General features: G+C 39.5%; 2 protein-coding genes across 14 annotated transcripts; both read left to right on the top strand.

Annotated features, from left to right (window-relative positions):
* Positions 1-32,014: 32,014 nt before the first annotated feature.
* Positions 32,015-103,954, top strand: dpm1 (dolichyl-phosphate mannosyltransferase subunit 1, catalytic). 2 transcript variants are annotated; one of them, XM_080204996.1, is made up of 10 exons: positions 32,015-32,165; positions 55,299-55,398; positions 64,042-64,075; positions 72,440-72,516; positions 72,598-72,623; positions 76,029-76,124; positions 82,620-82,688; positions 88,820-88,934; positions 99,753-99,816; positions 101,406-103,954. In XM_080204996.1, exons 1-10 carry the CDS (start codon positions 32,041-32,043, stop codon positions 101,438-101,440), a joined length of 741 nt encoding a protein of 246 aa, XP_080061122.1. In that variant the 5' UTR covers positions 32,015-32,040; the 3' UTR covers positions 101,441-103,954. The 2 variants fall into 2 exon arrangements, with proteins under 2 accessions (XP_080061122.1, XP_080061120.1); XM_080204994.1 differs by lacking the exon at positions 99,753-99,816 and having other exon boundaries at positions 101,406-103,951.
* A 5,201-nt stretch (positions 103,955-109,155) lies between these two features.
* Positions 109,156-141,616, top strand: adnpb (activity-dependent neuroprotector homeobox b). Of its 12 annotated transcripts, none has more exons than XM_080204987.1 (8): positions 109,156-109,795; positions 117,462-117,594; positions 118,473-118,594; positions 123,587-123,632; positions 127,644-127,818; positions 128,750-128,862; positions 132,382-132,474; positions 136,911-141,616. In XM_080204987.1, exons 6-8 carry the CDS (start codon positions 128,755-128,757, stop codon positions 140,628-140,630), a joined length of 3,921 nt encoding a protein of 1,306 aa, XP_080061113.1. In that variant the 5' UTR covers positions 109,156-109,795; positions 117,462-117,594; positions 118,473-118,594; positions 123,587-123,632; positions 127,644-127,818; positions 128,750-128,754; the 3' UTR covers positions 140,631-141,616. The 12 variants fall into 12 exon arrangements, with proteins under 12 accessions (XP_080061113.1, XP_080061114.1, XP_080061106.1 ...); XM_080204988.1 differs by lacking the exon at positions 127,644-127,818 and adding an exon at positions 126,946-127,013; XM_080204980.1 differs by lacking the exon at positions 127,644-127,818 and adding an exon at positions 116,390-116,601.
* The last annotated feature ends 2,563 nt before the right edge of the window (positions 141,617-144,179 follow it).

Here is a 144,179-nt window from a genome sequence, read left to right as displayed (position 1 = left end):
AGAGTCCTTCCATTAGCCCTATATTCCGTACTCCTATTACTCTTACCAAAGTGAATCACCTCACACTTTTCTGCATTAACTCCATTTGCCACCTCTCAGCCCAGCTCTGCAGCTTATCTATGTCCCTCTGCAAACTGTAACATCTACAACTCCTCCGACTTTGGTGTCGTCAGCAAATTTACTAACCCATCCTTCTACACCCTCATCTAGGTCATTTATAAAAATGACAAACAGCAGTGGCCCCAAAACAGATCCCTGAGGTACACCACTTGAAACTGAACTCCAGGTTGAATATTCCCCACAGACCACCACCCTCTGTCTTCTATCAGCTAGCCTATTCCTGATCCAAACTGCTAAATCACCCTCAATCCCATGCATCTGCATTTCCTGCAGTAGCCTACCATGGGGAACCTTAACAAACGCTTTGCTAAAATCCATACACACCACGTCAACTGCCTTACCCTCATCCACCTCTTTGGTCACCTTTTCAAAAAACTCGATAAGGTTTGTGAGGCACAACCTTCCCTTCACAAAACCGTGTTGATATCCCTAATCAATTTATTTCTCTCTAGATGATTATAAATCCTATCCCTTATGATTCTTTCCAAAACTTTGCCCACAACAGAAGTAAGGCTCACCGGTCTATAATTCCCAGGATGGTCTCTACTCCCCTTCTTGAATAAGGGGACAACATTTGCTATCCTCCAATCTTCCAGCACTATACCATTAGTGGTAAGTAAGTTACATGGATCATCTGTTCCTTTTTCCCAAGTTCAGAGTCATAGGGGAAGAATAGAATGTTACAGGGTAGGGAAGTGGAAACATTATTGATTGAGTTATGATTGTTTGCCTTGCTGATAATGAACGTTCATCAAAAATTTGAGTAGTTTTGAAAACACCTCGTAAATATGGAAGTAAATGGCAAGACCAAACTTCTGCTATTTAGTTTCTGTTTTATAATTTTCTGGAAGTTCCGTGTAGAAGCAGATTATATTATCCAAAAGGGAAGAATAATAATAACTGTTAGTTAACCACTTATTTGGCTGGACCAATGATTATTGGATGAATAACCTCATAAATCAGGACCACACACGGGTCACATCTTCACCGTCTCAAAAAAAGAGAACTGTTTCTACACAAGTTATATCGCACGGTGGCACAGTGATTAGCACTGCTGCCTCACAGCGCCAGGGACCCAGGTACAATTCCGGCCTCAGCTCACTGTCTGTGCAGAGTCTGCCCGTGTCTGCATGTGTTTCCTCCAGGTGCTCTGGTTTTCTCCCACAGTCAGAAAGACGTGCTGATTATGTGTGTTGGTCACACTAAATTCTCCCTCAGTGTACCCGAACAGGCATCAGAGTGTGGCGACTAGGGGGTTTTCACAGTAACTTCACTGCAGTGTAAATGTAAGCCTACTTGTGACACTAATAAATAAACTTTAAAAACATCACTTGATGCACATAATTGACGTCATTCTGAAGTTAAATACTTTCTGCTCTACCGTACCTTCATTAAATGCGTGGTTTGATTGTGCAGAAGTTAAAATATCAATTTGTTTCCTGTTATTTCTTCTGTGAAGCCAATTTGCTTTTTGCCAATTTACAGCTAATCTTGCACCTGACCTTTGTTCTGATCTCAGTTATTTGCATAATATTTTGCCTTTTTGACTCCACATCATTTCCACCTAAATGCTGTGTGCAGCATGGTTAATTGAGTTAACCAAAAAACGTAATGTATTGGACCAATCAGCATCACGCATCCTTCAGTTCGACTCAGGTTCTGCGTCTCAAAATCACTTAGTGGATTATTTTTTGAAAACTATTGATTGCTGCAGTTATGCTGCAGTAAATCACTGCCCAATGGTTAATTATTTATTTAAAGCCACATCGCTAAAGAGGGTTTGGAGCATGAAACAAATCATTGCAACAAAAGCTTCAGTATATGCACATGTTCAGTTTGCCTTGGGTTTACCTACAAAAACAACAAAATAATTAATTTAAGCTTTATTTCTTCCTTCATTTGCACGACTGCAGGCTCTAGGCTTCATGCCTTAATTTATCTTTTTTTTAATCTTTATAAATACTGCCTGATTTATATATGGCTTTGAATAATCCTGTACACATGCTATGTGACAATGTGGATCAATACATAGCTGAACTAAAATAATGTTAGGTTAGTCACATCAAATAATCAGCTGGAATCTATGGGTGGATTTTACAGTCTCACTCGTCTCAAAACCGTAAAATCCCACTCGAGGTCAACGGATCTTCCCGTGCTTCATCCCTCCCCCATTCTGATCCCGATAGCAAGAAGGCTGGTAAATTTACAGCCTATGGGAGGAATTCTCCCGCCTGGGAACTAAGCCCTTTGATGGAGGTGGGAACATGGGGTGCCTCCTGCTGTGGGGGCCAGTGGGAAAATGTGCCCAACCTTCGAGCTCTGACGTCATGAATTATGCATCCATGTTTTGCGCCATGTTCCATGGTGGGACAGGCCTGATGGCGTGTAATCTGCTGTCATACCTGGATGTGCAACATCAATGATTCCGTATTAAAGAAAGAAAGTGGACCTCCTGCGAAAGTAGATGGATCTCCAGGAACATTCTGAGACTGGAAGATCAATCCATCCCGGACACCGAATTCTGGAAGATCTATCTGTAGATGCCACCTGTTCCCCCACCCCCCACCAACTGCTATGGTGCTCTGTGTTCCAGGGTTGCCAGTGGCTTCCATCCTAAACTCCGAAGGCAGTTCCAGGCAGGCAATGATGTACGCCATGTTGTTCCAAACATGTTTCACACCTGACTGTTTTCCCACTGGTGCCATGGAGAATTGGCCATGAGTGGTTGCACTTTTAGCTGTACCCAGCTAGTGAGATGCAAATGAGTTTCACACCGGCTTCCAGGTGGTTTTCCAATCTGCCATGGCGGGCAGCAGTGAAAGATCGTGCTGTTAATTCACACTGCCATAAAACCAATTTTTCAACCTCCCATCGAATTCGCCCCACCCACCATTGAACCTGCTAGTGGGGGGTTGGCAGAATTCCGCCCTATATTTTCCTCTGTTTATGAATTTTAAGAAAATCTTGGGTAATTGCTTTGTTTTCAGGTCTGCTTTTATTGCTGGAATTTTGCAGTGGAAAATATGTCCCTAAGTTGCTTTTTTTGTACCAGTTGACTACACCCAGTTAAACATAATACATTTAATTATGTTATGATTTCATTATTTGGCATTCCCTGTTTTTATCATGCTTGTACATGCCAAAATACTGATACGAATGTAGTTTGTTAGATTGCTTAAAAATTATTAGTTTTATATTGAAATATTTTGCTGTCAATGCTGAGAATTAATTGTACTATAAAATATCTGACAAAACATTACAGATGACGTCACAGAATTTCTACAGTGCAGAAGGAGGCCATTTGGCCCATTGAGCCTGCACTGACAACAGCCCCATCCAGGCTCTATGCCCGTAACTCCACGAAGTTACCCTGCTAATCTCCCTGACGTTAAAAGCCAAATAAGCATAGCCAATCAACCTGACCCACATATTTTTGGACTGTGGGAGGTAATCGGAGCACCGGGAGGAAACCCATGCAGACAAGGGGAGAATCTGCAAACTCCACACAGATAGTCACCCAAGGACTAGGATTGAACCCAGGTCCTGGAGCTGTGAGGTAGCAATGCTAACCACTGTGCTACCATGCCGCCCATATTTAACAGTATTCTTTTGCTACTTCCTAAAATGTATTATAAATAGTGGCCGAGACTCTCCAACCCTGTCTGTAGCTAGGATTCTCTGGTCATGCTGCTGTGAATGGAGATTTGGCTGAGTGCTAAATTCTCTGTGCTCACTGGCAGCAGTGGTGGGGCGCTTGAGACGAGAGAATTCCAGCCAGTATTTCTGGTATATTCAGAGCCAACCATATTTTCTCCTCATATTCACTTACTTTCGCAAAGGCATTCATTCTTGTTGGAAACTTTATGGGCATGAATAGTCCTCAAGTGTTTAGTCCAAGTGTTTATTCTTGTTCTGAATTCCTGGTTATTCAGTTGACAAGTTAGTTATTCAACCTGCTTATGTTCTCATCAGATGTCCACAAACACATCAACTAACAAATTGCAGGGCCGGAATTGAAACTGACATTCATACTGACATACATGCAGCTGCTTAGCTGCATCAAAAAGTACTTCAGTCACTGGAGTTATGTTTTATCGTTCATTTATTCATAAGCATATTGGGTGGAATGTGACAATGCCCTGAGAGTGAATGGAGGGCAGAAAATGGGACAGAAAGGAAAACCCATTGCCTTCTGCGAATTAAGTTTGAGGTGGGAAAGATCAAGGACGACATTCCCATCTGGGGCCAGCAATTAAGGCCCTTAAATGGCCTCAGCCTACCTTCACTGGTATTTTTGATGGGTCCATTGTCTTAGGCATTAAAACCAGCCCATTATATCAGAGTGTAACAAGTTGGAGCAAATCCAGGGCCCAGTGGTCAATTGGTCATAGATGTGCAATGTTTTTCTCTAAGTATTGTCTCAGGTGGGTAAAGCAGAAGGCAACCTGCCAGCTATCTTTTCTAGGCATATTTTTAAACTCTAGGCAAAAAAAGGAAGGGGTGGGTCCCACAATGTCATGCTGGTGGCGTAGGGGGAGGGGAGGTGGTTAGGGTAGTTCCTTACGTGGGGGCATGATAAAGTGGGGAGGCCCACTAAGTGGATGATGTTCCTGATCTTTCATGATAGGAACTCCATCATGCCATTGGTGGAGGGACAGACTCAATGAAAATCTTGCTGGTGTAAAAGCTGTTTTGGGAGTCCCTTTGGATTCTCACCCCTTCTGTCTGTTCTGCCCAGTGAAAATGGAAGCAGAAAATCACCCCAAAGACCAGAACTTGCATGTGAAGTTTATTCACCCACAACAATTATTGCTTTAAATGCAACAATAAATAGACCAGTAAAAAGGATTCTTCTTCTACACCTTTTCATTCTCAGTTTTGTTCTCTATAAATTCCTCTTGGTAAAAATATGAAGTTTGTACGATCGTTATGTCTTGGAACCCATCTCTTTAATTTAGTTTAGGGTAAAATTGAGAACTGTTGGGAATCATGGGATCTGTTCTGAATTCTGTCTGACAACAAGTTTGAGTGGCTTTGTCATTAAAGTTGTTTAACTAGGAAGAAGGTACAAGATATTCATGCCTGTAAACAATGCATCCATCAAACTGTGAAATCAGAACCCACTGCTAAGGTAATCGTAGCTTTTGAAACTCGGCCAAGAATTCATAATAAACAGCCCTTAGAGAAATATCAAAAAATAATTATTGAAACTGTTTGAAAAGTTGGTGCAACAGCTGACCTACCAACCAAAGCAATCCAGCAGAGTTTTTTTATAAGCAATCACTGAGGCCTGCAGCCAGATTTAATTTTGAAGTTGAAAGAGTTAAAAAAAAGTTCATGACGGCTGACGAGAACTAATCCACACTTTAACAGCACTTATGCCTTCTCCATAAATCCTCTGACTCCCACATTACAGGTTAACCCCCTTGCAACAGCTAAAATGTTTGATCTCAGCATCCTGCTGAGTTTGAGTTTTCTGCCTATGTGATCAGCCCTGCACCCTTCCCCCTGCGTGATTTATGACTCTTCCACCTCCCCACCTCTGCTTTTCTTCTACCAGCAAAAATAGATTCGATTGGAAATGGGGGCAGGGTATCTGCATCCAGATCCCACCCATCCACTGCCATCTGCTCAGAACAATGGTCATAAAATGCAGAGTCTGCCTGACAGCTAAATACTGGCTCCATGTGTAACAGAACCACTGTAAAGAAAAATGCTTCAAATGCTTGAGCATATTCTATACGCTTTTTTAAACACACTTATATAAGCAATCAGAGAGAGTTTCAAGTTAAACTGAGGAAGGGCTTATGTAGAACAGAGAACAACAGTAGCTTGATGGATTTATTTAGTCAGGAATGGCTTCAACCTTACTTATAATCAAATTATTTTGTGTGGAATAAGTTAAACTCTGCTAAATAGAAACATTGACCGGAACTGCCACAGGAATCAGAGCTAGAGGGGAAAGGCACATGAAAAGGCCTATCAGGTGGGATTTTATGGTTTTGGGATGAGCGAGACCATAAAATCCTGCCTATTATCACCCAGCACAATTAAGCCAAAAAAGTTTCACATTTTACAATGACAAAGTAGTTGGCTATCTTATTATTGATAATGGGAAGTTGATTCGACTGATCTACTTCACATTTACTGCTGTCTTTAATGCCATAATTTAGCAAAAAGAGCCTGAAAACGTCTTGCACAGAATGGAGACACAGGTGTCCCATAATGTCATTTGTGGATGGCTTACCAATATTAGTCTTGCTTAAGGTACAAGGGGCAAGGTTTAAAGGAGATGTACGAGGCAAGTTTTTTTACACAGAGGATGGTGGGTGCCTGGAACTTGCTGCCGGGGGAGGTAGTGGAAGCAGATATCTTGGTGACTTTTAAGGGGCGTCTTGACAAATACACAAATGGGATGGAAATAGAGCGAGATGGTCCCCAGAAGGGTAGAGGGTTTTATTTCAGCTGGGCAGCACGGTCGGTGCAGGCTTGGAGAGGCGAAGGGCCAGGTCCTGTGCTGTAATTTTCTTTGTTCTTTCTTTGTTTCATAAAAGGTTAATTTACTGAGACAAATGGTTATCTCTTCTGCTGGGCTTATTCAAAAGTACCTCCAATCCTGTTCTATTAGGAACTGTATTCAGCTGAGGTGATTCTGTTTTGTGTGTGAGTAATGTGTAACTCAGCAGTGTTCAATGCCAGGTTTCTGTTCAAATCCTGTAAAAGCAGAACTGTCTTTACACAGATTTAGTACTGCAAAGAAACACTACTTGAAACATTGTTGATCATTGTTAAATTTGGTTCTGACATTTAATTGTAACTGTCTTGAAGTGGCATGGCCTGATTCTTTTTTCTAAGTTAGTTAAATATAGCGAACAGATGGAATGCCGAACATCCTCTTTCCAAAACATCAACACCTTCCCTCAAAAATGAATTAAATTTGCTCTTGTAGAATCTTTTACACCTAGAACAACAGGAAGTGAGAATCAAAGTGTTACCCACTATAGAGGAGACTTAGAAAACATTTTAAGGAATCATTAGGAGAGGTGTTGCAAGGTTATACCAATGGTTGTAGCAGTTTGAGACTTGGCTACAGCAGTAATGTTATCAGATCAGCAGCATGCAATCTTATGCGGTTTCAGTTCCAATATATTCAAGCAGGGCAAAGCACTCTTCCAAAAATGACTCTTGCACGTGGTTGGAAGCACCACACATAAGGATAATCAGAAGTTGGCAGTAAATACACTCCAATGAAAGAACATTGCAATATGCCCGTGATTTGATAGAACAGAGCAAGACATGAGAAATACCCCAGACAATTCTATGAGGTACTTGGAAAAGTCCTGTTTAGTCATCATTCAATCTGATTTCAATACGACTTCCTTGAATCTTTCCTCAGTGGAGAAGTATTTATGTGGTAGAAGAGTTCTGCATTAACATAGCAGGCAGAAAAATATTCAAAATTTTTTTGTAGAATTTGGTCTATTGTTTATATTGTTTCGATAATTGGGAGTATTTGAATGTTATGTAAAGGCCGGCATTAGGTCTTCTAATCCTCCTGTAAGCAATTAAGCCAACAAAGACTGTATCAGAGAATTGAGTTGGGGCCCTCCTTCACATTTAATATAATGGAAACCATGGAAAATGAAACAAATTTAAGGAAGAAGACAGGAGTTTAGTCCGACATAGGAAAATAGTGAATTGACAGCCTGTTTTACAGTTCTCCTGAGATTACCTTCAATGGAAATTAAAACTGGGAGTGATGTCTAATGGGTGGTGGATCCTGTTTCCCCCATTTCACAGCTTTGTCCAAGTCAATACCACTATCAATGGGTCACCAGCCAAGAAGGCAAAGCATTAAACCCACAAATAATTCAACATAGGTGGCATCATGATCACACAGAAGAATCTTTTCAAAAATTTGACAGCACACATTGAAGAAATTTCTTCCTATATCCAGTTCTAGCTTCTTCTGTGAATTGTCAGCTCAGATCTGCTGCTTGAAACAATAGGACAATGCTGTTTCTCAGCACTGAAGATTAAGGCAATTTGAAGTTAAGTGGCAAATGCCCCTTTCTTTGCTATATTCAATTTCCTCAATTTTTTATACTCATGGAGGTTTGAAACAGTGATCCAGGAAAGACAGACGGTGGGGTCAGGGGCATGGAGGAGTGAAGTGGGAAGAGCTAAGCATACTGGGTGAGATGGAGGATGGGAGTGGGGACAATCAGTGAAGGTAAGAAAATGAGGGACTTAAAGGGTAGTGTTAGCAAGCTGCAAATGTGTGTTCATTGCAAGCTGTTGGCTGGCAGGTTCCTTACAGGACTTCACCTACAACATTTTGGTTACCCCTACTGAGAGATGCTATACATTGTTAAATGACATTATCCAAGAGCACGCTCTTAAACCTACAAATACTTCAACATGCTGGCAGGTTTGTCCCGTCCTGCAGCAGTGAGTGGAGATTTGGCTGGATGCCAAACTCTCCGAACTTGCTGCAACAGGAGCTGGCATGAATGGCAGATAATATCATGCTCAGCGTTGTTCCACAGTAAAGGAAATGCCCCTAACTCCCCGTAACCATCAATGCATGACAGCCATGAGATGGGCCAGTAAATTTAGCACTTTGACTCATCTCGTCTCAATAAATAATGATGATACATATGAACAAAGAGAAACCAATGTAATGTGAAATACTTACAGTGAGTTTTTCAAATCACATTTGAAAAACACTCACCTTTCTCCTAAATCTTCTATGGATGGCAATGGAGTTGGGAGGAAAGTTGTGGCTGTGAAGTCAACCCTCCCTGTTTGGCCAGGACACTTGTTAATAGGCTGCCTGTAGATGCAGCAATGTTGGCTGAGGGCGGGTTTCACCAATGAAAAGCTTCCCCAACCACTAAACTGAATGTGCTTTGCATGCACAACACCAGCACTTAGAATTTTAATCATAATCGTGTGGGAAAAGGCAAAGAGAGATACTGAGAAGCATACTGTTTAAAAGATGGAGGAATGTTACGTTATTCATCAAGAGCTAAGAGCGAATGTCATGTGGATGTGCATGATGCCATGCTTTTGCATTTCAATAAGGTGCTGAGCAACAATGTATCAATCTGCCAGCCACATGGAGAGCAGCAAGAAATACACTCAACATAGTTTCAGTTACAATGTGGGGAATGGCATGTTTTTGACAAAAGACAGTGTAAATGGGCTTGTGAGGCAGAGGGATCTTAGTGCAGAGATAACAAAGTAGCAGTGTAGGCTAGTAAAGCTATAGAACAAACAAAGCAAAGCACTAAGTTTTGTTTCTCTCAGAAGATAGAATAGAAAAGCAGAGAGGTTATGCTAAATTGGCTAATGCTAGTGTCACAAGTAAGCTTACATTAACACTGCAATGAAGTTACTGTGAAAATTTCCTGCTGCCACACTCCAGCACCTGTTTGGGTACACTGAAGGAGAATTTAGCAAGGCCACTGAATCTAACCAGCATGCCTTTGGACTGTGGGAGGAAACCAGAACACCCGGAGGAAACCCACGCAAACAGGAGACTCCTCACAGTCAGTGACCCAAACTAGGAATTGAACCCAGGTCCCTAGCTTTGTGAGACTGCAGTGCTAACCACTGTGCCACTGTGCACTGTGTCACCATGTACTGGAGAAGTTGCATTTTTTTTAACTATACAAGAACTGAGAAGTTATATGTATCAGGAAAGATTGAGTAGGTTAGACTTCTATCCTCTAGAAAACAGAGCTGAGGGGTGACCTGATAGAGGCCTTTAAGTTTGAGAGGTATATATTGTTTGAATTTTTTCCATGGGATGTGGGTGTCACTGGCAAGGCCTGTATTTGTTGCCCACCTTTAGTTATGCTTGAACTGGGAGGCTTGCTCTGCTATTTCAGAGGACAATTAATAATCAACAGCCTTATTGTGGATCTGGAGTCACATAAAGGCCAGACCGGGTAAGAATGGCAAATTTCCTTCTCTAAAGGATATTAGTGAATCGATGGGTTTTTACGATAACGTTGTCTGGTTGTCACCATCACCGAGACTGGCTTTATAATTTTAATTAGATTTAAATTCCACCAGCTTCTGTAGTGGGATTTGAACCAATGTCCCCAGAGCCTGGATCTCTGGATTAGTAGTCCAGTTTGTATTCATGCAGTAATAAAATGTTCTGGGAAGTATTTTCAAACAAAATCTAACCTCAAGTGACATAAAATGATTTAGTGCAGTTTACTCAAAGAGGTAAGTTTTAAGGAACGTGTAGAAAAAGAAAAGAGAGGAAGAGAAACGCAGAGGTTTAAGAAGGAAATTCTGAACTTAGAGCCTCGATATCTAAAGCAACAGTAACCAATGGTAGAATGATTAAAATTATGGATGCCAAGATGGCAGGATTGGAGGAGTGCAGTTATCTTGGAGTGTCGTAGGACTGTAAGATACCCCAAAGATAGAGGAGGAGGGAAGACATGCAGAGTTTTGAAAAGAAGAATGAGACTTTTGTAATTGAGGCACTGCTTAACTGGGAATTAACATAGCTCTGCAAAATAACCTGATTGGTGAACAGGCCTAGGTGTCTATATTGCCTTAAAGAGCAGTAGAGGTAGAAACCCTCATTTAAAACATTTGGATATGCATTATAGGTGCCATAACCTATACGGCTGGGGATCAAGACTCCAGCCCAGAGGCAGAGACTTTTTCAGAGAGTCTTAGGGAGCTGAAATCTTTCCCATCAGAAGTTCAAACTTCTTGGGCAATTCCCACAGAGTCAGTACATTGGGATTTCGAGAGGCCCTATAGTGCATCTTGGGGGTTGGGGGGGGTGGTAGCGGTATGTTGGTCTCCATTGATCTTGAAACCAGATGATCTGGGTTATAGTGTAAATTAGTAAGACTATTTTTGTGAATATGTGTGTGAAAGAGACGAGAAACTAAACAGAGAAAGGATGAGTAAGCCAAAACAATCTGTGACTCTTCTATAACAAAACAAAGTGATCTGGAAGTAATCAGTGGATTAGTCAGCATCTGTGGATAGAACAAGTAAGTTAAAATTTTCGGCATGGATCCTTTGTCAAATCCAAAATATTATTTTAAAAGCAAAATACTATAGAAGCTGGAGATCTGAAATAAAAAGAGAAAATGCTGGAAAATCTCAGCAGGTCAGGCAACATCTATGGAGAGAGAAAGAGTTAATGTTTTGAGTCCATTTCCTTGGCACAAGAAGAGTCATATTGAACTCAATACATTAGCTGGGATTTTCCGAGCCCCCCATAGCTTGTTTTGCAGCAGTGGAGATAGCCCACCATTGGCCAGTGTTGGGAACTTCCAGAGTTTCCCATTGTTCACATCATCTACGACAGGAGTGGTCACCATTGGTGGGACCAACAGGAAAATCCTGCACATTCCTCCACAGATTGTCTGAAATGTTAATTTGTGTTTTCTCTGCAAATATTGACTAGCTGAGAAAGTGCTTCCATCACATTCTGCTTTAGTTTCAGATATTCAGCATTTGCAACATCTTGTTGGCTTCCAGTTGACCTAAAGAAGCAGAAGGACGCAATTAAGAAATTAGTCCTGAGAAATACTGCAAACCATATGTAGATTTATGGGTGGCACGATGGCACAGTGGTTAGCTCTGCTGCCTCACAGTGCCAGGGATCTGAGTTTGATTGTCGGCTTGGGTCACTGTCTGTGCAGAATCTGGATGTTCTCCCTGTAGCTGCATGGGTTTCCTCCGGGTGCTCCGGTTTCCTCCCACAGTTCAAAAGACGTGCCGGTTAAGTGCATTTGCTATGCTAAATTCTCCCTCTGTGTACCTGAACAGGCGCCAGAGTGCAGCGACTAATGGATTTTCAAAGTAACTTCATTGCAGTGTTAATATAAGCCTACTTGTGACACTAATAAATAGACTTAAAACTTACATTTCATAGAAAGAACCTAATTGTATAGAATAGTGCACGACTTAGGACAGTAATGGACACAAAATATTGAACTTACAATTTTTTAATAAATGTTCTATATTTAAATTGTTTTACTATCAAATCTTTGTCATTGATACTTTAATTTTTGTTCTGCATTTAGATTTAATTTGCTGATGTCCCTCTGCAAGAATCAAAAAAAATCATAAAAGATATAAAACATAAAACACCAGATTTAAGAAGGCTCTATCAAATTACTATTTTATAGTTTTGTCTGTTCTTAAATGGGCTGTTAAACTAAGCGGAGAGGGAACACAGTAAATTATGAGCATCAGGAATGTGAAATCTTGCAGATTTATAACGCAGTGACAACATAATTCGGTTCAGGCATTGTGTCCATTGACCAACCAAAGACTTTTGTTACTGTCTCTTATTTCTAATAAGCATCATAATGACCTCAGAAATTACATTAATGCAACATGGTGATGGGATTACAGTAAGGCAGCAGCCTCACAATTAATGCAGAATGAAACAAATCTCAACCACAGATTTTTTAAACCTTTATTTACAATGTATGATAGAATTCAGCGACAATGGCATTTTACATATGCTGAAGATATATGGTAAACTTTATATTGTGATAGACAAATGGATATACCGCACATGAAACCCGAGAATATAAGTTCACATCTATGGCTCCTGCCACATTTCGGATTTGATCTTAATCCCCCCATGACAAGCAGGAGACGATTGGCTTTCAAAAAAAATTAAAAACATGTATGTCTTCCTCACTTGGTATGCATGTGCCTTTGACGATTTTATGATGGTAAGTTTCCAAACCTCCTGATGTTTCCAAATGCTGTTCAGCTGCTGATTCCTGGGCAAGAGACTAATTGAGGCTGCGTAGGTGAGGTCCGGGAGTTAACACCACCTGGCCCTCGTGTTGCTGAGGTTGGATCTGTTTGCTTGCCTGCCTTGATCATTGCCCAAAGCTTTAATAGATGCAGACAGATACGGCTAAGCAGTAAATGTGTCAATATCAGGTTAAGTATCGCACATATTAGTTTAGAACCTTTGATGAAGCTTTTCGGAAAAAATTTAGGTCAATTTGAATCACGTGATTTATTCAAATTCTGACAAAATGCTGCAAAGTAAGTAAAATTATAAGCAGCTTTTAAACAGAAAATTCTGATCCCATTACCACTGTAAACCAAAAGAAAGTGAATTTTCTGATACCATAATCCAGTTAGTATTTTGTCACACACTAAAACAAGGAATGGCTGCAATGATTTAAAATAGTGAAATTTAGGATGCTAATTAAATTGAGTCTATTACAACAATACATTGAATTAATTTATTCTTAATATTTTATCAATATTGTTGTAATAATTCATCACTCAATCGAATTTTCGTTATTTTTACATATTTTCTTTATTTGCAATGCTAAAGTAATAATTTGAAAAAAGCACATTTTTCCATAGAGACTTTTCTCTGTTCTGCTTTCAAACTGTATTGATCCAAGTCCTCTCCAACCATAGCTATGCTTGTTTATGTCAATGTTACATACCTATAATACACATTATTCACTTCTATTTCAATTGGCACTAGTTTACTAATTCCTTAATGCCTAATTTTCCTCTTTTTTCAGCTTCTGTGCTTCTTAACTAATTGCAGAATAATCAACAGCAGAGGAAGATTGTTCTATTCATTTTTATAACTTGATTGTTCCTACTTTTCATCAGCAAAGATTTGAACTGTAGTATTTTGAAAACAATCATTTGTCAGCATTGAAGCTCATTGCCTCATAGAAAATAACATCTCCCATTTCATCCTTCTCATTTTAAACTATGGCTACATTCATTATAATAATAGTTACTCATGTTTATGGGTATCTAGCTAAATATAAATCAGTGCTCAGTATGGTAATTGGCATTATCAATGCCAACCATCAGGATTTTTCAACCCCACCTATTGCCGGGATTATCCAGTCCTGCCGAAAGTCAATGGACTTTTGACTGGGCCACCAACTCTACCGTGGCAGGACTTGAAAATCCCAGCCATTAAATACGTTTGCTAAAGTCAGAAAGTTGGTGAAACACATTTTAAAAATGAAAGAACACATATCCAACAAAACTGGATTCCACCTTCCTCTTTGAGCCCTATTGATGTCAGTGATTCATTAGGCATCACTGTGTCACGATGGGAGGAATTTTTCCGTAATTTGTCAGTGTGTCAGGCTCCAACTGAAAACTGACGTGTATCGCTTCAGAGGCACTGCTGAGTTATCAGATCAGCTGTGTGTTTCCTGCCGGCGGGAGGTGGCATGTTGTTTGCTAGTGATGGGATTCTCTGGTCCCATCACTATCGATGCGAGTTTCCATTGGCGTCACCCCCTCATCAGTGGGAAACCTGCCAGTGGGGGTACACTGCCGGCAGGAGGTGGCACGCTATTTGCTAACGATGGGATTCTCTAGTCCTGTCACTGTCGGTGGGAATTTCCATTGACATCATATCACATCGGTGGCAAACTTGGGAGTGGGGGTACACTGCTAGCAGGACCAGAAAATCCCACTGGCATGAACGGTCGGAGGATTCTGTCCCAGGTCTTTAGCCACCCTGATTAAAAGAAACTGACGGGTGTGGTTTACTCTGTCAGTCTGGCGGGGTGGGGCCTGTTACAGCCAGCATGGCCAGCTCCACAGAGATCGGTGCACCATCTTTAAAGAACACCCTGATCAGAACAGGGGTAAAACACCCCCCTCAGACCCTGCCCCACTACGAATATATTGGGGGTTCTCCCCATCCAAGGCACAATTATCGGGGAATCCACCTCCCCCTCCACTGCCACCCCCCCCTCCTTGTCCTCCAGGTCACAAGCACAATTAGCCCTCCCCTCCTCACAAACATGCAGTACTATTGCCAGCACTCCCCCTGTCACTGCCAGGTTCCACCACCCCACCCATCACTGGCAGGTGCCGTCCACCGCCTCTCAGTGCCAGGTTCCACCTCCCCACACTGCCTGCTGCCCACCACCCCCCCTCCCCCCACTCCCCCTCCCCCCCACCATCCCCGCCCCACCTCCCTTACTGCCAGGTCTGTCCAACATCTGTCATAAGGAAATTACAAGAATATATTATTAAGAAGGTTATTGCATGACATTTAGAAAATCATAATGTGATCAGGCAGAGTCAACATTGTTTTGTGAAAGGAAAACAGTGTTTACCTAACTTATTAGAATCCTAGCAAGCATGATGAATAAAGTGGAACCTGTAGATGTGGTGTACTTGGATTTTCAAAAGGCATTTAACAGAGTGTCACATCAAAGCTAACTACACAAGGTAAGTGCACATGGTGTAGGGGGTAACAGATCAGCATGGACTAAAGATTTGTTAGCTAACAGGAAATAGAGAGGATGAAGAAAAAGGGCTTTCTATGGTTGGCAACCTGTTACTAGTGGAGTGCCACAGGTGGACAATGTTGGAGCCTCAAACTACAACCTACACCAATGACTGAGATGAAATGACACCAAGATAGGTAGGAAAGTAAGGTGTGAGGAGGAAGGGGAGTCTGCAAAGGGATATAGATAATTAACTGAGTGGGCAAAGATTTGGCAAATGGAATATAATGTGGGAAAATGTGAACCTGTCTACTTTGGCAAGAAAAATAGAAAAGCAGCATACTATTTAACTTGAGGGAGATTGAAGAACCTGATGGTACAGATCTGGCTGTCCTGATACATGTATGCAGATTTGGAAGGCAAATGGAATACTGAAGGCTACTGCAAAGGAAACGGAATATAAAAATTGGGAAATTTTACTGCAGCTGCACAAAGCCCTAGCAAGACCGCAATTGGAATATTGTGCAGAACTTTGATGTCCTTTTTTGACAAAGGATATCATTGCATTCGATGCAATTCAAGTAAGGTTCACTTGACTCATTCTTGGGATGAAGAGTATACCTTATAAAGAAAGCATGAATGGGTTGGATCTATTCCTATTGGAGTTTGGAAGAATGTGAGGTGATCTTATTGAAACATATAAAATCCTGAAGGGATTTGACAGGGTGGGATTTGAGAGGATGTTACCTTTTGTGAGGTTCACAGTTTAAGAATAAGGGATTTCCTTTTAAGATGGAGATGAGGAAATTTTTTTCCTTGGAGGCTCATGAGAACGTGGAACTTTCTTCCCCGGCAAAAGGCTTGGACTGGACCACTGAATTTATTTGGGGCTAAGTGAGAAAGATTCCTCATTAACAAGGGAGTCAAGGGTTACTGGGGGCACTGAGTAGAACTGAGTAGAACTGAGACCAGAAACAGGTCAGTCATGATTACCTGTTGACCTCTTTCAGAAAATACGTCAAGGCCTCATCTGTTGATATTCATTGACCTCTCAGAAAATATCAAATGGTGGAGCAGGATTGAATGGCCTACTCCTACTCCTCAGTCTTCTGTTCCAATGAGGTAATAGCCAAGACTTCAATAACGCTTTTGATTACTTTTTGTACTGGTGCACTAACTTTCAGTGATTTATGTACATGGCTACCTAATTCCTTTTGTGCTCTAAAGCTCCCAACTTTGTGATCTACTATGTAAACATATCATCAAATATTATGAAAGATTGCTCCTTTGACAACAACTATAGTTTATTTATTTGTTTTTAGAATGTACAAACATGCAGTAGTAATAAGAGCTACAAACTTAGAATAAAGTGACTAAATACTACCCCCTTTCATTTCACATAACAGTTAAACGATGCTGCCCTCTACTGTAAGATATTTATCTGTACTTGAAAGATAAAGTGCAATTTTGGTGCCATCTACAGTGTCAAACCATGTAATGGCATCCTTCCAATTGCCTATAAAGTTTACTTCTAGCTAACACTTCATATATATATATATAAGCACTCTGTGCCAAAATCATGAACAAAATTTAAATCTGCTAACCTAGTTAGTTCATGATGCAATGCCATGATTTGTAATTTGCTTGGGACAATTAGTTTTTCATCTTTCTGGTTGAGGGATAAATACTGACCAGAAGACTGGAGGAATTCTCCTGCTTTTCTTTTTGTACGCCATAATGGGGTAATTTACGTCCTCCTGAGAGAACAGATGGGGCCTTGACGTGTTTTCTGAAAAAGGTCAATGAACGTCAACAGGTAATCAGCCATGGGCAGAATCACAGGCAAAGTTTTTTTGGAATGTATATATGCACACAACCAGCAGGGGTCATGAGACTGAAGTCAGACGAGGAAACTAACCCAGGATATGAGGGCTAACTGTAGCACTTAAAAACATGGGGCAGAAATCTGCAGCCAGCAAGAAGGCCAGTAGCAACTAGAGAGCCTGTTTGTCCTCTCAGTGGATCTTGCTGTGGCTTTTTAATTCATCACTGGCATTAGCATGCCACTTCCGTGTTTCCTGACCATCATGATGTGGAGATGCCAGCGTTGGACTGGGGTAAACACAGTAAGAAGTCTCACAACACCAGGTTTCAGTCCAACCAGTTTATTTGATAGTAATCCCACAAGCTTTCAGAAACGGTGTTCCTTCGTCAGGTGTGTGGAAGGTTCCTGACTGTCCACGGAGTGTGGATGTGATGACAACTTTCTGTCAGTACAGAGACCGCATTAAAGCTTCCTCCTGAAGGGGTTTGAAGTCAAGGGTGTTGAAGGAAGACCGGAGAAGGTTTCACCCCATTTTTCTGACTCTCCTCTGGAGATGACGTTGGATGTGTTGAGGGTCAGAAAGGAAGCACTCCTTCCTGCAAACAGGAAGAAAAGATCAGCCACCCAATCTAAACAGGCATGGCTGGAAGTAGCGTGTGTTGTGAGCAAGACCTGGATTCAGTGTCAGAAAGTTTAATAACCTCATTAGTTCAGGAAAGGTGAGTGTCATACCACTTTCAGGTGGCATCCATCTCTCTCTAAATTCCCCAACATTCTCCTGAGCAGCAAACCTTTGACCAATACACATTCCTTTCTCTCCAGGTATGTCCTCAAATCTCCATCAGAATAGCCAACACTGACAATCACTCTCAAACTATTGGTATCCTATACCCATCCCTTAAAGTCATTCTCTTCAAATATTCCCAACCTTTCCTCTCCACACATTCCACTTCTCACATTGCAGAAGAGAGCACTCCAGTGATAGGCCTAGAACTGGAGGTGGACCTGCAGTCATAGCCATCTTAACCACATTGGAGGAAGGTGCTCTTGACAATAGTAGTGTGGGACACACGGAATGGCCCAGAAACCTGGTGACAGTTTTAGATGATGCATTGTCCCTTTATACAAAATAGAACAAAGACTTGTCTTGGTGGCTCAAAGTCTCACTGACATGGATCCACATGTACTCCAGCTCTTAACTAGCAGGAAGTGCAGATGACAGTGGGGACTCCTTGCAAAGTGCTCCCATGTGGACATCACATCTCCCATCCCCATCACATCTCAGACACAGTGCTATGTGTTGCCTCATATCCTGATGACCACGTCTGCCCCTGCAGAGGCACAGTTGGGGCACTTTGGCAGGGAGCTCGCAGGTTCCAAAGTCCAGAGGACATCCACAACGGTTATCTCATTTGTCAGAACTGGGAAGCAAGCAGCCTTCATCTAGCCCAGCTAAAACTGGGATTTGTACCATATAGAAGTAAGAGAAAGCAAGTAAGAAGACTCATTAGCTACACTGGGGGATTCAGTTGGTGTATATAACAAATTTAATAGTGATATGTTAGTGTTTATTTCAATGAATGAAACATATAATTTGACCCCATTCTCCTGGCCTGTAATCATTGCACGCCCTGTTCCCCCTGGAAAAAGGCGTGAAATGATCAGCATTTATGAGGAGGAAAAGTTGTGAATGTAATGATCAGATTGATTTGATAACTGTTTTGTTAACCCTCAAAGGATTAGGGTGCAAACACACCCCCTCTCTATTTACAGCCCCTTTAAAATTATACCATTTAGTATGTTTGATCTCTCACCATTCTTCCTCCCAAAATGTATCACCTCACACTTACCTTTCTGTGTACGTCCATTCCTTTACTAACTTCCTCACTGTTTACTACACTTCCAAGTTCCATGTTGCAAATTTCAATATTGCAGTCTAAATGTATATCAAAAATAGCAGTGGTCCTGGTACTGAACCTGAAGGAATGCCACTCCCTCCAGCCTTTCATCCCAACTCTCTGTTTTTATGTCTCTATGCCTTAGATATTTCTGATCCATGGTGCTGCAGTCCCTTTTATTTTGTGGGATTCAATTTTACTCACGTGTCTACTTTGTGTTACTTTATCAAGTGCCTTTTCAAAGTCCTCATGTGTATTGAACCTCATATGTATTTCTGAACCATACATATGAGGTTCATAAATACTGAGGGTGTATGCTAGGACAGTGAGCTGGAGGATATAGTCTGCAGCAAGGCTTTGGTGAGATTTGAATCAGAGAATCATAGAATCTCTACAAAGCAGAAGGAGGCCATTTGGCCCATTGAGTCAGCACAATCCCACCCAGGCCCTTTTCCTGTTACCCTGCTAACCCCCTGAAACTAGGATCAATTTACCCTGGCTAATTAACCTAACCCACATATCTTTGGACTGTGAGAGCCTGGAGGAAACCCATGCAGACACAGGGAGAACATACAAACACCACACAGCCAGTGACCCGAGGCCGGAATTGAACCCAGGCCCCTGGAGCTGTGAGGCAGCAAAGCTAACCATTATGCCACTGTGCTGCCTATAATGCACTGAAAAAAGGGACAATCTACCACCATCCCAGCTGAAGTAGCTCTCTTGATGTGAATCAGGGAGCAGAATTCCCAGATTTTAGAGAACAGAAATAGGATATTCTGTGCCCTGTGACTTTGCTGGATCTCAAAAATATCCAGTTTGTCTGATTTCTCCTTTTGTTTCTGATATCCTTCTCCTTTTTCAAAAGTTTATTGACTTCATTTTTAAAAGTTGGCGTGCTTCAAACTTTATTTTTATAGCAAGATATTCTACTTTTTAACAACCCAGTTTGTGTGAAAAGGGTTCTCCCAATCTTTCCTTTTGTTCTTTGGTGTGGGTTTTAAATTGACACCCTGTATTGACTCACAGTCGAAAGGTTTTCCTGATTCGCCTTGTCAAATCTCTGATTTTGGGCTCTGTGTAACCTGAGGAAGCTTAAAGGCAGTCGGTTCACCACCATGAGATGTTGTAAAAGTGACTCATTCTCCTCCCCCTTCCCAGCAGTGGTGAATTACCAACAAAAAGCAAATGTTAATTAGGGTTATTGAGGAAAGAGTTGCTCACACCATCATGCACGCTCATTTTCTAGTGTTAAACTGTTGCCATAGATGGGGCCAATCATAAGGAGGTTTCAATTTCAAAAGCCAATTTGTGATTTATTCATTTTTTTAAAAAAATCTCTTTTTTTATTTCCATAATGCACCAGCAATATTCATGTTTATCTCTTTCATGATTCATTGACTGTGTTATGCCAAATGTAGAATTGGAATCTCATAACTAAAACATCTGGCTAGCCTGCAATGACAGAGATGGCTTTGAAAAGATCCATAAAATCTTTGAATGAGGCAGTTTTGTAGATTTTCGCATAAAACCTGACAGCTTATACAATTATGCATGTAAAATGAAATGACCAAATGGTGTGTTGAATAGTTGAGTGATGCGGCGCACTACTATGACTACAACAAAGATGTAGCAAAGTATCCTAATGCATTTCACGGAAGCATGTTCAAACATAAGCACATTACTGCAAATACTAGATATCTGAAATAAAAACAGAAAGTGCTGGACAAACCTCAGCAGTTTGACAGCATCTGTGGAGAGACAAATAGAGTTAGTGTTTCAAGTCCATATGACTCTTCTTCAGAGCTGAAAAGAGATAGAAATGTGCTGGATCTTGAAGTGATGAAAAAAGAGGGTGAAGCAGATGAAGCAATACAGAAGGTGAAGGATAGATGGGAGCCCAGAGCAGATTTGACAAAGATGTCATACAACAATACAAAGGGAGTGTTAATGGTAGTGTTAAAGACTAAAGAATGTGCTAATGGTGGCATGAAGTCAAGCAGCACAATGTGTTAACAGCAGAACAAGTGTCAACACTCTCTGAAAGCAAAATATAAGAACAAGCTACAGAGTAGCTCTGTGTCAAAATGTCAATGTATCAGCAAGTGCATGCTGTGACAATAACGTTGTTAAGCTAATTAGTTTATTAAAGATAAGTAACAGTTATTGGCTCAAACTGGCAGAGGTGAAACCATGATCAGGCAGGACGAGGCTAGTCCATTGCACAAGGGATGTGCTGATGCCTGCAATGGTGGTTTGCCCAGGCTAGAGTGGAGTAAAGGATCAGGGTAGCCAATGACATTCAATTGAAGCTTTCCCTGATACAACTTTTCAAAACTATCTCAGCCTTTTGGCTAAGCTGAAGTGTTAGATCAAACTGGGGAGGGGGTGCAATGCCTCATTCTGTCAGGTTGGATATTGTTTGCCCCTCACGCGGGGACCATGAATTGGCTTCAGTTTGAACTGGGTTTTTTGGTTGGGATAAAAATATCTCCAAAAGAGTATAAATGGACAGAGCTGGAACAGTTGCTGTGGGGATTTAGTACAGAATTTTTATCTATGGTGAGCTGGGTACGAAGTAATTTGTGAAGAAAGAGTAGGGGAGGTGGAGAGCAGGCAATGGTGTAGCGGCATTGTCATTGAACTAGCAATCCAGAGACCCAGGGTAAGAATGCCCTGGGGACCCATGTTCAAATCCCACCATGGTAGATGTTGAAATTTGAATTCAATAAAAAACATCTGGAATTAAAAGTCTAATGATGGCCATGAAAACATTGTCAATTGTCATAAAAAACCATCTGGTTCACTAATATCCTTGAGGGAAGGAAATCTGCCATCCTTACTCTGTCTGGCCTACAAGTAACTCCAGACACACAGCAATATGGTTGATTCACTCACACAATTAGAGGGCAGTTGGGGATGAGCAATAAATGTTCACAAAGCCAGTGATATCCAGATCCCATGAACAAATAAAAAAAATAGTGGTATTGTCACTGGACTGGTGATCCAGAGACCCAGGGTAATGCTCTGGGGACATATGTTTGAATTCTACCAGATAATGAAATGTGAATTCAACAAAAATCTGGAATTAATGGACTGATGGTGACCATAAAACCATTGTCAATTATCATGAAAATCCAACTAATGTCCTTAAGGCAAGGACTGCCATTCTTACCTGGTTTGACCTATAAGTGATTCTAGATCCAAGGTACTGTGGTTGATGGACAATAAATGCTGACCCAGACATGAATAAAAAAAAGGCTACAAAAAGACATAGATAGGTTAAGATTTGACAAATGTGGGAAAATATGAAATTATTCATGTTGGCATAAAGAACAGAAGAGAAGCATATTATCCAAATGACGAGAGATTGCAGATACAATAATTAATTAGGAAATCTAAGAGAATGTTATCATTTATTGCGATGGGAGTAAATACAAAAGCAAAGAGAGTGTGTTTCAGCTTTGCATAGCACAAGTGAATCCACATCAGGAGAACTGTGTACAGTATTGATCTCCCTATTTAAGGAAGGATGCAAATGCACTGGGAGCAGGTCAGAGAAAATTTAACAAACCAATACCAGGAATGGGCAGGTTGTCTTAAGAGAAAAGCTTAGACAGTCTAGGCTTGTAATCACTGGAGTTTAGAAGAGTAAGAGGTGACTTAATTGAAACATATATGATCCTGAGCTGTCTGGACAGTGTGAATGTAGAGAGAAATTTTCCTCTTGTAGGAGAACCTAGAACTAGGGGTTCACTGTTTACAAATCAGCAGTCATCCACTTAAAACAGAGATGAGGCAAAACAATTTCTCTCAGCAAGTCATTAGTCTTTGGAATGCTTCCTGAAAAGGCAGTGGATACAGAGTCTTTGAATATTTTTAAGGCAGAGGTGGATAGATTCTTGGTAAGCAAGGCAGTGATAGGGGTGGGGAGGATGCAGATTTGAGGTTGTTATAAAATCAGCCATGATCTAATTAAATAGTGCAGCAACCTTGACGGGCCAAATGGCCCACTCCTTCTCCATGTTTGTTTGTAAGGAGTGTCTGAGAGTTGGTGTTCAGTCTCTGCAAGGTAGAGGTCAGTACACCAGACAACAACATCATTCAAAGGATCACCCTCCGCCATTTCTGTCAACTCCAGCATGATGTCACTCAAATCACATCTTCCCTCCATCCCCAATTTAAGACTGAGATGTGGAGGAATTTCTTCTCTCAGAGGGTTGAGAGTCTTTGGAACTCCTTGCGGCAGAGTCCTTGTGTATATTTAAAGCTGTGAAAGACAGATTATTGATCAGTAAGGGAATCAAGGGTTTTCGAGAAAAGGCAAGAATGTGGACGTAAGGAAGGTCAGATCAGCCATGGTCCTATTGAATGGCGGAGCAAGTTCAAGAGGCTGAATGGCCTACTCCTGTAATTATTATGATCTTAGGGTATTAAACTGCCCTTAATGTCTTGCCTTGTGAGTTAATGAACATCCAGGTTTGATACGCACCCAAACAGCCACGGAAAATTCTGCCCATGCTCTCCTCTACCCTGGGAAGATTAAATGCAGACTGGGTGACCGCTTTGCAGAACACTTTCACTCAGTCTGCAAGCATGACCCTGACCTTCCCATTGCTTATTATTTCAGTTCAACATCTTGCTGTCATGCCTATATTTCCACCCTTGGCCTGCTGCAATGTTCCAGTGAAGCCCAATGCAAACTGGAGGAACAGCATTTCATATTTTGATCAGGCACTTTACAGCCTTTTGAACTTAACATAACTTCAAATCAAAAGCTCTATCCTCCATTTTGACCATTATATAATGTTTTTTTCCAAATCTCTTCCCTCGACTTTGAAATTTGTTCTTAAGTTTTGCTTTCAGAAAGCACTGGCTCTTGTTCTAGTGACACAAACTGCCATTTGATCTTTTCTGTCATTATTAGCATCTTCTTTAGTCTTTGACACTATTCTCAATACTTCCATTGTCTTGTGTCTATGCCATCTATGCGTCAAGTATCTCCTGAGTTCCCACTTATTCCTGACCTCTTCACCTTCTCTTTTTAATATTGTAAAATCCATCCCATTTCTACATCTATCCAGCTGTGAAGAAGAGTCACATGGACATGAAACGTTATCTCTGTTTCTCTTTCCATGGCTGCCACCGAATACATGTGGATGCTGAGCCGAAGAAGGAAGTACTAGCAAGTGACTTTAAACTTGGTCAAAGAGGTGAGTATAAGGAGTGTCTATAGAGGAAAGATGTTGATAAAGGAAAGAAAGTCGATAGGCTTCGCTGGACATTCCAGGTCAGGAGCTAGACAGTTTAAGGCACAGCTGCCAATTGCAGACAAGGAGAGAAAATGCACAAGGTGCAAGAGTTGAAGGCGTATGGTACCCTAGGAAAGTTTCTGCGGCTGAATGAGGTTACAGAAATAACAGGAGCAAAATCATGAAAGGAATTAAACAAAGGGACCAGAATTTTAAATTGTAGACAGGGGTGAGGAACTAATCTAGATCAGCAAGAATAGGAGTGATGGGTGACTGGGATTTGATGCAGAAAAAGATATGGGAGCAAAGTTTTGGATGAGTTAAGGTTTACTGAATATGGAAGTCTTAAAGCTCACAAGAAATAGAATAGACCATATGGCCCATCAAGTCTGTTCTGCCATTCAAGACGATCATGATTGATCTTAGACTTCAATCTCATTTTCCCACCTGCTACCTATATCCAGTAAATCCTTGAGACCAAAAACCTATCTGTCCCAACCATAAATGTATACAATGATGGAGAATCCATAGACCTTGGTGGTCGGGAGTTTCAAAGATTCACAAGCATTTGAGAGAAGCTACTTCTCTTCTCAGACCTAACTTATTGGCCCCTCGTACTCAGACTGTGCCCATGGCTGGCAGTTGGCAAAAATCAAAAAAAAGTTCCAATGTCAACTTAGTCCCAAATTTTGAAATTCCCAATCTCTCTTAGAAGCAGATTCAATAGGGGTTAGTTCTTTGTAATTCACACTACTATACTCAACTGTCATCCTCTATCGATTTGCCAGCTTTCTTAGACAGGCACCTCATTCCATGTGCATTTAAATCGGGATCTTAGGAGATAATTGTAACTGAACGCTCCACTAAGATCAATTAGCACTAATAATACATATCACAGACTTGCTCAGTGCTGATCGGTGGTACTAGCTGGTTTTAGAAACTCTTATTAAAAGGGGCATTCATTTGTAAGTGCCAAGACCATTTGCAATTCACCAGAATAGATTTTTTTCAGAAGTTTCAACTTTGGAAGTCACCATATTTCTGCTTTGTTCAATTTAAAGTCATCAAAATGTTCAGTGGATGAAGGACAGGGGGTGTGGGCAGGGGTAATCAGTCTTCACAAATAGAAAAGACATTCTCTTCAAATTCACATGTTTTGTGATCAACAGCAACATCATGCTTTGATATTTGCCTACATACTGTACCAGTCTTCCATCCACCCCAAACCTGCTCCATTGACCTAGTTCCACAACTAGAAACTGACTTCTTGGAAACTTTTTTACATCTCATTCATGGCAGTATTATGAAACCCATGCTCACAAGCTCAAAGAATGTAGAACTTGTACCATGCAACCATTAAAGCCATTGGATATTACCATTGTATCATTATTACAGACCATTGGAACATTGAGGGAAGATTGTTTGGCATCAGAGAGGCACAGGTCAGAGGGGATATTGAACGGGCAACAGGAGGGGTAGAGTCAGAAGAACAAAACAATGTGAAAGAGGGATCAAGAACAGTATTGGAATCCTTGAATCATTGAACATTGTGATTCTTGGAAATCAAACAGTTCTCTTCTCTGAAAATCCTGCACCAATGAGAGAGTTTCCTGGAAGCTGAGTTCCTAAAATTAGCATCTCTGTTCCTTCCATCAAATCCTACTCCAGCTTACTTGCATTTCCAGATTTGTCCAATGCTGATGGTTTCATGTCCAAATCATAGGATCCCAACTGTGCAGAAGGAGACATTTGGCCCATCGAGTCTGCACCGACTCTCTGACAGAGTATCTTACCCAGGCCCTGTATCCCACCCTATCCCTGTAATCCCACGCATTCACCATGGCTAATTCAGCTAACCTAATCACCTTGGGACACCAAGGGGCAATTTACCAAAGTCAATCCACCTAACCTGATGTTTTGGATTCACTTTGAAATCACTCAGTGTGCTAGCTTTTGTGAGAGATGGAACAAGCTGAAATACTATGGGAATCCCTGAGGGGAACAGCATCCTTCCATCTACATAAGATGATGGACATGGACAAATAAAAACTGTTGGGGATAGGACAGCTTCATCTGGTGCACTTCTGCCAATATGTAAGAGACAGGTTCTTCCATGTGCATATGAAGTGGTTACCAGATGTTGCTGTGGATTGTTGTTTTTGGTATCAGCTACTTGTTGCCAAGATGCTGGAGCCACTGATTTTAATCATGGCACACACTGTCCCACAGTGATGTCATCATTTCCCTCTGTCATCTCCCAGGTATGAAAAAAATCGATGTTCAGGACTTCATGTCACTTTAGCAAGCATCCTTGAAGCTAAGCTTTCGCTGTCCTATTGATCTTCTAGCTACTTCACCATACAGAAAATCCTTGGGTATAAATCCATCTACCATTCTACAAATGTGCCCAAGCCAGCAAGGCTTGATAAGCATCAACATACTTGGGAGATTTACTTTTGAGGGGACTGCCACATTTGTGATTTTGTCATTTCACTAGGTGTCCAAAATGCACCCCAAGCAATGATTCTGTAAGTAGTTGTGTTTCCTTTCTGACAGCTGGAAGCATTCATGTTTTGCAGTTGTACAATAAGATACTGAGAACATAGACCTCATAAACCAGCAGTTTGATGTTATTTCATACCTGAGGTTGTGACAAATGTACATACAGATCATACTTACAATTTACAGTTCTGATTTCAACTTAACGAAATGCAATAGAGACACTGGGGAAGGTGCTGAAAAGCATTTAGAAGAATGATACCAAAATTGAGAGGTTGCAACAATCAGGAAAGAATGAATATGATGGGGCGAAGAGAGTCATACTGGACTTGAAATGTTGACTCTGTTTCTCTCTCCATAGATGCTGCCAAACCTGCTGAGTTTTAGTACTCAATAGGAAAAAATAGTTTGGACCAGAGTTCTTATTTCCCAATTTTGACTGTATTTTCATTCTGATCACTTTCTGTTTTTATTTCTTAACAGGATGGGTGAGAGATAATTTAATAGAGGGTTTAAAAATTATGAAAGGGTAGATATAAAGAAGTTTTCATTTGTGTAGGAATCCAAAACCAAGGGCCATAAAAACAAGGAAGTTACCTATAAATCTGAGATCAAATTTAGGAGTATTCTTTTAGTGATAACTTACCAGTACTACATTGAATAGTTGAAGACTACAGCTGCATTTATGAGGCAGCTGGACAAGTAAATGAAGCAGAAAGTAATAAAGAATGTGCTGATAGGTTGGAATGAAGTAAGTTGCTAGGAGACTCATTTGGACCATGAACTGGGTAGCTTTTTTTTTCAGTAAATGCTATGCGAATGCATATTCTTTATTTCCTTCCTCTCTCCTCAGCACTGTTTCTTCTCGAGTGCTGCTGCTGATAATGGAAGTGATTGTCGTAGCTGCATGCTGGAGACAGGAAATCTTTTTCCTGTGAACATTCCTGATTGCAGCATAGAGTTCTATGTTATCTGTAAAGAACTAGGGACTAATCGTTATGTGAACATATATCTTGCGTGCTACATTCACCTTTGCACTGAAGTCATGTGCCAAGTAAGATCGCAAATGCCAGATCAAGCCCAAGAGATGGGATCAATTCCTTTGTCAGCTTAGATCTTGTTTATCTCTCTTGTGGGGACCATGAATTGGATACAACTGGATTCTTAATTTTGTTTTTGGAGCAAGCAAGGAATGGGTTTGGGTCTGCCTGTTCCACTCTGAGCATTGGCTTCGTAACTTTAGAATGGAGTGATTTGTTTTTAATTAGCCAGTTCTTCCAGTATCAGAAACAGCAATGCAGTGAGGTGGTCCAGCCAGGTGCCAAGCACTGTAATTACTCAGGAAGTTTAAGTATCCAGTGGGCTGATTTGCACTGCTTGGTATCCTCCTCCCTGATCTCGGTGTTGAAGATTTTGGCTAGATATGCCTTTAAAGTTTAAAGTTTTTAAGTTTATAAAGTTTATTTTTTAGTGTAACAAGTAGGCTTACATTGACATTACAACTCAGTTACTGTGAAAATCTATTGTGAAACACCTCATCATCACACTCTGGCACCTGTTCAGGTATGCCGAGAGAGAATTTAGCTTGGCCAAACCACCTAACCAACATGTTTATTTAACTGGAAACTTATAGTAGAATTGTTGCATTTTTCATGTTTGGCATAACTCAATGATTAACAGAGCAATCCAATCCAACACCCACACACATCCCAGCCAATACCCCAATCATGATCCAACAGCCCACACTGACCCGACCACCCTCCCTGCAGCCATCAACCACTCCCTCCAAACCTGACTACTACTCCCATTCCACACACTCATTCACATACCTGCTCACTCACATCTCCCCCCCATCCCATCCACCCATCCGTTCACACAGACTCATCCACCCATCCACTCCCCACCCCCACACACTCACATTCCCCTGCACTAATTCACTTCTCCACCCACTAACCCCACTGAAAGACGTGGAAGATAACCTGAATAAGGCAGCTAATGTCCCCTTCACCGTTCCTCAGTATGCATGGCTGCACCGAGGGGTTATTGCCCAGACGGCATCAGACTCCTAGCTGCAAGTGCAGGAAGATGAATGCACGCAGTCATCTCCACGGTTAGCAGTGATGCAGCATCATCACAGACTGAAAAATAACGGCCCAGTATATTGGTCTATCAGGAGCTGAAAGAAGTATACTCGATGAAGCTCCAGCATCTTGAATCCAAAGTGTGATTAATTCTAACTTATGACTAGAAGTAGCTGAAAACCAATGCAGGATTCTCAGAGGAGAATCCTCACACTGCATGGATTTTGTTTATGAAGAAAAAGCCGAAGGTTGTTGATAAAGCAGTTTTATATTTATTTCTGTTTGTGCAGTGTCTGTTTTCATGTATGAGTGCAGGTTTCTGTGTATCAATGCAGATTGCTGTGCGTCAATGCAGGTTTCTGTGTATTAGTGTCAGTTTCTGTGTATCAGTGCAAGTTTCTGTGTATCAGTGCAGGTTCCTGTTTATCAGTGCAGGTTTTTGTGTCTCACTGTAGGTTTCCATATATCAGTGCAGGTTTCTGTGTATCACTGCAGGGTTCTGTGTGTCAGTGTCGGTTTCTGTGTATCCCTGCAGGTTTCCGTGTTTCAGTGCAGATTTTGGTGTATCAGTGCAGGTTTCTGTGTATCAGTGCAGTTTTCTGTGTTTCAGTGTAGGTTTCTGTATTTCAGTGCAGGTTTCTGTGTATCAGAGTGCAGGTCTCTGTGTATCCGTGCAGGTTTCTGTGCTTCAGTATAGGTTTCTGTGTATCAGTGCAGTTTTCTGTGTTTCAGTGTAGGTTTCTGTATTTCAGTGCAGATTTTGGTGTATCAGTGCAGGTTTCTGTGTATCAATGCAGTTTTCTGTGTTTCAGTGTAGGTTTCTGTATTTCAGTGCAGATTGCTTTGTATCAGTGCAGATTTTTGTGTTTCAGTGTAGGTTTCTGTGTTTCAGTGCAGGCTTCTGTGTATCACTGCAGGTTTCTGGGTATCTGTGCAGGTTTCTGTATTTCAGTGCAGGTTTCTGTGTATCAATGCAGGTTTCTGTGTATCCGTGCAGGTGTCTGTGTATCAGTGCAGGTTTCTGTATTTCAGTGTAGGTTTCTGTGTTTCAGTGCAAGTTTCTGTGTCTCAGTGCAGGTTTCTGTGTATTAGTCGAGTGTTTCTGTGCATCAGTGCAGGTTTTCATGTTTCAGTATAGGTTTCTGTGTATCTGTGCAGGTTTCTGTGTATCAGTGCAGGTTTCCGAGTTTCGGCGCAGGTTTCCATGTATCTGTGCAGGCTTCTGTGTATCTGTGCAGGTGTCTGTGCATCAGTGCAGGTTTCTGTGCATCAGTGCAGGTTTTTATGTATTGGTACAGTTTTGTGCGTATCAGTGTAGATTTCTGTATATCAGTCTAGGTTCATGTGTTTCTCTGCAGATTCCTCTCTATGAGTGCAGGTTTCTGTGTATCAGTGATGGTTTCTGTGCATCAATGCAAGATTCTGTTAATCAGTGCATGTTTCTGTGTATTGTTGCAGGTTTCTGTGTATCAGCATAGGTTTCTGTATATCAGTGTAGGTTTCTGTATAACAGTGTAGGTTACTGTGTATCAGTGTAGGTTTCTGTGTGTCAGTGCAGTTTTCTATGTATCAGTGCCTATTTCTGTATATCAGTGTCAGTTTCTCTGTATCAGTGTAGGTTTCTGTATAACAGTGTAGGTCTGTGTATCAGTGTCAGTTTCCGTGTATCAGTGGTTTCTGTGTATCAGTGCAGGATTCTGTGTTTCAGTGAAAGATTCTGTGTATCATTGCAGGTTTCTGTGTATCCATGTGTTTCTGTGTATCAGCGTAAGTTTCTGTGTATCAGTTCAGGTTTCTGTGTATCAGCGCCTGTTTCTGTGTATCAGTGTAGGTTTCTGTTTATCAGTGCAGGTTTCTATGTATGAATGTCGCTTTCAGTGTATCAGTGTCGGTTTCCATGTATCAGTTTGGGTTTCTGTGTAGCAGTGCAGGTTTCTATGTTTCAGTGCAGGTTGCTGTGTATCAGTGCAGGTTTCTGTGGATCAGTGCAGATTTCTTTGTATCATTGCAGGTTCCTGTGTATCTGTGTGTTTCTGTGTATCAGTGTTGATTTCTGACTATCAGTGACAGTTTCTGTGTATCAGTGTCAGTTTCTGTGCATCAGTGTAGGTTTCTGTGTTTCAGTGTCAGTTTCTGTGTATCAGTTAGGTTTCTATGTATCAGTGCAGGTTTCTGTGTATCAGTTTGGTTTCTGAGTATCAGTGACGGTTTCTGTGTATCAGTGTCAGTTTCTGTGCATCAGTGCAGGTTTCTGTGTTTCAGTGCAAGTTTTTGTGTTTCAGTGGGGGTTTCTGTGTTTCAGTGTAGATTTCCGTGTATCAATGCAGGTTTTTATATTTCAGTGCAGCTTTCTATGCATCAATGATGGTTTCTGCGTTTCAGTCCAGATGTCTGTGTATCACTGCAGGTTTTTGTGTTTCAGTGTCAGTTTCTGTGTGTCAGTGTAGGTTTCTGTGTTTCAGTGTAAGTTACGGTGTAGGTTTCAGTTTCAGTTTCTCTGTATCAGTGCAGATTTCCATGTATCAGTGTTGGTTTCTGTGTATCAGTATGGGTTTCTGCATACCAGTACAGGTTTCTTTGTATTAGTGCAGTTTTCTGTGTATCAGTGTAGGTTTCTGTGTATCAGCGCAAGTTTCTGTGTATCAGTGCAGGTTTCTCTGTATCAGTGTCGGTTTCTGTGTATCAGTGCAGGTTTCTGTGTATCAGCGCTTGTTTCTGTATATCAGTGTAGTTTTGTGTGTTTCAGTGCAGGTTCCTGTGTATCAGTGTACGTTTCTGTGTTTCAGTGTGGGTTTCTGTGTATCAGTGCAGATTTCTGTGTATCAGCATCGGTTTGAGTATCAGTGCAGGTTTCTGTGTATCAGTATAGGTTTCTGTGTTTCTATGCAGGTTTCTGTGTATCGGTACAGGTTTCTGTGTTTCTATGCAGGTTTCTGTGTATCGGTACAGGTTTCTTGCCCATTCGCTGCCACCTGATGATGTGTTTTGTGGTGCACTCAGCTGTTTGCAGCTCGTGTGGTTCAGGCTGTGAGGGCGGACACTTTAATCGCTCCCACAGCTGCTGGCGGGGTTGTTTGGGTTGAGGCACCGACTTCCTGTCGGAGTGGAGTCTCCAACATGGCAAGCGGGGAGGGTGCGGAGCGGCGGCGGGGTGACAAGTACTCGGTGCTGCTGCCCACCTACAACGAGAGGGACAACCTGCCGCTCATCGTCTGGCTGCTGGTCCGATACTTCGATGAAAGGTAGCCGGCTGTGCGTTGAGCGGGTAGCGAGTAGGAACTAATCCCGGGCTAGCGGGGAAACCGGGGCCAGGCCCCCAGCTGTCGGACCGGGGCCAGGCCAGGCCAGGCCAGTATCAGAGTAATGGCATTTGAAAGTATTTGCAGGCACAGCTTGTTCAGTAGCAGGGAGAAGGGGGGTAAAGGATCAACAGGCCGATTGAGAGATTACATTGAGGGTGTATTGCTTCAATCAGGATCTCTCTTGACCACGGGTTCCAATCAATCATGTTCAACAATTCATCCCCGCTGACTGGTGCTAAAGGTATTTCTGGCCGCAAGATCTTGGAAAATGTCATGTCAAGGAAGTCAGATAGTCAAAGGTGGAAATTTAATGCCGCGAGGCGCTGTGTTGCAGAATATTGGTTCATTTATCCTTTGTTACAAGGCAGAGGGAGATGACTTGCAGAATCTCTCGAGATAAATGTCCTGCACTTTAAGCACTCACTGCCAAAGATGTCTGGTGGATATTGTCCTATAAAATGTGTTGTTAGGTGCAACGCTAGATCAGTGGGTTAATAAAGAGTTGGGCAAAATACTGCGGATGCTGGAATCGGAAACAAAAACGGAAAATGCTGGAACTTCTCAGCACGTCTGACAGCATCTGTGGACAGAGAGTAGAGCCAATGTTTTGAATCTGGATGACCCTTCGTCACAGTTCAGACGCGAAACGTTGGCTGTCTTCTCTCACTGCAGATGGTGTCAGACCTGCTGAGATGTTCCAGCATCTTCTGATTTTGTTAGTAAGGAGTTGGGCATTTAATACTGCGATGAATAAATATTTCTTCACTTAGAGTTGTGTGTCTTTGGAATCCTGTAGTCGAGAGAATTGAGTTATGAATGCCCAGTCGTAAATTATATTCAAGACAGAGTTTGAAAGATTTTTTGGTCCTAATGGAATTGGAGGATGGGGATAGTGCAGCAAAGTAGGGTCGAAGCAGAAGTTCAGCCATGATCTTGTTGGATGGCGCAGCTGATTTCTGGGGCTAAATGACCTACGTTAACTCCTACTGTTTGTGTTCTTAATTGGGTTTCCTTATTCCATTTTACTGTACATGATCAGAAATGTTGACTGTTTCCTGTGTTTAAATGGGCTTGTGATGTACATTTTTCAGGCTGATATTTATAAAAATAGATTGCATTTTTAATTTGAGATCTTTTCTCTCTGAGCAATGTTTGATACATCAATTAAATGTTTTCTAGTCTGAAGAGATGCAAACATAAATACGTAAGAGAGAGGCCATTCAGATAGTATTGCTCAGTATTTCCATAGTAACCTATGACCTCCATCGTAGTATCTGTTTCTACTACATGTGCTGGTTAAGTGCATTGGCCATGCTAAATTCTCCCTCGGTGTACCCGAACAGATGCTGGAGTGTGGCGACTCGGGGATTTTCACAATTACTTCATTGAAGTGTCAGTGTAAGCCTATTTGTGACGCTAATAAATGAAAATCCCAAAAGGCCATACTACGGGTTTCCTGATGTCAGCCTTGAACTTGCCTTTCACCCGTTTATGTTTATGTTTATTTAGTCTTGTGGTTGTATTTTAACTTGCAGTGATGCTCTCCTTTCAGAATACTACTTAAAACTTACGTCTTTGACCAAGCTTTTTGTTACCTATCTTGGTATCTCTTTGGGTGGCTTAGTGTAAAATGTGGAACAATAACTCTGTCATTTGACTCCTCCCAGGGCTGGAGGATAAGGTTTTCAAACTTTCCTTCATGATTCTGTTCTTAATTGGGTTTCTTTATTCCAAGTTATTGTACATGATCAAAAAGATTGACTGATTTGGTTTATGATTAGTCTCTTACACCACTGCTGGGCTCTGATGCCTTCCTCATGTCTTGGCAATCAAAGCTTAAAGGATTTTGGTCGCACTGATTGTAACATTGAATTCCACACCCAGTTTTTGGGAACGAAGGGTGAGTCTAAGATGAGTGTTTTGAATTTAAATAAAGGCAATTATGAGAATATGAAGTCAGAACTAGCTAAACTGAACTGGGAAGTTAGATTAAGATTTTAGGTCAGTAGAGATGCAATGCCAAGCATTCAAGGAGTATAACACTCAGCAAAGATGCATTCCGGTGAGAAAGAAGGATACAGCATCTGTGGTGAACTAAAGAAGTTAACAATACTATTCAATTGAAAGAAAAAGCATACAATTACTTGAAAATTAGTGGCACATCAGAAGACCAGACAGAATATCTATAAGGGTGTATCCCCTTGTGGGAGAGACATAAGAACATAAGAAATAGGAGCAGTAGTAGGCCATCTAGCCCCTCGAGCCTGCCCCGCCATTCAATAAGATCATGGCTGATCTGTCGTGTCTCAGTTCCACATTCCCGCCCTCTCCCCATAGAGACTAGAAGGAGGGGAGCACTATTTAAAAATAAGTGATCTGATGTCAGCTGATAAGTAACTTCATTGCAGTGAGAATCTAAGCCTACTTCTGACACTTACAAATATATTTAAATGAGTTACTGTGAAAATCCCCTAGTTGCCACACTCCAGTGCCTGTTCGGATATACTGAGGGAGAATTTAGCATGGCTATGACATGAAAGGCATGTATAAATGAAAATTCTGTCTTATAAGATAACGTGTAGTTTTCAGATGTTGGATGGTAATAATGGGTGGAGGGCCTGAAGTCCATATTTAAAAGATTGTCTTCAACTTTATTCTTCCATTTTAATTCCAATGCCCATATTTATCATTGAAGATTGCTATGTAAAATTATCTTGTCAATTTCATCTTCCCATTGGTTTACATAAAGTTTACATTCCAAAAGTGGACATAAGAACATTGAATAGAAACAAAATCAGCAGGAAATCAGACTTGGAGTTTTAAAAAATATATCTTATATTCCTATTCAGTTTATTATGGCATTGCACATAGGAAGTCAGGGAATACATCAGTTTGTAAGGGCAGGAATATTATAACATGTAATGTAGAATGCATCATTTTGATAATGTAGAAAGGAACTGCTGTTCAGAACCACAAAACTTAATAGAGTATAACTTGCACAATCTGACTTTGATTAGATGCTAATTGGTTTGTCTTTAGATTCATAGGAATTTGTAAATTACTGATTCTTCACAGAGGATAGATTTATGAATATTTTAAATGGATTTCATTTTTTTAAACATTGTTTTGTTCAGTCAGGATTGAAACTCCACATTTCTTCCCCTTTACACTGCTGGCTGAATGATGTTGACTAATATTTCTCAAAAACTATGATTAACTCATATGATTAACTCCATTTTATAATTTCATGAGTGAGACTGGTCCTGACAGTCCGTTCTTTCCAGTGCAGCAGGAGATGGTGGACTCCAGTATTCCAGTACAGTTTTATAGAAAAATTATAACTTTTTGCCACTAAAAACAGTGTTCATTCAAATGAAGGTCAAGATTTTGAATTCTGGTTGGCAAACTTAAGAGATATGTGAAACGTGGTTAATGTTTCAAGTCCATTGACCCATCTACAGAATGGACTCAATGTTAACTCTGTTTCTCTCTCCACAGATGCTGCTAGATCTGCTGTGTTAATCTGGTATTTTCTGCTTTGGTTTCAGATTTCCAGCATCTGCAGTGTTTTATTTTTATTTTTGTAAGCAATATGAAACTAGTCAGGATAATCTGACTTTAAAATACCTTATCCCAAATGTCCATTACACTAAAAAACACTTCATAGGTAAACACAGCTGCTACCACAGACAAGACATGATCCTGCTATGAAATTTTGCACAATGCATCGGAAGTGTATGATATTGATTATAAAGACTGTAAATCCAATTTATTACTCAAGGTTAAAAACAAAATCAAATAACAATAATGATCATGTGTCTTGAAGATGTTAGTGACAGGGAATTAATAGCAAGAGTTAAAGTAATGTAAATAATGGAACAATGTGTCTCTTATATGAACAGAAGATACCATCTCCTCTTATCCAGCCTACAACCTCCTACATTACCTTTAAAAGGCATTTACCCTGCTGAAATGACCATTTAAAAATATCAATGTTTTAGTGATTCCCAGTAGAACGGATACGTATCTCCTGCAATGCATTAATATTACCATTCAATTGAAAATTTTCGGCAGAATTTTTAGGATAAGTTATTCCCCATTGTCACAGGATCACAGCTGATCTGATATATTTGATATCTCTTTTGCAGCCTTCCATCGCATGAGACAATAGTTTACACCTTGGTCAACCTAGTGTTAAATAGCGACTGGTGTGGCTCAGGAGCCCCACTCACACTGGGCAGTCTCTCTGATATTTGCTGTAGATAAAAACAGTGGGCTCAGAAGGTACAAGATTCACTGACCTCTGGTTTCTCTGTGCTTTCTCAGGGCCAGTTGAGCTTTTCTTGTTTTCTCGCCTTTTTCAATTAATCTTCAAAGACCATGGCTATTGGAGATTCTCACGGAGTTGTCTGCCAGTTCCTATCTTGCCCATATTTCTACCTTTGTAACAGAAATATGGGCATCCATTAAGTCATGGTGACTGACCAGTTCAGCGTCTAGAAGCTCTTTAGATGATTAATAGCGATGTACGCAGTTAACCTGCCAGTGTAATTCTTGTTATCTTAGGAATCTGTGTATGCAGATGATTTAGCATGCTTCAGATCTCTCCATTGATGTCTTTGTCCTGCCAAGAGTTGTCAAGGATACATCTGTTCAGTCTTTTCTTCTTCCTAGCGCATGTTGTCCAGATCTCATTTATGTAGAGGAGTGCACTGAGGACCCAAGCATGGTATGCTTGTTGGTTTTGACTTCTCAGTCAAGTTGCTGTTGTTCCACACTCTCTTACTAGCCTTGGACGTAACAAGCTTTTATGATGCATGAGTTGATTTCAGCAACAATTGAGACTGCTGATGATTGTGGCACCTAGATAGGTGAAGCTATCAACAACATCCAATGTCACATTGTCACTGCTGATTGATGGTGATTCGGAAATATTCTGGACCATGATATGGTCATGCTGATGGTCAAACCAGACTCTTTACAGTCTTTCCAATTGCTGCTGATATGGAATGCTAGTGCAGCATCACCTGTGTAAAGCAACTTTCTGATGGAGAACTTGGCACACTTTGGTCTTGAGTCTCGGGCAAGGATGAACAACTTTCTGGTATGTTAGTTGACGTCCTCTGTAGATGAACCAAAGGTATATGGTAGTAGTAAAGAGGACATACCAATAAGTGTCTGACATGGTTTACTTTTTTTTGGACTGCTAGTTAGTTCTGTGCTTACTGACTTCAACTTGATTCAGTCCATGTGTTGTTGGTTACTGACAGTTATACATTGTTTCTTTGCTTCAAATATGAATGCAGCAAATCTTACATGAATAATTCCTATGCATCAGCAATGAGAAAGGCAAAAACGCCTGTGATTTGGCATATGGCTGATTCATACCTGAACAAAACATCAATCAATGACTTGCATTTCACTGTCAGTGACGAAGCAGCAGTGTTTTCCATAAAGATTGGTGTCTCCTTTCCTGATGTAACTTTGATTCTAGTGTTCAATAATAGTACTGTCATCAAGCAGGCTAAGCAGCCAGTCACATTTAAGGATTCTCGCACACAACAACCAGAAACTGATTATTCTTCATTTTTAGTAATCTTGCAAACATCAAAATGAAATAAATGTTGGGATATAGTTTGGAGTTAAGATAGAAGCTTTTTATCATTTGACATTCCACATGTATAAAATTAGTCTCCCAGCACCAGAGAAGTTGTTGAGTAGCAATTATGAACTTGATACAGGGTGAATATCCTTTATCTGTAAATCTAAAAACTGAACACATCCCAAAACAGGATTTTTTAAAAACTTTGTCAACCTTGTCAGGAGGTCCCTAGCCCGAGCTGACACGAACACTGCTGACCACACCTTACCTCTATGTGGGAAGTCCCTGACCCTAGTTGAAATGACCCAAACCTACACAAACACCGCTGATCTTCAGTAAGGGAAGTTCAGTTGTTTGTCTTTCCATTGACACTCTGAACCCGCTCCTACAAGAGGAATCGCACATGGTGCCATGGATGGGAACTTATTACCCTGCATTTATGATTGCCGTCTTCCTTTTCTTGCCATCTTATTCACGTTAGACTATTAGCTTGCCTAGGTTCAAACTATTGTTATGTGAGTAGGTGTAGTCCCATTTGCGGTATTCAAAAGCAGAAATTATCTGAAATCCGAAACTCAATCGGTCCCAAGGAGTTTGGATAACTGATATTTGATCTGTATGGTGTTTTAAAACCCAGTTATAACTTATTCAACAAGGTGTAACTTTTCAAGTGTTTTTACAGCAGGACTAATAGCAAAGAGCAGAAGTTCATGTCAAATCAAGTGATTTCAGAAAATTTTCATCTATGGGTACTTCATCAGAGCGCCCTCTGAAAGAGCAGGAAATCATTGACAGCAACTTCTGGATTTGCTCATTTCTCACACACTAGACATCGCTGTCAGTTTCACTGTTATATTGGCTTTGAACACTAATACTTTAATTGCATTACAACTGCAAAATTTGAGCTATATTGGCTATGGTTCAAACAGAAATTTCTCACCTGATGTTTCAAATGGGGGAAGATTGAAGTTGTAATTTGCCCTTTATCTCATCATGATGCCCATTTTTTTTAAAAAAAAGGTGCTCTTAAATATCTGTTAAATGGTACATGGTATTAAATGGTTGTCTGGAGTAATAAAATTTAAAAGCTATGTTTGTATATCTCACAAAGATATTAATAGATAGGCGGGGAGGAAGGGGCACACAGCAGATTAAAACTGTACATTTTGAAACAAACTCAAATATGAATGATATATCAAGTATGTAAACTGTGTGATAGTATTATTAAATATGACACTGTAAGATCGAATGGTGTAGACAGGTAGTGTACACAAATGTAAGGTTTTTAATTAGATTAGTTTAACTTCATGATTGATTTCCTCTTAACAGGCAGTGGATGTCTTTCAGAGATGCTTATTGATGGCAAATTCCTTGCACTAAATAGGTTACTAATGTGTACAATTAATGTGGCCAAATCAGGTTTAGACAGTGTTGTCCCATTTTGTTCCATAACGCTCCTGTGAAGCATTTTGTTCAAGGTGATACATAAATGCAAGTTGTTTCTCTGAGCTCATTATTAGGCTGATTGTAAAGGCTTGCTTACCATACTGCTGTCCTTTTTTTAAATGAAACATTGTTTTAACTTTTCTCTAACACTTTTTCCAAGTTTGCCGTCTTTAACTGTTTATAGCATAGCTTTTCCTGCATTGATGCAACACACTCTGCTATTAGATAACAGCCACCAGTGCTGTTTATTGTGCAATAAAAGTGTTAGGCATTGGTTCTTGTGTTGCTATGGTCCCAACGTAGCAACCAGTTAGAGCATACACATCTCCAGATGCACTGCAGCTGAATGACAGCAAGCACTAAATCTGGTTAAATTTTTAAAAAATGACCAAGTAGCTCCAGGCACGGGTATTATGTCTGTGAACCAGTTTTTCCAGACATCCTTTTCAGTTTTCTTAAGTTTTTTTTTAGATATCCTTTGAATACCATATTCTGCTTCCGTTCTATGAAGTATGGACTTAGAAACATTTTAAGTCACAACTAATGTGTTGAAGTTATGCCCTTTAAAAGATAATCCATTAAAAAAAACATTCTTTTTGGGTTGCTTTTCCTGAGCCCACCACCACCACCATGTTAGTATCAAGTATTCTTCCCTCTGATTATATGTGTTGGATGCAGAGCAAAACATCCCATACTCTTCTATAACTTCAGCAAATGCATCAGCATGACATTTCACCTTCACACTTATTCTTGTTTTCTAGTATTTCTGAATGAGGCTACCAGTCAGTCCAATTATGGGGCCTGCGTGGATCCCCTGATTCAGTGGATGTGAGAGGAGAGGTCCAAGAGACACATACAGAGGAGTAACTGATACCAAGAATTGGTAGTGGAAGAACACTACCTCAGAGCACTGTCATTGAGTTGTTCTGTTTTAACTCATTTGAATTTTACACCTTTCTTCTTTGCCTGTGATTGCTGGTGACAATAGTCATTGAGTGCTCAAGATATTCGATTAAATTGAATAATATGTCAGAAACTTATCATTACTAAAATTCTTAATTCAATCTCAAAAATATTGAATTAAGTCTTTTCACTCAAAATGTCATTGTTGAAATTAACCAATTTTAATGAAACAGGACAACAATTAAGTAAAAAATGTGATTTACACATCAAAGCAGCTGTGTGTAAATGCACATGATTTGAACTTAGGTGCTCTACAAGATACACCATATAGTTTACTCATTATTAAAAGTTCTGAGTTTGTGGTTTGTTTCCTATCAACAACAAATTCATCCACAAAATTCCCCAGTTTGTGGGGAGACAAACTCCATCTGGATATTTGGCTTAACTGTCTGAATTCACTCATTAATTGAACGGCATTGTTGTTGGGAAGGCTGGTTTTGCTTATTGGATCCGGCCATTTGTGTTTATTCTTCTCCATTCCACTTCCAATAGCAGCAGTGTCCTCTGGAGTAACACCATGGGTTTCCATTCTCTCAATGTTGTAAAGTTGATTCAAAATTTGTGTCTGCTAGGCAGTCACAACAGCAAATTCAAGGTTCTGTACTTCAGTTAGTCACTGATGTCTGTGTGAGAGACTCAGCTGTCATATGCAGCTGTTTCAACTGCTGCTGGGATGAAATTACAGTGCTAAGGACATTTTGCAACAATTCTTCTTTCAGCTCCCCCCAAGTTAAATGGCTTATGCCTGTAGAATATACAATGGAAATTATAAAATGTCATCATCTATGGCAACCACTTTTTGCACTTAAAACATTTTTGGTAGTTCTCTTTCTTGTTATGAATCACAACTGCATCCATTAGCTGGATCACCGATATCATATTAGCAAGAAAGGTATTAGCTCTAATATATTTGCATGAGAATCTCGCAACTATCATCTGTCAAAAGATGACATTTTTCTTTGTGTTTAAGTAGGTTACAGGCAGAGTAACAGAACTGCAAAAACATAGAATCACAAGTTCTTTATAGTGCAAAAGGAGGCCATTCAAACCATCATGTCTGCACTAGCTCTCTGAATTAGCAATTTATTTAGTATCTTTTTCTCACCATTCATAACCCTGCACATTGTTTCTTTTCAAATAACAGTCCAATTCCCTTTTGGTGTCCTGATTAAACCTGCTCCATTACATTCTCAGACAGTGCATTCCAGACCTTAATCACTCGCTGTTTGAAAAAGTTTTTTTCTCATTTTTTTCTTCTTTTGCCAAGTTGCTTGAATAGCTGGCTAGTGATAGAGAGCAACACCAACAGGACAGCTTCAGTTCCCATAGTGGCTGAGGTACTCATGATGACCTGCCTTCTCAACCTTGCCCCTCACCTGAGGTGTGATGATCCTCAGGTTAAATCGCCACCAGTCAAAGCCTATAGACATTTGGGACTATGGTGATAATTACTGTGGAGACCAGTGAAATGACTATGGTGATAATTACTGTGGAGACCAGTGAAATCATTTGGCCATCAAAAATCCTCCAACAGGAAGTGCAGGGAATTTGTTGCTGTTTTTGATGGCTGCTTGGAACCCAGAAAAGGGTATTGATGGTTAAAGTTTTATAATATCAGAACTGGCAATGTGAAGATGGACCTATACAAGGAAATATCACTGGATTAGCTCTAGGAAAATGTAAGTTTCATTTTCATGCTTGGAGATGCACCATATGGCCATATAGGTTCCAGACCTCACCACAACATTTTTGTAAAAAAAAATCATGGTGATCCAGGCACCCAACAAAGACATGTCAGTGAGTCTGGCTAGGTGGAGCATGGAAATGGTGTGGCTCTCGTTGAGATGTAGTTTAAACTGCTCTATCAAGGAAAAGTACTATGATTGGGCATGCACTTGTGGTTCATGAGATGGAAGATGACATGGGCAAAATTGGAAATGATGAGGGCTCTTGAATAGGAATTGCTGGGAGACATTTAACCTGTGATGTAGTTGGAATCACTAAAGAATGAAATGAATAGATCTGTGGAGTGAAGAGTTGCTATAACAATACAAGTCTTCAATACTATTTCCTCTCGTACCTGTATTCCCATCCCCATAAACGCAACCTGTAACTTTTGAGCTCTTTGGGGTCTCATAACTGGGAATCCCTCCATTCCGTGGTCCCCAAGTACAGATTGCACGGCAATTGACTATGAAATTCAAAATTCCAGTGGGCAAATGTCTTACATTGGGAATCATCTGAAAGTGTGGTATAAATTGCTAACCTTGCGTAGCTCTGACTGTCTTACCAGAGTAGTTATCTGACAAAAGTTAGAAGAATTGAAACTACTTCTAGCTTCTGGGTAATTCTCATACTGTACCCCTCACCCCCACCCCTGACCAACAAACATCATCCCCCAACTATCTCCATCCTCACGATGACACAGTGGTTAGCACTGCTGCCTTACAGCTTCAGGGACCCGGGTTCAATTCCAGCCTTGGGTCACTGTCTCTGTGATGCTTGCACATTTTCCCTGTGTCTGTGTGAGTTTCTTCCAGGTACTCCAGTTTCCTCCCTCACTCCAAAGATGTGCTAGTTAGGTGGATTGGCCATGCTAAATTGCCTCTTAGTGTCAGTGGGTTTAGTGGGATAAATATGTGGGGTTACAGGGATAGGGCCTGGATGGGATTGTTGTTGTGCAGACCCGATCACCAAATAGCCTCCTTCTGCACTTTAGGGATACTATGATTTTATGATTCTCATTGACAATTCTGCCCCCTCCCCACCCCCACTGACCACCCAATCCCCACTCACCATCTGATTCCCACCTCCCCATTGACTGCCTGACCCTAATCCTATCTACTTACCTAACAAACTCACCTTCTCCCTGGCTTTTGAAAGCGACTGACCCTTTAAACTTACCTGTTTTTTGGCAACTAATGCCATAATAAAGGAGCCGCCTTGCCTCTAACTCTCCAGTCTCAAATGTGCTGCACTAGACAGTTCTCACCAGCCTGGTTCAGAAAAATAGGGGATGGGACCTGTGTGGGATTGTTGTCAGTGCAGACTCAATTGGCCAAATGGCCTCCTCTGCACTGTAGATTCAGTGGGAAAGGCACAGCTGGATTTCCAGGAAGAAAACATAGAACATTACAGTGCAGTACAGGCCCTTTGGCCATCGATGGTTCCACTGGTCAGCGCCACAATCTAATGACCCTCTAATCCAGACAATTCCAATATTATCCATACATCTATCCAATGACCATTTGAATGCCCTTAAAAGAGGAGCGCAACGGCAATACAACTCTGAGTGCCACTCCATATAAGTTCAGGCCTCCCATTTCTTTGTATAAATGCAACAAATGGAATGCTGGAATTAGCATCAGAGGTAAAATTTAGAAGTTAACTTTCAATTGCATATCAACATTCTGTCTACAGGCTGGAGGTCTTAAATTATATGTTGTGGCAACAGATCAAAATTCTGAGTAGCATCACAGCATAAATACAATGTATTAGGAAATACAATTGTTGCTCATTATAGCATTTGCATTGCGTATCTTCTTCCTACATCCTGTTAGACATTACAACTATTGTACCTTTAGAACCCCAGTTCATCTACTCAAATTACCGTGAAATGTTTAAATCTTGATTTTAGCGATATTTGGAACTCAATGTCTGAAAAATCATGTAATGATGACGTTCAAACGTGTATTGGATTAATGTACAGTATGTATGACCTTGATTCACTGGTTGAGCCAAAGGTTTTTTTTAAAGTAACATATCAGAGTCAGTGTCAATGAAACATGGCTACTGAAAAATGCAATAAATGTTGTCCTAAAATTACAGTAATTGACAAATTTTAAGTAACATGAAACAAATTTTCAGTTTAGTTTCTTGGTGAGGGATCAACTTGGAATTATTAATTGTGCATTCTTCCTTGTATTGTTTTTAGATCAACTTAGACATTTTAATTAACATCCAACCACACACACTGTCAGCAAATCTAAAAAAATTGTTCTTTTCAAAATGATTTTTTGTCACTATTGTATTTTCCTGCCAGAACCATAGGATCCTTACAAGAAAGGAGGCCGTTCAGCCCATTGAGCCTCCAACTCTCAAAGAGCATCTTACCCAGGCTCACCCTGGGTGATTATCACCCATAACTCCAAGCATTTACCACGGCCAATCCACCTAACCTGTACATCTTTGTGGGAGGAAACCGGAGCACCAGGAAGAAACTTACGCAGACTTGGGGAGAACGTGCAAACTCGACACAGTCACCCAAGGCTGAAATTGAACCGGGTTCCTTGCTATTGTGAGGTAGCAGTACCAATCATTGTGCCACCAGACTCAGTTAGTGTGCAATGTTTTCGAGTTGTGAACCCGAGTAAAACAACTAGTACTTCTACTGTACAATCTACTGAATATGTACAAATCTGCACCAAAAGCCTCCATTTCTGAATGAAAACCTGAAAGGTTGCTGAAAGGGACTATATTCCTCAATTTGGCGCTGCTGGCAACAGACAGTTTATATTATGTACTGAATAAATATTTAACATAGCTTTGCAATACTACACAGGACTTGCGCAATTTTCCTTAACTGAGTCCTGTTCTTTTTCAACCATCCTGTCTGTAGGATGCACATTGTTATAACATGCCATTTGGCTGGTTCCCAATTAGCATGTTCCAGCAGGAGTCTACCATATTTAGTTACACGAACAGTTCGATCATTGGAGTGCATGAACCCCATCCGTCCCATTGTACTGTGTGTTAAGAACCTACGTTAGGAATAGTATCCCTTCCAATAAAATGTCATTTTAGTTAAGTATTCAATGTAGCTTTCAGGAATTTGAAAAGCAGCTTGTTTGTATTAAGGCAAGTGTGTATATTGTGTAAAATAAGCAGTTAACACACAACTTTGTAACCTGACAACATTAACTCATAAGCAAGAGTTTTGCTGACTGTTTTCCGAAAACGAAACGTTGAAGCCTGAGGCTGTATACTTTTTGAAAATTGACAGATGCACATTGGCCATATGTGCTCCTGCCAAACTCTCAATTAATTAATTATTGTTGCAGTGAAAGTGAGCTACATGGAGGAAAGAAAGGACAGTATACTATGTGGTCAATAAGAAAAATGATCCACAGGCAAAACTGAGGCATATCAGAGCTGCACAGATTGTTGAACTATAAATTTGACTGTTTAACTTGTTTCTTTATGGAATATTTAGTACAATACAGTGCAATGTCTGTCAATTTTCTCAAATATAACAATCAGAAATTGCTTCACAATATAAACTTTAAAAGTTTAAATGTTTTGAATTGATACACATGATACTATTTTCTCTTTAATTTCTGTGGCCATTTAACTTTTCAATATAGCATCTTTGAAAGTAATAACTCCCACAGGAGGAGCTTTAGTTGTAACTTATAGTATGGCAGAGGCATTGACTGGAGGTAAGAAAAATTGAAGGGCCTGTAACTCTGATGAACATTTCAGCCTTTCATTACAGGGCAAGATTGACTGACTAAGTTCTGTGAGTAACTTGGCTGCCTGCCATTTCAGTCAGAAAAATGTAGGACCTTAAATGAAGGAAGGAAAACCACAAGAGGAAAGCCTTTTTTTAATAAGCTAAATAGGATGTCAATCTTAATTGTTTTCCAACCTATTGTTTATCTTCCTGTAGATTTGGTAAACTTGTAGTTCTAACACGGGTGGCCAAATCCTGTGAACCTTGAAGCGGCATATGATAATCAGCAGATATCCAAGAGCCGCACGACATGCATAACCTTTACAGACATACTGTTTTTACTACTATTTCACATGTGAGGAAACCTTCAGTATTTTCCTCTTGAGGCCTCCAGGCTTCCTTCATATAGTTTTGTCCTCTTTTAGCTTCCAGGTTTCCTACACACACAATTCCAGTCATGGTAAAAATCAATCTGCTTCACTAGCATGTATCAGAGCTAGCACATTTTAAAGATATTCTTCAAAGGGACACTGGCATTGCTGTCCAGGTCAGCATTTTTATTGCCCTAGAAGGTGATGATGAGTCGTCATCTTGAAGTACTGCAGTCCATGTTGTATAGATACACCTACAGTGATGATAGTGGAAGTTCCAGGATTTTGACCCAGCGACTGTGAAAGAATAGCAATACAGTTCCAAGTCAGGATGGTGTGTGACTTGGAGGGAAACTTGCAGGTGCTGGTGTTCCCATGCATCTGCTGTCCTTGCAGATGGTAGAGGTCGTAGGTTTAGAAGGTGCTATTGAAGGAGCTTTGGTGAGTTGTTGCCGTGCATCTTGTAATCACATACTGCTGCCACTGGTGCACTCTTGGCAGAGGGTGTGGATGTTGAAGCTGGTAGGTAGGATACCATTCAAATGGGCTGCTTTGACCTGCATGGTGTTGAGCTCCTTCAGAGTTGTTGGAGCTGCACTCCTCCAGACAAGCAGAGAGTATTCCATGATGACTTGTGTCTTGTGGACAGGCTTTGGGTAGTGAGGAGGTGACCTACTCTCTGCAAAATTCCAGCCTCTAACCAGCTCTTGTAGCGATTCTCAGTGTTTGACCTGCTCTTGTATCCCACTGCTTAACAGAATTTGGTAACCTTGCTCTTCTAATATGGAAAATAAATCAAGATATTAAAAAAAATTGATTTTACTTGGGGGAAAAAAGTTGTAACCGTCTACTGAACAACATATTTGAATAAGAGTACCTGTGTTTCAGTATAATGAATGACTAAATTCCTGTTCTGTATTCAAACCGTTTCCTCCTTTTCTAGATGGAGCCACAAATTGGAGGGTCAGCAGTGAGCGGGTGGGTTAAGGAACTGGAAACAATGGTGCTGAAGGTCACGTGACTCTTCATAAGAACAGTGGGAAACTACAAAAGAAACCTTGCAACGGCACAGAAGCACATTGTTAACCTTAACGCTCTTCCCAGTGCTGCTGTCTATTTCTCTCCCTTATGAAGCTGTTCATAGCTAAGGTTGTACCTGGCTATTTACCTCCCCCTAATTTTTTATTTCAAAAATATACTTTATTCATAAATACTCTGAAATAAGCCATTACTGAAACAACATTTTCAATCATTACAATCAGTGCAAAAAAGATATTTACAATTTCCTTAACTTTAATATTTTATAGTGCTCAGTTCCAAGACATTACAGACATTCCAGTTCAGTTCTTCAACAAACTATATACATTTGTCACATTTCACTGGGTGCTGTTTTTACAGAGCTGCTCACAGTTCCAACTCGAGGGTTTTTTGCAGTTACTGGCCCCTCGGTCTGCCTTGACTGAAAGGCTTTAAACAGTGGCCTTGCCCCATTGCATCTTTGCAGCGGCTGCCCTAAGCTTGAGAGCGTTCCTCAGCATGTAGTTCTAGCCCATGGAATGTACCAGTCTGCAACATTTGGTCGAGGAGAAATCTTTGCGCTGGAAGATCAGCAAGTTTCACGTGGACGGAAGAGCATCTTCACTAAGTTGATGACCCTCCAGCAGCAGTTGATGTTAGTCTCGGTTTACCTCTCTCTAATGGATAATTTAAGAGGTTTCACAAATAAGGAATGAATGGCAGGCACCTTGTGTTAAAGAACCACTTGCAGCTTGTGAGCCATGGTTTGGCCACCCTGATATAGAATATAGTCTAGCTGAAGTAAAATGTTCTAAAAATGTAGACTTAGATGGTTAGCCTTGGGTTGAGCTTTGCTCTTTTGCATCAGTGTAATTGTTACATGTTGCTTTCACACGTCTTTACAATTGGATTATAAGATTTTCTTTTATTTAAATAAATTTACAACCGTCCTTTAGATGGTGATGGGGTACAGTTTCACAGGCACCGGCAGCCACCCAAATAGCTTTTGTATGTTTGTAAGCCCAGATAGAAAGTGTCAACAGGCTATTGTACTGTGGAGCTATGGAGAGTACTGCATTCAAAATGCTGATGTCCATACGTGTACTTTGCATATGCTTTCACAGCATATGCAAAGGCAGTTGGGAGCAGTTGCTGTATTTGTTTCTTTTTGTCTCCCACCGGCAGCTGAGGAACGCAAAAATTATTTGTAACAAATTCTGCTGAGATTAATTAATCTCAGACATTAATGTCTACAAGGCTTAGTGATGTAATTGTTGCATTTACACAATCACGTTATTTTAGTAATAACGTGGTGAATTTTAGCAATTCAACCATGTAATAGTTAATTAATGCATCTCACATTTTTGAATCTGTATTAAGCAGAGAGAAAGAACTTTAATTTCATCATGTATTTGGGATATCACAGCTCGTGGTTTTCTTTTTCGAAGCACAGGTACTGTTATTAGGTCAGAAAATTTATAAGCCAACTTGTGCAGAGCGAACAAAGCAAATGGCAAATCAAGGAATGACTAGGTAATCCGTATTTGTTAGAATTAGAATCATAGAAGCATACAGTGCAGAAGAGGCCCTTTAGCCTGACGAGTCTGCATCCACACGTGAGAAACACCTGACCTCCCACCTAATCCTACTTACTAGCACTTGGCCATAGCCTTGAACATTATGATGTGCCAAGTGCTCATCCAGGTACTTTTTAAACATTGTGAGGCAAATCACCACCACCACCCTCCCAGCAAGTGCACTCAAGATCATCACCATTCTCTGAATAAAGTAGATTTTCCTCACATCACCCCCTAAACCTCCTGCCCGTCACCTTGAACATATCTCCCCTTATGATTAACTCTTCAGCTAAGGGAAACAGCTGCTCCACTTGGTCCACACTCCTCATAATCTTGTCATCCTTCTGTCTTCTATGCTCCAACAAAAACAACCAAGCCTATCCAACTTCTCTTCATAGCTTAAATGTTCCATCCCAGGCAGCATCCTGATGAATCTCCTCTGCATCTGCCCCTCCCCCTCGCTCCAGCATTGTCACATCCTTCCTATAATGTGACGACCAGAACTGCACACAGTACTTTAGCTGTGGTCTTCACCAAAGTTCTATACAACTACAATGTTACTTCCCAGCTTTGTAATCTAATCCTCGACTGACAAAGGCAAGTGTACCAAATGCCTTTTTCAGCACTATACTAACATGCCCTCCCATTTTCAGAGATCTATGGGCAAATGCGCTACGAACCCTTTGTTCCACAGAACTCCCTAGTGTCATAGCGTTCATTGAATATTTCTGTGTCAAGTTACTCCTTCTGAAGTGCATCATCTTTCATTTTTGAGGGTTAAATTCCATCTGCCATTTATCTATCCATTTAATCAAACCATCTATTATCTTCCTGCAAATTAAGACCTTCTAACCACCTGGCAGATCTTTGTGTCATCGGCAAACATACTAATTTCATCCCCCACATAGTTATCTATGTCATTTACATAAATGACAAATAATGGGTGACCCAGCACCAGTCCCTGTAATACGCCACTGGATACAGGCTTCCAGTCACTAAAACAGCCGTCTGTCATCATCATTTATCTCCTACAACTGAGCTAATTCTGAATCCACTTTCATCAAATTATCCCATGTGCTTTTGTCTTCTTTATAAGTCTCCCATTTGGGACCTGTTTAGAGGCTTTGCTGAAATCCATATAAACTACATCAACTGCACTACATTAGTATACATACCTGGTTACCCCTTCAAAAAATTCAGTCAGATTTGTTAGGCATGCCCTCCCTCTGACAAAGCCATGTTGACTATCCCTGATCAAGCCTTTCCTCTCCAAATGGAGACAGATGCTTTCCTTCAGCATTCTCCATTAATATTCCTACTACTGACATGAGACTCACTGGTCTATAGTTCCCTGGCTCATCTCTACAATCCTTCTTAAGTAGCAAAATCACACTAACTGTTCTCAAGAACTCTGGCACTCCCCTTGTGGCCAGAGAGGAATTACAAATTTGGGTCATAGTGCCTGCAGTCTCCTCCCTTCTCTTCCCACCCACAGTAGTTTGGGATACAACTCATCTGGACCTGGCAATTTGTCCATTTTTAAACCCACCAATATCTCCAATACCTTGTCCTTCCCCTTGACAATTTGATGTTGTTTGCAGGAACATTTTTGTCTAGGACACCAGGAGAATTCCCTGCTTTTCAAAGGGGTGGTTATTTTGTCTGCATCAGAACTTGTAGATGAAGATAGTGCTTGTTCTGGAGGAGAGCACTTCCAGCAATGTCACATTCCCTTAATCCTCCACGAGAGTATCAAGCAATCAGACTTTTGAATGGGCCTATCTCTCATTAAATTGATCTTTCTCTCCACTTTAGCTATGACTGTAATACAATACTCTGTGCTGTCATTTCCTTCTCTATGAATGGTATACTTTGTCAGTATAACGTGCAAGAAGCAATACTTTTCACGGTATACTAATACAGGTGACAATAAATCAAATCAGAAAAACTAGAATATTTGCTGAGGTCCAAAGTGTGCCTTGACTCCACACCCTGACACTGAGGTAAAAGCGATAGAGATGAACAAAGCTGACTATTTGAGTAGAATCAAATAACTTCTTATGTTGAAAAGAATAGAACACGAGGGAGCACTTTGAAATAAACTTGTAAATAAGCAGTAATGGATTGATAAATGCTGAAAATAGGTTTATTTGTATCTGCTTGTTGCACTTCCTGATACAGTACGCAAAATCCATTCATTATAATGGACATGTTTTTCCTTGTGATGTCCTTGCAATTATTTTCAGTGCTATATGCCACAATTAAAACATCATTTATTTAGTTCCTTCAATGTAAGTAACATGCTATTCAGGAAGGAGACAGATGTGTAGTAGTAATAGAATTAGGGGAGATGATGGCTGTGGTAGTCAAAGACAATGTTGAGAAATGACAGTGCAGATGATTGGACAAGAAGAAATGAGCCATGATGGTTGAAAGTTCCCAGATTGGAGCATGGATATGCTTCACAAGGCATTGGCTGAGTTCTAAGCTTGAGAACTCACCAAGGAAAGGCTGACGGGGCAAGAATAGTGCATCACAATGCAATTGTGAAGAATATCATTGTGGCTTTCATCAGGGTGATCTCGGCATTATCTAGACCATAGAAATGGGGAAAACTGAGCGTGGATCTGTTAGCAAAAGTGTGTTCAAAACCTTAAGAGCCATAGAAAGATGCTAAAAGACATACTGTGTTGTGTAGGAGAGGATATTTTAAACACTCAAGTTATTTTCAACTGTGTTTAAATATATAGTATTTAGCTTACTTAAACACTATAATAGTGGTCTGACCAAAATGTTTGTAAACAAGTCCTAATGAGTTCTAATCATAGGGAACAAGACAATTTATATAAGGGAATTCTTATGAGGCATGCACGAAATATTAAAAACACATGCCTCGATTTGAGTATCTCTCAAATGTGGCTAGATCCTAATGATAGTTGTGAAGTTTAGATGAAAGATTCAAATTGTCCTGATAGGAAAGGAGAGGTCAAAAAGGAAGAGTGAAGCTGTATTTGTAAAAACAATATAGTTGTAATAGAGTGGGAGGATATTAGTCATTAGGTTCTGGTGCATCTGGTAAAAAGTTAATTCTTTGCATCAGTGGTAGATCCTGTAGCAATGGTAAACCTTTTAATGCTGTTGACAGCAGAAAATGATTAAGGACCACATGGGTCCTTTTGTGACTTTTAACAGGACAGGATATAGTTGAAATACTGAATGTGATTCTGCATCTATTTTCACTATTGCAGACAGTTTTAAGGTTCAACTGATGCTGAAGAGGGATAATGCTATCAATATAGGAATGGTCTTAATAATTATAATTAAGACATTCAAAGCTACTTGGATAATGGACACAATGGCATTTATTTCAGGGGTGCTAAAGGCAAGGGAGAAATGTAATGTGAGCCATTATAACTCTTTGAGTTTTAGGCTAGTTCCAAAGAATCTTATAATTATAGACCTGTTCGCTTGTCATTGATGCTGTTTGGAGAATCGATGTTGAGAGGCAGTGTGTAAGGATTGCTACTTATGGCCACTAGTACACTAAGGAATCTCAGCAAGGTTTTCAAAACTAAATTTTCTTTTGAGAATGTTATTAGTGGCTGATGGCAATCTAATGGATGAGCTATTTCTTGATTTCCGTTTACTTTAAATATGGGCAATATTGACAAAGCAGCATTTATGTAGTGGGCTTTCTCTGACAAGCAGTCCTTGGGGTAACAGTGCTCTTGAGATGGTGTTAAATAAGGAATTTCATGATTTTGACCTGGTAATGATGAAGCATTGGCATTATATGTTCAAGTCAGGTTGGTGGGATTAACTGAGTTAGAATCATAGAATCCCTACAGTGCAGAAGAGGCCATTTGGCCAATTGAGTCTGCACCAACTCTCCGACAGAATATCTTACCCAGGCCCTCTTCAGCGCCCTTTCTCTGCAGCACCCACACGTTTACCATGTTCAATCCATCTAATCTACACTAGAGCATGTCCAGTCCACCAAACCTGCTCGTCTTGGTGATTTGATGCATGACTTGGAGGAGATGGTGTTCCCATAATACTTCTGTTCTTGATGGCAGTTATGGTGGAAGTAATGCCAGGGAGTTGTTGCTGTGCTTCCTATAAATATTATTTTTTATAATTTTATTGCCCTGATGATGCAGCAAAACAATATTACTGGCAGAGATGCTGACTAAATGAACTGCTGTGTTCTGCATGGTGTTGATTTCTTGAGTGCTATTGTGACTGTATACATACAGGCAAGTGGTGCGTATTCTATCACGCTCCCAATTGGAATTAATGGTCAGACATTATGTCAGATTAAAAAAATGGTTCTACTTCTAGGCAGTAGTTTGTTACCCATGGAAGTAAATCTGCAAGGGCTAGGTCGTACACAGAGTTCTGCAAGGACTTTTATTGTAGCCATTGTTATTTATGGTTTAGATAAGCGCACATGAATGGAATTATTCACTAATTTGCAGATGGCACAATGATATGCACAGGAGTTTGGGATATTAAACAAATAAATAGGCCAATTTAGTTGAATAAGAGAATAGGCCCATGTGTGACAGATGTTGTTCAGTATGAATAGATACAGTGTATTTGGGGCAGCACGGTAGCACAATGGTTAGCACTGCTGCTTCACAGATCCAGGGACCTGGGTTCGATTCATGGCTTGGATGACTGTCTGTGTGGAGTTTGCACATTCTTCCTGTGTCTGCGTGGGTTCCTCCGGATGCTCCGGTTTCCTCCCACATTCCAAAGATGTGCAGGTTTGGTTAATTGGCCATGCTACATTGCCCCTTAGTGTCCTGGGATCCATAGGTTAGAGGCATTAGCGGGTAAATAAGTGGGGATATGGGGATAGGGCCTGGGTGGGATTGTGGTCGGTGCAGACTCCATGGGCTAAATGGCCTCTTTCTGCATTGCAGGGTTTCTATGATTCTATAAATGTTATGCACTTGAGTATGCTTTACGAATGTTATGGGTACTTGTTATAGAGGGGAGGCTATAAAACAGGAGAGGCACTGGAAGTCATAGTTCATACATCATTGAAGATCCATAAAAGTGGCCTGGAATTTGATATGGTAATGATGCTATTATTGTGCCACTGAAACTGATAACAACTTTGGGAGACCGGATATAACCAGAATAATACAGAAGTTCTGTAATTGCTCTTCAGGGTGCATTTTATAGGTTCCCACAAAGTGCAATTTCCCTTGCAATCATAAGAACATAAGAAATAGGAGCAGGTGTAGCCCATCTAGCCCTTTGAGCCTGCCCCGCCATTCAACAAGATCATGGCTGATCTGAAGTGGCTCAGTTCCACTTTCCTGCTTTCTCCCCATAACCCTTAATCCCCTTGCCTACCAAAAACCTATCTACCCGCATCTTAAATATATTTAGTGAGGTAGCCTCAACCACTTCAACGGGCAGAGAATTCCAGAGATTCACCACCCTTTGAGTGAAGAAGTTCCTCCTCAACTCCGTTCTAAACTGCCCCCCCGCCTTATCTTGAGGCTGTCCCTCAAGTTGAGCATCAGTTGAACCTTAAAATCATGAAGACTTACACTTCTGCACTTCTAGTCTCGCAGTAAAAACCCTTGAAAAAATCTCACATCTTGAAAGAGGTATAACTATGTTTTTAATGGCACGCTAGTTTCATAGTTCTTAGTAAACACTCCAGTGGCTCTGAAAAGCTGATTTTGGACTTCTGGATTTCTTTTCCCAGAGTTGGTCTCCTCCAGGATATCCAGAATATGGATTCTCTGCAGTCCTTCAAAAACAGATCTAGACATGTTCCTGAGAGAGGAGAATCTTTTCAGACATAGATTGGTTGGGAATAATAGGCTCTTATGAGTTACCACGATTCCCTGAAGCCTTTTTTAATTGTCTGGGGAAGCTGGAGAGGTATTTTTAAGAGCCTTTCCGAAATTGACCTTGGGTTTATTTCTTCTCCGAGGAGATTGTATGATTTGAGAGGTGAATAAATGGAGTGCTTGCACCTTTCTGGATGGAGTGGGCCTGATGTGCCAGGTTATCCTTTGGTATTGCTATATAAATGTTGAGTGCACATAATGTCATAATCTGAAAAATACGTAGTTTGAGTTATTGGAATTCCTGATTTTAATAAAAATGTAAGTTTTTTTTGTGACCATTTAAAACAATCCACAGACCCCAGTCTAGCTCTAGGCAGATTTTTGGATGGTGGGTGATGAGTTAGCTGAAAACTTGCTGCCCAAAACATGTGGCAAAGGCTACTTTATTCTAAAAGGTAGATCAGGTTTTCATAAAGGGGTTGCAGGGCACACATGGCCTAAACTATCTTTATGGGGACCAGAGAAGCACTTGTAGTTCACCTGGTCCCACAAAAGGGTTTTTTTTTCAATCTTTCTGTATGTTGCTAATTTACTGTGCTTAATTCAACCTGGTGAGAATGCTGTAGTAACTTCACTACTCTGGCTTTAATTAAAATTGCAGTTGTGGTCCAGACTGTCATCTTGACTTGCCACACATATGTTGGGGAGGTGGGGGGAATGCCCAGCTTCTTAAAAGCTGATTGATAAAATAAGACTGTTTTCCCATGTTTTGCATTTCATTAATGATATATGTTCCATTCTGTGATGTGTGTTCTATTTTTGTTTCCAGTGGATTTGACTATGAAATTATAGTGATTGATGATGGAAGTCCTGATGGGACACTTGAGGTTGCCAAACAGTTGGAACAGATTTATGGATCTGATAAAATTGTAAGTATTTGGGCATTATCTGTAAAGTAGCCATATATGCAGAATCTTTTGCTTCAGGGAACTGGGTGGTCTATAGGGTGGCATAATCTTTTCACCTCTGGGACTTTTCTGAAATCAGTGCAAGTAGGATAAATATAATCTCTCTGTCCAGCTGCTAAATGTTCCAAGGGGACTGAGTTTGTGGCCAAAGTTGGTAGAACAGAACACCCCATAATTTGGCACTGACTAGTAGTTTCACTGAGATAAGCCATGAGGATAGCTCTTCTGGGAAATGGAAATATTATACTGTAGCAGTAAGAGCATAAGAATGTAAGGAATGAGGCAAGGCCATTCAGCTATTCAAGGTCATCAAGTAGTTCCATCTAGTGCTTTTGTGGTAGTGTAGTTAGTCCCCTGTAGCTCCTTCTAAATTAATCAACTCAAACACAGCTCCTATCACTATTTTGTCTTAAATTTAAATTATGATTTCATGACCAGAACCTGTCTAATTCTCTTTTGAAATGTGGACAACTTCAGAATTCACTGGACAAAATTACAGTTTTTTCCATGTAAATTCAATATAAGCAATTTTTTCAGAACTTAAATTCTGAAGTAATTTTCCTGAGACTTATTTCCTGAATTGCTGTAAGGAAATGGCTACTTTTTGTAGGAAGGGAAAATTGGCAGCAAGGCCTAACAACCAAAAGTATAAAAGAGGAATAAAGATGTAATAATGTGGGGCTCTTTATTTATAACACTGGCGTGTGCAATAAATATTGCTGCTTTCAAAATGCATACAAATTCTATCAGCATTGGGACCATCAGGTTGGCTGATTTCCTATGTGCTTAAATATGGAGATCAAAACTCTTCACAATACTTCATATATGGTCTCAGCAAAGCCCAATATAATTGTAGCAAGATTTCCTTATTTTTATACTTCAATCCCCTCGTCATAAATGACAACACCCCAGTTGCCTTCCTAATAGCTTGCTGTACCTGCATGGTAATCTTGTGCTCTGTGTAGAGTGTACTGAAGTCTGAGAATCTACAAGGCATGAGTCAGGAAAGTGATGGAGCACTAATCAAAAAGCAGAAAACTGCAGATGCTGGAAATCTGAAATAAAGACAAAAAATGATTGGGGAAATAATCTCAGCGGGTTAGGTAGCATCTGTAAAAGAGTCAGAGATAACATTTCGTGCCTATGACTTCTCATAAGATTGCATGGATGAGTGAAACTGCAACAACACTGATGAAGTCTGACACTGTCCAGGACAAAGCAGCCATCACCATTAAACATTCACTCCATCTGAATTGAAACTACATTCCTATTTCTTCAGTGTCGCTTGGTTCAAGACCTGGACCCCTCTTCCAAACACCAGTGTGGGTGTACCTACACCAGATGAACTGCAGCTCACCTTTTCAAGGGCATTTAAGGATGGGCAACAAGTGCTGGCCTTGCCAGCGATACTCATACCCCATGAACAAGTGAATAACAATTTTTGCAAGTGATGCACTTAATTTATGGTATCTACAGCACTCTTTCAACTAATGTTAGCTCTGAGTTACATCCAGCCGAATTTTGATGGTTTACTTTCCCGAGAGAGAGGCTCTCTCTTTTATACATTGTGTCAACTCAGCTCACCACAACAATAAGGATACCCTCTCGCATGCTCAGAAAGGATTAATTAATTGGCAAAGTCTACAATGTGTACCTAATTAGTAATTGAGTTGTGATTAAGGTGCATTATAGAAGGAATGTACTAAATTCTCTGAATAACATCTAGTTTAAGTAATGCTTAATATGGGACTATATAATCTTGAACGTAGATTTCAGAGACAGAAAATAATGTTCTTTTTCCCAATGAATCGTTATTTGTTATTTTGACCTTGATATGTCTGCATATATGAGGTAGGAAACTGCAGTGCAGTCTCAGAAACACCATTCCTATTTTACATAAAATCAGTGGAGCTATCCATTTATTCTCCATTTCTCTACAAAAACCTGCCTCAGCATCTTGCCTTTCAGAACCAATTTTATTTTTTACCTTGACAAAACTAAAGCTGATGGAGCACAGTGATTTCAAAAGAAGAGTTCATGAGAGATTCTGCACTACCAACTAGGAGAAGTGGTGGAGGCTGCCTCGCTAAATATTTTTAAGACGCGGGTTGATGGGTTTTTGATAGGAGAGGGGATTAAGGGTTATGGGGAGAGGGCGGGAAAGTGGAACTGAGCAGCGACAGATCAGCCATGATCTTATTGAATGGCGGGGCAGGCTCGAAGGGCTGGATGGCCTACTCCTGCTCCTATTTCTTATGTTCTTATGTTGTGTAAACATTGAGGCTACTTCCATCTCTGACCCATGATCCTTGCTAAGACTACATCATCGTGAAGTTATTCCAACGCTCAAAAAAATAAGAATGCAGTAGCCCCTTTCAAAATGAATTCTGTAAACCCTAAAATATAACTAAATCATCCCTTTAAAAACAACTAAGGCATACTATTTATGTCACAAAACTATAATTAACATAAGAGAAGAACATGAAATTTATATTTATGCTTCTTCAAAATGCTTCAGCTAGGTCATATGTACATTCATGCCATTAAAATAAACCTCTTGTTCATTTCAATCAGCCTTTTTGAAATCAATCTTTATTATAGAGCTGTAGCAGAAGACGGCATATTTAGATAGTTGGGAGTTATCTGCTTGCTTTACAGCTGTGTCTTTTGTCATTTGTAAACCAACTTATCAGAAAAGCAGAGCATACATCATGGAACTGCTGGCTATTTGTTCCTTCTCAGGCTCTTGAACTTTAATATCATTGTTGCAAATGATCAGCTTCAATTTTATACGCTTAACAAAAGAGAAGCAAAGAAAGGCAGGCAAGAAGAGGATGGAGTCTTAATGTTAAATTTTAAAATTTATTTATTGGTGTCACAAGTTGGCTTACATTAACACTGCAATGAAGTTACTCTGAAAATCCCCTAGTTGCCCTGCTCTGGTGCCTGTTCGGGCACACTGAGGGAGAATTTAGTATGGCCAGTGCACCTAACCAGCACGTCTTTCAGACTGTGGGAGGAAACCCACACAAATATGGGGAGAATATGTGTGGAGTCTGCACGTACAGTGACCCAAGCTGGGAATCGAATCCAAGTCCCTGACACTGACCAATTTTTAAACCTCTATTCACTTGGATGTAGTTACAAAGAAGTGGTCATTGGGTTTTTCTTTATTCTTTGCTGGGATGTGAGCATCTCTGGTAAAGGCACATTTGTTGTTCATCTTCATTTGCCTTTGAGAAGATGGTGGTAAGCTGCCTTTTTGAAATGCTACAGTCTATCTGGTGTAGGCACACCCTTGGGAATTCCAGGATTTTGATCCAGCAATATTGAAGGAACACTGATGCAATTCCATTTTAGGATGATGTGTTGTTTGGAGGGGAAATTACAGTTTGCAGTGTTCCCATGCATCTGTTGCCTTTGCCCAGGGAGTTGAAGTCATAATTTTCAGAAGTGCTATTGAAGGATGTTTGGTGAGTCGCTGCAGTGCATTTTGCATATGATACACACTGCTGACACTGTAGAAGGAATAAATGCTTAAGTTGGCATATGGGGTACCAATTAAGTGGACTGTTTTGCCCTGGATGGTGTCAAGTTTCCTAATTGTTGGAACCGCAGGGATCCAGGTATTATAATTGTAGTCAGAAGTTCCAAGGTGTTTTTTTTGAAGTCAGCCTAGACCATAAGTTTAGCATGTGGAATTTGGCATGGGTAAACATAAGCTGTTTCACCCCAGATATGATTCAAGTGACCCTTAGGGAACTTTTATCAAACAAAGTTTATTTAAGAATACAGTTCACATATAATAAGTCAATTAGCAATAATGTTTACCAATTACGAACAATGAAAAAAGGCCATGATATTGTATACACCTTAACTGCTAAATATAATGTTCCAAAAACTCCTACAAACATACACTCCGTTCTAGGCTTAGCACAAAATGTAAGTATGCTCATGTGATGCTGCATTGCAACACTTGCTATGAATTTCTCGTTTGGATGTTGAATTGAAAATGCTACGGTCTTCTCAATCTTGGAAATGTTTGCCCATCTTGAGACGCACAGAATTACTGCTTGCCTATAGCTTCTAGCTGCACCTTACAGATAGCAGGATTTCCAATACCAGGATGAAACATGGTGGCACAGTGGTTAGCACAATTGTCCCACAGCACCAGGGACTTGGGATTGATTCCCGGCTTGGGTCACTGTGCGGAGTCTGCAGGTTCTCCCCATGCCTGCATAGGTTTCCTCTGGGTTGTCTGGTTTCCTTCCACAATCCAAAAGACGTGCTGGTTAATTGCATTGGTCATGCTAAATTCTCCCTCTGTGTACCCAAACAGGTGCCGGAGTGTGGCAACCAGGGGATTTCACAATGACTTCGTCATAGTGTTAATGTAAACCTACTTGTGACACTAATAAATAATCTTAAAAAAACACTGCTTTCAGTCTGGAGTCCAAATAGCTCCTGCCAGACTGAAAGGGGATTTCTCATGTGAGAAAAATAAACTATCTAAAAATACCACCTGACATGTCTCTCAGTCGCAAACACTGCATTAGTCCGAATTAAAAATAAACATAAGGTCCTTTATATGGCTTTAGCACCAATAAAAGGGCATCGGCTCAGACAACTCAGTGCCAAAATTTTAAAAAAACAGGCCTGCTTATAAACTGATTAAAATACATTTCTTAAAGGCACAGTAGCATTACACAAGCAAGTGTATTCCATCACAGTTCTAACTTGTGCCTTGTAGATAGTGGATAGACTTAAAATGAAATACTATATTGGCTTATTTACTGTACAAGGCACCAATCTCTCAAAAGGGATTGTGAGTTCACTCTTTAAAACTAGGCACATGAGAACAGTTATACATAGGTATAAAGTTTGTAGCCATCAGAGCTGTGTCTGTGCTCTGCTCAAAACAAAGTGAAACTGAGGCTGGATCATATGACACGGGGCAGCACTGTGTTAGCACTGCTGCCTCATAGCGGAAGGGACCCAGGTTCAATTCTGGCCTTGGGTGACTGTGTTGAGTGTGCATGTTCTCCCCATATCTGCATGGGTTTCCTCTGGGTACTTTGGTTTTCTCCCACACTCTAAAGATGTGCAGTTTAGGTAGTTTTGTCATGCTAAGTTGCCCCTTAGTGTCGGGGGATTGGTAGAGTAAATACCTAGGGTTGTGGGGATAGGGCCTGGGTGGGATTATTGTTGGTGTGCACTTGATGGGCCGAATGGCCTCCTTCTGCACTGTAGCGATTCTGTGACACATTTCCCTTCTAGTAATGCAATGCTGATATCCCTTAAAACACATTAGAACAAGGAGGTGAGTTAGATGAGTCGCCACAAAATTCCCAGTTCTGATCTGCACTTTTAGCCACATTTATATTGCTTCTGTTCAGGGTCAGAAGATAGAAAGATAAATGAAGTGTGTGAAAAATTGTGTAGAGAGCAAAGAGCATAAAGAGAGATGATATAAGGGTACAGATTCACAGACGCCAAAAATCCCTTACCTAAGGAGCTATTGTTTGTTTATCGATCGAGAGAGAAAAATATAGACTTCCAGAAAGCATTTAACAAAGTTCCTCATGAGAAACTTTTGGCTAAAATTAAATGTTTGTGGAATTGAAGGCAAATTATTGACCTGGTTAAGAAATTGGATGAGTGACGGGAAATAGTGAGTGGCTTCTTGAAGTTGAATGACCAATCGGAGCCTTTCCAGTTTGTAAAACAATAGGGAATAAAAGCTTGTTTAGAGATCCTGTTGACGAGGGGACAGGGACACCACTGAGGTGATGGGAGACACAGGCACACTTTCTGTTATATGGAGAAGGAGTCGAGGTTTAGTTTTGTGTCTCTCTATGTCTGTATTAGAAGGAGATTCTATTGCTGGGGGAAAGGTGTTGGAGAGATGATACCATTATTCAAATTTTGGACAAAATTAGTAACGATTACTTCTCAGTTTGACATTTGTGTGTTCAAGCCCAACTCTAAGATTGAGTATACTACATTGTTGAAGGTACTATCCTCTGGAATGAGTTATTAAAGCCATCTGCCTACTTCACTGATCCAGGTGGGGATAAAACTAGAATATTCTTGCAGTGCCAAGCTAACATCTTCCCTTAGTTAAGATCACCAAAAATAGACTGACCTGGTAATTCACTTAATTGCTGACTTGTGGGACATTGCTACTGTAAGATGTCTGTCCTGCCACATTTGTCCTCATAGCAATGACTATACTTCATTAAAATAATTCATTATAAATGAAAGGCTCTGAGACATTTCTAACAGATGTAATCAGGTGTTGTGTTTCTATTTTTAAAAAGCTGTGAATTTACTTGTAATAAACTTGTTTCTTAAGCTGAACCTTTTAGTAATACTAAACAATTTGTACACCTATTTGGCAAAGATGAAAAGGTGCAAGTTATTTTTATGTTTTTCGAAGATTCATACATCTTTTTGGCTTTTGCCACAGAAACCCATGTAGTAAACAGCTGATCTGTAAAACAAAAAGGTTCCCATTTTACACGTAGCGATTACTTCATAATACCATGAAGTGTAAGGAAAACTCATAGAAAAGTACTATTTATTTTCCAGGAACTAAGTTTCTGTCTTGGAGCTTATCTATTACAAATATATTAATTTTTTTTTAAGAGGTGTAAATCCTAACTTCCATGTCACAGAATCTCTCCTCATTGTGATAGAGTAACCACTTATTTTGAACAATGCCATAGTAATAAAAATTTATTTTCTTTTATTCGTTTGTGCAATGTGGGTGTTGCTGGCTCGGCCAGTATTTATTGCACATCCCTAATGGCCTTGAGAAAGTGATGGTGAACTGCTTTCGTGAACTACTGCAGTACAGTCCATACCATGGGGTGTAGATACACCCATAGTGCTGTTAGGGAGGGAGTTCCAGGAATTTGGTCCAGCGACACTGAAGGAATGATGACATATTTCCATGTCAGGACGGTGAGTGGCATAGAGGGAGACTTCCAGGTGGTGATGTTCACGTATCTGCTGCTCTTGGACTTCTAACTCATAGTGGTTGTGAGTTTGAAAAGTGCTGTCTCGGGAGACTTGGTGAGTTCTTTCAGTGCGTCATGTAGATGATACACACTTGTGCCATTGTATGTCAGTGGTGGAGGAAGTGAATGTTTGTGAAAATTGGGTGCTAATCAAGCAAGTGGCTTTGTCCTGGATGGTGTCAAGCTTCTAGAATGTTCTTGGAGCTGCACTCATCATAGCCAGTAAGAATAGCCCATCACACTCATGACTTATGCCTTGTAGACAGTGGATGAGCTTTGGGAGTCAGGAGGTGAGGTACTTACTACAGAATTCCAAGCCTCTGACCAGCTCTCATAGCAAATGCCACTAGCTTTCGGGGCTCTGCCCCTTCGTCAGATGAGGCCACCTGAAGAAGGGGCAGAGCCCCGAAAGCTAGTGGCATTTGCTACCAAATAAACCCTTTGGACTTTAACCTGGTGTTGTGAAATTTCTTACTGTGTTTACCCCAGTCCAACACCAGCATCTCCACGTCACAGCTCTTGTAGCCACAGTATTTATATGACCAGTTCAGGTCTTGGTTAAACTCCTAAGATGGTGTTAATGAGGGGCTCAGCAATGCTAATGTTATTGAATGTTAAGGGGCAATGGTTAGATTCCCTCATTGGAGATGGTTATTGTTTGGCATTTGCATGGCAGTAATGTTACCACTTGTCAGCTCAAGTGTGGACATTATCCAGTTTTTGCAACATTTGGACATGGCTGCTTCAGTATCTGGGGGGTTGTGAACGGTGCTGAATATTGTGCAATCATCAGCGAACATTCCCATTTCTGATCCTATGGTGGAAGGAAGATAATTAATAAAATGGTTGAAGATGATTGGCCTAGCACAATACTACTGGGGTGATGTTCTGGAACCAATATGACTGACGTCCAACAATCACAGCCATCTTTCTTTTTGCCAGATATGCCAAATAAAACTGGCAGAGAGTTTCTCCCCCACCCCCCCGATTCCCAATGACTCCAGTTTTTCTGGGGCTCCTTGATGCCATACTTGGTCAAATGCTCCTTGGTGTCAAGGGCAGTCACTTTCACCTCACCTCGAGTTCAGCTCTTTTGTCCATGTTTGAACCAAGGCTGAAATGAGGACAGGTGTTGAGTGGTCCTGGCGGAACCCTAACAGTATCACTGAGCAGGGTATTTCTAAGTGAATGCTACTAGATGTTGATGATCTGTTTCATTATTTTACTGATGATAGAGAGGTAAATTGGCCATTTTGGAATTATTCTGTTTTTTGTGTAGAGGGCAGAGCATACCTGGGTAATTTTCCACATTGCTGGGTAGATGCCAGCATTGTAGCAACTTGGCTAGGGGCATGGCAAGTTCTGGAGCACGAGTTTTCAGTAATATTGTGGAATATTGTTAGGGCTCATAGCCTATCCAATAATAATGAGTGTAATCTTTGTGTAATATACAAAGTTGCCTATAGCTTTCAAGTTGATTAAGAACAATGGACTCTCTATTAACTGTGCCTTTCTGTAACATGTGGCTTTCTAGTAGCATTCTTAGGGATTTTGCTGCAATTACTATTTCATGTTCCCACAGCTCCTGAGACCTAGAGCAAAGAAACTGGGATTAGGTAAGAACTGTGTTGTCTTCCTGTATGAATGCTCAAAAACTATTTTAATCTGCAGTTTGTACGTTGAATTATTTGCTTCATGTATTGTGGTCTATAAAGAACATCATTAATGAAAATTGGACTTCTTATTTACTAATTTCAATATTTTAAATGTTCTGAGCATTGCTAATGCTAAAAATGGCACACTTGTAGAATCATGTTCTGGAGCATGAGTGTTTTTGTTTGTATATTGGGTATTGTAGAATAGTTACAGTACTGGACTAGTCATCCAGAGGCCTACACTAATAATCCAGAGAAACTATCTTCAAGAACTAAAGTGACTCAGTAATGCCCTTTTGAGACTGACTGCTTATGTGTGATTCTTAACTGACCTTTGAAGTGACCTAGCAAACCAGTCAACTTCAGATGAAAAATAAAAGCTGCAATTCAGAGAATACACAATAATGCTTTTTGCAAGTATACATATTTGTATCATGTCTGAATTAATCATGAATTGACACCAAAGACTTCGTTTTTTAATGAAATAACCACTAGGGGATGAAAGTTGTCCTTTTTAATGCATTGAGACAGTGTGTTCATTGATGGCTCAATAATAAGTGACTCCAGATGCTCCCGGGAAGGCATGTTAGCGTCCTTGAAAACATTTGATACTATCTGTTTATTGAACTATTCTGAATTCTGCCAATTTTAATATTTTATTTATTTATATTTATGTTAGACAGCTAATGTTAATTGGCCTCCAGGCTCAAGCTTGGCAATCAGACCACCTGAGTTTGTTAATATGTAGCTGCTTGCCTCTCTCTGGAATCCAGAATATCTTAAAAAGAGCCAATACTCCTTTTCTATCACTCATCTTTGTCAGTTTGCAACCTTTGACTGCTGAACAGAGCTGACTGGAAATGATCTGAGGTTAAAAAAAGCTTTGACAACCATATCCGCAAATATTTTTCATATATATACACTTAAGGACTAGCACATACAACAATTTTTGTTTTGTTTCCCCTCTTCAAATTTTCTTCAGCTAGTTTGCCAAGCCGCTTGGTACATAACCAAGAAAGTGCTGTAAAAGCTTATGTAAGGTTTTAATAGGGCAGGAGATGTTAGGGAAAGTGGATGTTGCTTTAGTCCACTGAGAGCTACTCTAATCTACTTGGCAAAACCAACAATGTCTAAGTCACTGTGAGTGTTATTATTTATATTGCAAAATTAAATACTATTCACAACTTAACATAGCTTGATACTGACTGGGTACAAACACAGGAAACTGTCACTTCCAAAATTTATGCCACCTACATTGATTATTGCAAAAATATACACCCTATTTTTCCAAAGATTATTAAAATACTTAGTGATTTGCAACATTCCACTTCAAATTGCAACTCTTCTGTCAGTTCAATTTGTGGCAAAATCCATATTAAAAGTGTCAACATTTGATTGTCACATATCCATTACAGCTGTAGGTGGCACCAATGTTCCCCTTTTTTTATTTGTACAAAATGGGCAACTCATTTAAGTGTGCAAACACTGCCCAGTTCACCTCTTCCTCTTTCGTTTCACTTGTGTATTCCTGCCCCTTTCACCGCTGCCCCCCTCACTCCCTCCCCTCGCTCCCTCCCCTCCTCGTTCCCCCCCATCCTGTTCTTTACTCTCCTAGTCAACGTGCTTTACATGCTATTTAAACATGTCAAGCGTTAACAGTGATATAATTCAATTTTTAAAAAACTTTTAAATGACCTGAAATCGTGCTACGCACCCACTGTACGTACTGCAGGTGGTTTGCAACTTTACACTTCCTCTTGTTACTGAATCCTAAGATTAGTTTTGCAAGATCAGCAATGTTGTGCTATTGAACCAATGGCAAATGTGCAATGTAACAAGATTGGTTCATTATAGTGTACCACAGTCATAAAAACATACTTATAAATAAAGCAAAATATCTTTTCGATACAGTAGCTTAAATCTGATGTAGAAATGAGTAACAAAAGATAAGACAAGCATTGTTTAGCACAAACTGTTGGAATCCATCTTGTTCTTCAAGGAATTGTGCACTTAAATTTTGGAAAGATTCCAGTTAGGCAGAAGTTAGTTATCAAAGAATACTTAGTAATTGCATTTTCAGCAACTTTGTTAAACATGATTGTACAAGATACAGACTACTGATATAGAATACAGATGCTTGGAGATCTGACTTCAAAATATTGGTCTTAGAAATAGTAACATCGATTTATAATATAGTAGGAGACCATTTGACCAACTGTTCCCATGCCAGATGAAGAATGCCCATCTAGTCTTAATTCTCCTTCTAGCTCTTGGATTATGACAGCTTGAGTGCCTTTCAAGTGTTTTTTGACCTCTCTACTAAGTAAAAGAGGTCCTTCCTAATCATTCTATTGAGGTCCCTAATAAACATCATTTAAATCTTTGTTCCAAACAATCCAACACAATTGTAGCATAACTTCCCTGCCGTTATTGAGGTGCCTTGGGCAATGAAGTATCCTGTACGTCGCCTTGTCTTGTTACCTTCAGAGATCTGTGAACACACAATCCAGGGTGTACTATTGCGTTGCACTTCTTGGAATCCTACAACTTATTGCATACAGGCAGTCCTCGACTTTAAGATATTTGGATTACGCTGAACAGTGTGTTTACAACATTTGTAAATATGACACCCAGATCCAACTTTCCAAGATTGGTTTTGACATCCCATGTAAGTGGTGACCTCGTGCCACATCAGTGGTGTCCGTACAGTAAATGTGTATTGATGTTCAGTTGCGGTTGAACACACTTTTGCAGTACAATACTCAGTGCACTTGTTTTTCCAAACTCTTGCTTAAAATTTAAAATTTCTTGGCCTGTAATAATGGCAGAAAAGTGTAAACCTTGTGCAAGAGATATCCCTTCTAATAATGGAAACCAAAACGGAAATAATTAAGAGGTCTGAAAGAGATGAGATGCAAACTGAAATTAGTAAAGCTTGAGATATCCCTGCAATGACTGCTGTGACTGAAAGACAAGTTAAGAGTTCAGGAGCATGTTAAGGATTTGCCTGTATTTAATCAACTGTGATAATGAAGCAGCGTGTTGAATCTATTGCTCAGATTGAGACACTTAATAATTTGGCTGGAGGATCGAAGTCAGCACTACGCTCCTGTTAGTTTAGGCATAATTCAGGATAAGGCTAGGAATCGTAATACTGATCTAAAGAAGCAACAGGGGGAAAGTTTTTTTAATGTAAACGAGGGGTGGTTAATGTGTTTTAAAGCCAGGCCTAATTTGCATAACATCAATGTTTCGGTTGAAGCTGCCAGTGCTGATGAAGAGGCAGCTCGTGATTTTCCTAATACATTGGCTGAAATCATCGTGCTCAGCAAGTTCTTAATGCTGTTTTTGAAAATAAAATGCCATTGAGAACCTGCCAAAGAGGAAAATTCCATGCTAAATTGCAAAGCTGCTGAAGACAGGTTCAGTCTTCAGCTTGGTGCCAATGCTGCAGATGACTTTAAACTTAAACCTTTGCTTGTGCGCCATTCAGAAAACTCCAGGGCTTTCAAGGGATGTCCCAATGTATTTCTCCCAGTGATATGGAAATCCACTTGTAAGGAGTGGGTCAATAGGAATATCTTTGAGGGTTGGTTCAACCTTCATTTTGTGCCAAGTGTCAGGGATTGTTGCAGCAGAAACAATCTTGCATTTAACGTACTGTTACTTCTAAAGCATTGTTACTCCTTTGCAATGCTCCTGGTCATCCAGCTATCCTTGATGACATGCATTCTAACATCAAAGTAGTCTTTCTGCCTCCAATGCCACCTCACTGTTGCAACCTATGGACAAGAGATAATTATGTCCTTTAAAGCCTTACGTGCACATTTTCCCAAGCCATCAGGGCAACTGAGAAAGAAGGTGGACCAATTCTCAAGAAATTTTTCAACAGTTACCATACTATTAAGAACATAGGTGAGGCATGGAATGAAATTACACAACCAAGTTTGCAAATATATCTCCTGGTCCATGGGTTGCAACAGTGAGGCGGTTTTGGAGGCAGAACGACTACTTTGATGTCAGAATGCATGTCATCAAGGATGGTTGGATTGTCAAGGAGTAACAATGCTTTAGAATTAACACCGTGTTAAATGTAAGATTGTTTCTGCTGCAACAATCCCTGGCATTTGGCACAAAATGAAAATTGCATTTTGAGTTTGTGTATAAATTCCAACACTTTAGGATACTGTTGAAGAGGCAACCAGAAGACAAATAGCTCAAATTAGATATTGCGCCAGAGGATGTTGATGAATTGCTGGCATCACGTTCTGAAGAATTAACTAATGAGGACCTCATTGAGTTGGAACAGCAACAAGTGCAGAGAAGATGATGATGCAGCCACTGTTGAAGATATTCCTCCCCATAAAGTCTTAACAGTACGCCTGTTAGCTGAGGCATTTCAACATTTGAAAGCTTCCATGTCTCTTTTTGAGGAACATGACCCCAGCATTGAACACAATGCATCAGTGAATAGGGGTATATACGTGTACCACTGCTACAGAGAAATTTACAAGAAGAACATAGAACATAGAACATAGAACATAGAACATTACAGCGCAGAACAGGCCCTTCGGCCCACGATGTTGCGCCGACCAGTTACAAAAACAATGACCCACTAGCCTATACCAATCCCTTTTCGTCCATAAACCTATCCAGAGATCTCTTAAACGCCCCCAAACTAGACGCATCTACAACTGCAGCAGGCAGGGCATTCCAATCCCTCACCACCCGCTGGGTAAAGAACCTACCCCTGACATCCGTCCTGTAGCTACCCCCCCTTAATTTAAAGTCATGCCCCCTCGTGCTAGCTTTCTCCATCCGAGGAAAAAGGCTATCACTATCCACCCTATCTAAACCTCTAATCATCTTATATGTTTCAATAAGATCCCCTCTTAGCCGCCTTCTTCCCAACGAAAACAACCCTAGATCCCTCAGTCTCTCCTCATAGGACCTCCCCACCATACCAGGCAACATCCTAGTAAACCTCCTCTGCACCCTCTCCAACGCCTCCACATCCTTCTTGTAATGCGGGGACCAGAACTGCACACAGTACTCCAAGTGCGGCCGCACTAGAGTAGTGTACAGTTGCAACATTACACTGCGACTCCTAAATTCAATCCCCCTTCCAATAAACGCCAAGACACCGTACGCCTTCTTGACAACCTTATCTACTTGATTCCCAACTTTCAGGGATCTATGTACACACACACCTAGATCCCTCTGTTCATCCACACTATTCAAAGTCCTCCCGTTAGCCCTATACTCGACACATCTGTTGCTCCTACCAAAGTGAATTACCTCACACTTCTCCGCATTAAATTCCATCCGCCACCTCTCGGCCCAGCTCTGCAACCTATCTAAGTCTCCCTGCAGACTATGACACCCTTCCTCACAATCTACCACACCTCCAACTTTGGTGTCATCAGCAAATTTACTAATCCACCCAACTATACCCTCATCCAGATCATTAATAAAAATTACAAACAACAGTGGCCCCAAAACAGATCCCTGAGGCACACCACTCGTAACTGCACTCCATGATGAATATTTACCATCCACCACCACCCTCTGTCTCCTATCTGATAGCCAATTCCTGATCCAACTTCCTAGATTACCCACAATCCCATACATCTGCATTTTCTGCAGAAGCCTACCATGGTGAACCTTATCGAACGCCTTACTAAAATCCATGTATACCACGTCAACTGCCTTACCCCCATCCACCTCTTTGGTCACCTTCTCAAAAAACTCAATAAGGTTAGTAAGGCACGACCTACCTGCTACAAAACCATGCTGACTATTTCTAATCAATTCATTACACTCCAAATAACTATAAATCCTATCCCTAATAATTTTTTCTAAAACCTTGCCCACAACAGAAGTAAGACTCACCGGTCTATAATTCCCGGCAAAGTCTCTGTTCCCCTTCTTAAACAATGGGACAACATTCGCTATCCTCCAATCCTCCGGGACTACACCAGAGACCAATGACGACCTGAAGATCTGAGCCAGAGGCTCTGCAATCACCTCTCTAGCCTCCCAGAGAATCCTAGGGTAGATCCCATCCGGACCAGGGGACTTATCTATTTTCAGCCCCTCAAGAATTTCCAGCACATCCCCTTTATCAACCGTAATACTGTCTATTTTACACCCCTGCAACCCAATGTCCTCCTCAGCTATATTCATGTCCCCCTGCGTGAACACCGAAGAGAAATATTGGTTCAATACTTCTCCAATCTCCTCCGGTTCCACACACAACTTCCCCCTGCTGTCTGTAACTGGCCCTAATCTTGCCCTGACCAACCTTCTGTTCTTGACATACTTATAGAACGCCTTAGGATTCTCCTTAATCCTATCAGCCAAAGTCTTCTCATGTCCTCTTTTAGCCCTTCTCAACTCACTCTTCAACTCCCTCCTAGCCAATCTAAAGCTTTCTAGTGCACTATCTGAGCCCTCCAATCTCATCCGAACATAAGCCTCCTTTTTCTTTTTAACCATCGACTCAACTCTTTTAGTGCACCACGGTTCCCTAGATCTACCAAATCCACCATGCCTGACAGGGACATACCTATCAAGGACTCGCAGTAGCTGCTCCTTGAAAAAATTCCACATTTCAGATGTTCCCAGTCCCTGTAATCCCCTAATCCAATCCATGCTTCCTAATTCACTCCTGATAGCCTCATAATCGCCCTTACCCCAGCTAAAATTGCTGACCCGAGGTTCACGCCTATCTCTTCCCATCACTAAGGTGAACGTAACCGAATTGTGGTCACTATCACCAAAATGCACACCAACTTCCAAGTCTAGCACCTGGTCTGGCTCATTTCCCAGCACCAAATCCAATATAGCCTCACCTCTAGTTGGCCTGTCTACATACTGAGACAAAAAACCTTCCTGCACGCTTTGTACAAACACTGACCCCTCTAGCGAGCTAGAACTATAGCAACTCCAATCAATATTCGTAAAGTTAAAGTCCCCCATAACAATTACCCTATTACTTTCACTCCTAACCAGGATTGTCTCCGCAATCCTTTCCTCAACCTCTCTAGAACTTTTAGGAGGTCTATAAAAGACTCCCAACAGGGTGACCTCTCCTCTCCTATTTCTAATCTCCGCCCATACTACCTCAACTGACAAGTCCTCATCAAACTTTCTCTCCGACACTGTGATACAGTCCTTGACTAGCAATGCTACCCCACCCCCCCTTCTACCTTCTTCTCTACTCCGACTAAAGCATTTGTACCCCGGAACCTGCAACATCCATTCCTGACCCTGCTCTATCCATGTCTCAGAAATGGCCACAACATCAAAGTCCCAGGTACTGATCCACGCTGCGAAGAGGCGAACTTCAGTTCAAACTTCCTTGGATACTTTCTTTAAGAAAGCAGAGAAGACTCCAGAAGAATCTGAAGCTGAGAATCCTAAGAGGACGCCACCGAATGACCCTTCAAAACCTCCAATCAAAGTCCAGACCCACCCATTAGCCCAGGAATGATGAAGACAAGTTACTGTAAGATTTTAAAAATTGTGATCTTCAGATAATTTATAGGTAATCTACAATAGACAATACTGTACTATACAATACATTATAGACCAGTATGTTTCTATGATATTTTTAATATCAATAGATATGTTGTTGATGATGTATTACTTATCTGTAATTAAGTACAAATTTCTAGATTATCTTGTTGAAAGTATGGTACTGGACCTTGGCTGAGGAACCAATCCCTCCATTTATAACAGTTTCTTATGAGGAAAATCAGTTGCAACTTGTAGTGTTTCAATTTGAGACGCATTTTTCAGGAACCAATAGTGTTGTACATCCAACAACTGCGTGTATGCCCTTGCCTTGTTTGTGCTACCAAAGGTATTACTTCATAATTCCCTGGATCGAATTCCAATTGCCACTTTACTGTTCACCTAACTAGTCCATTTGTATCTTGCTGCATTCTGCAGCTTTTCCTAACTAACAACCATTTTTGTACTATCTGCAAAATTTTTAATTATGCTCGCTACATTTAAGTCTAAATCATTTATATTTATATACCATGAACATCAATGAACCGGTAATGTTGGCAAGTAATCAGTTTTATTTTTCTTAATAAAACTCTACTAAAATCATTTAGTTTAGACTAAATAACTCCAAAGTTTTATTAATATATCACTTTTTTGGTAGGCGATCCAGTGCAATTGATTGAATCAACCTGCTTTGTATAAAACTGATTTTTAAAATATGTTTTGGCTATTTTTTTAAATCTGTTCTGGAAAGTCAATAAAATGAACTGTGCTCAACATGGTTAACCTGAGTATTTGAATTTCCTTTAGGAACAGCATACATCCATGGAATACAGCATGCCACTGGCAACTTTATCTTTATAATGGATGCTGATCTTTCACACCATGTAAGTTTATCTTCGCTTTATTAATACATTTTTACATTTAATATATTTAAGTAACCAATTCCTTTTTCCTTTTACTTTTAGCCAAAATTTATCCCTGAATTCATAAAGTGAGTATTATTCTTTCTGTTTTTGTAGCTGACTTATTATTATTCATTGGTTGTATGCCAGGTGATAACCTTATCTTTTCAAATATTATAAAGTTCTAGGATGTAGTATAAATGATTAATAAATCAGGACATGATTACATCAATCTGTTTCCAATTAAATCTGTATGATTTCATGCTGTGATTTTTGTGGTACTGTGATTTATAGAAGTTGTGAACCCATGACAAAAAAAAGAGATAAAATATAAAATAAACCAGTCCTAGGTCAAACAAAATTATTTTCATTGATTAATTCAAGACTGCCCTCATATTCATCTTCAGCACTATAACATCACTATTGTACTGTTTAACTTCATTGGTAATGAAGCTTCTGGAAACAATTTCTTGGGATGGAATTAGTAGTCACATGGAAACATGCTTAGGAAGAGCCAGAATGGATTTCTGTAGGGGAAATTATGTTTAACCAACTTGCTGGAGTTTTTTCAAAAGGTAACAGGAAGGGTCAACTAGGGTAATGCAGTTGATGTGGTGTACACAAACAGCATTCAATACTTTGCCACAGATCAGACTTGTGAGAAATGTTATAGCTCATGGAGTAAGAGGGACAGTCGCAACTTGGATCCAAAATTGGCAGAGCAGTAGGAAACACAGTAATAGCCAATGGATATTTTTTGGACTGAGGAAGGTCTGTAGTGGAGTTTCCCAGCAGTTGGTATCGGGACCCTTGCTTTTCCTGATGTGTGTGAACGACCTAGGCTAGATTTTGGTGCAGGGGACAGTTTCAAAGTCTGCAGATGACAGGAAGCTTGGAAACATTGTAAACTGTAAGGAGGACAGTACAGAACTTCAAAATGACATAAACAAATTGGTAGAGTGAGCAGATAGGTGGCAGATGAAGTTCAATGTGGGGAAGTGTGAGGTGATTCATTTGGTAGGAAGAACATAGACTAACAATAGAAAGTAAGAGCTACAATTCTTAAAAAGTGTAGGAGCAAAGGTACCTAGGGGTATATGTGCATGGATCATCTAAGGTCACAAGACAGGTGGAGAGAGCCATTAATAAAGCATACAGTATCCTGGATTTTAGGGACATAGCGTATAAGGACAAGATGATAATGCTGAACCTATATAAGACAACTGTTTGATCTCAGTTGGAATGTTGTGTACAGTTCTGAATGCCACACTATAGGAAGGTTGTGAATGCATTGAAGAGAGTGCAGAAGAGAATGGTTTCAGGGATGAGAAACATCAATTATGAGGTAGATTGCAGAGGTTGGAACTTTTCTCCTTGGAAAAGAAAGCTAACAAATTTGATAGAGGTGTTCAAAATCATAAGGAGGATAGACAGGAAGAAACTGTTTCCACTCATAAAAGGATTGAGAACGAGGGGGCGCAGATTTAAAATGAGCTGCAAAAGAAGCAAATGTAATGTAGAAAACCTTTTTCTCAAGTAAGTGATTCGAGTCTGGAATGCACTGCCTAGAAGCATGGTGGAGGCAGTTTCCATTGAGGCACTCAAGAGGACATGAGATGATTTTGAATATAACATGCAAGGGTATGGAGGAAAAAAACAGGAGAATGGCACTAAGTCGTTACGCATGTTTGGAGAGTCAGTGCATACCCAATGGGACAAATGTTCTCCTCTTCACTGCATTTTTTTATATAAAAGGGAATGCATCCCTGCTTGCTGCATATGCACCATAGGGGAGACAGTGATGTATTGGTATTGTCACTGGACTAGTAATCCAGAGGCCCAGGATAATGCTCTGGAGACCTTGGTTCGAATCCAACCATGGCAGATGGTGAAATTTGAATTCAATAAAAATCTGCAATTAAAAGTCTAATGACCTTGAAACCATTGTCAGTTGTTTTTTTTTAAAAAAAACACATCTGGTTATAATGTCCTCCTAAGCTTGTTTTGGTTCCAGATGTGACTCCAGATCCACAACAGAATGGTTGACTCTTAAATGCCCTCAGGGATGGGCAATAAACGATGGCCCAGCCAGCGAGGCCCACATCCCATGAATGAATAAAATCAATTATTCTATTATTAAGGGAGCTGGGAGCCAGGTTTATATTTAACAGTTGCCATCCAGGTTTCTCATTTTGGGAAAGCCAGCAGTAAAATGGGAGCTCCCTTTTACAACATCTTTTATGGGCTAGCAGGAGCATCAGCCTTTCCCTCCTGTTAATTACAGCCCCTCTCCATCCTGCAAAACGGTCACCAACTTCCCGTATGCATGAAGATCTATCCTGAATCTAAAACATAGCAACAAACATATGGCATCATTTACTCAAGTAGATGAAATCTTTAAATATTGGATTGAGAAAGGTTCACCTGCTTGCCCAGACAACCATTAGTATTTATTTTAGTGAGATTGACACATTAAATAGAGAGCTGAAAGCATAGTGGGCCATCTGCCACTGATTGCACCTAATAACTTGTTTGACTTGCTTGTAAAAGTAGGTGACTCTGAGGTATGATGTGCTCTCACTGTGCAGTGATAGCTTGTTAAATTCTCAACTATTACACGTTTTAATGGGTTAATACTAAAACCAGAAGAGATTTGCTTTTTTTTTTTGCCTTTTGAGGTTTTTGCCTTTTGGGTCAAAATCCTGGAACTTCTTCCTAATAGACTGTGTGGATGTTCCTACAACACGTGATCTGTAGCGGTTCAAGAAGCCAGCTCGCCACCACCTTCCCAAGGGCAGTTAGGGATGCAATAAATGCTGGTCCAGCCAGTGACATCTGCACCCCATGAATGAAAAAAAGAATAATTTTCTGGACGACTTGCCCCATGCTATCGTTAGTGAGATTGGGTTAGTGTTATATATGGAAGCAGGCAGCTTTATAGTACTTTGAAAGGTAAATTTTTCAATAGATTTGAATACATTTCCATACTACTGATTTCTTTCTAGTTGTTATCTTAGTTGAGTTTCTGGGATGAGCAAGTGCTTGGCTGAGTGATTTAATGGATTGCTTTTGGATATATAATTTTGTTTCATCGTGCTACAACTTGACAGTTTCTGGAAGTAGGTGGAGTTGCATACTTTTAAAATGAAGTCGCGTGCCAACAAATTTTAAAAATGTGGTTGCCTTGCAGCTTGAAGTTGAAAATCCACTTAAGATGAAATTCTTCACCTTCGAGTCAATTATTAAAAGACGAGATACTAAGAATAAATTTCAAACTATTCTTTTCAAATCTAAAATCCCAAAATGTATTTATTGTTTTTCAGTACAATGAGAAGGTATCTTTTTGGGGAAAATGGAGGCAGTAGCTATTGAGAAGGATGAAATGAAAAGATACAAATTCATTGTCCACAGAATGATTTTGTTGTTAGCTTTCTGTTTCTGAAACCTCAAGCTGTCCTGTAAATTAGAGTGTAATTATTTTCTTTTAAATACAGGAAACAAAAGGAAGGAAATTACGATATAGTGTCTGGTACTCGTTATAGAGGGAATGGAGGAGTATTTGGCTGGGATCTGAAGCGGAAACTCATGAGGTATGAAGTGCACGTTTCTACTATGGGCTCCAACCTAAAAAAAAATTGCAGCACTCGTGAAACAGTGTTGTAATTTAGTTAGAAGATAATTTTCTCTTAATTGAGTTTTATTTTAAATTTTGATTCCAGCAGTTTTCACAGAAACATTAGTTCTGCTTTGATCAACCTCAGCTACCTAAAGTGACATAGGTCACGGGGCACTCCTGGTTAAATTGTTGCAGTTATATTTATCTGAAGTCCTGTTGGGATTATCCTGCATCTCAATGTTGTATAATCAAGGTCACCAAAGTGTTGATTGTCTCATTGGATTTTATATAAAATTACATAAAACGTACAGCGCAGAAACAGATGCTTTTGCTTTGCGTGGGGCCCCACACATGTCTTCATCTAATCTTATCAACATAGGCCTCTTCTTCCTGTGCTTATTTTTGCCCTCAAATTCATCGATGTTGTTCACCTCAGCTACTCTTTATTGTTATCAAGTTACACATGCAAACAGTTCTGTGTAAAGAACATTCTCCTGAAATTCCCTGTTGTTTTGTTAGTGGCTCTTGTATTTATATCCTTAATTTTAGTCTTCCCATAAATGGAAAGCACTTCCCTATGTATATCTCTCAAATCTTTTCATAATTTTACAGACCTCCATCAGCCTTCCTTTTTCTGAGAGAAGTGCAGGAGCCTGTTCAGTCTTTTTTAATAGTTTACCTCTATGTTTTTTAAATTTATTTCTCTATATTACTTTTATACATGGAGACCAGAACTGTACACCAAACATTAGAGAGATTGGTGATAGAAGGAGACCTCAGTGCAATTGCTGCTGAAATTCCCATCCATACTTTTGGTGCCATGGTGTCAATTGTGACTGATCTGAGTCAGAAGGTTATGGGTTCAAATTCCACTCAGAACTTGAGCACAAACATCAAGACTGATGCTACAGTAGAGTATTGAGGGAATGCTGCTCTGTTGGAAGTGCTGTCTTTCAATGAGATTAAATTGAGGCCCCATCTGCCCCCTCAAACCACACAAAACATCCCATGGCACTGTTTCAAAGAGGAGTAAATCAGATATCTCCAATGTCCAGTTAATATTTATATCTCAATCAGCATTGCTGATTGGGGAGCTTGCTGTGCAGAAATTAATGTTTCCTACATTACAATAATGACTACACTTCAGGAAGTACTCCATTGTCCAGAAAGAACTTTGAGATGTCCAGCATCATGAGGTGTCTTTCTTTCCCTTTTGTTTGACTATTTCAAACCTCTCCTGGCCTACTCACATTTTCCAGCCTCCATAAAATTGAGATAATTTAAAATGCTGTCATCTGTACCCTAACCCACACCAAGGCCCATTCACCCATCAGCTCTGATTGTTGACAAAGAGCTTCATTTAAAAATACTCATCTTCACATTCAAACACTTTCATGGCCCCTTTCTCTCTAACCTCCTGCAGCCCTACAAGATGTGTATTCTCTGGCCTTTTGTTAATTCCTCACTTGCTACATCTGTGTTGGCAGCCGTGCCTCCAGCTGTCCAGACCCCATACTGTGGAATACTCTGTCTAAGGCTTTCCACCTCTTTAAAAAATCTATTTCTTTGTTCAAGCTTTTAGTCAACAGCCCTAAAAGTTTCTCTTTCTCTTGCCTTTAGTTTGTGTCTAATTGTTATGTGGAGTTGCTCTGCTGTATTGTATGGAAGATTTATTATATTGCAATTGTATAAAGCCTTAATGAGACTGCACCTGGAGTATTGGTCGTCTTTTCTATGGTAGGATATACTTGCCGTGGAGGCAGCAAATGAGGTTCACCAGACTAATTCCTGATGGGATTGTCTTATGGGCAGGAAGATGGGATTAGAAAAGGTACTTGAGTGTCCTTGGGCTGGCATGCATAAGATGGGCTGAATGGCTCCTGTGCTGTATGGCTCTACAAGGAGAGATTGAGGACACTGGGCCTGTATTCGCAAGAGTTTCCAAGAATGAGAGGGAATCTCAATAAAACTTTGTAACTTTTACAGACTGTGACTGGCTGGATGTAGATAGAATGTTCCCCTTGTTTGGGTGAGTCTAGAAAAAGGGGATATAATTGCAGAATAAGAGTAGATAATTTAACACTGAGATGAGGAGGAATTTATTCACTCAGGATGGTGAATCTTTGGAATTCTCTACCCCAAGGGCTGTATTCAAGACAAAAGTCATTAGTTTCTGGAGACTAATGATATCAGGGGATAGCATGCGGAAGTGGTGTTGAGTTAGATGATCAGCCATGATCTAATTGAATGGCGGAGCAGACATGATGGGCTAAATGGCTTACTTCCGTTCCTATGTTCTTCAGGCTGAAGCAAGAAAATTGTCTATATAGAAGTGTCCCCAAAAATGTACCAGTTGGAATGCATCCAAGAGAATATATTAGCTACAATTCAATTGTAATCTATCAGATCTAGCTCCAAACATCTGATTGGTTTAACCAGCCAGACATGAGGAAAAGAAAAGTCCAGTTCCCCTTTTGCCATCATAATGGCTTATGCATCAGTGCCCATAGTCAAATTTTAAAAGTTGCAGATCTAGGAAGATCTAACTCGTAACTACCTCCACACTGAAGTACCTGCACTCCCGCTCTCGAGCCTTTCACCTTTCATCATCAGCATTGTCTCAGTTAAAACTTTTTTGTTTATTTGCCAAGTCACATGTTTCTGGACCTTGGTCTTTGCTTACTATCCTTCCACTTGTTCTTTGGCCTCTATTCCTCAACCTACAAGCAACATTGTGGAATTATATACTTTTTACAGTCAGTCAGAAATAAAGATAACCACCATGGGAATCTTTGGCATGCAGCCCTTTGACAGGGATCAGAAATACAGATATTAAAACTTGAAGGCCTTTTTCTTCCATTATAGCCATCAAGTTAACTTTGTTTTTGCTAAACAAACAATAATCAGAACCATCAAATCACAATACAGGTAGTAAATCAAAGCTAAATGGATTTTAAAAGTAGGTTGCGACCAGCAAATGTATTTAATTTTTTTTGATGTAATGAAGTTGGTGGGTGATAATGTTGTTATTATACATCTTCACTTTCAGAAATTGTGTGCTTAAATTGTGATAAAGTGAAGGTTTGTAAAATCAAGAAACTGATTATAAATTGAAAATAAAAACTGAGGGGAATTATCAGTGGCTACAGTTCAAGTTTGGCAGCTGCAACCATCAAGAGTCCACCAATGTTGCTGTGAATAATTTTAACAACCTCAATGAGTATATTGTGAGTAGAATGAATATAAGTGGTGCAAAGTTGTATGAGAAAGAAGGATGATGGATAAAACTGCAGTTCAGAGGGACTTAGATTTGGCTCATACCTAAACTAGTATTGGAAGCCATTTTGTATAAAAGTTTAAGGCAATGCATATTGTTCCAAAAGTAGAATATGTACCTATATGTGAAGTTGGAAAAAAGATTTTGGTATTGTAATTCACCTTATTTTGATTCTGTGAAATTATATACGTATTCTAATCAATTTTGGATACTGCGCTTATGACGCTACATTGAGGAGCAGAGTAGTTCCAAGTTCAGAGATTATTACAATCCTCAGAGACCAATAATTTTTTAAGCAGTGATTTGAATTTTAAATGAATGGCAAGATTTCAAGTTTTAAGACTTTTTACTGCAACAAACAACTAAATTCAACATTGATTGAACTTGGTAGACAACAGATACTAAAAACTATGGAGGAGATATCCCTAATTAGTTTTTTAATGTGACCAATAATCTCATGCTTCGTTTATACATTAGATGGCACTTTTCATAGAATTATAATCTTTGTGTGAACAAATGCAAAATAACTCCCAGCATCTCCCCATTTCACTGAGTCATAACATCCAGTGTCTGATGAAAGTCACACCCCTCAGTCTTCAGAGAATCGTCAAGCTGACATTCAGCAATAAGGACCAGTCTGGTAATTCCTTACTCCGATTTCAGTAAGGTGAATCTTTCAGTGTTCTTAAATTTTCATGGATTCCACCTCTTTGACCAGAGAGTACGCTCCTACATGCATTTTGCCTGGTAACTTTCCTTTGCTGCCCACAGCAACATCTCTCTCTCTCTCTCTCCCTATCCAGGAACCCTGGGAGTCTTTGTCTACACAAACCAAGCCAGCTGCTTCCCATGTGTGTTCAATTGTTAAATCTGGCACCCTGACTTTCAGTAAGGTTTGACCTGGGATCCTTGTCCCCATGGTAACCAGGCATATCATCAGACAGAACTAGTCGTGGGTCACATGATCACTGCTTTTTTGCCTGGAATTAAAGAGAGTTTCAAATTATCATCTTATAACGTCTAGCAGTCATAACAAGATGAACAATGAGGAGAAGCAAAGGGAGCTTAATGCATTAGCATTTAGGGTTGCAAGAGAAATCTTATTTGAGAGATGTCCTTGATTCAACTGTTTGACTGCTTGTTTTTCAAGTCTGTAGGATTGATCAATGAGAAATAATTATCACTTGTTTTGCCCTCTGCCCAGATCCTCCAACTCCAAGCTCCATCTTTCAAACCTAACTTGCTCTGCCCCTATTTTGTTACCCTTCCCTTTAATTGCAATAATCAGCATTGGGGTATTGAAGAGAGACTATTTCTTCTGAAAATGAAGGAGGCCTTTGTCTAAGTAGATTTAATTGTTAATGGGTCTAACCAATACAGAGCAGTAATTAACAAAGATATACTGATATTAAAACAGTAGAAGTTACGATCAGACTGCAGTGCATTGCAATAATGCTTGCTGAGTACTGTGTTTAATTCTGTTCAGTGTGGTATTTGAGTGCTGGAGGCAGATTGACCAGAGCATGGGTGATGTTGAACTCGGGGCAGGATTTTCAGCCCCCAATAGGTGACTGTTTCCTCACACATGTAGGCTTGTGGTGCCTGATATGTGTTTGACCCAAAAGGTAAAATCCTGCCCTTAGTGTCAAAGGTCTGAGTTCAGAGGAAAGTACAGTAAAAAGTCTGACAACACCAGGTTTTAGTCCAACCGATTTATTTGATAATACTCACAAGCTTTCGAGGGGACTGCCTCTTCGTCAGGTGAATGGAGAGTTCTGGCCTCAGACAGAGCATATAAAGCACAGACAGACTGTCTGTTGGACTAAAACCTGGTGTTGTCAGACTTTTTACTGTGTTTACGCCAGTCCAACGCCGGCATTCCCACATTCAGAGGAAAGACCAGAAAGACTCTTGTTTTTCAGCACATATCTTCAAAGTGATTATAGAAATTAAGACAACTAAAAGTGTGGAAAAGTTAAATCTGGAAATATTTCAGCTAAATTGCGAGAACGATACAAAGAGACCCGTAGGGGTGGCAGAGTGATTAACACTGCTGCTTCGCAGCACCAGGGACTGTGTTCAATTTCTGGCATGGGTCACTGTCTGTGCAGAGTCTGCATGTTCTCTCCCTGTCTGCATGGGTTTCCTCCAGTTGCTCTGGTTTCATCTCACAGTCTGAAGGACGTGCTGGTTATGTGCATTGGCCATGCTAAATTCTCCCTTGGTGTACCCGAACAGACATCGGAGTGTGATGACTAGGGGATTTTCACAGTAACTTTGGTGCAGCGTTTATGTAAGCCTACTTGTGTCACTGATAATTCAACAACTTTTACTTTTAAACCAGTATTTGGTAAATTTATGATTTATGTTATTACATAGGATAGACTTCAGGATAGAGTAATAGAAGCAAAAAAACTACAATAATTTAAGAAACAGTTGGATGCTGCAATGGTGCAGGAGAATAGGACTTGAGCTTTTATTGGTCAGTCTAAGAAGGGCTGAATTGCTGTCTTCATCTGGAATGATTTTGAAGATGATGGACAAGATTTCAATAATGAAGTAAACTGGGTGGGCTGAATGAAGTTTCTCAATTCATGTTTATCTACATTAAAGTTCATTTGGTAGAAATGATTGAATTTTACTTCAAAAAAAAGGCAAAGGCTTGTTTTTAGCATTGCAGTCACTTTTCGAAATATCAAATGCAAATTAGTGCAACAGCAGTGTTGAAGATACGGTTATGTGACATTTGAGTGCTGGAGCCAGGTAGTGCAGAACAGAGCCACAAATGATGTTGATACTTGGTCAGGATTTTCAGCCCTGATAGGAGTGAGTATGGAGGTGGGTGGGTATGAAAATCTGCACCGTCAGTCAGTGTGCCAATTTGCAAGCTCCATTTCACCCATGACAAGAATTAGATATGCAGAATTAGTATTCCACACAATCACAACTTTACTTCTGGTCTAATATGGATTTTATACATCTCTTTTGTCATCCACCAAAAAACATTAATTATAATGTTTATGTACATGTTTTATAATGGGTTAATCTATTTGGATGTTCTATGTTTAAATCTTAATTTATTCAGCTGCTAAGTGAGGAATTTGGACAAGCTTTGACTCTAAACATTCAAAGGTAATAAATTACATCACTTTGTTTTCCATTTGTGTTTATTTACTTTGTTCTTTAATGCAGCCGAGGAGCAAATTTCATCACTCAGATTTTATTGAGACCAGGTGCTTCAGACTTGACAGGTAGCTTCAGGTAAGAATGCGGTTTTATATCTCTGCTAATCTACATTTCCGTGGGTGTAATTCTATTACTTCAGGGCATGTAAAGGGGTGTATGTACAGTTATAAAACCACAGCCAAAAGTACAGCCTTCCTATTTATGCTCTATGTTCACATTAAGCAAATCGTGTCTGCTGTATTGGAACTGTAATAATGGTGAAGAATAAAATTTAACTTTTCTTTAATAAACATAATTTGGGACTAATTTTCCAGTACTAAATTCCATTGATCTTGCAGAGCTGACATATATTTGACCCTTATTTCATAGAGCCATAGGTTTCTGGCATGGGTAGAGTGGAATGACAGAAGATTTTCATATCAGCATTTTTACCATATATAATCATGCAAAAATTGAGTTTTTCAGACCAAGTTTAGAGGCCAAAGGTCTTGAGTTTGACTTTTACATAGGCATTGTTTTTGAGGGTTGAAGCATGTCTTTGATTTGTAACTAAAAGGAATCCAAAAAGATGAAATAAACTAAAAATCCATAACATTAAAGAATTCATATTAATTATCTACTATTTATTCATTTATTTACTGTTTCAAATTATTAACGTCTACAGGATTAAACTTTGTAACATTTCAGGGGCTTTGATCTTTAAACAAATGAGAGTCAATTTTTACACCAGGTACATAAAAATTCTTTCTTTTGGATGAAAATTATGGAGTTGATTTTTACATAAGATTGAATTTTGCACGATTATATATGGGCAGAATTTTACATTGCTTGGGCAGGTATGTGCCTGACCCGGAAGAGAGTCAAATGTTGTGCTTTCTGACTTCATTGCGCACTCGTGAATATTTCAGATATTGAATGCATGTGGGAGTCTGAATGTGCCCACCAACAATCAAGCAGGTCATTTCACTCGTTTAGGGGCCAGTGGAACGCAATTTTTTTGTGGCCCATCTACTTTTATAATTGGTGGGCGAGCCAATTGGCCATTTGTATTTTAGCTTCAACCTCAATCCAGGGCAAGATGAATTGTCTAGGCTGAAATAAATTAAAAAGGTGCCTGGGGTCTCGGGTTGATATTTGAATGTGCTATCTAGACACTATTTGCATAATTTATGCAACACAATTTATTTTTTTAGAATTGTGCAACTTCCAAGACAGCTCCAGAGTGGTTGGCATCCTGAGGAAGCGCTTTCTCTGGTAGCGCTGTTTCCCACCATGCATTTTACACTGGCTGCCCATTAACTGGCCAGCCAGTGTGAAATCGTGTTGTAAGGTCAACTGCTGCCAGAAGCGTGCTTTACTTATGCTTCCAGGCATGCCCAGTGCATGCACCTGATGGACGAAAAATTTGGACTATGGTATTTTTATTGTGCTGCAGTTATCCTCCATGAGTTAGCAATTCAAATTTGAGCTGTTTGATTCTAAATCTCCTTTGTGCCTTACGCCTTGTTGCCCAACAAGGGGCATACACGCGATGGGTCGTACGAGGGCTGCTCTTGGTTGTTTCGAGAATAGCCTAGTACTTCACGTCGTTAGTGTACGCTTAAACTGGACCAGATGCTGGGCAACACGACAGCTCAGTGACTATCACTGATTGCTGTACAGATACATGGATTTGGGCCAGTGTCTGTGGGAGTTTGCACATTCTCCCCGTGCTTGCGTAGGTTTCCTCCCACACCCCAAAGATGTGCTATTAGGCTGATTGGTGTAACAAATTGTCCCTAAATTAGTCTTCCCTCAATGTGGAATGCCATAAGTATAGATAAGGGTCATGGGTGGAGAGGGGACTAAAATGTTAAAATGGCGGTGCAGGCTCATTGGGCTGAAGGGCCTGTTTCCCGGGCTGTTTTGTTCTTTGTATATTAAAATTATACAATTTGTAAAGTTACTCATTTTGGATTTTTCCTGTACTTTCTCAAGTTTTTCTGAAGTTCTTTTGAAAACATTGAATCATCATGCTTGAATCAAATCCCACATGAACGCTAAATATTTTCCAGCAGTATGAAGGGATCAGAGATGAACCATGGCTGATTTCTCCTCATCCCATTTTTCTTGTGTAACGTCCTAACTAGGTTAGGGATTGTGGGTTTTAGAAAAGATAAAGACATTGTTTGCGCACACAGATTTAAACTAATTAATGTCAGATTTATTCTAGGAACTATTTCCAATACAGAGTACAAACTGAAAGTAACGCAGCAGCCTCGACAACACCCTAATGATGTCATCATCAAATCATGTGATCAGTTGTTAAAGCCACCAGCAAGCATTTAAATACATAACATCCCTCCCCCTTTACTTCTGTGGTCATGACAAATTACCACAACGTTAAACATAGGATCAGTAGTACTAGACACAATGCAATGTATCATTAATAATTATACACAGTCAATAAAAAAATCGATCAGAAGAACATCTACTCCAGTTTAGTTATATAGAACATTCTGCATCAATTATGACTAAGAACATGTCACCCTCAAGCAGACCAGCAAAATCTATGCACAAGCATTGCCATAGCATTTAAGGCCACTCCCAAGGTTGTAAAGCAGACAATGGTGGTATATTTCTTATTTATGCACTGGACTGACAACGTACCGCTTTACTTTCAATCTGAGTATCCAGACTTGGCCGCCAAAAATAACTCTGCTAATTCCTTCGTCTGGACTATCCCAATTAGAGGGTGCAGATACTTATCAGCTCACAATACTAGATTTATGATTGTTTTAAAATCACCACAAATACACACTAAAACATCTGCTTTCATGGCAGGTATGATGAGTGGAGCCCAGTCACACATTCTGACACACCAGTGATAACAAGTCACATTAAATATCCTTTGACCTTGGGACAAATTGCATAAGGCACCACTCTTGCTAGAGACTTTTTGGTTGACTATTAAATTTTACCTTGAATTTCACTTAAACATCCTTCATTAAGCCAAGTGTCTCTTTGAATGCACTCTTGTATTTAGTCAGAAGGTGCTGTAGGTCTTTTTAATCATTGATCAATCTGTTAACAACACTCCAGTTGATCTTTATCTTCTTCAACCATGATCTTCCAAATAGAACTGGAAAATTATCATGGACCACGTGGAGAAGTAACTCTGCTGTTTATCTACTCAACTCAACGTTGACCATGATATAACTTTTTCATGGCATAATCGCTTCCATGCATGTCCTTAAAATCACATCAGTTGGTTTTAAAGAAAGATGCTTCAGCTTTTGTTGGTATGTAGAGTCAGAAATTAAAGATACAACAGCAAGTGTCAACCTCCAGTCCAATAGATTGTCCAATTAACATTGGAATCGTCCAAAATCTGTGATTCGTCATGTGTGGATAAGACATTCAGTCAGAGCACTTCATCATATCTCTGGATGTTCTCTTCACAGTCGTGATTCTTTTCATCCACGTTCCTTTTGTAGATTGCAACTTGTTGTTCTTCTTGAAGGTACCCAGATTATTCTTCTGAAAATTTGTCTCCGGGGAAGCTGGTCTAGCCCAACAAGCTTTTGAAATGTGACCCATTTTGCCACATTCCTTGCATTGACCATTCTTGCTCCAGCATTCACTGGCTGAATGGCCCATTTTGGTACATCTGTGATATACTGTTGCTGTTTTGACATCTTATGGACAATTCCCAAGTTGTGGATCTTCATTCCTGCACTAAATTGTGAAGCTTCTTTAGCAGCCAGTTCCATTGACACTGATTTCTATTGCTGTCTTTAAAGTCAAAGCATGTTTAGTAAGAAATCTTCATTGTGTAACCTTATCTTGAAGTCCACAAACTAAATGATTTAGAAGAGCATCTTCTAATGATTCGCTAGACTTACAATGTTGTGCAAGCCTTATTAAGGTTGCCACAAACTGCACAATGCTTTCGCCTTCCACTTGATTCCTTCGGGAGAACCTGAACCATCCCATGATGATCAGTGGCTTTGGAGAGCAATGGTCTTCAAAGACCTTTGTCAAGTCATTGCAATTTTGGTTCTTAGCTTTGCTGGATGAGCCAAGTTTTAGAGCAGACTGAAGGTTTCACTTCCTATTGTACTGAGAAATCTGGTACAAGCAGCTCATTTGCATTGTATTTGTTTGTACAAACTACTGAAAACACTCTGTATAGGAACTCCATGATTCATTTCCTTCATTGAAAGGCCTGTGGATCTTTATTGACCCACCATTTCTTTTGAGGCAGTAGCAACTCGAGACTGTTCAGTATATTTTTGTTTATTTTTACCCTGGTGACCATTGACTTTGTATACTTTTTTTAACAAGTATTCTTCCTTTTCAAATATGCCAGGTACAGCCTAGAATCTCACCCTTCTGTGATTGGAAAAACCCAGTCGTTTAAAACCTCTCACGGAACTTTATTCTTCCTTATCTTCCTGGTACTGGCAATTCAGTTTGCCTTAATCCTGTTGTTGCTTCTCCCCAGCCTCAGTGTGAGGATGCACATTTATTTTTCTACCTAGGATCTTTTCTTCATGAAACAAAAATCCTGACTCATTGACAATTTTCTTTTTGTAATGCCCTAATATATTAGGGGTTGTAAGTTTTACACGAGAAGAAAAAGATGTGGTCTGCACATGTAAATTCAAACTAACAACAACAAATTTATTCTAGGAGCTTTTTCCTTTACAGAGTATAAACTAAAAATAAAACAGCAGTCTCTGCATCATGCTATCAGCTTTTAACACAATCTTCAACTACTTAAGTAAGTAACATCTAGCCGGAGCAAACTGCAGCCCTACTACTCCCCTGGCTGAGACCAACTCTGTTAATATGAAATGCAGATCCTGGATTCCACCGGATCAGTCAGCTCTTGACCTCATCAGAGTCCTAACAAAATTGCAGTCACTGGAATCAGGGAAAACTCTCCACCGGTTGCAGTCGTACCTAACACAAGGGAAGATGGTTAATTGTGGTTATTGGAAATCAATCATCTCAGTTCCAGAACATCACAACAAGAGTTCATTAGGGTGGTGTCCGAGGCCCAACCATTTTCGTTGCTTCATCAATGATCTTCCTTCCATCAGAAGGTCATAAATGGGGATGTTCACTGTTTACTGCACAATATTTTGCACCGTTTGCAACTCCTCAGATGTGGAAGCAGTCGTGTCCAAATGCAGCAAGAACTGGACTATATCCAGGCTTGGCTGACAAGTGGCAATTAACATTGCCTGGCACTTTTGTGACATCGGTGACGTCTCCAATAAGGGAGGGTCTAATTGCCATCTCTTGACATTGAAGGGCATTGCCATCACTGAATCCCCTACTATGAACATCCTGATTGGGGGTATGATTGACAAGAAAGTGAACTGGACTATGGACATATTAATACTGTGGCTACAAGAGCAAGTCAGAGGCCAGGTTCCTTGTAGCGAATAACTGACCCAACTCTCCAAACCGCAAGACAGGAGTGTGATGGAATATTCTTCACTTGCTTGGTTGAGTGCTTCAGCAGCACTCAAGAAGCTCAACACCATATAGCCCATTCAGAAATATTCACTCCCTCCACCACCAACATGCGTACCATGTGTACCATCTACAAGATAAACTACAGGACCTCACCAAGGGTCCTTAGACAACACCTTCCAAATATGTGACCTCTACCATCCACAAGGACACGGGCACCAGATACATGGGAACACCATCACCTGGATTTTCCCTGTCAAGCCACACACCATCCTGCCTTGGAAATATATCCCCATTACTTCACTGTTGCTGGTTCAAAATCCTGGAACTCCCTCCCTAACAGCACTGTGTATGTATCTAAACCATGTGGATTGTGACTGTTCAAGAAAATCGCTCACCAACTTCTCATAGGTAATTAAGGATGGACAATAAGTGCTGGCCTAGCCAATAAAGCCCACATCCCATGAATGAATTTTACAAATCATTAAATTTGAATTTTCACCTGTGTGTGGCTCAGTACAATATCACACTGTTTGCCCATTAATCATTTCCTCAGTATCTTTGTTTCTGGAGATGAAAGATGTGCACGCTACAGAATAGCACTCTTAACAGTTGAACTTATAGTGCCTCCAGTTTTGGATTAGAAACTGAAGGAAGCACAGAACTATGCCTGTTTTTCCCTCCAGGTTCTGTTTAGAGAGATGTATTTAAATATAGGCTAAGTGTTTTTGTATCCATAGATTATACAGGAAAGAAGTACTGCAGAAACTGGTTGAAAAGTGTGTGTCGAAAGGCTATGTCTTTCAAATGGAGATGATCGTGAGGGCTCGCCAGCTGGACTACAGTATTGGGGAGGTATGAAATTAACACAATAAAATAAATCTAAAAATGAATTTCTGAGAATCAGCTAATCTCCATGACAAAATCTATCACAGTTATGGAGCATAACGTAATGACGAAGTGAACCTTTTTTTCAGAAAAGCTTGATGAAAGGAAGCTAATGTTTCAGTGCATGTCTACTGCATAGTCTTCAAAAGATAAAATGGGGGATATTACAATTTCTCTATGCTGTTTTCAGGTTTGTTTTTAATACTACCACTAACAATGCCTATAGTGTACTGACATCAGTTGCTTTCCTGGAAAATTAAACAGTAAATTTGATGCACACAGTATGCACATAACCACACCAAATAAAATAAATGGTTCCAGATTCCGATTTTAAAAAATCACATAGTTCTATTGTTAATCCTGTTGAATGTTCGAGCATATTAGGAGTAGGCAAACCAAAAAGGAAAGGCAAAAGATGGCTGGTGTATCCTGCACAAAATAAAAGACTATAAACAACCATTGTTTAGTATGAAGTGGAAGTTTAATATAGGGAAACTGTAAATGTGTTTTTGTTTATATGTTTATACAAACTGGACCTGCTTTTCTGCATTCCCTTTTTTTTTTGCTCTCCTACCAACAAAAGAAACAAAATATTTCAGTGTATATTCTATAACTTTATTCTTTCATGATCTTTTTGTCCTTATCTTTGTGTCTTTTGAAACAAAAATATAGCATACATATTTTTAAAAACCCATAAGAAATGAGAGCAGGAGTGGTTGGCCCTGTGAGCCTGTTTTGCCATTCAACAAGATCTTGACTGATCATCTACGTCGTCCTCACCATCCGGCATGATCCCTTAGGTCACTAAATACCCAAAAATCTATCAACTTCTATCTTGAATATATCCAATGACTGACTATCCCCTGCACTGCGGGGAATTTTATATGTATCAATTAGATTACCTCGTATACTTTTAAACTCCAGAGAACAGAGGCCTGCTCTAATCAATCTGGCCTTGCAGGAAAATGCTCTTTATCTAAAGAACCAGTCCAGTGAACTTAATTTTGTGCTATTTCTGCAGCAAGTATATTCATCCATAGGCATTCAAAGGTGGCCACAGCAATGACTTGCATAATTATATTCTTTATTATTGTACTCAAAACATAAGAACATAAGAAATAGGAGCAGGAGTAGGCCATCTAGCCCTTCGAGACTGCCCCGCCATTCAATAAGATCATGGCTGATCTGAAGTGGATCAGTTCCACTTTCCCGCTTTCTCCCCATAACCCTTAATTCCCTTGTCTGTCAAAAACCTATCTACCCGTGACTTAAATATATTTAGCCAGGTAGCCTCCACCACTTCAACGGGCAGAGAATTCCAGAGATTCACCACCCTTTGAGTGTAGAAGTTCCTCCTCAACTCCGTTCTAAACTGTCCCCCCCTTATCTTGAGGCTGTGCCCTCTAGTCCTGCTGTCCTTTCTGAAGAATCTCTCTACCTCTACCCTATCCATCCCTTTCGTTATCTTATACGTCTCTATAAGATCCCCCCTCATCCTTCTAAACTCCAATGAGTACAGACCCAGTCTATTTAGTCTCTCTTCATAGTCTAACCCCCTCATCTCCGGTATCAGCCTAGTGAACCTCCTCTGCACTCCCTCCAAAGCCAAAATATCCTTGCGCAAGTGCGGCAACCAAAACTGCTCACAGTACTCCAGCTGCGGCCTCACCAGTGCCCTGTACAGTTGCAGCAAGACCTCCCTGCTTTTATGTTCTATCCCCCTCGCTATAAAGGCCAGCATCCCATTTGCCTTCTTGATCACCTGCAGACTGGGTTTTTGCGACTCATGCACAAGGACCCCCAGGTCCCTCTGCACCGTAGCATGCTGCAGCTTTTCGCCCTTTAAATAGTAATCCCTCCTACTATTATTACTGCCAAAGTTGCTAACCTCACATTTGCTAACATTGTACTCCGTCTGCCAGGTCCTCACCCACTCGCTCAGCCTATCCAGATCCCTCTGCAGACTTTCCACACCCTCCACACAATTTACTTTTCCACTCATCTTCGTGTCATCAGCAAATTTCATCACCCTACACTCAGCTCCCTCCTCCAGACTATCTATATAAATGGTAAATAGTTGAGGCCCCAGCACCGATCCCTGCGGCACTCCACTAGTCACCAGCCGCCAGTCAGAATAGCACCCATTGATATCAACTCTCTGCCTCCTATTAGACAACCAATCTTCTATCCACGCTAACACCTCACGCCAACTCCATGCCCCCTAACCTTCTGAAGCAATCTTTTGTGTAGCACCTTATCAAACGCCTTTTGAAAATCAAGAAACACCACATCTACCGGTTCCCCTCTGTCTACCACACTAGTCACATCCTCATAGAAATCCAATAAGTTCGTTAAACACGACTTCCCCTTAACGAATCCGTGCTGCGTCTGCTCTATCAAACCATTCTTTTTTAGGTGCCTCGCTATTTCTTCTTTGATGACGGATTCAAGCATTTTTCCAACAACAGACGTTAAACTAACCGACCTATAATTCCCTGCCTTTTGCCTGCTACAAAACTTTACAAAAACTTTTGAATTGTTCGATTCCCAGCTTGGGTCATTGTCTGTGTGGAGTTTACACATTCTCCTCGTGTTTGCGTGGGTTTCCTCCCAGGTGTTAAGCTTTCCTCCCACAGTCCAAAGATGTGCGGGTTAGGTTGATTGGCCATGCTAAAATTGCCCCTTAGTATCCTGAGATGTGTAGGTTAGAGGGATTAGTGGGTAAATGTGTAAGGAAATGGGAGTAGGTAAATGTGTAAGGAAATGGGAGTGAAATTGTGGTTAGTGCAGAATGGGCCGAATGGCCTCTTTCTGCACTGTAGGGCTTCTATGATTCTTTTTTCTATGATCCTATGATTTGCCTTCCTGATTACCTGCATGTTATTCATGCACAACAGTCTCCTGAATGCAAACATTTCTCTGTCTCTTTCCATTCAAGAATATTTTTTACACTAAATTGGATGACTTCACACTTTACCATATTGTATGGCAGCAACCGTATTCCTGCTCACTCACCCAATATTCCTCTGCATCTTTTCTGGACCCTCCTCATCACTTAGTGTCCCACCTAGCTTTGTATTGTCAACAAATCTGAATATATGGAACTCAATCTCCTTATTGAAGTTGTTAATATAGATTATCAGTACCTGAGACCCAAGCACTGAATTTTGCAGTACCTCAAAACCCGAAAAGTCCTGATTTTTCCCTACTCTCTTTTGTTCATTAACCAATCCTCAGCCTGCTAATCAGTCCCATGAGTCCCAACTTGTGTAATAGCCTCTTGTGTTGCACCTTATTGAATGCTTTTTAAAATCCAAATACACTACATCCACAGGTTTCCCAATTATCCATCTGACCAGTTATATTCTCAAAAATTCAAATGGATTTATTAAGCATTATTTGTCAAACCTTTCATAAATCTGTGTTGACTCTGCTTAATCATTTGATTCTACAAATGCCCTGTTACTGTGTCCATAATAGAACGTAACAAATTGCCCATCATTCCACATTTCTCTCTTCTCCTTTCTGAAATAATGGGGTTACATTTGCTACTTTCCAATCCTTAGGATTTGATCATCTAGAATCCCTATGTGCCATCAACTATCTTTGTTGCTACCTCTTTTAAAATCCTCATCTGTAGGTTGTTAGATCCAGATTTGTTACTATGTATGATTAATTTTTCCAGTGATTAACTATTTCTTCACTAATGCTAATTTCTTGACATTTCTCATTTTCTTAGTTCCCCATTAATTCTGGAATGTTTTTTGCATTGCCTATCAGTACAACAAATTCAGAGGATTGGACTTCGGTTTGGGATTGGGACTTCAATGTTGAGCACATTGCTGGGTGGGGCCCTATTTGTATACTGTTATAAACCAGTGTTTTATGAAATCCGCCTGGATCATAAGTTTTGCAATTTGAATTTGGCTAGGGTATGTATAAGATGTTTCACTTCATATATGATTCAGATTACCCAGCAGGGAGCTTTTATCAAACAAAGTTTATTTAAGAATACAGTTAACATACGGCAAAAACTTTTACCAATTACGAACAAAAGAAAAAACAACCATGATATTGTATACACCTTAACAGCTGTACGAAATGTTCCAACTAAACAAATGTCCCTATAAACGTATACCTGCCATAAGTTTACCATAGAAAATGAGGATACTCAGTGGAATTTAGTCCATTGGTTGGAGAATTGAAACTCTGACTTTCGAGCCTTGTAACTTCCAGCATACCTCAAGGTAGAGATAATACCACTGTGGGTCTGTAGCTTTTAGCCAGCAAATCACTGCAAGAGACAGAATTCTCACTCCAGGAAGGTAAGAAGACTTGCTTCTAGCAGAATCTATAATACCAGGGGGAGAGAGAGAAAACCTGTAACCTGCCTGCATCCAGACTGAAGTAAAAACAGCTTCTAAGTAAAACAGCAGCCTAAAACTGAACTTCTGCCACGTAACTTGTCAATCATTCTTTCTCCCACAATTTGGGATCATAAAAAAATCCCAGACACTGCATGAGGCCCAGAGTAAAAGTAAACAAAACCCCATTTAAATCATTGAAGCACAATAAAAAGACTTCTAATCAGGCAGCCAGTGCCCCAATGAAAAAAATAGAACTTGCTCACAAACTGCAGAGGGCATGATTAAAAATACATTTCTTAAAGGCACACTAGTGTCACAACATCTAAAGAAATGTTTGCAACCTGTTCTTAAGTCTCTTGTTAATCTAGTTTCATTTCCTCTTCACTTACCTTGCCCACTACTTAATTCACCTTTGCTGATTTCTAAAATTCTCCAATTCTCAGGCTTACTACTCTTTTTTTGGGCAATATTATTAGCCTCTTCCTTTGATTTAATACTATCTTTAATTTCTCTTATTAGTTGCAAATGGTCTATTTTTCTCTACTTAAGGGAATGTATTGCTGTTGCAATTGAGATTGTCTTTAAATCCTGGCCATTTATTGTCTGACATCATGCCTTTTCAAAGTTTACCTTGGCCAACTTACCTCTGAGTAGTTTGCTTTGTTTAGATTTAAGACCCTAGTTCCAAACTTAACTAAATCATTTTCAAATCCAATATAAAATTCTGCCATATTATGGTCACTCTTCCCTAGAGACCCCTTCAGTACAGTAATTAATTAACCCTTTCTTTTTGCGCAATATTAGATCCAAAATAGCCTGTTCCCTAGTTGATTCCTCAACGTTCTGATCTAGAAAAAAATATTGTCTACACCCCAAGAACTTATCCTCCACACTGCAAATCTGATTTGCCCATTTTATGCAAAGATTAAAGTCTTCCATATTTACTGTACTATTACTATATGAGCCTCTCATTTTCTGATTTATACTTCAGCCTGCACTAACTACTGTCAGGGGACCTATAAACAACTCATACCAATGCCTCCTGCCCTTTCTGTTTCTTAACACCTCCCAAACTGGTTCTATTTTATGATTTACTGAGCCAAGGTCACTTCTCTCCACTTTCTTTATCCCATCTTTTGTTATCAGGACTGCTCCCTGCACCCCCTTCCCGCCTTAACATTTTGCCTACCACTACTAAAGAATTAATTATCCTGGAATATTTAGTTCCTAACCTTGGTCACTTTTACAACAATGTCTCTATAAGGGCTACAAAATCAAACTTATGTGCTATTAATTCATCTAATATGTTGTGAATTCTTTGCACAGATTTATTTTCTCTGTATTACTGCTCAACACCTGTAAAGTTGCTCCTGCTTCTAGTGTTGCTGTCATATTTTACTTCATTCATTCCATAATGTTGCTTACAAATAAAAATAGAAAAATATATTATTTGGAAGGATGTGATTAAGTAATGCTACTCTTCCATCTTTACTAGGGCCTTAGCTTTTCACCATATAAATGATGGATTAAAGAGTAGAGAATTGTTTATGCAAGTTTTCAGATAACACTATTAGGAGGCACAGTCAATCATATAAACAAGCAGGAAGTTTCAAAGGGAGATAGAGAGCCTGAGTGCCCAATGTTAACTCCAATAATCAGATATTGAGGAAATGATGAGTCTGAATCTAGCCAATACCTTAAAACAGGTTTATTTCCAAGTCTGAAGAGTAAGGACACAGACTCTCCCAATTCCCACCAGTCCAACCTATGCAAGCACCTTTTTATACTCTTGTAACGAAGCCCTAATACTTTCCTACTGGGCACAGTTGCCCTTGATTACCAACTTAAATTATGTACTCTATTGCAGCAAAATTCCAACTTTAACAGGTTCCCTTCCGAAAGAAAAACAAAAATGACAAAAGATTGAAACCAAGAAATAAGTCTCAATTTCAAAAATTCATCCTGAGTCACCTTTCTTCTAATGCCATCAATAATTTTTCACTACAGGCGTTCCTTTTGGTGAAACAATCCAATAACTGAATGGAAAAACTGCAGGTATCTTCATGATGCATGTTGGTGACTTTCTAACGATGGCTTTTTGCATCAAGCCATTGGTGTTTCAATATTTCCTTTTCCTCCCCATTTGTATTAGACTTGCAAAATTAATTCATAATCTTATTTTCAGCTGCACTCTTTGTGGAGTGTATATTATCCCTCTTGAGGTATTTTCTTTGTCATTTCGCCCATGTAGTATCTTCTTAAATAAAAAGAATGCCATGTTAACCACCGCTACTGGTGAAAGAGTTCTTGCAACCAGCGTCCTCTTTACTATTTGACTTATTTTCTTGGCCAATTCACATTTTTACCCACAAGAAATATTATGAAATCCACTGCACTTGAAAACCCATCAACAAGCTTTGCGTGAGAGGTGTCACTGGACACACACGATTTTAGATTCTTGGGGATGGAAATGTCAGTAAACATTTCTCCATCTTTAATTTTTTGTTTGTCTATATGACCTCATTACAGCACTCAGTTCAAGAACATAAAAGCTTGCATCAGGCCTCATCTGTGTGCCCAGTTAGTTTAATTGTCTAATCATACTTGCAACTGCTCTCATTTTTGGAAGCATCTGCATTTTTTGTGAAGACCTAGCCCAACTGACTAATAAAGCTGACACCTTTAAAATATGATTACGGGTGTAAAGTAACTGCAGATGCATACAGTTGTATTTCTAATCCAATATATTTAAGGCCCCATTAACCTGATGCCCAGCCTTAAAAGTCTATTCAAATCCTGTCAATAACTTTGTTTTGAAACTATACCTGCAGGATTTCCATACATGGTACCAACAAAATACAGCAGGATCTGCCTTCAGTTGGAGAATATCCATCTTTAGCAACATTGATTGAACTGAGAAGTACCCCACTACAGCAGCATTGTTTAAACCAAATATGCACTTACTTAATTTTCAAAATTTTCCCTTTAACCCTGGTGCCTCCTTAGGAGGTTTCAGAAACACTTCCCTCTGGAGGGGATCATCTTGCAAAAATGCAGCTTTTATATCTATGGACTTATGGACTCCCCAAAATGGACTTCACATAAATGTCACCCAAAGGGTCATAAAAAATTTCAAAATGATCTTCCTTGATGTGAATGAGTCCACTCTGACTTCCTTATCTGCTTAGCATTTGTTAAATCCCTGAGTCATCAATGCAGCCTTGCCTTATAAGCTCCATCTAGAAGGACATTTTTCATGCAGACCCACCTATGTAACAATCCTGGGTGACACCTATTTGGAACTTCTGAAATCACACCAAACTCCCTCTCAGCTATCCACCTGCCTCTGTTTAGCCTCCCATATAGCTTTATCCCCTAACTGGTAAGCTGTAACAAAAACCCCTCAGTCATGAGAACTCCTGCTTCTGCTATGTTGTCATACTGGTTCAGCATTCTCTATTCTACTAGGTTGTTTAGTCAAGTTGTGACCCCTACTTGCCTTTTGACATCTTTCTGGACTCCTAATGTTGGATCTCCTGTATACACTGGGAAAGCCCTATCCACCTATGTATTTTTTCTTCACCTGGATTCATCATCTAACCCATTATTGCAACTTCGGATACACTTCCATTTTTGTACTTTTTGCTCCCAGTCAATGGCTTTCACTGTCTGTCCATCATCCTGGACTCAAGTTCTTAAATTTTCCAGTAGATTTTCCTGCCCCCTTGTTCCATCCCTCTAGTTATCTGATCCTTCTGGATGATACGATACCTGGGACTTCAGTGTAGGCAGCTGACCTTTGAACAAATGCCCCTTCTTATTTATCACAGTCAGACTTTTGACTGATATCTAACTCCTGACCCATCAGGCCCTATTTTACCTGTTTTATTCTAAGTGTTGGGCAGATTTGAAACTGGGAGTGCTTCAGGTCTGACTTTTGAACCTGTTCTGAGGCGTTCCCATACGCACTCTGTCTGCAAAAATATTAGCGATTCCGAATCATGCTGCAGAAACCAGTGGGCGAGGCTTCTCACGCCTGAAATCCTGCGGCTCCGATCAGTGCCTCCAACTGCGCATGTGCAGAAAAAAATGATAGAATGTCGCTCCCCGGCCACATCCCTCTTGGGTCAGATAATGCCTCCCCTTGGCCCCTACAGACATTGCCCGACCCCCGCAACATCATTGACCCCCTTATTCCCCCCACCATCCAGATCGATGGCTGCTCCTTCCCCCACCGATCTCAGGTAGAGTGGCAGCGGACACACCCCCTCCCTCTTAAATTGATCTCAAGCAGAGAGCCATCAGATGCTTGGCACCTACCTCCTCACTAAGTGGAGCACCCGAATCGGACTTCTGTGGAGCATGTCTGTTTCGCACTGATTCTAGATGGGGAACGCGGTGCTAAATGGGAAAGTGCCAGTAAAATTGGGCATGCAGTCCATTAAGTCAAGTTAATTGCATGCAAATGCATTTAAATGACCATCGTGCTCCTGTCAGGCACAATCCCAATCACTGCCATTTGTGGGCTTTGGTAAAGGGAGAACCAGCGTGGAGGCTGGTGTAGATCGAGCCACTCACCTCACACCTGACTTGACCAAGTTTTCGCACCTGAAAACAGCACAACGCAATGGTAAAATTGAACCCATCATGTTTTGACCCTCTAGCTTTGCCCCACAAAATAAGAGTATGCAATATACCTATTGCTTCGCATCTTCTATCAGTGTGTCAGTATTCACAAATACATAATTATTTCTGCTGATGTGAATAATGAGCTTTTATTGTTTGATTCCCATGTAGTATAATCATAGCTTTTTCGTTCATGTCCTATAACTTTCCCTGATCCTTTCTATTCCCTTTGCACCTCTCTCATAATAAACCGGATTACCTGATGTAAATTTTAGCTTGTCGTCTTATGCATTGTCACAATGCTCTCCTAATTATTTCCAGAATCTCAACCTTGATTTAAACTTTCCTGTCTGCAAGGCATTTGAATGAGCAGAAAAAAATGGAGCACAGAGCAGGGAGATGCTCAAGGCAATGTTGGATTCTTTCCATACACCAACTTTTTTAACTAGTCATTCGTGTTGCTGGTTGGGCCAGTATTTATTACCCATCCCTAAATGGTCTGTCTTGAACTGCTGCGGTCCAGGAGTGATGTACACTCAGTGATTTTAGGAAGGGAGTTTCAGGATTTTGATCCAGAGACAATGAAGCAACTGTGATATATTTAAGTTAGAATGGTGAGTGGCTTAGTAGAATTTCCAGGTGCTGGTGTTCCCATGTATCTGCTGCCCCAGTCCTTCGAATGGTAGCAATCGTGTGTTTGGAAAGTTCTGACTAAGGAGCACTGAAAGCTGTGATTGCTTATTTCTTGCTGGGCATAGGTATCTAGGGATATGGAGCAGGGTTGGGTAAATGAATTTGAAGTAGAAATCAGCTGTGATCAGTCTGAATGCCAGAACAGACTTGATTGCTGTATGCTTCATTTCTCTTCGTGTTATTTTTGGACTTTGTGTGTTTTATAGTTTCTATTTTGATTATCTGCTTGTATAATCTGGCATTACGTTTCCAATAACATAATATTGAAAATAAATTGTTGAAGTCTTTCCTCAAAGTTTCAAGGGAGTTTCTATTTATATTTTGCAGTTCAAAAAAATTGTCATTAGGGTGCTATGCATTTTTTACAGTTGTGTGATTGATAGGGACCAATGAATAGCAGCTCCCATGGTCCAATGAGAGATAAGATCCATCATCGTGCTCAAAAGAAAAATATCTCATGGAAACAGTCACATTATCACCAGGGACCCACCAAAGTTGTCAAATTTCATCCTGCCAGCAACTTTAATTGGCCTTTTAGGATGATTTAATTGACGTGTTTGGAACAGTCAAGTCCTATGATGTGATTACCTTTGGCTAATGACACTGCTACATTGTGACATAAATTGAATAGTCAGTTGATCACCATTGGCTGATGAGATTGTTAGAAAGTGTGAGCACTTAACCCAAAAGGTTACATGTCTTTATATAACTTAGAAAATATCCAGTGTTTTGTAAGAATTTCCTAAAATTGTTGGTAAGTTGCTGGTATTCTCCACAATCCATATTTTGAGCCTTTAAACTTCTGAATCAAATTATAGAAAGCAAAATTGAAGTTTACAACCTAATAAAGAATACATGCAGGACTCTCTCCTCATAACCTAAATACAGCTGTGGCCTGTGTTTCCTCCCGCCATAAGATATACTAGTTGACAGTTTATCAATTAATATTCACTTTTGGTTGGGCATGATTTCACCCCAGCCAGTTTTCTCAATATGTTGCTCAGAAGGATGAGGGCAAAATGGCTGCAGTTGATTCTATTATAATTTTACATCAATATACTGAGGATATCTTATGTCTGTTCTTTATTACAATTTATAGGCTGAATACATTGGCTTCAGTCATTGTGACTTCAGCAAAAAAAATCTCTCAATACCATCAAAAAGTAGGAACCTTGCCTCCTTTGGTTCTTCTATCTTATACTGGGACAGTAAAGCTATGTGTAAGCCCTTTGTTGTGGCCCCAACTAAAATCAGCTGATTCTGCATAAGCCACGGTTTTGAGTCTGGAATAGGACTATAAGATATGGAAGCAGAATTAGGCCATTTGGCCCATTGAGTCTGCTCTGCCATTCAATCATGGCTGATGATTCTCATCCCCATTCTCTTGCCTTCTCCCCGTGACCCTTGAACATCTTATTGATCAAGAACCTATCTATCTCTGTCTTAAAGACACCCAATGACCTGGCCTCCACAGATCTCTGTGGCAATGAGTTCCAAAGGTTCACCAGCCTCTGGCTGAAGAAATTCCTCCTCAACTCAGTTTCAAAGGAGAGTCCCTTCACTCTGAGATTGTGCCCTCGAGTTCTAGTTTCCCCCATTAGTGGAAACATTCTCTCCACATCCACTCTATCTAGGCCTCTCAGCATTTGTGAATTTCAATTAGATCTCCCCCTCACCCTTCTAAACTCCATTGAGTATAGGCCCAGACTCCATGATCCACCTGAATATTATGCAAGTCTGCAGTTCATGGCCTATTGAGCTGTTTCCCTTTTCTTCAACCTTTTTTTTGAAACTACTTCTCTTAAAAGATGCAGTATTCAATTGTTTTCAGTTCTATAATTTTAGTTCAATTCTTAATTGAATGGAATAGCTTTCACTGATACTTTCACATTTGTGAGATGTGAGTATTTCTTTTTAAACATAAAATTGACTTGGAAAGAACCAGTTGGGAAATTTGTAAGGGATTGCCAGTTTATTTCAGCGTGCACACTGTTTATGACATCATGAACTAAATATTCATGCACGTTCAAAAACACTGCAGAAGAAGATGGAATTATCCTAAAATCAATATACTGCATCACAAGATCATGTTTAGTGATTTTTGTTTGTGCAGGTTGTGCTTTTCTTTGCTGTGGGAAAATAAATTCCTTAAATTATATTATCAGTTTCTAAATACATTATGAATTTATTCCCAGTGATAAAATGGAGAAGGTTAATAGTGTTAAGTAATACTGTCAGAGAGTATGTTGCCAATTAATTCTTGAGATATTGCTGAAAAGAGAGATATGTTGATGAAACTTTTCATCTTGCACTCATCAAAAGGTGCTGTTAACTATACTAACAACTAATTTAAGATCTTTAGTCAAACTAACATTGCTCATTTAAACTTGCTCAAAGCGACATATATTCATATGCAGGAACCCTCTGCAAACAAAAGTAATTCTTTTTAACTTTGTCTTTTTTGAACTACCTGGGGAGCGGAGTTCCCTGTTGCTTTCTCCATGGAAACACTCGGCCAATCACAGTCAACTTGCCAACCTATCAGCATCCTTTTCTCCTGTGGAATATATTGTGATCTTTTGAAATTTGGTCTTGCATTTGTTCTAATGAGTGCAAGACGAAAACCTCCAGCAATGTGTCTCCCTTTTGTAGCAATATTGAAATTCTGTAATTCTTGTCAGCTTACTTTGTTTTGTGATGTTCATGTTTACATTGAATTAACACACCTTTCTCCCCATTCCAATTATTACAGGTTCCTATAACATTTGTGGACCGTGTGTATGGTGAATCTAAACTGGGAGGAAATGAAATTGTATCATTTTTGAAAGGACTGCTGCATCTCTTTGCCACCACTTGATCAAGACTAATATTTAGTACTGAAATGTTCTATGTCTAGAATGTTTTAAGACTAGGTTTGTGCATTTTCCTATTTCACAATCTCATTGTAAAGTCCAATTTTATATTTGTACAAATCTGTAGCACACCTCAATAAGTGAACAATTGTAAAATATAGTTTGAAATAAAATTATTTTAGTCTGAATAAGTATTAAATATTAATTTTGCTTGACTCACAATGGTAATAATCCTACGACTTCCATAGATCATTTGTGGTATTATTTAACTATCAGTTATTTTAAATAGTTAAAAAATACAGGCATAACTTTATTTCAATTTATCACCCAGTCAAACTGGAAGAATCAATGCTATGAAAATGGCTGTTCAACACAGATGCTATTGTAATCACACTTCCCTTGTAACTTCCTTTTAATAAATGCACTTCATTACCATAGTAATTTGAGGTGCAAATCTACATATATAAATTGAGATATAATTGACAATTCATCCTTCTGCTCTGTAGAACATTGAGTTATAAAAGTTTCGATGTTTCTTAATTTCTCATCTATAAAAAATCCACTTAGCATAATATACTAGTATAGCAATTTTACTTAAGTTTTTTGAAAGATTTCTGATGCTTTTGCTTAATTTGTCTTAATTTGCATATAGGTTTTATATAAATGAAAGAAGTTGTACACTATTATTCCTAGCTTAATTGAACTTTCACTTCTCACAAAGGTAAAACAGCTTAAAGTTTGCAAATATCCATATAAACATCCACTTAAATACAATTTACTCTTCTATACTGTTGCACTCAACAGGTTGTAGGTCCATCTTTAGTGTCCTTGGATACATTTATTGTGTCAGTATTTCCAACCGCTGTAATTTTATTTCTTCTCTCGTTCCAATGTCATAATTCAGGAAAACAATTCTCAGGACTATCCCAGTGTCACCACGAAGAGACACTGTGAGTGTGCATATATTGTTTTTATTTGTTTTTATTCTTGACCTCCTAACTGATGAGATCTCTCATCTCCACTTGGCATCTCCACCAATCTGTGACCCAAATCTAGCCATGGGAGGAATAATAAATGTAAACCAGTGTTGTACCTTTCCATGGCATCATTTGTCAACAAAAGTAATAACTGTACTAATTTTTATCAAATTTAGTACAGTTTTTACTCTCTCATGAGCATGCTTGAAATTCACTGACTAATGCATATATGCAGTCAGTTTTTCATTTTTTCTGGTTAATTCTGAATTCAAATGGGGTCTAGAAATTTTAATCTTTCAATTTTGCACTATTTCAGGTTATCAATGAAAACTGCGCAGGTATGTTTACCGCATAGTCTCATTGGAAAAACAGGTTGCATGTTCACTTAACTAATCTGTGTGGTTTTAAGTGGTGTCTGTGTGTAATATAACTTAAATTCCTGACTTGTTTCAACTGCTGTTAGATTGATATAAATCTTTCTTGACATTGAGTTTTGATCTCCTTTTGACAATGGGCTAAACCAAATGAGTTTTTTTATTAGATTCTTTTCATATTTGGTCAGATACTGGTTGCCTATTGAAAATAATTCTGGGGCCTGCTATATGCCTGGACTTTGAATGAGTAAACACATTATCACCAATAACACATATACCAAACTCTCTCAGATCTTTACCAAAAACAATTCCTGACTATCATGATATTACAGATGTTTTTACAGAATGGTTATTCTAGGTTCTGTCTTTGCACCAACAATGTGCCTGAAATGTGAAATGTCATTGTTGTTCCAGTGGGGTCAATGAGCAATTATGACCTATTCTGTTAACCACAATGTTTGGCAGATTGTAGTCTTTCCATGAATCTATTTTTGGAAGACTATATAAAAAGATTTATTCACAAACTTCAATGTAATTCTTACCATTAGTAAGTGTTTACTAATAAAATGTAAATTTAATGATAATATAGAATCCTGACAATACAGAAAGAGGCCATTCAGCCCATTGAGTCTGCATCGACCACAATCCCATCCTCACATATTTACCCACTAATCCCTCTAATCTACACATCTCAGGACACTAAGGGGCAATGTAGCATGGCCAATCAACCTAACCCGCACATCTTTGGACTGTGGGAGGAAACCGGAGCAAACCCACACAGACACAAGAATGTGCAAATTCCACACAGACAGTGACCCAAGCCAAGAATCAAACCCAGGTCCCTGGAGCTGTGAAGCAGCAGTGCTAACCACTGTGCTACCGTGCCGCCCGATACGGCTGTGTTGGAACACGTGTTTGTGCCTGATGCTCCTGACCTAGCGAGTTCATATATAAAAACAAAAATTTTAGAAACAAAGAACTTCCACCCTTATATCAGCTTTCATATCCTTGGGACATCACAAACCTGTTTTACAAGCAATGGATTATTTTTGAATTGTAGCAATTGTTGTTATGCCAAGAAATGTATGCATGATTGGCTAAATAAATGATTAGGTCATATATTTTTGGTTGTTCTGTTGAGGGGAACAAGGACAGAGAACTGTGTTGTTATCTTTTTGAATAGTGGCCTGAGATATTTTGCAGGAATTAGAGAAGGTATTGGTTTAATGTCTCAGCTGAAGGACAGCATCTGACTGCACAACACTCCTCAGCTAAAGATGTGTGCAGATGACGTGCTCAAGTCCACAGTGGAGCTTGAATACATACTGGGGAGTTTTCCGGGCCCGCCTACCACGGGAATCATAGTGGACGGGGAGGGGGGAAGGGGAGGGGACTGGATGAAGCAAACGTCTGTTGTCCTCAGACGGGATTTTCCAATTTTGGAGTGAGTGCACTGAAAAATCCCAACTATAATCTGATTGAGAGGTGACCTAACTGAAACAAGTAAAATTCTTATCGGACATGAGAAAATTGAATGTTTCCACTGGTCAGGGAATCTTGATCTGTACAAAATTTAAGCGAGGCCTAGATAGAATAGATATGAAGGTCCTATTCCCCTTAGCAGAGAGGTCAAAAACCAGAAACATTAATTTTAAGTAAACAGGCAGGACTAGGGGAGTTCAGAATTTTCTTTCAACTTGAGTGGGGGGGTCTGTAACTTGCTGCCTTAAATGGTGGTAGAGAGATAATTACTCATCACCTTGAGAAAATGCTTGAGGTAACCTACAAGGCTACATACCAAGAACTGGAAAGTGGCATTAGGCTGGGTAACATGTTTTTCGGCTGGCACAGACACGGTGTGCTGAATGGCTTCCTTCAGAGTTGTAAATGTTCTATGTACTAACTAGAGGTCAGAGTTTCAGCATAAGGGTTTGCCGATTTGGGACTGAGATGAGGGATGGCGTCACCTGCTGCTCCCCCGGCTGTGAAAGTCACTTTTTTAAAATTTAACTAAGTTGGAAATCAGCTCTATTTTGAAGCACTGGCTCCCTTGCTTAACTTCCACTGCAAGTTGCTGCTCTTTTCAAGCTGAAAATCCTTTGCTTATTTTTCCAGCTTCAAGAGCCTCCCCACCATCCTTAATTGGGACAGTGACCCTGGCCTCACACCATTAGTTAGATGCCTGGGGAAAAATCAAAATGACTAATTGTTTCTCACATGGTAGAGGTTTGTTGACCCATACTTCAGTCTGACAGTGGGGTTCAGACATTTCACATGTAGTCCAAATGCCATGGTAGTGAATGGTAGGCTGTTAATACATGTTTATGATCCTCTAGCTGAGTTCCTAACCTTGCACTATACTTGTTGTGGGGAGGCATTCATCACACTCAATCCCCAACAAAGAAAGAGAGAAATGAGAACCATCTAAAGTGGTACCTATCTACTGTTAAGATAAGAGGTCATACAAACCAGGTTATAGTCCAACAGGTTTATTTGAAATCAAAAGCTTTCGAAGTGCTGCTCCTTCATCAGGTGAAGTGGAGAGAGGCACGCAGGCACAGAGTGACGACAGCCCGGCACACTCAGGTAATCATGAGTGTCAATGTAGTGCAGTGTAGGCCAGCTGAATAACAAGCCTTTACAGGTAATCACGAGTGCTAATAGATAAGTGCAAGCAGTTATCTATTGTTGGTGGAGTCAAAGTTGCTGATAACTTGCTTGCTCACTCTGTTTAAAAAAAAGTTACCGACTGATGAGAGATTTTTTTTGAGATCTCACTTTTCTACCCATTCACTCTCCTACCCCACTCCTCCCACCAAAAAAAGAGCTATGTTTGTAAAATTATAAAACTCAAACTATTGGTTAGCTTACTGATCTTAGTGTGTAGTACAGTTACTTTAAACGTTATAATTACTACTTGTGTCAGCATTAGTGCAGTGCTATGTATTTTTGGTGTTCAAGTTGAGAGTAGTATCGTTTATTGATGCACCACGATAGCAACCATGTACAATCATTTAAGTACCTGATTTCACTTTTGCTATAAAGCAGTTTGAGGTGAAAATCAACATAAAATCCCTAGTTTGGTATGGATGTCAGGTTATGCATACAACTGAAGATAAAAGGTCCATGGGGTATTCCCGCACTCAGTATGGCCAAAAGTATTTCACTTAGTCAAAAACTTACCAAAACAAAACATGATTTTGGCCTAGTACTCCGATTTGTATGAAATGGGAATTGAGACAACTAATCAGTATGCTGAAGTGAGAATTTTCAAGTGAATCATGACCACTTAAAAGTGAATGCTGGAACCTACTTACTTCAGCTCTACACCAGGCTAGTTTTACATTTCATGATGGCATAAATTAAGTGGAAGTTACAGGTGTATCAGATTTAAAACCAAAGTTGTTAAATTTCGAAGTTATTACATCTTCAGCTTCCTTTTTTTTGATACAAATAAAACTAATGATCTAAGCCAATTCAACATGCTGTTCTCACCGGTGCAATCTCAATACTGGCCATCAGATGAAAAATACAATGCTTTTGTTTAAATAATTGATTCCAGTGTCAGGGAAACGTAACTTTGAGGTAAATTGGCATTTGAAAGAAGGAGGCACTATTAAGCATTAACATTTTTTCGCTCCAGGTTAGTTTACAGTCAGAACTTTAATGAAGATGATAGAAATGCCTGTGCTTTTTTTTCAAGTTTTGACTTTCTTTTAAGAGTACAGAGGGGAAGGAAAGTAATAGAGGAGAGGGAGGAGGTAGGGAGAAGGGAAGGATGGGTGTGGGTGGAGAGGGAAAAGTAAAATGAGGGAGTTGTGTGGGAGGGGGGTGAAGTTGAGGGCAAAAAGAGTGCCATCAATTTGGAAAGTCATATTCCAGAAGTATGGATATCTCTGAACTAGAAGAGGATTGATGTGAAAATTGCAATATGCACTAGAAAAAATTTAACAACATAAGAAAACCTTGGGTGGATAAGGGGTAGTGGCAAGAGTACTTCTGTTCAGGGAAAGAGAAACTACTGTTTAAATAGCTTTTGAGGAAGTTATGGTATGGTGGCAGTTGCAGATGAATAAACCTTAAAATATCCAAAAATGTGCAGGTTAGGTTGATTGGCCATGCTAAGTTGACCCTAGTGTCAGTGAGATTAGGAAGGTAAATGCGGGTTACGGGAATAGGGCCTGGTTTGGAAAGTGGTCAGTACAGATTTGATGGGTCGAATGACCTCCTGTACTGTAGGGATTCATTGATCACGTCGTACCCTTAATGATTTTGATGAAAAATCTACCAAATATGGTGAATTCCGGTCAATTCTAGAAAATTAAACGTAAGTACAAACATTTGTGGTGGAACATGACCTTGGACTACCCATATGGGATAGATGTAAGGGACATGATTTGGAAGGCGAGTGTACAATTCTAAGTTGTCTATGCCCTTGCACATTACTTTGTTTTTAAGCTTTGCATGAAAACTGCAACATTTAGACATTATTAAAGTAAATTTAAACTTTCTCAAGAAGCCACATAATATTGCAATTTTCACAAAAATGATTGCTATCTTTTGAATTGAGGCTAACTCTGACTCTCCCCTTTTTAATGTAGATCATTTTTTAAGGATAATTTCCTATTATTCAAGTGCAAGTATCTCCTTAAGACAAATGGTGAATATTTAAATATTGGTTGGAAGATAGACATCAAATAGTTTCCCTAGTTGGAATCAGTTAGTGTATCCCACCTGTATTATCTTTAAAAGAACGTAAGTTAATATAAAAACCATTGCATGGTTGACAAATGCTATCATATCTTAAAGCAATTATTTAAGTTAATAGGTGATAAATTGATTATTTTTGGCATTAAAAGTTGTAAATGTAGAAATCCCACATTTTCAAAATGATCTGTTCCTTTTAACCACTGATAGATGCATTCTATCAGCAACTAGCTGTGTCTCCCATTTAGACATGCAAAATATTCTCAACTACAATTCGAGAACACAATTGTCACTTGAGCCATTAAAAATTCACAATCCATTTAATTTCAGATAAGGTGTTCTGAAATAGCTGGTACAGAAAAGGATCAATGTTTTTATTAAAAGAAAACTTGTAATGTTTTTGATATAATTAATGTCTAGTTTCCAGTCCAAGAATACCTTTGAAGGAATTGCAAAATGAAGTAACTTGTTGCATGCATCACTTTTACCATGCATCATATAAGAATGAAAATCAACAAAATGGTCATAATGGAGGACATCCATTTGGCCCATCATAAATTTTCCAGCATTGACAATTCTGCCACTGGAGACGGTTTATATCTGCTGTCTAGACCATTGCAATTTAGAACTTTTCCATATCGAAGCGTCAATGGGTTGTCAGTTAATATGACTTTTTCACTGAAGATGTTAAAAATGTTGTGATGGGGAACCTAACTTGTATATATTAAACTGATCACCTACTAGTCAATATTATTTAAATCTAAGACTATCTTATATTATCATATTGAATGATCTCCAAACATGCACTAGTGAACAGTTTCTTCCCATTCATAAATGAGAACCATACGTTTCAAGCTATTCAACTGTTAGGCTTTCGTAAGTTGAAGGTACAATTCATCATCTTTCCATATGTCACTGTGAACATATCTGAGCTTGTGGCTATTCATACAGCTGTGAGCCAATGAATCCCTGAAATATGTCACGTGTGTAAAAAATATAGCTAAATCCTGAAGTTTGAACATGAGCATCTTTCTTTTTTCCACCCTCCCCTCTTTGTCAACTGCAACTTTCTAGTGTGACAAAATGGAGGACATCCCACCAAGGCTGTCAGAAAGTAGTGCTGGAGCAGGCCCCGGGGCGCAGTGATAACCCAAGTGCTGAATCAGGTTGTGTGCACATGTGTGTGCTGAGGTCTGCGAGCGCACGCTGAGCAGATGGAGGCGCCAGATGCCCTGTAGTCCGCACCTGCGCATTGCTGCCGCCGCCTGGCCACAGGCAGCAGAGGGAGGGAGGAGGGGAGTGAGAGAGAGCGCCCCTCGTGGCGGCTCCGGGGAGGGCACGCCCTGCTCCCATTCTCGCGAGGCTGCAGCCAAGAGGGGGAGACTGAGACAACAACATGAACCATACTTATCACTCCCACACCCACTCGGCCCTTCTCTTTTCCCCCTTCCCCCCGTGTTGGCATGAGGGGAGGGGGCCATGAACCCCATGTCTGAGGGCTGGGGGGGAAGAGGGAATTGCCCTCACAGTGCTGCTCAACTCTGCTCTCTATTGGACAATAGTCCCTATGCAAATAAGGCGCACACGTCACTTCCGTTCTTTCTCGGACGCCATTTTGGCCAGGGAAGGCTCAGTGAATTATTGTCCGAAAGCAATTGAAATTTTTCACCGCCGCCGCCCCCTCCCTTTCTTTTTTTTCCCTCTCGTCCTCCCTTCGGGGGTTTGCGCCTCAGAAAGTTTTCGACCGGGGAGAAAAAAAAGTTGGCTCGGTCTGTTAAAGTTTTCTTCTCCTTCTCTCTCATTCCCCCCTACCACCACCAAGCTCCTGTTTTATTCCAGAAGCTGGTTCTGTTCGGTGGCCTTCAGTTGTCTTTTTTTCTCTCTCTCTTTCCCCTCTCTCTCCTCCTCCTCCTCCCCCTCCTCTACCTCTATCTCTCTCTGTATAAAGAGCTCCCTCTTCCAGTCAGCGCTGGAAGCACCGCCCGCCGTGGCCGCCGCTCGGGGTTTGATGTGAGGAGGAGATTGAAGCGGCGGCAGGAGGAGGAGGCCCTTTGTTTGCGGCTCGCGCTCTTCTCTCTCTCTCTCTCTCTCTCCCTCTCGCTGCTGCTGCTGCCGGCTCGGCCGAGCGGGCGGCTCGCGCTTCAACTGAACAATTAAACCAAAATAGAGAGAGAGAGGAGGAGGAGGAGGGAGGGCTAAAAAAAAACAGAAAGCAAAATACAAAACAAAAAGGTGAGAGCATTTCATTATTTTTCTTCCTCCTCGAGTCCGCTACCGAGATCTTGTACAAAATTGAGGGGAGGGGATGGGAAGGGGAAATCCCGTTTGCATTTTTTTTGCCCAGAAAAAAACTGGGTGGGAGAAGGGAAAAAACCTGGAGCAAATGTTGCATGCGAGTAGTTGTTCTCCTTTTATCTTTGTCCATGTATGAAAGTGCCGATTGCTTAAAAGATACATCGACCCAAGCAAGGTAGAGATCCATCTGCAACGATTGCTTTATCCTATTTTGTGTGTTGCCCATTTGCATGATTAAAAATACACGAACGCCCGGATTTTTATTCTCTTCAGCCCCCCCCCCCCAATCCCCCTCCTCTTATTTCGCCGAATCTGTGTGACAAAGGCACAAATTTGCCAGGAGAAATTAGTTTGCACTAACCCATCATTTTGTCAATGTAGTCGATCATTTGTGCTCATTGTTCTTCAAAAGCTAGGTGCGGGTTCAGATATTAGTATAATTTTACTATGTATCGATTTGATGCATATGTGGATAGATCGTCACCCAATCGATGTTAGTGTTACCTTTCCTAATCGCGGAATACAATATTACCTGAGAGTAATGGATCGAGGCATTTGGGGGATTTTTTTTTCTCTGAGATGAGTCCTTTTTTTTACGTTTTAGGGATTGTTTGATCCACTGGTAAATTAGTTCTGATCATTTCGAACCCCTTCAAAATCGTCGTTTCTTCGGATGCCTGAAATGTAAAATAAGGAATTGTCGCCGGCTACTCGGTGTGTGCCATCAGTCGCGAATCTGATCGAAGATTTGTTTACACATTTGCTCAATACCTTTTCTAGTGCTCTGTGGTCTTTAGACAGCATGCTCAACCAATCCAGACAGCAAGAAACGCCCTAGACAGAAGACGGGGTGGATGGAAACTGAGATTTAATTTATTTGTTAATTCACATACAGTGGCTCCATTCGGTGACCGTTCTGGATATTTTGTGCTGATAATATTGGGGATGGTATAAGTTAATGAAGATAATGCTAAAATGTACACCTCTGGACCGGTTGCCGGCTGTGACGTTGCTGTAAAATGGCGCGAGTACTGCTCCATTGCAGACATGAATAGATTTAGGGATTCCCAGTTTTGTAATTGCTTAAGTAGAAATGTTTGGCACGTGTTCTTTGGAGAAATCTTATCAGGACCCAACTGTTATCATGCCCATTGTGTTGCAAACCACGACGCCGAAATGCAGGAAAATACATTTCGAACTATTTTGTATCAAATAAAATGGTTTTGATTTTTTTCTAGTCCTTGTGTTAAAATGCATTTTTCAAATAAATTTAAGTTGGAGTGATTCTTGATTTATGTATCATAAGCTGATGGCAAAACATTTTTCCATTTCTTGCGTGCACAGCCGCCCCCACCCATGTTGTAGTGCAGCCATGCAGAGAATGAAAATCAATATTCGGTGCAGCAGGAGGCGCTCTTCAGAGGCTAGTTTGGAGGCTTCAGTTGCAGAGTGAGGAGCTGTTGCTAAAAGAAGTGCTCCATTAGAAAAATGCTGACGCTCCCAGTACAGCGCCACCTGTAGCTTAGGGACTGAATGCGGTGACTGAAGGCTTTGGGTTACATACAAAACGCAAACTGGGACAATACATGTGCAATACAGTTGCTTTAGTTATTTTGTGAAATGTATGTTTCCATTGCTATATCTAGGATATTTGATAAAACCCATGATTTTTTGTAACTAAATGCATTTTGAAGCAACCAGTGTGAACAAAGTGCATTGGTGAAAAATGGTGGTAAGTATGAAGCTAACTGTTTCGCCATTACTTACAGAATGGCTAAGCCAAGTAGTGTTTGGAGTGAGGTGTCAACTCAGCCAAGGATTTGGTTCTGTTGATGGTCATCCTGAGTAGTGTCATGATGGTTTCAGTTGGCTGTTTCAGAAGGTGATTGTGAGGATAAATATTGGCTTAGTGGGATATTGTGATTCCTATATTGTTGGGGAGTAATCAACTGTTTGGTATCAAATCTTGCACTTTCTGAAGAATTTCTCCTTTGATGCTGGAAATAATATGACAGTAATTTCACCTTGCCACAAGTGAAAGGGAAAACCTCATCCTGTTATGGTGAATCATATTTTGGTCATTGCACACTGCAGTGTTGAATGTTGAGGCATAAGCATATATAGAAACATGCAATAATCAAGGTTTTTTGAGAAATAACTGTTTTATTTGAGCATCACCAAGAAGTTAACATTGATTTGTCTGTTATGCATCTTGGCTGAAGGTTGTGTTTCTAATGATGAACTCTTTAAATGGCATTGCTGGGAAATTGTTCAGATGACACCCTTGTCTTGAGTAGGATAAAATATTTAGTCTTTAACAGAAAATGTTATTTCGATTCATGCATCCAGTAACACATTCTCTTTGCGTAAGCAAAATTTAAATTATGCACCCCTGCTCTTGAGTCAAACACTGGTTTGACTTCCACCCCATAATTGACGGCCAAGGAAAGTTTATTCATAATGTAGCCTAACAAGTTGATTATCAATCTGCAAATCCTTTCAGTGAATACAATGGCAGACAGTAAGACTGGAAGAGATTTCTGGTCAGCCATGTGATGGAAAGAAAGTTGGAGCCTCTACCAGCATTATCCATATTTCCAGGATGGAATGTTCATGTTGCCACAGAAATTCAAGCACCTGATTGATCTGTCACACACCACTGCCATGTATGTATATGAAACCTTTTTTTTAATAGCAAAAATCAAATGTCTTGAATCTCATTTTTGGGTAGCGTGAAGACAAATAGCATGTATGTTATCTTGGATCAAACATGTTAGGGTTTTGGAGTGAATCTCAGGTCGCCACTTGCCTCCAATATAAGATCCATTTTCAGTAGTGATGCCCACAATCTCCCTGCACTTTATTTTCCTCCTTTGGTATGAATACATTGTGAGCTCTGTTTTTCAGTTGTTACAATGTAGTTATTGTAGAGGAAATCGTACTCTGAAAATGTACGATGGGAGGTAGATCTGTATATTCTGCTGTTCCCTTTTGACATATGATACGAGATGGTTGCCCTTTAGTATTTAGCCCAAGTGGTTATTCCACAATGAACTTAGGTTATTTGGCTGGGGTTCGTACCTAAACTCTGATTGTATTGACGCCTGATAACTGCCAGCAGGGATTACTAGATAGCCAGTGACTTTGTCAATTACCTGTCCTCAGCACTGCCTGTTTTTGTTGTCCTCCCTTCGGTTTTTTAATAACTGTAATGCCTGGTGGAGGATAGCTGGCTTGGTGCATATTTGTGGTCAAACCTGAGATACCTTGAGCCTGTATCGCTCCGTCACACTACTTTACCAGCTGAACCATTAGGGGGCTGAAGAGCTAATTCTAAAATTCCATGTATGCATTACCTTTAACCATTGCAATTCCCTGGAGCTACCAGTAGTCCAATGTCCCTGATAACTTGGTTTACAGAATGCAGTTTCTGGTGTTGGGATAAGTTTTACTCTTGTAATATATTTATGCTACTATAATCTGAAGTTTTTCATTTAGCTTATTTTGCTACAAGCCCTTTAACTACTTTTGGTGGCATATTTTTAAGAATTGTTTCCTGAGATTTTTTTGGACCAAATGTATATTGATTGAAACAAGAACCCCGCTAGATAGAACAATTTATCACTTTAGATGATCCCATTGATGTAATCACATTGACTTTTGATGAGATTTTCAAGCATCAAATGAGCTCATATCCTCAGCATGGGACTTTCGTCTTGATGCAAGAATTCATTGTTAGTGCCCCAAAGCTTACTTGGGTAAATATATTGAAAACTTTTTTAATGAACTGACTTCCTCTTTTAAAACCTAAAATTAAATTAAACCATGTTCTCACCTTTTGACCAGTAAATTTCTACTTCTCAAATAACTTCTAATTTTCACCATGAGGATAATTAAAAGAGTACATTAACTGCAAATAGAAAATCTGAATGTTAACTTCTTGGTGACACTCAAGTAAAACAATTATTTCTCAAAGAAGCCTTGATTATTGCATGTTTTTATATGATGCTTATGCTTAACATTCAACACTGCAGTGTGCAGTGATCAAAATATGATTCACCATAATAGGGTTGGGTTTTCCCTTTCACCTGTGGCACGGTGAAATTACTGTAATATTATTTCTAGCATCAAAGGGGAAATTCTTCAGAAAGGTGCAAGATTTCATCCCAAGCAGTTGATGCATTGCTTCTCTAGTGGGTGAATTTGTCCAGTTCTTTACAGATGATCGCAGACGATCTCTTTAAAATTTAAAATAGTCTCCTAAACAGGAATATAATTCTAGCGCAACTTGGATTTGTTAGACCAGCTGTACTGTCCATGTGAAGAATTCATTCAACACCTTAAGTTCTTTGACTAAATATACCAAGTTCGGTGGTCTAAATGCATATTAGCATTAAATTTAGCAGTGAAACTGACAGGTGCTCGTTTTGAAAGTTAGAATGTGAATACTTTCTAACTTAAAGTGGAATCTGTAATGTATATAGGTTGCAGATAACTGGTTTTACAAATTCTTTATTGGGAGAATTGAAATTTTGGAATGGGGTGCAAGTATTCCGTTATAAAACTAATCAGGATTGATAGTTATTTAGAAAATGAAAGTTTTAAAAGTTATCAGTAATAATTAGCTGTGAAGAAGTTATTCCAAGTGAAAAACATTAGGCGGTGTATTTCGTACTTTGGGGCGATGATTTGCAATCTGCTTTAATTGAACTCGAAGCATTTAAATCCCTCTTAACTGGAAAGATTTTATAATATTCTTTTTATTATTTGATACGTGTAGCAGAGGAAACTTTCTTGCTTCATCTGTAAATGGAAATGTCTAAATATGTTTAAATAAATTGACCTTTTGCACCTTTTAAAATTATATGCATTTGTGGTTGTGTGTCATACTATGCCCAGACTTTGAATGTGAAAGTTAGTTGCTTCAGGGCATGTGGTTATTGTGCATTTGTGTTCCCTCAGAGCCTGAAAACTTCTGTGACCTTAAGCATAATGATTGACAATGGCCAGTCACTGCTAACTAAAGGAAAGGTGTCATGTGGAACGCAGTGACAAAAAGTTGACACTGTAGATTTGTACTTTTGGGGCTGAAGCCCATGCTTTATAATCTCATCTGGTATTGCAGCATGAGTGACTTTCAGCTTTTCTAACTGCTCTTGCTAAGGGTTGGAAAATATTGGGCAGAGTTCCTGTTGATTTTTTTCCAGGAAATTATTTTGGTTTATGTCTGGCTATGCAAGTCTAGGAAGGCTGAGATTGTACTTCACTGATGCTCCTGCACTTGATCATTATACAGTGAACTCTAAAGGAACGTACCTGCACGTGGCCTTAACTGTAATACAACATTGGTGGATTGTTTGATGTATTGCTGGTAACAGTCTTGCAAGTCTCCTTTAATATTTCCATCATTGCAGTTTGGGACAATCACAAGTTAGAAGAAACTATCCAATTGTGTGATGTTTGGGGAAGAATTAAAGGAATTTGCAGTGACATCAAATGAATTGGATATGCATGAAGAAGGAGAGATTGGAATAGTGGAAAAGGTGGTAATAGCAAAAACTGGTATAATGAACAACACTATGCGTTGAATGTTTTGTTTTGCAAAATTGCACAAAATGAAGTTTGCAAAAAAAGTACAAAGAAATTGATGGGACAGGTGTGATTGCAACGAGCTGACAGTTCTAATATCCTGGATCTGAAACCCCCCAATTGTTTTGTAAATGATTCATGATAAAACAACATTGTTTAGAAGCTCAGTCATGCTGTTATTTTGAACTGAGTTTAGTCTAGTGCCATGGTCCTAAATTAGGGCACATATTGAACAAGTACATGTGAGTATGAACTTAAGCAAACTGTTTATTTCTTTCTTGCTCCAATTGCGACGTGTGTTAGCTACAGGGTGAACAAAATGATTGTAATTTGAAACCAGCATGGGACGATATTAAAAGCTCAGGTTTGGAAATATATTGGTTTAGACATAAAGAATGGTAACAATGTCCTGTTGACTTAGATTTTGACAAATTTAATACAGTGGCTTTTAGATGTACAAATGAAGATGACTGTACCATTTTGTGAACCCCTCAAAGTTTTTCTTTTTGCAATACCGTAATGGGGAAATGTGCCTAATGGTAATGTCACTGGACTAGTAATGATATGGAGATGCCAGCATTAGACTGGGGGAAGCACAGTAAGAAGTCTCTCAACACCAGGTTAAAGTCCAACAAGTTTATTTGGTAGCACAAACTTTTGGGGTGTTGCTCCTTCAGGTGAGTGAAGAGTTGTTCACACTCCAAAAGCTTATGCTACCAGATAAACCTGCTGAACTTTAACCTGTTGTTGTGAGACTTCTTACTGTACTGGACTAGTAACCCAGAAGTCCAGGCTATTTGCTCTGGGGACATGGGTTCAATTCCCACCACAGGAGTTGATAGAATATAAATTCATTTAATATATCTGGAATGTAAAGCTAATCTCCATTGTGGTGACCATGATAATTATCATTGATGTAAAATGCTATCTGGTTTTCTCTAGGGAGGGAACCTTGCATCCTTACCCATTCTGACTGGCATATGACTCCGGACCTACTGCAGTGTGGTTGACTCTGAAGTGCCCTTTGAAATGGTCCAGCACGTCACTCAGCTCGAGGACAGTTAGGGATGGGCAACAAATGCTGGCCATGCCAGCAACGCCCATGTTCCATAAAAGGATTTTACCCAGTCAAAGCTTGTTATGCTAACCTTCAGGTTAGTTATACAAAGCATTTTTATGAATTAAAATTCTATCAACTGCATACATCTTAACAAAATCATGGTCGTGATGACTTAAAGTTAGAAAGCATTTTTTTAAATTCCTGCTCACATGTACTTGTTTCTTTGACATGAAAAATCATTGTCCTGTATATTGTTTTGTTGAAGTACCAGTACTTAAGTGAAAACTGTAACTTCAAAGCATTTGGTGAAAGTGTGAAAGACATTGAGTATCAAACAACAGGTACTGTGAAAAGAGTTAATGTCCACATTTTTGACTTTGGACCATTGTTTCACCTGGCAGTGTAGATCCTTTGGGACAAAATGATGCTGTGATTAGCTGATTCGACATGCAATCCAATGATCAATAATCTGATGTAGCAATCGGGAAGTAATGGCATGGTGGTATTGTCACTGGACTGGTAATCCTCCGGGAACCTGGAATCAAATCCCATCACGACGGGTGGTGAAATTTTAGTTCAATTTTTAAAAATCTGGGATTAGAAGTCTATTGATGACTGCAAAAAAAAACATCTGGTTCACTAATGTCCTTTTTAGGGACAGAAATCTGCTGTTTTTACTTGGTTTGGCCTACATGTGACTCCAGGCCAGATAAAGACAGCAGATTTCATTAGTGATCCAGGTAACAACAATCAACTCTTAAATGGCATAGCAAACCACTCAATTTATGGGGAATTAAGATTGGGTGATAAATGCTGGCCCAACCAGCAATGTCCATATCCCATGAATGAACAAAACAAAAATTTCATACCAGACTTGACCTCCGCTATTTTCACTGGGTTGCTTGGTTGAACAATAATATAAAAACTAGGAAAAATCTCTGTGTTCCATTTCAGAGTGGGTATCCAGATATTTTCTGCAGCGGAGGGTGGAAGAAGATTTTTTTGTAATTGAGTGGTCAGATTTGATTGCAGTTCAAGCATTAAAGCTGATATTTATTTACTTGTACATGAAAAAATCTTTTAACATGTAAGTAAATTTTTTTTCTCCTGCTACTGCTGCTTATAGAATAAATCCATATGCATTAAATTAGATAGTCTATAAGTAACTAATTTTTCCCAAAATCTGCCATTGTATTACGCATAGGCAAAATAATTCTGAAGGACATGTCTTTAGAGTAGCTTGCTTATCCACCCTCAGATGATGTCTAAGAGAGGGTGGGTAAGCAAACTGCTCTTAATGAGAGAATTTTTTTTCTATTCAATGTATGCATCAGCTTTATATGATTTAGCATACAAGTTTGGATGATCTTGTTCCTGAGACAGTATGGCAGATTGAAGTTATTGATATAAATTGTAGATAATGGCACCAACTGTAAACTTGAATTTTTTTTGGCTAAGATAGCTCACAGTCTTCAACCATCATTTCTTGGATTTAACCCTGATCAATTTGTGAAATTTTTTTATGGCAAAGTTTTCCAATAGGCTTCTGCATTAAAATTATTGTTTCAGAATTAGGGGTATACAATTCAAACTCAACCATGCAAGCAAAATTTCTTTAAATGTTTTCATTTTTGCTATTGGCATGAAAAGGATGATTTGTGAAACAATTTCTAATAACACAATTCAAAAATAGATGGTATGTGTACATTGTGAGCATAAGCCAGCATCTCTCTGAAGATCAGCAAAGCTATATGTGATTGCTTTATGAAATTAATTTTTTGCAATTCATTACTTGCTCATATGTGATTGTGCAGATGTTTGAGTTCAAACAATACATTTTATCAATTGGTTAGTGATGTGGGATGTTGACATTGATAAAGGGGTAATTCCAGAGCTGCTTTTTAGGACAACAAAAAATCATTCATGTCTTCTTATGATAGCTCTTTTGTTTTGGTCTTTACACAGCACGGTTCAGCTTGTCATTTTCCAAACTTTGTGAACAGTTGGAGTCCAAGATTCTCTGTATTTACAGCTATCGGTTTGAATGCCATGCTGGCTAACGTTGTAATTTGGTTTACTTAGGAAAGGTATTTTCTATTTATTCCTAAATTTTTGACTTCTGACTACTGTTTAACATATGTGAAAACTGCTTAATATTGCCAGATAGACGGTTTGTTATAATTTGCATGCTACAAATATCACACACAAAATATCTCAAGTTATTTCAGAGGTTAAGAAGTGGGACCAAAAGTTGAAGTAAATTTAAGGAAAAATGTTTATAGGACAGGAAATAAATGAGAGTGGGATCTAAGCAGCCAATGGTTCAAACTTGACAGAGGAGAAAGGGTGTTGGCTAGTGGGTGCTGATAAATGATTGAATAATAGATGTTAGAGGGGCAAAGGCATCAAGGAATCCATAAATGGAAAGGAAATGATTTATAATTTAAGGTGTGAGCTGGGAGCTAATGTACGTTAGTAAGGATGGGGATGGTAGATAAGAGTGACTTAACATGATACAGATTGTATGTAATGATTTTATCAGCTGAAGTTTAGTGTGAATATGGAGGTTGGCTGAGAGTCTGGAGGTGGCAAAGCATGAATGAGGATTGTAGCAGTAAATGGTGGAGGTAGAGCTAGACACTTACCTGAGATGGAAGTAAATGATATTAAAATTTCAGTTTGTGGTGAAACAAGATGAATGGCAAACAGTCTGGTTTGGTCTATGACCAGGGTGACAGTCAATGATGAAAGTAGAGAATACGTTGCAGTTAGTGACTTTGATCTTTTTTGGTGTTGCTGGAAGAATGTATTGCCCATCCAAGACTAGATGTTGGTAGTGGTGGACACAAGTAGTGTACATGTGCAAGCAAAGTTTATGAATATCACTAGCCACACACAAATGGAAGGGGCAGATCCTTGAGGAAACCTGACTTTTAAGATCTCATTCTATTTCCACCATTTCAAAGATTCTGAATATTGCTCATTTGAATTTCACATTTTAAAAATGACGTCAAAAATAGCACAAGTAAAAACTCAACTCCTTATATTGGCACTTAGTGACTAGTTGAATGGGAAATTCTTTCATCATATGTTTGATTTATATTTCTAAAAATATATAGTGACATGTCTGTTGCATGTGCATATATAATATGAATGATCTAAAATTTACTCTGTAAAACAAGCCATTTATCATTTCCAATATTTTGGCATGTCCTCTGAAAATAAGATAATCAGTCTAATTCCATTCTACTCTACCCATTCAAGTCTTTTTTCAGAGTTACCTCAACAAGGTAATATTATTAAATAATCCTGCATATCAGTTCTTGGTATTGAGGGAAGATAGTGCAAATTGCATTTGTTCCACATGATTCTAGTGTCCTAACAGGTAAATGGCCTTACTTTTGTGCCAATGGAATATTGTTAGTTTTGAGATCGTCAAAGTATTGTGGAGGTAAACTGAGGTGGGGGACGGTGCAGTTGGTGTGTTGCACTAGTCAATTAATAAATTGACCTGGTTTTGCTGTGGAATATCAAAGGAGTGATTGTTTAAGGTTTTAGCTGGATATTTTTAATCTTTGCAAGGGAACTGCAAAGGAAGTAAACTGGTGATGTCATTATCGAGTACACCAAATTTAAATTAATGGGTTAATTTTAAGATGTGGGTAAGAAGGGTAGGATCAGTGAACAAGTGGCTGCTTGAGGTCTTATTTCATTATGCGAGGAGAGCAGGAGCAGCCAGATATGACTTAGACTACTTCACTGGGATAGCTAATACGTAGAGCTGAAAAGAAGGAGGAAGCCAACCTGTTACGTTTTAGCATGTACCTCAAAACACTAGCTGCAGAGTTTCTCTGAGGCGTGTAACTCTTTACTAGGGTTCTTCTTTTACCCCCATTCCTTTACACCCATTATTGGCATAACCTTTGTAATTTCTTTTGGCTTTAACTGTAAGGAAGGACATAAAGATGCTGTTTGAGCAAGTCATATGTAAAATAATACTTTTCACTCGCTGTCCAATTATAAATTTCAAGCCTCAATTCTTTGATAATTCTGACATATAATTCAAGGCAATGCCAAGTTTGGTATTTCTCCCAAAAGTCTATTTCTTTAAGATGATAAGTTCCATCCCTTATTGCAGCAATGTGAATGGAAACGATATGGAAATAGAAGAGGCAATTTTAAGTTGCTCCACATTGAGGTAAAAGAAAATAGCAAAAAGTTAAAGGCACCTTAAGGAATAGGGCTTACGGAGTTGATCACACTCTCATGACTGGCACAGAATAGTCCATAGATATTTAAATTTTACTTTCCCTTTCTGTTAAACTTCGTATATCCATTGTGCTATGATGCAGTGTTTTCTTTGTAAAAAACAGGTATAGAAATCAGTCTTCTCAAAAAGAATCCAACAGTATTTTACTGGAAAAAAAAACTTGTTGAAGCTTTTTATCTTGGACTCACCAGAACAATCTCAAAAATACAATTGCAGGGGAAACAACTTTATGAGAAGAGGGTGCTGATTGGCTGGCAAGTGGACACTAGTGGAGGCATTGCCACAGTGAATGCACTAGTTAATGATAATGGACAGTGAGCTTTCGAACCCCATTTGAAATTTAAAATGGGCAACTTGACTGATCAAATGGAATGAACATAAACGCCTAAAAGCATTCTGTGCTTGGAGTGTCAGGCAATATAGATAAGATTCTGAATATTCTTTTAAGAAAAATGACACATGAAATGAAACCAAAGAAAGAACTTCATTTGAAACCATTGCTAGATTATAAAATATGATACTGGATGACTGATTGAGGAAAAATGGCCCATATATAATGTTGACAACTAGAGAAATAAGTGATTAATTGCTTGATGATTGCATCAGTTTGTTCCATACTAAAAGTTGAAACTTGACTTTGATAGTAATGGTGCTGATTTGGTGATGAGACTTGGAAGACAATTCATGGGTATTGACTGGGGCAGTTTGTCAATAGAACCATTTTTACTTGGAATTTGTCCTTGTAAGTGACTAGCTAAAGCTTTGGGAATTACGCATTAATAAATGACCATATGTATTTTCTTTAAGAAAATGTACTTTTTGAGCTTTATATTTTGGTACTAAGACCTAATCTTCTAATCTGGGCATTATATTGAATACACTGGTTCTGATTTTATATAATTCTATTTACACTGCTAAGCAGTTCCACTTGTGCATTTAAGTCTGCGTGCCTATCTATACATCATCTAATGTGCGCAATGAGCTGTTTACAGATCTAAATCTGGCTCAACGTTTTATACTGATAACTATTAGTGTATATCTAAATTGGCCTAGTTTTGTGACCTGCCTTTGAGACAGTCTTTATGGGAGTGCAATTTTAGGAACCTGTTTTCTGTTTGTGGATCAAATTGTATGATGAATCGGAATTAAGTCTGCTTTTTTAAATAGGACTTCCATAATATTTACATATTTGCTATGTGAAGTAATTCTAGTACATTCCACATGTCAAGATTTGGCTATAAAGACAGCATAAAATGGTCAGGGTTTTTTTTTTAAAACTCTTTATATGATTCCCAAAAGAGGGATCCTCTTGCACTACATCCAAATGAAGTTTGGGGGGTGGGGGGGTGGATAAATATTGTTAACTATCCAGTTCATTCAGTTTATAAAATTTCAGTGTAATCAAATTATGTTCATCACTCTAACATTTCCCTGTTCTCTGTATTTTCCATTATGAAATTAGTTTCTGAATCCAGCCTTAATAAATTAAAAACATACAATGCTGGAAATACTCAGGTCAGGCAGGATCTGTGGAGAAAGAAAGGGAGTTGATGTTTCAAGTCTGTGACCTTTCACCAGTTTCATCAGACCAATCCCCTTGCAGCAAAGGTCAAATGCCATTTGCCTTCCTAATAACTTTGCTGTACCTGCATGCTAACTTTAAGCTTCCTGTATGAGTACATCCTGAGCAGCCAAATTTATAAAGATCAAGCCCTTTAAAAAGAATAACCTCACTTCCCCATATTGTTCTCTATCTTTTTGCAGTCTCTGACCTCCACAGCTTACATTCCTATCAAGCTTTATATCAGCAAGCTTGAGACCAAGAATAGTTTGTAAATAGCTGAAGCCCCAGCACTATTACAGACTTTCAAATTAAAAATATCCCATTTATCCCCATCTTCTGCTTCCTGTCTCTTAATCAATCCAATGTCTATGCTAATCTAAAGCCTCCAGCTCCATGAACCCTTACTTTCTATGCTTGCCATTTGAATGTTACAAACATTTGGGAACCCAAGCATATTGCGCCCACTGGCATATTACATCTAGTATTCTACTTGTTACAACCTTTAAAAAATCAAATGATTTGTGCAAAAATTTCCCTTCCATAAAAACCCATCCATATAGTAGGGATGCACCTGTTTGCATCATTGACTGTCTGATAGATTGATGTGGCGAGAGTATTTTCCCTTTTGCAACTAGAAACCTTTTTGCCTCAAATGGTTTCCTGGATCTTTCATTTCGGCCAAATGAAACCTTTAGTTACATTTCTTAGAACTCTGTTATAAAGAGCAATGCACCACGTTAGGACTTTGGAAACATGTTTCAAAGGGCAATTGCTTGAGCTACAGTTGACTCCCATTTGAATTCATGTATACTCATGAGCAACTGGGCTTCTAGTTAATGTATTGAAACTCAACTGAGATGATGAGTGAATATCACCATCATATCCCGCAGGCTAGATCTTTAAAATGGCAGTGTAACATGTTAGATCCCATGTAAGGTCACTAAAAATGCATCTTTGGAAAAAGTAGAGGCATATTTTTGATATGCTGAAATATCCTCGGTCTGGCCAGCATAGCATTAGAGCTGATAGACAAACTTGATTTATTAATTCCTCATACCTACAGTTTAAAGGCTGTTGTCCAGTGTTCTCTCTCTCATTGTAATTTTGATTTGTTATGGACTCATTTTAAATTTCCCCAGAGACTAAAGCATTGTAACTTTTTTTTCAAGTCTTGTGTTTCTTATCTGAAAGTTCAACTTTTAGTTTAATAGTATTAGTCAAAAGTTGTATTTTTATTTCCCACAGAAATACCCTCAACCGCAAACTCTTAAACCTGGGGACAAAAGTTCAGGTGAGATATATTGCATTCTTAATTTCAGGCTACAATTGATGTGTGTGACCTCCGGGCATGCATATGATTTCAAATTAGTGGGAAAAGCTTCTATAATTTCTAGCAGCTAAATGCCTTCAATAGCTGCAGTTTGAAACTTTGATTTGTGGCCATTCCCTATTAATTAATGTTTGTTGAATTACAGCTTTCCTTCTCAGCTTAATGTAATTGGCATTCAGGTTCCTCTTAAATTTGAGCCTTGATTACTTCCAGGAAACTTGTCCTGAATGTATGCTTCAAAGTTTGCCTTATTCTTTTCGTGAGGTTTTAAAATTGGTGTAATAGACATTTTTCTGTCTATAACTGCCATAAAAGTATTAACATTTTCCAGTATTTGTTGGAATGGTGTGGTATGTTTCCTGAAGTAATAGCAATCTCCATTATCTTGTCAAAGTAGTTGTTCTTTATGTGTAACATAAATGTCAGACTATTTGACTGGTGAGCATCATAACTGAACTGGAACTTATAATTCATCCTCGTGCACTTTTTACATATGCTTTCTAACAGGGGAATCTGCTTGGAAAGGTTGCCTGCCTTTTTAGTGCTCCACCCCCCAAATCTTGCTTGCTTGGAATACTTAAGCTAATTAAAATATCCACATTGCCCCTGTTGAGATCAGAGAGCTGACATACAGTCCCGTTATCAAACCTAGGATCATTGTGGCCTATATGTCAGAACACATCATAGTGACACATCAAGAGAAGGACTTGATGGATGATGAGTCTGGGAAAGGATGTGTAGATAGTTTGAGTCATGTTGAGATCAAAAAGGAGATATTGGGGTTCTTGAAAAACATAAAGATAGACAAGTCTCCAGGACCTGATGGGGTATACCCCAGAATACTGAGAGAGGCAAGAGAGGAAATTGCTGGGGCCTTGACAGAAATCTTTGTATCCTCACTGGCCAAAGGGAAGGTCCCATGGGATTTGAGAGTAGCCAATGTTGTTCCTTTGTTTAAGAAGGGTAGCAGAAAAAATCCAGGTAATTACAGGCCAGTGAGCCTTACATCAGTGGTAGGGAAATTATTGGAGAGGATTCTTCGAGACAGGATTTATTCCCACTTGGAAATAAGTGGATATATTAGTGAGAGGCAACTTGGTTTTGTGATTGAGTTTTTCGAGGAAGTGACGAAGATGATTAATGAGGGTAGGGCAGTGGATGTTGTCTACATGGACTTCAGTAAGGCCTTTGACAAGGTCCCTCATGGCAGACTGGTGCAGAAGGTAAAGTCGCATGGGATCAGAGGTGAGCTGGCAAGGTGGATACAAAACTGGTTCGGTCAAAGAAGACAGAGGATAGAGGTGCAATGGCGCGTTTCTGAATGGAGGGCTATGACAAGTGATGTTCTTCAAGGATCAGTGCTGGGACCTTTGCTGTTTGTAATATATATAAATGATTTGGAGGAAAATGTAACTGGATTGATTAGTAGGTTTGCTGATAACACAAAGGTTGGTGAATTTGTGGATAGCGATGAGGACCATCAGAGGATACAGTAGGATATGGATCAGTTGGAGACTTGGGCAGAGAGATAACAGGTGGAGTTTAATCTGGACAAATGTGAGGTAATGCATTTTGGAAGGTGTAATACAAATGAGAAATGCACAGTAAATAGCAGAACCCTTAGGAGTATTGATAGGCAAAGCGATCTGGGCGTACAATGGCAATGCAGGTAGTCAAGGCATACGGCATGCTTGCCTTCTTTGGCCAGGGTATTGAGTTTAAAAATTGGCAAGTCATGCTGATGCTTTATAGAACCTTAGTGAGGCCGCACTTAGAATATGGTGTTCAATTCTGGTCACCACACAACCAGAAGGATGTGGAGGCTTTGGAGAGGGTACAGAAAAGATTTACTGGGATGTTGCCTGGTATGGAGGGCATTGCTATGAGGAGAGGTTGGAGAGATTTGGTTTATTCTCACTGGAGTGATGGAGGCTGAGGGGAGACCTGATAGAAGTCTACAAGATTATGAGAGGCATGGACAGAGTGGATAGTCAGAAGCTTTTTCCCAGGGTGGAAGAGTCAGTTACTAGGGGGCATAGGTTTAAGGGGCAAGTTTTAAGAGATTTACGAGGCAGATTTTTTTACACAGAACTCTTTACCGGGGGAGGTAGTGGAAGCAGATACGTAGTGACTTTCAAGGGGTGTCTTGACAAGTACATGAATGAGATGGGAATAGAGGGATAAGGTCCCCTGAAGCATAGGGGATATTAGTTAAGTCAGGCAGCACAGTTGGTGCAGGCTTGGAGGGCTAAAGGGTCTGTTTCTGTGCTGTAATTTTCTTCTTTGATTTTAGCCAGGTTGCTAAATCTGATTCTGAACAATGTATACCAGTGATTTTATTTGGTGCACGATTTGATTTTAAATTTAGTAAACTTTAATCATTTTCTTATGAGCGTTGATAAGTGCTTTATATTTCTAGGATATAGAAGGTTTATGAGGGAAATTGGTTTAACTCAGTTGACTCGATGGCTGGTTTGTGGGGCAGAGTGATACTAACAGTGCAGCGTAGGTTCAATTCCTGTCCTGGCTGCAATTATGAAGGCCCTACCTTCTCACCCTTGCCCTTTATCCTGAGGGTCACCACACCTCAGGCAAATCACCATCAGTCAGTCAGTCCCCCACCCCCCAGCCCTAGCCCCAAAGGGCAGAGCAGCCTATAATCATCTGGGACAATGGCAACTTTACTTGTATTTCTAGGAGGGAGGGGAAAATTCTACTACTATGTCACTTGGTCCACACTTGGTATGTTTTATGTAATTTTTAATAAATATGCTGCTTTGCCATTGTTTCCCCCTCCCACATTTTATTTTACATTTCCTAACTTTTCCTCTTATCTCCTGAAAATGCTTACATTTCATTTAGTTTCAAAGGTAGTGATATTTCTGTGCTACCTCAGCAAAATGATTTTCATGCACAAATCTACACAATGAATTTTGTCAGGCCAATTTCATTCTGGTTAACATCCATACGTTGTAAGAGGGACACTTGCATCAACTCATTCGACACAACTAGAATAAAACCTGTTCAGGTCTGAATTGTGTATTTCAGTTTCCAGTGGTAGCTTTGCTATAATGAATACATTTTAAACATTAACAAAACTCTTTCATGCAGATTTAAATTAATTTAGAAGTGCAGAACTATCTGTTGTACAGAAAAGATATAATGTTTGAGAACAGTATTCTCCAGAATTTGAAAATGCTTTTTCTATTGTGTATTTTTTTTTACTGCTGTCCTTAATCAGTTTTTCCCTTCCTTCCTAATCCATGAATGTTAGATGCCATTCTGTATGCTAACACAGGACTCCAAAGCATGTACCATAGAGCCTCAGAAGCTGGATAAAATGTAATGTCTTTTAATTAACATATAGTTTGTGGTCTTTATACTAATTTATCATTTTGAGATGTATTCACCCACAAAACAGCAGTGCTAACCGTAGACGTTTCAAAACCTCAAAGTCCACAAAATTCAAATAGGACAATTAGTATGTACAGAATTTTAACACAGGTAGAATTGATATTTGAGTCCTTGGGGTTGCACAGTTAGGTGCTAAGGCATGCTAAACTGGAGTACACTGAATTCTTTGCGTCTAGAGCTGATTAGTGAGGGAATGAGGTAATACAGCAATCACAATTAGAGGTATGAACAGATTTGGGTTATTTCGAATATGTACGTTTAGTTTCTGAATTGCATCAATGATGCTAGGTTTTATTTTACTTAACATTTTATGACCTATCCTTGAATTGGTTATTTTAAAGGTAGGTAAATGGCTAGAATTGTGTTTATTTTACAAGCTAGCAGCCAAGTTTATTAAAACTTACAGCAAGATAATTAATTTCTGACTAATCTCCAGTTTGCCTGATGCTGCAATGTTTTGTTTTGCTATAATGAAGCTGAAAATTGAGGTTAATTGAATGCTATGAGATTCTATCTGGTCACATCACTTGAAGTGTGTTCTTTGTTTTGCAATGATAGCGTTTTTGATGAAAGTGTACATGAGAACGTAAAGCATGGAACAAGAAAAGGCTATTTGGTCCATCAAGCTCGCTTCCTCCACAGACCATACACAATCTGCCCTATCATGGATTCTACCCCACCTATTTAGTCTCCTGAGAGAAAGTTCTGCATAAATATTCCCTCATTCCAAGAGGTAATCAAACAAAACTCCAGAATATTCATCCATCCATATATCTCCACCACTGAAGTTAACAGCAGCTGAGTTACAGCAGCATTAGAAACCATTGCTTCCTGTAGCGTTTCTACCATATCAGATTGCAGATAATCCTAAAGTCTCCAACCTCAATTTTTAATGGATGCTTGTCCCGTTATTTTGAATTCAGTTAATTGAAAGCATAATTTTTTTTTTTCTTGTTTTCCTTGAGAATCTATTCCATGTATCCAATACTCCATGTGCCACAACACAATTTATTGGGCAGTGGTGGGCTCCTGCTCTCAATGTTCTGCTATTGCTGCTGTGAATCACTCACTTAATGTGTAGCAGATCATTGATGACTTTCTTGGCTTTTCATGAAAAAGATGACCTGTGCTTAGCACTTCATCGCAACAGTATAACTGAGGTGAAAAAATTAGACATGCTATTGAATCATAGGCATAAATTGTTCATCAATTTATGTCACTTAAGTATTGGTTGTCAGTGTCCTTCAGATGTACCAAAAGGTGGAAAAGTATTCCATAACATGCAATTGTGATATCATAGCTTGCTTCATCTGCATTGAAGTACCATTAAGCATTTGTATTGTATACGTTTTTGCTCCCAACCCACCTTACTTTCAATTTTGATCAAATTGCAAGTGAACTGAACTGACCTGGCACTAGTGTGCAGCTTGGTAGTACTTGAATCCGTTAATTCTTTGAAATAACTGATGTTGGAGGAGAATGGTGGTCAGGAAGTTGTAAAAAACAGAAACTGTGCAAAATAAATTACACATGTAAGTAATCTGAGTATTGTCTTTACCCATACATAATTTTTATTTGCCTTTTGTAATGTTTAAGCATGCTCTGTTAAGTCCTATCATGCTAATTGTATGTTGAAAATATATATGCCTTTTTGTCCCAAACAGAAACTATGTACCAGCTTCCTGTCAACAACCTTGCAAATCTAAGAAAGGCTCGTAAAACAGTGAAAAAAATCCTTACGGATATTGGTTTGGATTATTGTAAAGATCATATAGAGGTAAGTAGAAAATCCTTGTTTTTGGAGGAGAAAAAACTGATTCAAATTCATCACATACTGAGGGGTTTTGCTACCTTTAAAAGGCAATGAGTCATAGAGGTTTACAACACGAAAACAGGCCCTTCAGCCCATGCAGCCCAGTTTTTAATCACTAAGTCCAAATTGCCTGCAGTTGGTCCATATCCCTCTATACTCATCTTACCCATGTGACACTCTGCGCTTTTCAAAATACAAAATTGTACCTGCCTCTGGCAGCTCATTCGAGACACTCACTACCGTCTGAGTCAATTTTTGTTAAAAAATGTCCCTCTGGACTCTTTTGCATCTCTCCATTCTCATCTTAAACCTATGCCCCCTACTCCCCTACCTTTGGGAAAAGATGTTGACTATCTATGCTCCTCATTGTTTTGTAGACCCCTATAATGTCACTGCTAAGCATCCTACACTCCAGGGGCAGAAATGTCCCAGTCTACCCAGCTTCTCTTTATAACTCAAACCATCAAGTCCTGGTAGCATCCAAGTAAATCTTTTCTGCACTCTTTCTGGTTTAATAATATTCTTTCTATAATAGGGTGGCTGGAACTGTACACACCATTCCAAATGTGGCCTACCAATGTCTTGTACAAATCCAACAAGTTGTTCCAACTTCTGTATTCAATGTTCTGACTAGTGGAACTAAGCATGCCAAATGCTGCCTTCACCCTGTCCACCTATGACTCCATTTTCAAGGAGCTGTCAACCTGTATTCCTCAGTAAGTTTGGATAATTTTTGGAGGCCCAAATCTGTAACGGCAGAACAGAGTTTATCACTTCCAAACAATAGTCTTGCAGAGCAGCTGCCAAAGTTAGCTACTGTGAAGAAACTGTTAGATTTGTTCGTTAAAGGGTGCACTTCCTCTGTATATCTTGATACTACATATGTATTGCATGATTATGGAGGAAATTGCCTCTTGGGTGCTATGAGGTTTTCAGAGTTAAAGATTTGTCTACGTAATTTTAAATAGATGAAAACCCTTGCTGTCTTATTAGCAAATTACTGTGTCCTTATATCTGCAACTTGAATGCATACAGGTGCACAAATGTTTTGTATTTTCATCAGTCAGTTCTAGACTATATAAGACAGATTCAGTTGTATTTGAAAATTAGTTTGTTTTTGTTTTGGAATTTTAAGAAAACCATACACTCAAACATGTTTTACAAGAATTGGCTCAAGTTCTTTCTGTAAATTTAGATGGGTATGCAAATGTTAAAAACCTACAGTTTTAAAAATGATAATTTCCAGTTTCATTGAAGGTATAGTTTTGTAGGTTTGGCTCGAGTCTTTTTTCTCTCAAAAAATTGTTTGTGCTAATTGAACCCAAACCAAGGATAATAATTGGGGGAAAGTGGCAGTAGTACTTAATCACACAACTGATTTTGGTATCTGGTGGAAATATTTGTACCTAGTCATTTGGGTGCAATATATTTTGACTCTAGGCTAAGTGTTTTTCCTCAGTTGAGTGAGGATAAGCTAACCTGGAATGCATGGGACTCGATTTCAGCAGGAGGATATGCTCCTTTTAATTTTGAGTATGGAATGTTCTCAGTAATTTTATGTGGGAAATTTTTGCAGGACAGCTACCCAGTTGAGCATCTTTCATTTTTATCCTCTGAACCCAACGGTCAAATTTTGAACTCATTGCTGATTTGAACGTGCACTTTAAAGAATTTACTGACTATTTTAGAGCAAAACTACACTATTCTGAAGTTTACTAGCAAGGCCCACAAAGCATTTGCAGTCCGATGAGTATCTTGATTGAAGCAGTGCTTCTATAAATACAGGATTTCTAGTTATTCTTCCACCACTTCAGCAGAATCAAAACTTCTATTTCTGGAAAAAGTTACATAACACTCCACACGTATAAATACAGATGTGGGATAGAAATACAAAATTTATTCAGAATCTGGCTTTTTGTCTTGTTTAGAAGGCATAGTATGTGAAAGTTCTAAATGTGAACTATTTTCTCCTATTAAAGGATAAGTTATATTTGCTGGACTCAATAATCTGAGGAATAAATATTTTTGTTGGAATCAAACTTCTATAATTTTGGCATCTATAGTAAAAGAAAACCCTTCCTAACTACCAATCTTGTTCAATAGCAAAGTCCTTGTACAGGATTCAAGTTCTGTAGCCACATTATAATTGCCCCTTCCTTGAGTCTGTTTATATAGGGTATGCCCATTCGACTGTGTTGAAATTTTGGAGGGTCAAGACTATTATCATCATTTTGTCTACAGAGTTAATGCTGAGGTAATTTTAATTTGCCTAACCACTTTTCTATAGTTTTTGAATAATAAGTTGCAGCAAAGAGACACTATTATGCCACATTAACCAATTGTATCAACTCATCTGCCCCTCCTGGAGTCACTCTCTCCAATCAGGGTAACTTGTTCGGCTCATATTGTCTTTTTTTCTCCAACAGCCCCCAATGCACCACTATCCCAACTTTTGCCAGCGGCCCATGCATCACACGCTGCAGTCCTTCATGTTGCTGTATGTATGCCAGACACTGCCCATCAAATAAACTCAACAGAACCACCCCTTCAACTCATCAATCAACACAGTCTGGATAGACAAAAACTAAGTATCATTGATAGATTGTGACATGTAGCTGCTTGTAGCCATTTCAGTTGCTGTAATGATGCAGCAGGCAGTAAAGAAGGCGAATGGTATGTTGGCCAGCATAGCAAGAGGATTTAAGGATACAGATGTTTTGCTGAAATTGTATAGGCTATGAGACCACATCTGAGTATTGTGTGCAGTTTTGGTGTACTTACCTGAGAATGTCCTCGCTTTAGAGGGAGCACAGCAAAGTTTTACCAGGTTGATTCTCAGGATGGCAGGTCTGTCATATGAGGAGAGACAAAGTCAGTTAGGATTATGTTCACTGGAGTTTAAAAGTGAGAGGGAATCTCATAGAAACTGAAAGAATTCTAACAAGGTTAGACAGGTAGATTCAAAAAGAATGTTCCCAATGGCGACTGATTCCAAAACTCAGGGTCATAGTTTGAGAATAAGGGGTAAATCTTTTAGAATTGAGGTGAGAAGAAATTTCTTCACCCAGAGGGTGGTCAATGTGTGGAATTCATTACCACAGACCGTTGGGGCCAAAGCATTGTCTGATTTCAAGAAATTAGATGCCTGTCTTGGAGTTGGAGGGATATGCAGGGAAGGGGTGATCAGGATATTGAATTTGATGATCAGTCATGATCAAAATGAATGGCGGAGGAGACTCGAAGGGTCGAATGGCCTACTCCTGCTTCTGTGTGTCTATGTAGCCACTCAACCTATTTTAAGTGATTGTGATTTTATAATTTTTGGGAGGAGAGGAAAGAAATTTTTCCTCTGGAGGAGAGAAATTTAGAAGTTATTACTGAAGTACAAAGTTTCCATGAAACTTTTTTCATTTAAAGCTATGACTACAGATATTGTATCATTTTTAAAAATGATTCATTCATACAAGTAAACCGTTCTTCCAGGATTTCAAACAGTTTGAACCAAATGACTTTTACCTGAAGAACACTACATGGGACGATGTCTCACTTTGGGACCCTTCATCTACAAAGCTACAGGTTAGTTTATTTTCTGTGCACTTGTTGATTCTTATTTTCAATTTCTTTAATGCTTCATTCAGAGTTGTATCTAACTAGCTTCATTGGTTAAAAAAGATTCTTACTATTCATTCATCCATTATGCATACCTCTTAACTAATTCCTTTTAACTGTAATTAGTGATGTGATTCATTGAAACTTGAATCATGAGCAGATCTGCAGCGGTGCTGCCGGTTTGAAATATTTTGCGATTAATTCTGTGATGGAGTGCAGATTATATATAGTGTTAAGCAATGGGAGTTAGCTGCCCTTCATATGTCATGCCAGTTTTCTTACTATTGCTAAATGTACTTAATGGGTTTTTTCAAGTATTAGTTTCCAAAGCAAATGGGATATGATGTTGAAGGAACATGCATGGCTTGGACAGACAGTTAGGCCCTGCAAGCCTGCTTTGCTATTCAACAAGATCTTGGCTAATCCCATAATATCCAAAAAAATCTGTCAACCTCTGTCTTGAATATACTTGACCACTGAGCATCCACAGATCTGAGGTAGAGTTTTCCAAAGATTCACAAGCCTTAAGTAAAAAAAAATTCTCTACTCACTTAAATGGCTAAAGTCTTGTTCTAAGACTGACTCTGTTTCAGCTAGGTGACATGTTTTCTCAATATCTGACCTATCAAGTTCCTAATAATTTATATGTTTCAATTAGATCACCCCCTCATTCTTCATAACTCCAGGAAATGTGGGCCTAATCTACTCAATCTTTCTTCCATTAAACAATCCAGTCATCCCAGGGACTAATCTAGTGAACCTTCTGCATTTCCTCTGGGGCACATATGTCCTTTTTTGGGTAAGGAGACTGCATAAAGTGCTCTACAAGTGTAGCCTCACCAATGCCCTATATAATTGTAGTAAGGCTTCTTTACTCATACTCCAATCTGTGGCCTCTCTGTTCTCCTCACTGTTTACTTTCCTACTTAGCCTTGTATTATCTGGATTGGCTATGTTGCATTCAGTTGCCTCATCTAAATACTTGAGGTCTGTAAACTGACCTTTGGACCAAAATAACTTTTGAATAACTTTAAAAATAAATTTAAAATACTAAAGAAATATGCTAACAATTTCTACTTGCTGCCTACTCTCTGACACTTCCACAGATCCCTCCTTGCCCCCCCCCCCTTCTGTTCCTTGATCTGCTGCTCAACATTGATCCTGCCAGCATTTGCCTCTTTCCTCTCCTGAACCCTCAAGCAGCTCGGGAGGTGAATGGCACGAGGCAGGATTAACCTACAGAAAGAGCAGCTTTAAATTGCGGAGATATTCCCAAGTTGGAGAGATGACCAGCTGGGGAGGGTCATGAGTGCAATAGGGGCTGCTCCAAAATGATGCTATGGTCACAAGTCTCTGTTTCATACCAGGTATGAAACAATGTTGATGAAAATCCACAATATTAATTATAACTACTGACCCCATGAAAAGCACACTGTTAAATTGAAATGGCTTGAACTTAAAGCACGGACTTGATGTGGTTGCATCCTCAAAAAAAACTATTTACAAATTTATCAAATGTTTCATTTCATAAATAGCTTGATGTGATTAAGCAAAGTCAATATGATTATCTAAGTACCCTGTTACTACACCCCTATTAATCGATGCTAACATTTTGTCTACTATTGATATTTGGTTAACTGGCCAAGTGGTTCCATATTTTCTTGCTCCCTCTTAACTAGTGAGGTTATGCTTGCTTTCTTCCAATCTTTGGGAACTGTGAGAATCTAAGGAGTTCTGGAAGCTTTAAACTAGTGCAACCACTGTCTTTTGCTGCTTTTTTTAAAATGCGAGGATGTAAGTCCAAGAGTTTTGTCCTCCTTAGTACTGGAGAAACTAATGGGACTGATTTCTGCTTGTTCTTCAATCTCACTAAACCATTGGTTCCTCATTATGTCCAAATAATTTTTGTGACTTTTGCAGTGAAGGTGTATACGAAGCATTTGTTTGACATGTCATTTCCTGGTTTTCCTCTATAAATTCACCTGCCTGTCCTTGTATTGGGCCAATGTTTACTTTCATTAATACCTTATTTATATACTTATAGAGTGACAGAATCATTTGTGTTACAGAAGGAAGCCATTTGGCTTATTGGATGCTTCTGACCCTTTTTGGAGCAATCCAAGTCAGTCCTTGCAAGTTTATTCCTTACAAATTTATTTCCTGCAACTTGCCCATCCAGTTTCTTCTTGAAATCATTGTTTTTGCATCCACCACCCTTGTGGGCAGTGTGTTCCAGGTCGTTATCTGTCTCTACATTAGAAAAGATCTTCCTCTCATTCCCCTGCATCTCTTGCCCAAAATTTTAAATTTGCACCCCCTTAACCCTTGTACATCAGCTAATGGGAAGTCTGTCTTTATTTACTTATGTATACCGCTTGTAATCTTGTGCAGCTTTGTCAAATCATCCCATAATCTCATTTGCTGCAAGGCAAACAATGCCAGCATTTCGAACCTAACCTTTTAACTAAAATTCCCCCTTGGAACCATTCTGGTAATTCCTCCTCTGCCCCCTCTGGAGGAACTTCACAGCTTTTCTAAAGTATGATCGTCAGAACTAGATGAAGTAATCCGTTTTTGGTCTAACCAGAGCTTTATGTAGGTTTAGCATAACTTACCTGCTTTTATACTGCCACTATTTATGCAGCCCTATATTGCCTCTCCCATCCCTTTTCCTAACATGCATCACATCACATTTCTCTATATTACGTTCTGTTTGTCAATTCTGGTAACCTGTCTATGTCATGTTGCAGACAATTTGTATCATCCTCACTGTTGGCCACTCTTCCAAATTTGATATCATAGGCAAATGTTGAAATTTTGCTCCATATTCCAAAGTGCAAAAATTGGTACTGGCACCATACTTCAGAGAACACCAATGTCTGCCACTCTCCAATTTGAATGGTAGCCATCAATTACAACTCGCTGCTTTTTGCCCTTGAGCCTTTTTTTAAAATCCAGTTGGACAGTGGCCTTCCCATTCTATAAGCCTCAGTTTTGTTAACCAGATTTTTATGTTATACCTTGTCAAACATTTTCTTAAAATCTCTGTGGATAACGTTCACATGTCCTTCATCAATCTTCTGTTACTTCAGCAAAAAATTCAATCAAGTTAGTCAAGCGCAGTTTGCCTTTCACAAATCTATGCTAATTCTCATTAAATAACTAATTCCTTCATATTTATATACCAATGCCTGTTGATTTTTCTTCCTGGTTAAAGATTTCAAAACTTTACCCACCACTCAAGGTAGTTGCTAGGACTGTCTTGCACCTTTTCTTGAATAAATGTGTCACAGTTACCACTCTCCAATATTTTGGCAACCCCTCCATATCTAGGGAAGATTGAACGGTTCAGGCAAGCCCTTCTGCCATCTCCACTTCCCATAACATCCTGGAATGCAAACCATCAAGGAGCAGGTGACTTATCTCTACCTAAGCATAGCTAGCCTTTCCCTTTTCAGTTTTCACACTACGCATTGTCTATATGATCTTTGCTTTTGCCAATATTGTCGGATTTCTCCTTTTTAAAACGTTTACTTTTTTTTACGTCTCTCATTAATCTACTCATTCTCTTTCCTCAACTTGTTGATTCATTCCCCCTTGCTGAATTCTAAAATCCAATCCTTAGGCTTGCTACTTTTGTTTAGCAATATTTATAAGCCTCTTTCCTTAATGTTAACTCCATATATTAGTAACAGTGGACCACATTTTAGTGGAGTATTATGCCTCATTTAGCCTGTACAAAAATTTTAATGTAATGAATTAACATTTGGACCGCATACAAAGCTTTAGTTATCAAAAATCAAAATTTTTAATTGGCCATAAACATTTTGCATTTAACAATTATTTAGATTCAGTTAATGTGTTGTTACAGGATGTGACATGGGTTACTTGTCAAAATCCTGGATTTTGACATTACTGTGGTTAGCTCAGTTGGCTAGCGTGTAGTTGAGAATACCATGGGCTGCAACAGTTGAAGAAGACAGCTCACCGCCACTTTGGGAGCAGTTAGACTCAGCAATAAATACTAGCCTTGCTATCAATGACCGTGATCATTTTTTAAAATATAGCATCTTATTGCTGATGAAGCACTGTAAAATGTAGCTAATTCTTTTCAGCTGTTTCAAGCCTTTACACTAGGTGCAGTTCAAGCACAATTAATAAATGTGAAAATGCATTCTTTCCCAGTGTAGGAACCAAGACCATATTGAATGTAATCCACTTCAGAATGATTTTTAGTGTATTTAAAATTCAAAAACATTCTATGCATAATATTGGGTGAATGTGACAGACATGCAATCCATGGATGCCTTTTGTTGTAATCATAATATAAACAAAATTAGGCTAATTTAAACTGCACCTGTATAGATAGAACAATAATAACCACTGTTGTTTTACATTTTCAGGATTATCGTACAAAACCGTTTTGTTGTAGTGCTTGTCCATTTGCATCCAAATTTTTTTCTGCCTACAAGAGCCACTTCAGGAATGTTCATAGTGAAGATTTTGAAAACAAAATTCTGATAAATTGCCCTTATTGCCCATACAATGCTGACAGAAAGACCCTGGAGACTCATATCAAGATCTTTCATGTTCCTCTGTGGAAAGTACCCAGTGGAGGCAAGAATGCACACAATGAAAAGTCAAAGCAGGATGGCAATCTTAAACTGAAACATGCTGACAGTGTGGAGCAAGCAGTCTATTACTGTAAGAAATGTACCTACCGTGATCCTCTATACGATGTTGTTAGGAAACATATTTACAGGGAACATTTTCAACATGTGGCAGCACCTTATGTGGCAAGAACAGGAGATAAGTCCGTGAATGGCACATTTTCTGCCCCTAATGGACGAGAGGATGGGACTGTACATTGCAAACGTTGTCTCTTCATACCTAAGACATACGAAGCCTTGGTACAGCATGTTATTGAAGATCATGAACGAATAGGATACCAAGTAACAGCAATGATAGGGCATACTAATGTGGTAGTACCAAGATCAAAGCCCTTGATGCTGATAGCACCAAAGCCACATGATAAACCTTCCCTAGCTGCTGCAAATTATCAAAGTATTAAAACTTCAATGCATCAGAGTATGAGTCGTGTATCCATGTCTAAAAGTGCACAGAATTCTGCAGTCAATCTTATGTCAAGTACAAGTCGTCTGCCACCAAAATATGCCATTTCATCAATGGCACATAACTATCCTTTGGGACAACAAATTAGACTCCCACTGCCAGGTGGTTTACCAGTTTCTCTTCAGCAACGATCGCAAACAGTAAAACAACTTATTTCAAGTGGCAATGGAAGGCAGTATGGAGTTGGGGAACACAGACGGCAATCTCAGATGCAGTATAATGTTCAGTCAGGAAGCTTGACTGGTAACAGTGCATCCAGTCAACTGTCAATGAAGCAGTCACAGTACAGTATTTCTCAAGCACAAAGGATGCAAGGATTGCCCACTTCGGCGGTAAAGTCATTAACTTCTCCAGCAGGCCTCACTAATTCTGCGTCTCAAAGCTCTGCATTAGCTGGTTCTGCTGCTCAGAAATGGAAGATCTGCACAATGTGTAATGAGCTTTTCCCGGAAAGTGTGTATAGCATACATTTTGAAAAGGAACATAAAGCTGAAAAGATCCAGGCTGTGGCGAATTACATTCAGAAGATCAACAGTTTCACAAGCAAGTGTCTCTACTGCAACCGTTATTTACCCAGTGAAACACTGCTTAATCATATGTTAATACATGGACTGTCATGTCCTTACTGTCGTTCCACTTTCAATGATGTTGAAAAGATGGCTGAACATGTACGAATCCTTCACATTGATGAAGAAGTGGGACCTAAGACCGAGTCAACGTTGACTTTTGATTTGTCTACACAGAAGGGTAGTCGCAGCAATATACAACTTCTTGTAACTACGTACAGTGTTTCTGAGAGTGCCTCAATGGAGAATGCAAACTATCGACCCCAGAGTCAGAATTTAACATTCAGAAAACCAGAAGGGCAGTTGCAGCAGCCGAAACCACAGGTTAAATCTAAAATAAAGCCAGATTTGAATTCAATACCTCAGACCCAAATACCCTATAAAAATGATGTGGGAAAGACCCTTTGCCCATTGTGCTTCTCTATTTTGAAGGGCCCAATATCTGATGCTTTGGCTCACCATTTGAGGGAACGACATCAGGTGATACAAACCATTCATCCAGTGGAGAAAAAACTCACCTATAAATGTATTCATTGTTTGGGCGTCTACACAAGCAACATGACGGCCTCTACTATAACGTTGCATTTGGTACACTGTAGAGGTGTGGGAAAAGCACAAAATGGTCAAGATCGAAGTCTTGCTCATGCCAAGGCAACACATTCACCAAGTGTAATGCCCATGAAACGTGAATATGAGTATGAATATGGAGACTTTGCTTTAATGAAAAAAAGAAAATTGGATGGTGAGGAAACTGTTCAGAGTTTTACCTTGGGAGAAGATAAACCAGAAGAGCCAGTCGTTCTAGCTATTGACCCCAAGGGCTATGAGGATGAGTCCTATGAGGCAAGAAAAATGTTCCTCACCAACTACTTTAACAAGCAGCCCTACCCAAACAGAAGGGAAATTGAGAAGTTGGCAGCTGGCCTATGGTTATGGAAATCCGATATTGCCTCACACTTCAGCAATAAGAGGAAGAAATGTGTTCGAGATTGTGAGAGGTATCGGCCTAAGGTGTTACTTGGATTTAACATGATGGAATTGCGAAAAGTAAAGCACAATATGGACTTTGGACCTGCCTGGAATATGTTAAATAACAAAGAAGTGGATGGCAAAGAATCTGCCAGTTTGAAACCAAACTCAGCAAAAGCCAATCAGAAGCCAGAAAAAGAGAGAAGAGTTTTGAGTCTGGGATCAGAAAAGGTGGAGGGAACTGTTTTAGATTTGAGCTCCCAAATGGAGGAAAACTCATGTTCAAACTCTGAAAAGGTGGAAGGAGGTGCTTTGAGCCAGAGTGCTCAAAAAATGGATGGAAGCGCTTTAGATTTGAGCACTCAAATGGAAGAAAGTCCTTCAAACGTGAGCTCAGAGATAGAGGGAGCCCCATTAGATTTGAGTGCTCAGATGGTAGAGCAAAGTCCTTCAATCAAGAGTGCTGAGATGGTCGAAGAAAGTCCTTCATATTTGAGCTCTGAGATGGTGGAGGAAAGTCCTTCCAATATGAGCTCAGACATGGTGGAGGGAAGTGTTTTAGATTTGAGTTCTCAGATGGTGGAGAAAAGCCCTTCGAATGTGAGCTCGGAGATGGTGGATGGAAGTCCTTCAAACATGAGCTCGGAGATGGTGGAAATAAGTCCTTCAAATATGAGTCCAGATATGGTGGAGGAAAGTACTTCAAATATGAGTCCAGATAATGTGGAGGAAAATGCTTCTAATACTTGTGCAGGTGATGATTTGACATCAACTGAAATGGATGGTTTTCAGTCCAGAGAAGAAACTTCTGAAATGGTTCCTGGAGAGTTAAATAATGAATTGCAAAAACCTGCATTTACAAAAGCAGCAACACTGGAGCTGAAGAATGATGAATCAAATATGGAAGAAGAGCAGTATCCTGAACCAGCTTCAGAATCAAAAGGTAAAGAATCTGAAAGTGAGGATTCTGAAGTATTCTCAGAATGTAAAGATGGTGCTTCTCCAGTTGAGGATGGACTACCATCTCCACAAGCATCTGATCAGGAGGATGTTTCAGCTGAACTCAAACAAGAATTTTGGATCAAACGACCGTGGACAGATGATGCATCCCAAAGTGAAGAGGAGCAGGAGCCTCCACGGCCTTCTGAAACAAAAGCTTCGTTAGAAACTGCGAGGCAGAACTGGGCAGAAGGGCCAGCTGAGTGGAGTGGAGAGCCATTCCAAAATGAAGGGGGAAAGTGGGCCAAAGAACAGCCTGAATGGAAGAATGTTTCACCAGATAACGAGGAAAGTTTATCTAATCCACTGTTGGAATGGCAAGGTAACACAGCAGATAGTGAAGGTGAGGAGCTTGATCAACTCCTTGATCAGTCAAATGATGGTCTTTCAGATAATGTGGCGGAACCTGTTTGTGGCTCATCCTCTGGTGTTGGCCTCAGTAGTCAGCCTGCATAGAAAATTGACTTGTTTTGGAGTCTCTTGCTGTGAAATGTGTGCAGTATCTTAAAAATGAAAGGAGCCAGTGTATAAAATTTGAAGGACTATTCAGAGGTACAGAATTACAGACAGAAGAGGTTACAAAATGCAGCAGGTTTAGTTGCATTTTGCCTTTGGGTTGCTTTACAGTTGTACAAAAGTGGCATATTGTAATTTACTTTCTAAATGTTTTCTCATTTACCCACGGTAGTGAAAGGCCAACATGTACTTACTGGTTAACAGTGTACTGTACTATAGATTTCAAGACCTTAAGTTTGTTTTATTCATTTACTCGGTCTGCGTAGCTGGAATGTATATTTCTACAGTCTTTTAGAGCCATTCTAAGTGAAGCTTATCGTATAGGTCTTGTGTACTTGTTCTAGATTTACTGTATGATTCACCTTTTTTTAGTGATATACCTGCTGTTAAATAAATGCAGCATTTAGTTCACTTGATAACTGCTTGAAGGAGGTTGTGCTGTAGTGTCTGTCAACATTATTATAAACTAGTTTTTATTGCACATATCCTTATACAACTTTGGTAGCATTTGGCCAGTAGCTTACTGAACATAAAAACTGGCCTTACTGTAATATGGCAAATTGCTGTTTAATGTATCCTTTGCTCCAATATTGATGGTTACTGGCATTTCAAATGTAATGCATTTTTAAAGTCTCCCTTCAACCTAAATTACTTACAGAACTAGAAATGAAATTCATAATATGCTGATTTCACTAACTTGTGTTCTGGATCAGCACACATGAATTGGGTAAAACATGGCAAATATTTAGAAATGCTGGGTTTTGCCTATTTCAAGGTTACATGTTAGGGATAAACACCATGGTGGTGTTTGTATACATTGTATCATCTATGTAATAGTGTCTGTGTAGTAAATTTCATTTTTTGTGATCTTTATTTTCCTTTGTACTTTTCATTTACACTTCTGGAAAATAAAATGCTTTATCGTACTTAATTGTGTATCATATTTACGTGCATTTAACTTTGGTTCTAGATATAGAAGTTTTAAAAATAAAAATGCAGCTCCCCTTGAAGTGTTTTCACATTCATTAAATGCTGTTTTCTCTAAATGTAAGAAATGATTTTTTTTGGAAATGTTTTGTAATAAATTTGCACATTAAGCCATTTTGATGCAACAACAAGAGGACAGGAATAATATCTTGGTATCTTTAATCTGTTTTGAATTATGGAATTGTAAATGTTGAATGTTGGGAATTTATGGGTTATAAATTGTATATTCATAGATAATTGTATAATTGAATGCTGTAGCTATTTTATAACTTTTGAAGTTGAATGCCATGCATTGTAGCATGTATAAATTGTCACTACTTTAATCATACTTCAGTGCATCATCTTTTGAAAATTACCACTAATTCCATTCTGACAGAAGCTTTGCTTGTAATTTGAAGTTTGTTTCCTGGAACCCGGATGTGCTAACCTGTGGTTTTACTTCACACTATTCAGATGATTATTTTTGGTTGACCCTTTCTCTTGATATTTGGGTTTATTTAGACTAGATTAGACTAATTGTTTTTGAATTATTTAAGTATTGTGTATTTTGTATAAGATTCTGACAAACTTCATAGTTCAATACCACACCACTAGTGCATTGCAGAGTGAGTTGAAGTAGCATGGTTGGAATTTCAAGAATGCTGCAAGAAGAAAATATATTTTTGAATAAAATATTTGTAAAAATACTGGATGCAATACATGAATAGATAGTCATTGCTGAGACCTGACTTCCAAAGTAGATTCTGAGGCATGAAAAAATTACAAACTAAAAGGTTCTAACTCTAGTAAATGTGGTATAATTTACTGTGATTTTTAAAAATTGCAAATGTATAAGTACTCATTTATTTGATTGTCACTTTAATTGCTTGTTGAGTATCAGATCTGCAAGCTTGGACCTAAAAGCTCCTTGATTTTTCTTGGTAACATTTGATTCAAATGATTTCTATTTCAAAGCATACAGGTTGTGTTTCTTGACAACAGAACTGCTGGGAATGAACTTTTCAACCAGGCACATGAATGTTGTCTGAGCCATAATTATCTGCAACCTCTTCAGCTTCCACAGATGGGTCTTGTGTAAAAGAAATTGCCATAGAGGAATGGAGATTAATGAAGAAAGATTCTAACTGAAAAATTCATATGTAAATTGTCATCAATTTCAGCCACGTACAGACTGCTCACCATTGGTTTAAGAGAATTTAATAATCTGAAAATGTGGTTCAGTGTTGCCAAATGGGGTATTTCACATTGTATATTACAGAGATAGGCAATGTTCCTTTTCTAACAGTCAAAGTTACATGAAAAATTGAAGCTTACTAACTATAGATGCCTTTAAAGATACGAATATGTAAGACTAACACTTTCCAGTATGATTTAGGCAGACATTGAATGCTGAATCTTCTAATTGAGGTGATGGACAAATTTAAGATACTGGACAGATTTAAGATGGTGAACAGACTTGGAAAATATAGGTTCCCTTTAACTTGCAGAACAGGATACTTTTTTTCTAGGGGCTAATCTGAAACTTTAAAACAGCTCTCTTGGATGGTTGCAAGAGTGAAATTGATCATAGAGAATTATTGTGCAAATCATGTCTATTTGGAGATTATGGCCAGAGCTCTTGTCAGTCAGTCACTATCCCCTCAAGTCTGGCACAACTATTTGTTAAGTCCACTACAGGATTAGCCATGTTGGTCTGTCAGGGTGGCTTATGACCAAAACAAAACACCACTTCCATTGGAGTTCCAGTGGCCTAATATCAGAAAAATATCTAGTGTTATTGGGAAAATAAAATTAATTGGAGAGCTCTTTCAAAGGAATGACAGACTTGATGGGTCCATTACTGTATGATTTTATGAAGGTGTATTTGAGAAGTGAATGTACTGTGACATAATACACTAAAGCATATGTAATTTACTTGTGTGCAAGTTTGGTTATCTTACAGAAAATAACTAGCCATGTCTTGTTTGTGTGTGACATATTAACTGATGTTACTAATCATCAAACATTATCAATATTGAAAATAGACCAAATGCATCAGAGCTGGGGCTATTGATGTTTACTTACAATGACCAGGAGGTGGAAACAACTGTCAATTTTGTTGCTATCTGGGAACAACTGCAAATAATTGAACAGACCAGGCTAATCAGTCACAGGATTAGTGGCATGGAGAAGAGTGGCAGATGCTGTTTAATATGGACGCGTCAAAAGTCACAATATTGGAAAAAGGTAAGACTGCACTGTAAAATTAATGGTATCTAACAGATTATTGGAGGGTTTGATTACTATTGCTGCAGTGTTGACAGCTTCAACAAAGAGCAAATCAGACAAAAACAAAATGCTGTACTCAGCAAATCAGGCATCATATTTCATTAGAGCGATCAGCCTGTTAGATATATTCAACTGACTATAAATGTTTAGAATGTCTAGAGCTGCTGTCTCTGAACTTTGATCCAGATGTGGCCTGCGGGCCATAGTTTGGAGACCCCTAGTCTCGGATGGAGC

Source organism: Carcharhinus amblyrhynchos, chromosome 16 (assembly GCF_965287045.1).
Source record: "Carcharhinus amblyrhynchos chromosome 16, sCarAmb.v2.hapA, whole genome shotgun sequence".
NCBI classification, from domain to species: domain Eukaryota; kingdom Metazoa; phylum Chordata; class Chondrichthyes; order Carcharhiniformes; family Carcharhinidae; genus Carcharhinus; species Carcharhinus amblyrhynchos.
This window is presented reverse-complemented; position numbering and strand designations above follow the sequence as displayed.

Coding starts and splice junctions, on each gene's coding strand:
- dpm1 (XM_080204994.1), top strand. CDS start 32,041: ATGGCAAGCGGGGAGGGTGCGGAGCGGCGGCGGGGTGACAAGTACTCG. Junction 55,399..64,041: donor TTTATGGATCTGATAAAATT/GTAAGTATTTGG, acceptor ATGTTCCCACAG/CTCCTGAGACCTAGAGCAAA. Junction 64,076..72,439: donor AGCAAAGAAACTGGGATTAG/GTAAGAACTGTG, acceptor AATTTCCTTTAG/GAACAGCATACATCCATGGA.
- adnpb (XM_080204991.1), top strand. CDS start 128,755: ATGTACCAGCTTCCTGTCAACAACCTTGCAAATCTAAGAAAGGCTCGT. Junction 128,863..132,381: donor ATTGTAAAGATCATATAGAG/GTAAGTAGAAAA, acceptor CCGTTCTTCCAG/GATTTCAAACAGTTTGAACC. Junction 132,475..136,910: donor CTTCATCTACAAAGCTACAG/GTTAGTTTATTT, acceptor TTACATTTTCAG/GATTATCGTACAAAACCGTT.